Source organism: Vombatus ursinus, unplaced genomic scaffold (assembly GCF_900497805.2).
Source record: "Vombatus ursinus unplaced genomic scaffold, bare-nosed wombat genome assembly UNPS02014786.1, whole genome shotgun sequence".
In the NCBI taxonomy this organism is placed as follows: domain Eukaryota; kingdom Metazoa; phylum Chordata; class Mammalia; order Diprotodontia; family Vombatidae; genus Vombatus; species Vombatus ursinus.
In genome coordinates, this window is record NW_020954564.1 from 44,584,375 (window position 1) to 44,728,553 (window position 144,179).

At 36.8% G+C, this 144,179-nt stretch overlaps 5 protein-coding genes and 1 non-coding gene across 18 annotated transcripts in view; 1 reads left to right on the plus strand and 5 right to left on the minus strand.

Annotated features, from left to right (window-relative positions):
• Window positions 1-3,676: 3,676 nt before the first annotated feature.
• LOC114046843 (phosducin-like protein) lies at window positions 3,677-24,182 on the minus strand. 2 transcript variants are annotated; one of them, XM_027867389.1, is made up of 4 exons: window positions 24,123-24,182; window positions 11,449-11,619; window positions 6,781-6,962; window positions 3,677-5,272 (listed from the first exon to the last, which is right to left on the minus strand). In XM_027867389.1, exons 1-4 carry the CDS (start codon window positions 24,154-24,156, stop codon window positions 4,718-4,720), a joined length of 942 nt encoding a protein of 313 aa, XP_027723190.1. In that variant the 5' UTR covers window positions 24,157-24,182; the 3' UTR covers window positions 3,677-4,717. The 2 variants fall into 2 exon arrangements, with proteins under 2 accessions (XP_027723190.1, XP_027723191.1); XM_027867390.1 differs by lacking the exon at window positions 24,123-24,182 and adding an exon at window positions 23,966-24,116.
• Window positions 24,183-29,116: 4,934 nt separating this feature from the next.
• On the minus strand, window positions 29,117-89,525 carry LOC114046842 (roquin-2). 7 transcript variants are annotated; one of them, XM_027867387.1, is made up of 23 exons: window positions 89,414-89,525; window positions 80,231-80,527; window positions 79,551-79,668; window positions 77,761-77,994; window positions 76,225-76,400; window positions 71,183-71,383; window positions 70,509-70,641; window positions 70,255-70,373; window positions 59,878-59,990; window positions 53,498-53,548; window positions 42,201-42,509; window positions 37,959-38,173; window positions 36,986-37,422; window positions 35,526-35,696; window positions 34,298-34,453; window positions 33,771-33,984; window positions 33,545-33,629; window positions 32,988-33,069; window positions 32,757-32,891; window positions 32,273-32,380; window positions 31,026-31,155; window positions 30,243-30,267; window positions 29,117-29,191 (listed from the first exon to the last, which is right to left on the minus strand). In XM_027867387.1, the coding sequence occupies exons 2-23, from the start codon at window positions 80,459-80,461 to the stop codon at window positions 29,170-29,172; spliced, it is 3,465 nt and encodes a 1,154-aa protein (XP_027723188.1). In that variant the 5' UTR covers window positions 80,462-80,527; window positions 89,414-89,525; the 3' UTR covers window positions 29,117-29,169. The 7 variants fall into 7 exon arrangements, with proteins under 7 accessions (XP_027723188.1, XP_027723187.1, XP_027723182.1 ...); XM_027867386.1 differs by lacking the exon at window positions 29,117-29,191 and having other exon boundaries at window positions 29,545-30,267; window positions 31,007-31,155; window positions 34,442-34,453; window positions 89,414-89,524; XM_027867381.1 differs by lacking the exon at window positions 29,117-29,191 and having other exon boundaries at window positions 29,545-30,267; window positions 31,007-31,155; window positions 89,414-89,523.
• Window positions 70,726-70,837, minus strand: LOC114047419. Its single transcript, XR_003569605.1, has one exon. It is a non-coding gene; the product is annotated as a small nucleolar RNA SNORD90 (small nucleolar RNA).
• A 3,745-nt stretch (window positions 89,526-93,270) lies between the features above and the next one.
• Window positions 93,271-105,252, minus strand: LOC114047180 (zinc finger and BTB domain-containing protein 6-like). 4 transcript variants are annotated; one of them, XM_027867984.1, is made up of 2 exons: window positions 105,227-105,252; window positions 93,271-96,234 (listed from the first exon to the last, which is right to left on the minus strand). In XM_027867984.1, the coding sequence occupies exon 2, from the start codon at window positions 96,225-96,227 to the stop codon at window positions 94,947-94,949; it is 1,281 nt and encodes a 426-aa protein (XP_027723785.1). In that variant the 5' UTR covers window positions 96,228-96,234; window positions 105,227-105,252; the 3' UTR covers window positions 93,271-94,946. The 4 variants fall into 4 exon arrangements, with proteins under 4 accessions (XP_027723785.1, XP_027723782.1, XP_027723784.1 ...); XM_027867981.1 differs by lacking the exon at window positions 105,227-105,252 and adding an exon at window positions 97,446-97,545; XM_027867983.1 differs by lacking the exon at window positions 105,227-105,252 and adding an exon at window positions 97,402-97,486.
• LOC114047179 (zinc finger and BTB domain-containing protein 26) lies at window positions 101,863-115,094 on the minus strand. Its single transcript, XM_027867980.1, has 2 exons — window positions 115,022-115,094; window positions 101,863-106,506 (listed from the first exon to the last, which is right to left on the minus strand). The coding sequence occupies exon 2, from the start codon at window positions 106,494-106,496 to the stop codon at window positions 105,171-105,173; it is 1,326 nt and encodes a 441-aa protein (XP_027723781.1). The 5' UTR covers window positions 106,497-106,506; window positions 115,022-115,094; the 3' UTR covers window positions 101,863-105,170.
• Window positions 115,095-117,051: 1,957 nt separating this feature from the next.
• Window positions 117,052-144,179, plus strand: part of LOC114047178 (rab GTPase-activating protein 1) — a 218,109-nt gene continuing 190,981 nt past the window's right edge. For 2 of the 3 annotated variants that reach the window (XM_027867975.1, XM_027867977.1), the window contains exons 1-2: window positions 117,052-117,122; window positions 139,520-139,719. In XM_027867975.1, the coding sequence (XP_027723776.1) occupies window positions 139,570-139,719 (150 nt within the window). In that variant the 5' untranslated portion in view covers window positions 117,052-117,122; window positions 139,520-139,569. Of the gene's footprint in view, window positions 117,123-137,244; window positions 137,266-139,519; window positions 139,720-144,179 lie in introns of those variants that run through there. The other variant, XM_027867976.1, reaches the window with a different exon arrangement.

Sequence of the window (144,179 nt, forward strand, 5' to 3'; positions counted from 1 at the left end):
ATTATTTATTTGTGTGTGTGTGTGTGTGTGTGTGTGTGTGTGTTTAACTCCAGGTCTATTAGTCAAGAATGCACTAGATGAGGACTATATTTGCATAATGATGACTATCCAAAACACCCCACACAGGGCTATCAAGACATTCCAGAGTTGTTGGACCCATTCTATAATCATATGGCCAGCCCCAAGAATAGGAACTTGCACACAGTAGGGGCTTAAGCTTAAATAAACGTGTTTTGAATTGAATTGAACCCATCTTTTTGTTCATCTTATGCTTTCTCCATTCCCACTGTCTTTCTGCTTCTCAAACTCAGATCACTGGTCCCTGTCATAATGTACATAATGATTACTGTATTGTTTTCCTTGTGTGGCTGTTGTAAGGAAGACATTTTACACACCTTAAAAAGCCATAAAAATGGCAGTTAAGGAAGCAAGACTGTAAGGAGCAAGCGCATCTTTCCCTTTTCATTCTGGCTTTCACAGCACTAGACCCACAGATAGATACAAAAACAGACTCCTGGTAGTGCCCCACCCCTTTCTCTCTTTAAAACACTGTTAACAGCCCTGTCATTCTGTGTTCTAATATTCTATTTTGCAGTACATTCCACCTCTCAGGATCTATTTCAGTGATTCTGTGATGCCACTGAACTTGAAAACAAGAAAAAAAAGTTATTTCGTTACAAATCTGTCTGAAATCTAGATTTTGCTTGGCTGTGGTGCCTGCCTGCAATCTCTAGGTTCTTTTCCATTTGCTGACATACTCCCAGTTGGGCAAAGGCAAGATTTCCTGACATTCTTGATGTCTCATCTTTCTAACTAACTCATTATCCTTCATTTTAGGCTTTCTACTCTTCCTCAGCCTCCTTTTCTCTCAGTCCTTTACTTCTGCCTTCTTTGCACTGCCCCCCCCTTCTTCTCCCTGTTGCCTCTTTCTTCAATAGCCAAGATATTGAATAAAAATAAGTTTTTTAAAAAAATTGTTAACCGTAGAGATGTGGAAAAATTGAGGCACTAATGCACTGTTGGTGGAATTGTGAACTGATCCAACCAATACTACTACTAGGTCTGTATCCCAAAGAGATCAAAGAAAAATTGAAAAGACCCAAATGTACCAAAATATTTATAGTAGATCTTTTTGTGATAGTAAAGAATTGGAAATTGAAAGATGTCTAATTGGAGAATGGCTAAACAAGTTGAGGTACATGATTGTGAGGGAATACTATTGTGTTATAAGAAATGATAAGCAGGACAGTTTCAGAAAAACCCAGGAAGACTTGTATGAACTGATGCAAAGTGAAATGAGCAGAACCAGAACATTGTACACAGACAGTAATATTATATAATGATCAACTGTAACTGACTTAGCTATTCTGATCAATATAATCTGATCAGTATAATAATCCAAAACAAGGACTTAAGATAAAAAATGCTATCTACCTCCAGAGAGAGAACTGATTGGAGTCTGAGTGCAGATTGAAGCATATTTTCATTTTTTTTTTTTGCAACATGGGTAATATGGAAATGTTCTGCATGATTTCACATGTGTAACTGATACCACATTTTTGAGCCTTCTCAATAGGTGAGGAAGAGGTGGAAGGGAGGAAGAGAATTTGCAACTCAAAAAAAATTTTTTTAATGAATGTTAAAAATACATCTATTCAATAGTTTTGTATTCCTTGTGCTTAATGTCAAAAGTGAATGGATTTTTAAAAAATTTATCATCCAAAAACTAACTAAAACCAGTTAAAACATGTTTTAACACATAAGTTTATTAGACCATGGTATGTCAGAACTCTTCTGAATAGTAGTAGTCTCACCTATCAAATAGGGGTAATCCCAGCAGCAGTGACCTCACAAGGTTTGTTGTGAGGATCAACTGAGAGACAAAAGCACTTTGAAAACCTTTAAAGCACTCTATGTTGTTATTGTTGTTGCTCCTGGTGTTGCTATGGTTTGTATATGAGACTTATTTGTCTATTCAGAAGTTCAAGAGCAAGAGCTTTTTATGTCATAAACGGTTCCCCTCTCGTCATTCCTTCTCCTCTGCTGCCCTCCTGTGGTCATGTTAGGTTATAGCCCTCATTTCTGCTTTACCTAGTCCTAGAGCTACTTTTCACAAAATAAGTAAGCTAAAATAGGGTCACCTGGCCCATTCATAACATTACATAGTTGGAAGGGACTTTGAAAATTGTCTAATCAAAATCTTTTCATTTTATAGATAAAGAAACTGAAGCCCAAAGAAGAAAAATTATATGCACAAGGTCACACAAATAATTAGCAGATTCAGAGATCAAACCCAGCTCCTGTCATCCCAAATCCAACCTTCCTTCCACCACGCTACCTACTCCTCATGCTCTCCTCTGTTTAGTGCTTTGGTGTTTAAGTGGCCAAGGGTCTTTATCCCCAATTCTAGACAGAGAGAGCTATCTGAGTAGATTGTCTGGATGTCTTGCTATTTATTTAGGCTTAGACCAGGCCATACTTTAGGATGGAGAAGACATCAGTCCCTATTTTCAATTATTTGAAGAGTTTTTGAGAGGAAGAGTAGACTTGTTCTATTTGATTCTTTAAGAGACAGAATTTGAAATAATGAGTGAAAGGTATTAAGGTATTGGCTCTGTTTAAGAGCTTCCTAATAATCTAATGTGCCCAATGGAATGGGCTGTCTTAGGAGAAAAGTGAGGTCCCTGTCAGTGGAAGTATTAAATAAAGGGTTCTGGTTCAGCATAGAATGGAACAGATGACTTCTGAGATCCCTTCTCTCTCTGTAAGAACCTATGTCCCTTTATCCCATATAAAGTATTATGAGTCACAGTCTTAGATGTCAAGTTCAATTCTTACTACTATAAGCACTAAGTATATATACAAACATCGCCCAAGAGGACATACATGTAACATGTCTAAAATTCCAGAATTTATGTATTCATTACATTAATTTTATGAAAATCAACACTTGGCTACTATGAGTGCTCCATACATATTCATTTTTAATGACTAGGATTGTATCTCTATTAAAGTTCCCTTAAGATGGCTCCTCTTGGCATGGATATTAACCTCTGGGTTCCTGAAGACTATTACAGTAAAGGGCTCTGGCAGGTCCTACCAAGCTACAAAGGAATGAGTACACTGTGGATGACTTCCACCTAAGGCCCAGACTAGCTAAAATTGCAAAGGCTCCTCCCCAGGATGTCAGCCCCAGGAGGTGAACTATATAGGTCACAGTAACTTGTTTTAGTTTACTAAGCTGTACTAAGTTCCTATCTGCATTGCTAGAAGGAGCCTGCACATTGATAAATTTAAGATTCCTGAAGTTTAGATGAGAAATTGCCTGGCAACATAGGGCTGCGTTAAAAGTACCAGACATAACCCAAAGGGCTGAGTTGAAATCCTCTCCCTCTCTGCTAGGTGAATTCTTAGGATTCCTCAAAACCAAATGCCACTGATTCCATGAAACTTTCACCTATTTCCCACCTTAATAATAACCTTCCCCCTCAGACTTCACATAGTATTTTGTTTTGTAACTCTCTAGGACACTTATTGTATAATACTGAGCATTACAGCTATTAGTGTTGGTGTTTTAATGCCTTGGGTATTAAATATGACTATATTAAATATTAAATATGACTGTCATATCTGATCTTTGTGTCTCCTTAAGTAGAGCAAAACATTCCACACACTGTAAGTGTTCAACAAGTGTTTATTGTTTTGAGACTAAGGGCAAAAGACTTCATCTATCAGTGCCTCAGTTTTCTCATCTGTAAAATATGCATGATTATTGTACTACTTTCCTTATGGCGCTGTTGTAAGGAAGACATTTTACAAACTTAAAAAACCATAAAAATGGTAGTTAAGGAAGCAAGACTGTAAGGAGCAAGCACTTCTTAAACTGTGGGTCATGACCCTATATGGGGTTTAAGAAGCACCGAAGGGGATGCAAGTGGAAAAAGTTTAAGAAGCCGTGACATATGGGCCACAACCACAAAAATGGCTTCAACTAGCTCGATCTGTGGTAAATTTTTACTTCAGTCTCAAATCTAATTTCTAAGCAGACTGACCCTGCTATAGGGCAGGGCAATTGCCATCCCCAACTGAACCTAATTCAAGATTTAATGCAACAAAAGAATGTCACTGCCAGGAGCAAAGGCCATTTTCTCATTAATATAATCAGAATTTTACACACATATGTCATCTGGAATATTTTAATAACAGACTGACAGGGGAAGGGGACTTGGAAAGAATGGGATTCCAGGGCTAAGCAGCTGACCAAGAGTATGCACAGTATCTGCTTAAGTAATTGCAACATTTATAAAGTCAAGTTCTAATTATAGAATCCTTGAGTTTGAGAGCTGGAAGGGACCAATGGGATCATCTAAAGACCGTTTCCAGAACAATGCCATGTGGATGCTAAGTAAATACTGATTGGTAATGATAACAAAGATATTACGTAAGAGACTCTGGGGCAAATAAATTGTCTCCTGTTTACACAATTTTGAAGACAATTTCCTATGAGACACACAGTGATTCAACATTTTATTGATTTAATCTAAGAAATGTTAAGAACCTTTAATTTTACATATAATAAAGGAGTTTACAAAGAATAGGCAAAAAGCCAAAGTGCACAGGAAGGAACAAAAATAAACACATAGACATGTGCCTCAGAAGACGAGCCCCCTACGTGTACTTATTCACCCCTACACTAATAGTCCCTTCCTCTACCACTTCAATCTATTTCCAGATCACTATCCTCACTGAAACCAGCAGCTGGGTTATGGATTGATGTCAGCAGCACCATTTCTTTTTCAGGGAGCAAACCACACTCTTGTAAAAATGCTTCCAAGTCCACAGCAAAGAAATCTTCTCCAAGCTGGTCAGTGACTCGGACAAAATTACCAATTAATTCTCCTCCCTTATAAATCAGCAACGCAGGAAGGGCATTACTGGTGAAGCGGGAGCTGGCCCCAATGAGGGAGCTCTTCACTCTGCAGAACTTGACAGAGCTGTACTCAGCAGCAAGGCAGATCATGCAGCCATTCATTGCTTCCGCCCCAGGAATGTCATCTTCATAAATGTGAATCACGATGAGTATGCTTTTCTGTTCTTTATCAACTGTATCCAAAAATGCTTCCCCACTGGTGATCTCAAAGACCTGTCTGAACTGGTGGTGCCCACCATGCAGCTGCTGCCTCATCTCATCCATTCGTTGCTTCCTATATTGTTGTAAAAACTCTTCATCGTCCTGCTCCTCATTCACCATGCCGTACTCCTTCAAAGTCATCTGCAACAAGATCAAGAGGCTGATAAATGCAATGCAAAAACAAGCCTCACACAAATTGCATGCAAGTAACACCTCCACTGGTCAGCAATGAAAAGGGCTCCTCGGTCTCCAGCAGCATAAAGAATCACCGGGGGCCTCAAAGCCAAATGTTTGGTCACAAACTCTTTTTCACTTACAGACTACGAAAATTGGAAATGTGTACTGAGAAAGAGTTGTTGGGACACGGACACACACACACACACACACACACACACACACACACACACACACACACACACACACACACACACACACACACACACACACACACACACACACAATATCACCTGGCTCTCAACCCTCTCGTAATAATTCTCTCTTCACTTATCGAGACTAGGCCTGAGGTAAGATTCAGATTTGATCACTGGCCTGTAAACAAAGCCTTTGCAGGCTGGTAAACATGCCAGACCTTTCGTCCTCCTGGTCTAGCCTTACGATGGTCACCAGTGTACTACAGTGAGCCCCGAGGGGACTTAAGTGAAGGAACACATACTATGCAAACTTCAGTCTTCTTTCTGCACCCTCTTCTCTTTCAGTACTCTCTCCTACTCTCAAAGTACTGAGTAGTTTGTGGCCTTCCACTGAAATCCTTTTAGCAACCCAAGAAATACAAACTATTAATCACTTTAAAAACAGGTGTAACCCAAATAATGTCATTTTGCAGTTACACAATAAGGACAAAATAACCAACTTCACTATAACATCTCCAACCCTGCTATAATAGGGTTAGTCAATCATCTGAGACCAGACCAACTCAACGATACTTTTGACCTCCTTTTCTGTGTCCCGTACTAGGAAGGCTTCCTTTAGAATCAAATGTCCCCCATAATGTTGTTTTGCCTAATACTTTTCTATATTTCTTTTTCTTTTTCATTTTATTTCATATATTTCTTTCTACGCACTGCACCAAGAAAAAACCACTGGAGAATCAGAGTGCCCAGCACTCCTCTCACAATAGGTCTATGAAGGGAGTGGTACAGTTATTGTCCTCTTTTACAAAAGAGAAAATAAAGGTTCAGAAAAGTGACTTGCCCAAGATCATACTGTTACTAAATGTCAAGGCCAGGACATTTTCAGGCATTAAATTTTTTGGCTTTAAATAAAACTGGTAGTAGAAAATGTACAACAATCATCAAAAGAAGCCCCAAACCCTGTCTCACCATTCTCTACAATAAAGAAAATAACATTTTATTGTTATTCCTACGTGATACAGTGGATAGAGTACTGGGCCTGGAGTCAGGAAGACCTGGGTTCAAATCCAGCCCCAGAAACGTATTAGCATCAGTTTCCTGTAAAATAGAGATACTAATAGCAACTACCTCAAAGAGTTGTGAGAATCAAAAGAGATCACATTTGTAAAAAGCACTTAGCATATAGTAGGCACTTAATAAATGGTTATTGTCTCTTATTCTCTAGTTTGGTCTCTAACATCTAGAACACATTCCCTGGAATTGTTTGGTTCAAATTACCTTCCCATTGATTTTATCTTGAAGTTCTTTCTGTTTCTGCTTGTCATCCTCTTCATCCAAATGAGATCTACAAGTCATGGACAACTTCTTGATGAGCCTTTCCATTTCTCTACACTGCTCTTCTCTCTGCTCTGTCTCCAGTTGCTTAAATCTGCGCCAGTCATTGATGACACCTTTTGGACCTGATGGCAAAAGATACCCCAGGAACAGTAAGTCACTGTGACTGTTAGACAACAGAATAAGTGTGGTGGCTCAGAAAGAATACTTGAGACAAAGAGAGGCTGAAGTCAGGAGAAATGGTTTGACACCAGTTTTGCCATTTACTGACTGTGTGATCTTAGCAAGTCATTTCACTTCTGCAGATTTTCAGTTGCTGTTATGTAAAAGAAGAAAACTAGATTATATGTTCTCAAAGGCCCCTTTACAGCTCTAACATTATATTTCATGTCCTCATCTATAAATCAGAGATAATTATTCTTACCTCACCTAGCTTACAAAACTATCATGAGGTAAGCACTATATAAAATCTAATAACAGGTTAGCCCCATTCCCCTAAGCAAAGGACTTGGCATTATAATTCACAAAATTTAAAAAACAAAACCGAGATCATTCTTGCTCTACTGAATTCTACACTTCAATCCTCTCAATGTCATCCTCCATTTTGTCCTTTGCTGCAGCCTCAAATGAGGTAGCCTTTATCCTTGCCAATTCCAACCTCTCTTCTTGTGCCCTTAATCGCATTCCCTTCTGTCTTCTCTGAGAGCTTACCCTTTCAATCAATTTCCCCTTAAATTTCAATCTCTCCTTACCCACTGGCTAATTTTCCTGCTGCCCAGATATTCCCCATCCTTCAAAACACAAAAGAAAAAAAAAATCCCCTCAGTTGACCTAACTTCTCAAAATTTTATCCTATATTTCTCCTCTCATCACAGTCCAACTCCTAGAAAAAGCTATCTACTCTCATTGACTCTACTTTCTCTCTTCTTATTCACTTCTCAAATTCTTGTAAACTGGTTTCTGTTCCCATAGTCCAACTCAAGGCACTGTCTTCAAAGTCATCAATGATCTACTTTTTAATAATCCAATTGCCTTTGCTCTTCCTGACCTCTTTGCAGAATTTGACAATGCTGACTACTACCTTCTTCTAAATATGTATCTTGCCTACTTGTCTTGACAAGGTTTTCAGTGATATGATGCTCTGTTGTGGTTCTCCTCTTACCTGTCTGGTCAACCTTCCCAGCCTGCATTGCAGGATCATCATCATATGCCACCCCCTCTACATGGGTGCACCCAAGACTCTGTCTTGGGTTCTCTTCTCTTCTCCCTCTATACTCTTCTTTCCTGGTGATCTCATCAGTACTCATGGGTTCAACTATCATCTCTATGCAAATGACTACCAAATCAATATATCTAGCTCATATCTTTCTCCTAGGTTCTAACCTACACAGTAGCTGGCACATAGTAAGCACTTATTAAGTGTTTGTTGACCGATATTCAACTGCATGTTCCAAGGACATTTTAAATTAAATATCTCCAAAATTAAACTTTCCATTGCTATATCCTAAACCTAATAACCTTCCTCCTCCCTACCTTCCCTATTTCTTTCAAGGACATCAACACCTTTTCAACAAAGTTCATAAACTCAACTCAGCCTCCACTCCTCCTTTCTCATTCTGACATTTAACTGGTTACCAGACACTGCTGATTCTAGTGCTACAACTCTTGCATACATCATACTCTCCACTCACATTATAACTGCCCTAGTTCAGTCCTTTATCACTCCTGACCTGAATAAATGCAATGGCTTCTTAATTAGATTCCATGCATTATACCTTTTTCCTCTCTAATTCATCCTCTATACAGCTGTCAAACTGATAATTCAAAAAACACAGGTTGGACCACATCACTCTTATATGTAAGAAGCTTCAATGGCTCCTTACTCCCTCTTAATAAGCATCATACTACTTCTATGAGAATATGTATGGTGTAGTAATTGGCAAAGAAAAACAGAACGCCACCAGGATTTTACAGGAACAGTTATCTAGTGACCCTCCCAAGACATTCAGGAACCTTTCTCAAATAAGCTCAGTGCCTGGCTCATTGTCTTCTTTTCTGCCCCCAACTCCTGATCTCATACCAGAGGTCTTCAACATACCAATGTCCTCTCAAACATCCTAACCTCCTCGTTACTCATTTACTCAGCTCTTATGACCTCCACTCACTCAAAGTTATGCCCAGATAACACCCTTGAGCTGGTGGTCTATCACCAGCCAGGCCCCTTCCAACCTCTTAAGTCTTTTTATACTTTATTCTCCTCCATACATCCTACAGTACAATCATACTGGACCACCTGAAGCTCCTTACACACAATGCTCTATCTCCTCTGTGTCCATGCCTTTGCACTGAAGTTCACCATTCCTACAATGCTCACTCCCAGCCCCCAGCTCTATTTCCTGGAGTCTCTAGTTTCCTTCAAGATTTGACTCATGTGCTACCTTCCCAATTGTTGGTGCCTTCCTGTCCAAGGCTATCTTGCATCTACTTTTCAAAAAATATTTTATTTTTCCCCCAATTACATGTAAAAACAATTTTTAACATTTATTGGGTTTTTTTTTTAATTTTGAGTTCCAAATTCTATTCCTCCCTCCCTCCCCTTCCCCCTCCCTGAAATGGTAAGCAATCTGACATAGGGTATACATGTGCAATCATGTAAAACATTTCCATATTAGCCATTTTGTTCAAGGCTCAAGAAAGGAAGGAAGAAAAGAAAGAAAGAAAAAGAGAGAAAGTATTTTTGTACAAATAGGACCTTTTCTCTTTTTTTTTCTCTTTGGGATACAGAGCTATCAGTGATAGTGCTGGATCAAAAGGATCACAGTTTTACAGTCTCATGTCTACTTTCTATGTGTCTTGTAAATAACCATACATATACATGTTATCTTATCTCCGTTAGACTGTAAGCTCCTTGAGGGCAGAGACTATTCACTTTTTTTCTTTGAATCTGTAGCACTTAGCTTAGTGCCTAGCACATGGTAGGCATTTAATGTTTGGTGATTGACTGATAAACGTTCTATGGTCTTTCAGTTTTCATATCATCCTATGATGTCATGGTATAGAAAAAGCAGCACACTATAGTGAAAAGAGCACTGGACTTCGAGACAGGAGAACTGGGTTAGAATCTCAGCCTCAATTTCCTCATCTGCTAATTAGAGGTTACTAACCCCTGCATTACTTCTATCACAGGTATGTTGTGAGGAAAGTGGTTTGTGAACCTTCAAGTGATACATTAATTTGAGTCACGTAAATGACGGTAGTGGTGGCGGTTTAAGTGAACTCTTTGACCCAGAATTCCAGTCTGCCTAGGCCTTGAGAGGCAATTGAGCAAAAAAAAAAAAAAAAAAAAAGAGAGAGAGAGAGACTCTACTTTAACTGGATAGGAGCAGGACGGGGGAATGTGACAAAACACAATTACTATTTGAGGATATTTAGGTTGAAGACCTGAATTATGCTTACTGGTATATCTTTTTATGGTACTGGCTCTGATGCAGAGTATCACAAAAGCTGAGACCATATCCACTAATACTGTTAGATAACCCAGACCTCAGTTAATTACTTGAAAGGACCTTAGAGACCATTTAATCCAATCATTTCAATTTGCAGACTAGGAAACTGAGGCCAGAGAGGGGAAATCACAAAATCTCAGGGATGATAAGAGAAAGGACTTCAGAGGTCATCTAGTATAACCCGTACATGAAGAGGAATCCCCACTATAATATCCCCAACAAGTGGTCATCTAGCTTCTGCTTAAAAACCATCAATGAAGGGTAACCTGGCAGCTCATTCCACTTCTGCAAAGCCCTAATTATTTAAAAGATTTTCCCTAAATCACACCAAAATGAGCTTCTTTGCAACTTCCACCCGTTAAGCTCCTAGTTCTGCCATGTAGGGTCAAGTCTATTCCAGGGATAAAGCGTCTTTCATGAAAGCTTTTCAAATACTTGACAAAGACAAAAGTTGTCCCCTTAAGTCTTCTCTTCTCTAGATTAACCATCATCACTCCCTTTAGCTGATCTTCATATGATATGGTCTCTAGCTCTCTTGCTGCCTGATCTTTTACATGTGCTCCAGTTTGTCAATGTCCTTCCTAAAATATGGTGCCCCCCAAATCGAACAAAATACTCTTGTTCTGAACACTCTATTAAGGCAATGTAAGATTGTGAGTCATGTTGCAGTATTGACCCATATTAAGCTTGAAACCCAGTAAAAAGCCTCTGGTCTATTTTTCCCCCATATAAACTGTTGTCTGGGTTTGATGGCTCCAATCCAACTCTGTTTGTCAGTCAGTGGAAAAGATGGGACACTAAAGCAGGTCTCCTTGGTCTTCTGACTCCAAAGCTACTGCTCCTTCCACTACACCAGATTTCTTGGACCATTGGAGAAAAGGAATGTAGCATAGGAGAAAGAGTACTGGTGAGGAAAAAAATGAAAGTAGACCTTGAAAGGCTAGGTCTTAATTACTCTTTTTATAATCTACTGTTGTCCAAATTTGGGGATATAATCCACTCATTCACAGGCTTAGTACTTATAAAAACAATTCATGTTTTATCCTTTTGTGCAGGTCAGAAAATCACAAAAATGATGACTCCAATTGTCTTTTTTTTCATGTACCTGTGTTAACTGTGATACCATCTCTGGCCAGCTCAGTCTCTCCAGAAACAGAATCGCCCAGTGCAGTGTCCTTATTTTTGTCTTCCCTCTCACTGTCTTCATCCTCACTGCTGCTGTAGTAGTACTGCAGCTTCTCCCCAAGCAGCTTATCATCCATGGTCGTCATGGTGTCTAGACACAGAGAATCACAGAATTTCAGTGTTATAAAGGGACCCTCAGACACCATCTAGTCCAACCTCTACTTAAACAGAAACTCCCTCTATAATAATAATTATATAATAATAGCACTTACATAATGCAGAAGGTTTGCAAAGCACTTTATATATATCAACACATTTGATCCTCACAACAACCCTGGGCGGTAGTTGTTATTGTTATCCCTATTTTACAGATGAGAAAACTGAAGCTGAGAGAGAGGTTAAGTGATTTACCCAAGGTCATACAGCTAGGGAGTATCTGAGCCAGAATCCAACACGGATTTAAGTCCTGTGTGCTATCTACTATGCTACTTCATACCTATGAGAAGCAGACATCCATCTTTGGCTATAGAATGTCTAAGTCATAAGAAATTCACTAACTTCTAAGGTAGGCCCTGCCACTATTGGACAGATCTGAGGCTTTTTAGAAAGATTCTGAACTGAAACCAGCTTCCCTGTACCTTCCGTCAAATGAACCCAGTACAGCCCTCTAAGGACAAGCAGATTAAGTTTAATGCACCTCCCACGTGATAGCTATTTAGATAAATTTGCTGTAGTTGGAAAGAACACTGATCCTGAAATCAGAGGAACTATGCTTGAGTCCTAACTTTGACATTTTCTATCTGTGCAGCACTGGACAAGTCTTAAAAACAGAACAATAATACTTACACTACTTACCCTCATAAAATTAGTGAGAAAAGCATTTTGTAAATCTTAAAATACTATACAAGTATAAATGATCATTTTGTTATATGTGAAGGTATAAACAATATAGAGTAGTGGATTTAGAGTCAGAGATTTGAGTTTTAATCTCAGCTTCACAGCTTGCAACCTGTGTGACTCTGAAAAAGTCCCTTTCTCTCACTGGGTCTCAGTTTCCTCAACTGTAAAATGATGGGGGGGATGAAACTAGAAGATCTTTAAGATATTTTCCAGGGGGCAGAGCCAAGATGGCAGAGAAAAGGCAGGAACTTGCCTGAGCTCTCCCCCAAACTCCTCTGAACAACTTTAAATAATGCCCCAAAACAAATTCTAGAGCAACAGAACCCACAACAGGATGGGGTGAAACAATTTTCTAGTTCAAGACAACTCAGAAGGTTAGCAGAAAAGTTCTGTTGCACCAGGGTAAGAGTAGAGCACAGTCCAGCGCACGCTGCATATCGGCGCAGCCCAGGCCCCAGAAAACCAGGAGCAGACCTTGAATGTGACTGAAATCAGCAGCAGCAGAGGCTGCTTTTTTTCAGCTCACAGACAGTAAGGGGAAGAACAACTGGTCAGAAGGAGATCACAGGGGTCCCTTTACTAGTACTGAGGCAGGATTCTGTTGCTTTGCCCACACTCGGATCCAGGTCACAGGCCTGGGTAGCAGTCCCAGGGTCAGGAGGAGCAGTAGCACACCAGAGCTTGCAGCCATAGTGGAGTAGGATCCCTCATCCCAGTTCCAGGGCAAAAAAAAGTGCTTGGGTGGCTTACAGACCAGAGCACAGGCCAAGAGAGTAGTACACTTGCCTCTCCTTAGATCACACAACCTTGGGAGAACTGAAAACTTACAGTTCCCTAGAAGTATCTCTGAAAACAACTGCATAAAATCCTTGACGTTTGGGACAGTGCATCCTCCACCTGGAAGCAGAGCCCCACTTCAACAAAGAGTTAAAAGTCAAGAAATAGGGTGGAACTGCTGATGGAGTTATGAACTGATCCAACCATTCTGGAAGATAATTTGGAACTAAGCCCAAAGGGCTAAAAAAACTATGTGTACCCTTTGATCCGGAAATACCAGTGCTAGGTCTATACCCCAAAGACTTCCAAATAAAGGAAAAAGGACCTATTTGTACAAAAATATTTATAATAGCTCTTTTTGTGGTGGCTAAGAATTGGAAATGAAAGGGATGCCCATCAACTGGAGAATAACTAAACAAGCTGTGGTATATGATTATAATGGAAAATTATTGTGCTATAAGAAATGACAAGCAGGGTAATTTCAGAAAAACCTGGAAAGACTTATATGACCTGATGTAAATTGAAGTGAACAGAATCAGAATGTTTTATATAGTAACAGCAAAGTTGTATGGTGAAGAACTGTGAATGACTTAGCTATTCTCAGCAATACAAAGATCCAAGACAATCCCAAAGGATTAATGATGAAGCATACTAGCTGCCTCCAGAGAAAGAACTGATATTGTTTGATACAGACTAAAGCATGCTATTTTTCAATTTCTTTCCTTCATTCTTTTTCTCTTATTCAAATCTTCTTGTACAAAATGACTAATATGGAAATGTTTTACATGACTGCACATTTATAACCTATATCTGATTGCTTAACACCTCAGGGAGGAGGGAGGGGAAGAAGGGAGGAAAAAATAGAATTTGGAAATGAAAACTTAAAATAAATACATATTTAAAAAATGGGTTGGAAAAATGAGCAAACAACCAAAAAAAATTCTGCGTATAGAAAGTTACTATGGTGACAAGAAAGATCAAAACACACACTCCCACAGAAGACAATAAAGTCAAAGCTCGCACATCCAAAGCCTCAAAGAAGAATAAGAATTGGTCTCAGGCCATGGAAGAGTTAGAAGAGGATTTTAAAAAATCAAGAGAGGTAGAAGAAAAATTGGGAAGAGAAATAAGAGTGATGCAAGAAAAGCATGAAAAAAGAATCAACAGCTTGGTAAAGGAGACACAAAAAAATACTTCAGAAAATAACACTTAAAAAAACAGACTATTTTGCCAAATAGCAAAAGAGGTACAAAAATAAATGAGGAGAATGCCTTGAAAAGCAAAGGTGGTAAAATGAAAAAAATAAATATATATATAAAAATTCACTGAAGAGAAGAACTCCTCAAAAAATAGAATTGGCCAAATGGAAAAGGAGGCACAAAACATCGCTGAAGAAAATAATGACCTAAAAATTAGAACTGAGCAAGTGGGAGCTAATGACTCTATGAGGCATCAAGAAACAATAAAACAAAACCAAAAGAATGAAAAATGTAAGATAATGTGAAATATCTCATTGGAAAAACAACTGATCTGGAAAACAGATCCAGGAGAGATAATTTAAAAATTTTTTGGACTTCCTGAAAGCCATGATCAAAACAAGAGCATCAACATTATCTTTCAAGACATTATCAAGGAAAACAGCCTTAATATCCTAGAACCACAGAGTAAAATAGAAATTGAAAGAATCAACCGATTACCTCCTGAAAGCAATACCAAAAGGAAAACCTCCAGGAATATTATAGTCAAATTCCAGAGCTCCCAGGTCAAGGAAAATACTGCAAGCAGCCAAAAAGAAACAATTCAAGCACTGTGGAGTCACAGTCAGGATAACACAAGATTTAGCTGCTTTTACATTAAAGGATTAAACGGCTTGGAATATGCTATTCTGGGGGGCAAAAGAGCTAGGATTACAACCAAGAATCACCTACCCAACAAAACTGAGTATAATCCTTCAAGGGGGAAAAAATGGACATTCAATGAAATTGAGGACTTTCAAGCATTCCTGATAAAAAAGTCCAGAGCTGAATAGAAAATCTGACTTTCAAATACAAAACCGAAGAGAAGCATAAAAAGGTAAACAAGAAAGGGAAATCATAAGGGACTTAAATAAGGCTAAACTGTTTATATTCCTACATGGGAAAATGATACTTGTAACTCATAGGAATTTTATCATTATTAAAGCAGTTAAGAACGGGTACATATAAAGGACACAGGTGTGAGTTTAATATTATGGGATGAATCTAAAAGAACAAAATTAAGAGCTGAAAAAGAGGAATGCACTGGCAGAAAGGGAAAGGGAGAAGTTGAATGGGGTAAATTATCTTACATAAAAGAAGCACAAAAGAGCTTTTACTACAGAAAGGAAGATGTGGAAAGTGGCTGGGAATACTTGAATCTTATTCTTGAATCTTATTCTCGTCAGAACTGGCTCAAAGAGGGAATAATATACACACTCAATTGGGTACAGAAATCTATCTTACCTTATGGGAAAGTAAGAGGGGAAGGGGATAAGAGAAGTGGGGAGTGCTCATAGAAGGGAGGGCAGATTGGAGGAGGCAACAGTCAGAAGCAAAACACTTTTGAGGAGGGACAATGTGAAAGGAGAGAAAATAGAATAAAGAGGGGGGAAACAGGATGGAGGGAAATACAGTTAGCAATCATAACTGTGAAAAAAAAATTCTGAAGCAAGTTTCTCTGATGAAGGTCTCATCTCTCAAATATATAGAGAAATAAGTCAAATTTATGGGAATAAGAGCCATTCCCCAACTGACAAATGATCAAAAAATATGAACAGTTTTCAGATGAAGTAATCAAAGCTGTCTATAGCCATATGAGAAAATGCTCTAAATTATTATTGGTTAGAGAAATACAAGTTAAAACAACCTGAAGTACTATCTCATACCTTTCAGACTGACTAATAGGATAGAAAAGGAAAATGACAAATGTTAGAGGAATGTAGGAAAACTGAGACACTAATGTATTGTTGGTAGAGTTGTGATCTGATTCAACCATTCTTTAGAGCAAATCCAGAACTATGCCCAAAGGGCTATAAAACCATGCACACCCTTTGACCTAGCTATACCACGACTAGGTCTGTATCTCAAAAGAGATAAAAAACAAAAAGGCAAAGAACCCATATGTACAAAAATATTTATAGTAGCTCTTTCCTGGTGGCAAAGAAATGGAAATTGAGGGGATGACCATCCATTCGGGAATGGCTGAACAAGTTGTGGTATATGATTGTGAAGGAATACTGTTGTGCCATAAGAAATGATAAGCTAGATGCTCTCAGAAAAAGCTGGACTTACATGAACTGATGCAAACTGAAATGAGTAGAACCTGGAGAAAATTGTATATTTTGTAACAGCAATATTTTAAGATGATCAATTGTGAATGACTTAGCTATTCTCAGCAATACAATGATCCCAGACAATTTTGAAGGATTCATGATGAAATTGCTATCCATCCCCAGAGAAAGAACTAATGGAGTCTAAATACAGATCAAAGCATACTTTTTTTAATTCTCTTTATTTTTCTTGTTTTTTTTTAAATTTTGGTTTATGCTTTCTTTTACAATATGACTAATATGAAAATATGCATTGCATGACTACACATGTAGTCACCCTTATCACATTGCTTGCCTTCTCAATAAGGGGGATGGGAAGGGAAGGAGAGAATTTGGAACTCAAAGTTTTAAAAATCAATGATGAAAATTGTTTTTACATGTAATTGGGGAAAAACAAAATATTAAATTAAAAAAAGATATTTTCCAGCTTTAAATTTATGATCATATGCTAACATGTCTCTTATTCTAGAAGTCTTCTCTTTGTCTGGCTAAACCCTTTGCTTCAATAAAGCAACAATTATCTATATGCCAGGCACTATGCTAGACAATAAGGATAAAAACATAAAAGGGAGATAGTTCCTGCCATCAAGTATCTTACAATCTACTGGGGGGAGAGAAGGAGAGGAAAGGAACATAATACATTTACAGAGAAGTAAATATAGACTACATACAAAAATAAATAACAGATTGATGGGAAAGAAGATGTTAAGAACTAAACTGACAGAATCAGGAAGATCCTCTCAAGGAAGTGGCATTTGACACAAACCTGGAAAAGGAGCTGAGCAATCCAAAGGACAGAGGTGAAGAGGTAAGCCTAGGCATATTTGCATAGGCAACATCATACACAAAGGCACAGTAACAAAAGATGTAATTCTCTGGATGGGAAGAGCAAGGAGGCCTGCAGCATAGAGTGATAGGAATAATGTATAATTGGCCTGGAAAAATGGGCTGGAGTCAGAATGTAAAGAGCTTTAAATAACAAAAAGGAATTTATATTTCATGCTAAAGGCAAAAGGGAACACTGAAGTTCCATAAGCAGAGGAGCAACATGATGGCCTGTCTTCCAGGACCTTTACATCTTTAACATGTGCAAGTGCAAACATATGCATTCACCCATCACAATTACACATACAGAAACTTGTCAATATTAAATTGTTAAGCATTCTTACTCTTCATGGCATAATGGAAATAGCACTTGCCTTGGAATCAGAATAACTGGGTTTCAATCCTAGCTCTGACAATTACTAGCTGTGTGACCCAGGCCAAGTCACGTAACCTTGTTGGGCCTTTGTTTCCTCATCTTTAAAAAAGAGGAGAGCCCAGAATGGGCTCAGAGTTAAAGAGCTGAGTAGCATTGACTGCATGAGGAATATAACGAATAGAAAGACTCAATAATCACAGGGCTCATGAACCAGAGAATGAGTATCCAGTGCAGACAAAGATGATGGATTACAATGAGAGTGAGAAAAATCCTCTCTACAAGGGGCACAAAAGATGAAATTTTAAACACTAATAAACAAAACTACTGGAAAAGGGAATCTAGTTGACTGAGGGGAGAAAAAAGAAGGAAAAATTAGATAACCTGATAAAAGCAGGAGAGAAAAAGGAATAAGCAAAACTTTAAAGGGAAAGAGATAGCAAACAGGAGAGGGATATTGGAAATGAGGAGGAAGAGAGCCAGTGGGAATAGGGCCACCTTAAAAAAGGATTAAATTGAAGTAATATAATATGATGTATGCAGCAGAAGAAGGGGAGAAAACCATAATTTGGAAAAATTCAACAGTAGAGATAAATGCAGGTAACTATAAATCTAATTCTCAGAACTTTTAAATGGGAATCAATTAATTCAATAAAACAAAAAACAAAAGCAACAGAATGGATGAGGAAACCAACCCCTACAAATCTGTTGCTTACAAGAAACACTTCTAACAAATAAAGACATACACAAAATTAAACAGAGGGGAGGAGAAAACATTTACTATGCATCAAGTGAATCCAAAGAAGCAGGAGCTGCAATCATGCTATCTTACAAAACAAAAATAAGCATTCAAAAAATAAAACAGAGATAAACAAGAAAGCTACACTATCCTAAAAGGAACCACAGACAATAGGATCAATAATTTTATATGCTATCAATGCTTTAGCATCTGATTCAAATAAAGGAAACATTAAGAAGACATAGACAGTAGTGCAACAGTGATAGGAAATTTCAATATCCCTCTCTCAGTTTTGGATAAGTCTAACAGAAAGATAAAAGGAAAAATGTGGAACTGAATGAACTGCTTAAGAAAATAGAGTTAAAAAATTTAAAGCATCTGCAAAACTGGATTACAAAGGAATATACATATTTCTCAGCACCACATGGAACTACTACAAAATTGACCTTGTACCAGGGCACAGAGATATTGCAACCAAGGGTAAAAAAGCAGAAATTGTATATCTTTTAAAAACCATAAATAAAAATAGTCATTGGTTCAAGGACCACAAACAAAAAACACAGAATCAAATGGAGACCTAACAATGAAATCCTAAATAATGAGTGGGTCAAAGAGCAAATTAAAAAAAAAAATTAATACTTCTGTGAAAGAAAATGACAATGATGAAACATTAAAATTTCTGGGAAGCAGTTAAAGCAGTCCTCAGAGAGAAAAATCATATCCCTATAAACATGCAATAACAAAATAGAAAAAGAGAAAATTAATGAACTGAGTATGCATTTTAAAAAATTAGAAAGCCAATAAATAAACTTAAAATAATCACAAAAGAGAAGATATTAATTTAGAGGAAAAACTGATAAAGTAGAAGCAGAAAAAACCCATTGTAACAATGAACAAAAGTAAAAGCTAGTTCTTTGAAAAGACCAATAACATTGCTAAACCTTTAGCTAATCCTATTAAAGAGGGCAGAAAATTAAATCAACAAAACAGCAAATGAACAAGGTAAAATCACAAAACAAAAGAAACAAAAAGAATAATCAAAACATATTATACAGTTATATACTAACAAAACTGAGAATGCAAAAAAAAAAAAAAGAGGAATACCTTCAAAAATGTAAAAGATCCAGACTATCAGAAGAGCAGATAGAGATCTTAAAAAACCCAATTTCAGAAAAGGAAGGAAATCTAGATATAAAGGAACTATCAAAGAACAAAGACTCTTGGCCCTATGGATTCACAGGAGAAGTCTTTCAAACTTTTAAAAAAAATTAGTACCTATACTTCAAAAATTGAGAAAATAAAGCACCTTACCAGAATCTTTTTTATGAGACAAATATAGTCATAATACCTAAACCAGGGAAAGATAAAACACAAGAAGAAAACTATAGGCTAATATTTTCAATTAACATTAATTGAAAAACTGTAAACAATATCTTATCAAACAGACTACAGTGATTTATCAAGAAATCATTCATTATGACCAAGTGGAATTTAAAGATGGTTCAATATTAGGAAAATAATCAATTTAATTAATCATATTAAAAATCAAAACATCCAAAACCACATAATTATTTCAATACTTGCAGAAAAAGTCTTTGAAAAAGTATAATTTTTTCAGGCTAAAAACTCTATATAGTATAGGTATATAAAGTATAGGCAGAGAGGGACCTTTCTTAGCATCAAAAAAAGTTTCTATCTAAATCCAAAGACAAACATCATAAGCAATGGAGATACACTAAAACTTTTCCAATAAATATAGGAATAAAGCAAGGACACCTACTCTCCCCACTATTATTTGAGATAATTCTGGAAATGCTAGCAACAGTAAGACAAGAGAGATTAAAGGAATAAAGAAAGATAAAACATCCCAGATGATATGATGATATACTTGGGAAATCATAAGGAATCAGTAGGTATTACAACTGAAACACTTTATAACTTCAGCAAATTTGCAGGCTACAAAAAAATCAACAGTATTCCCACATAATAACATATCAACAGTATTTCTACATAATAACAAAACCCAAGAAACAAAAATAGGGAAATCCCATTCCAAATAACTACAAAATGCATGAGATACCTGCTCACTACCTTGTTATTCACCAAAATTCACTCCTTATTCCTTGAGAACACAATATTCATGACAGTATTCCTCTGAACATTCTGGCCTCCCACTTATCAAACTCTCCAACTCTCATGATTTGTGACATCCATTCTCAGCCAGCCACACATTGGTCATACCTTAGTCTTTACCAGGACCTAAAATTTCATGATCTTGCACTCTAAAACTCTTCTTTGATCACCTCTTAAACTGTCCTTGTATTTCTCCTTCTGCCTCATTCCTAAGCTCAATCTTTATCCTTACTCTGATTTCCAGTTCCTCTATCCCTCCTTGTTATCTCAGCTCATCACTTCACCCATCAGTTCCTAAGACATAGAGAGATAGAACGGAGCTTTCCAAACTACAGTCTTCCATCCTTTATTCCTTTAGCCCCTTATCCTTCCATTCTGCCACTCTTCAACCTTGGGTCAATTTGTCTTTCTCTGTTCCTACCCCCAGGCTTCTAAATACTGCTGGAAGTCACATGATCATGCTGACTAGGTTCTACCACAGATCATGTTATATAATCTTGATCAAGCCCTCACTGTTGACTGGCATTCCTTTTATTCTTCCTCTATCACACTGTGGACTTTTTGAAGTCTTCTCTCCTCAGGCCCTAACCCCACCTCTCTCTCTGTAAATGACTTGTTATCTTACTTTCTTGAGAAAATTTAGGTCATTCCTTGTGAGCCCCCTCATCTCCCCTACTCCATACCTCAAAAACTTTTTCCTACATTTCCTACACTGATGCAATTCTTTACCAAAGTCAAACCTTCTACTAGTGTTTTCAATCCTATCCCCTACTTTCTTCTGGAACATGCTCTGTTTGAGGATCAATGCCTATTTCTCTCATCTTCAATGTCTTCCAATTTACTGGTTCCTTCCATATCATTTAACTCATCTTTAAAAATTCTCCACTTTGGGGCAGCTTGTTCGTACAGTAGATAGTGCATCGGGCCTGAAGTCAGGAGGACCTAAGTTCAAATCTGGCCTCAGACCAGATACTTGATGCTTACTAGCTGTGTGACCCTGGACAAGTCACTTAACCCCAACTGCCTCACCCCCCCCCCCAAAAAAATCCTCCACTTGGCCCTCAAGCCATGTTTCTTTTACCTTTTAAAGGCAAACTTCAAGGGCAAAAAAAAAGTTATGTACATTTATTACTTTTACTTTCTCACCAACCACTGACTTGTCAGCCTTCCTTTCAATCTGGCTGATGTGGCTATTCTAGTAAAACAGTTACTCAACTCAACTCAAAAGTTGCCAATAATCTTAGACTAGATGGCCTTGAACACCTATTTTAGCTCTAAACCTATGATCCCTGAAACGCTATTCTTGACCCTCTGAAGATTTTGGCACTGCTCCTTCTGTATCCTCTCCTTTCCATTGACTTCTGTGACACTGCTGTCTCCTAGTTCTCTTACTTGTTGTTCCTTCTCAATCTCCTTTGCCAGATAACTATCCACTTGCTCCCTACAAAGTGTAGTTGCTCCCCCAGGTTCTGCCTGGGACTTCTCTTTCTATGCTCTCTCCTTTGATGAATTTACCTATGCAGATGATTTCTAAATCTATACCCACTGTTAGCTTCTTTCCTGGCTCTAATCCCACATCTTGAACTAATAACTGTGTGTATCTACTGGTATGAGACAATTGAGTATGTCATCTTTCTTCCAACCTACTGAGTGCTGAAGGCACTATTACCCTGCCAATTACCCAGATTCAAAACCTCAAAACAATCTTTGACCCTTCCTTTAACCCTACACCCAAACAGTGGCCAAATTGTCTAGCCTACTTTAAAGCAACATCTCTCTTATACATCCCTTCTCTTTATTCACACAGTCACCACCTTAGTTTAAACTCGTATCACCACTTGGCTGGACTATAGTTAATAGCTTCCTCTCTTTCTCCTGTCTTTTCCCTTTAAGATCCGTGGATTGAAGAAAGGAAAGGTTGAGGGTGGGCAGACCAAGGCAACTTGTGTGCGAATGGGACAAGAGATATTATGGTGCTAGCTTCAACAAGCCTTGGAAACTGTTTGGATATGGTCAAGGCTGGAAGGAAGATTAAAATGAAAAATGTTAGGGCTGAAAAAGGAACAGAAAGTCAGAATACTGGAGCTAGAAGGAAATGCCTTCACTGTAATCATAAGGAAACTGAGCCAAGGTCACACAGAGAAAAAAAAGCATGGGTAGAACTCTGGCTTTCTTGCATCTTAAAACTAAACACGTCTAAAGCACAACTACTTACTTTCCCCCAAAACCAACCCTCTACCAAACTTAACTATTACTGCTGAAGACACCATCATCCCTTCTAGTCACTCAGTTTCACAACCTTCATCATCTTCAACTCATCCCATCTAACCAGTTTGTTAATCTATCTCCACAACATCTCTCTGCCTACATAAATCCTGCATACATTCCCTTCTCACTTACACATGGCCACCATAGGATTTGGGTTATACTTGTTCAAACCATCATCACCTCTCACCAGAACTATTGCAATAGTCTCCCTGCCTCAAGTCTTTCCCTTCTCCAATCCAAACTCCATACAGCTGCCAAAGTGATGTTCCTAAAGTGCAGATATGACCACATCACTCCTAAACTCAACATACTACAGTGGTTCTCTATAATCTCAAGGAACAAATACAAAATTTTCTTCAGCATTTAAAACTTTTCCCAATCTGGCCCCAGATTCTGAAAAGCTAGGTACTTATTAGACATTACTCCCCTTTATACACTTTATATTTCAACCTAACTTGGGCTGCTCCTCACACATTACACTACACCGGGTCTCTGGGCATTATGCCTACGAACGTTGCCCATGTTCTTCAAATGGCCTCTTAGAATCAAATCAAAAGCCACCTCCTTCATGAAGCCTCTCTTCATTCCTACCCCTTTAGTTGTTCCTCCTCCTCCCCTCAAAAAACTTCCTTGTATTTACTTTAAGGACAAAATATATACATACAACATAAAATACATCTTCTGTATATAATACATATATACAAAATGTGTCCTTGCTGTAGAATGTAATTTCCTTTGGGTCGAGAGGGGGTTCATTTTTGGTCTAGCCTCGTATTCCACACCAGTAGGTGCCTAATAAATGCTTGCTGGTGGATTTCTAGCAACGTCAGGGATGTCTGGAGGGAAAGAGGCGGGGTGGTGGAAGGGTTCGCTAGCTGAAGGGGTGGAGCGTGGATATCCAGAGTGGGCCCCGTTTGATTAGAGGCTGGGAGGAAGGTTACGGCGCGGGAGGCCAACGCTCCCTCCAGGCCCCAGGTCCCGGTATGTCAGGTGGAGCATAGCGCAAACTATGACGTCAGCGCAGGACTGCGCCCGCGCGCCCTCCCCTCCCCCCCACCCCCGTGCTTTCCCGGCCGCCCCCCGCAGGCTCCAAACCCCTCCCCTATTCCATTCCCGAAGCTCCCGCGCAGCTAAACCTGCTTAGCTCACTCCCCGGTCCCGTCCGGTGGGCAACTCCGCCTCCGGGACACGGAAGGGCAGCTGAGAGCTACCAATGAAGCTCGAGCAGGGCGGGGAGGAAGGCAAGCACTGACTCCTCGAGAGCCCAGAGAAACCGGAAGCTAGCGTCCCCACCTAGACTAGAGTAGACCCATCGGGAAGAAGGCATCTGGAGCCCAGTCCGCACGCGCTGGCTAGAACCAATCATAATATGCCCCACCCACACGCCAGCCAGTCTACGAGTCGCGCTTCAGGACAAAAATCTTCCACGTAACCGTGGCCTGCCAATTCACGTAGCGGCTCATTTATTTTTCAAGAAGGCCAAAGGCTGTGCAGAATTCAAAGGGCTGTTTTCAACGCATTGCTGCATTGGAATATTGGAGGGAAGTTTTTTTTCCCCCTCACCCAATTTGTCCCTGGCAAGAAAAAATTTGAAGCCTCTCAAAGAAAGCCCTTTGCCATATAAAAGTCATAGGATTGAGAGGGACGATATAGAATATTATTAGCACTTGTATTAGGCCTTGCACTAGTACTTGTAGGCCTTAGATAGCCAACCCTTTCATCTTACAGAGGGAGAAACAAAACCAGAAAGATTAAAACTTTGCCTGGGTTAGTAGCAAAGCTCAGGACCGAAGTCTCCAAATTCCTGGGTTCTCAAAACCAAAATTTTGCCAGGCCAAATAAATCGCAGGAAAAAAAATTAGTTAAGATAATGTGCGATAGGGGCTGCTAAGTGGCACAATGGATAGCGCTCCGGCCCTGGGGTCAGGAAGACCCGAGTTCAAATGCGATCTCAGACACTTGACACTTAGTAGCTGTGTGACCCTGGCCAAGTCACTTAGCTACACTACCTAGCAAAACAAACAAAAAAAGATAACGTGCAATATAAAATTTGCTTTTGGAGTACCTTTTGAAAATGACCTGAAATACAACAAAACAACTTTTTAAGGTGGACAAATAATTTTATTTCGTGCATGCAAATACATGTCAAGTACTGCAAACTTTTTCCATCAATTTTCTCTCAAACACTGAAAACCATGATGCTCTATTCTGTGAACAGCCAAAGCTAATATCTTTTTACTTCAGTGCTACAGCAAAAACACACAGAATTCACCCTTTGCTATCCAGTATCATCACAACCCTCATTGTTCCATCTCTCCCCTCCCCCCAAATACAGGCCTGCATAGAGTCCAAGCCTTCCCCCATTTAATCCTATTCCTATAGCACAAAGGGAAACATTACAATTTGGAAATTCAAATTGAAATAAATGGAATAGAATTTATTCCCATATATATCCCCCATTTCATTGTACAGAATTATTTTAAATTATAGTTTTAAATAGAAGCTGAGTATATGCCTTAAAAATGAGCATTTAAATCCATCTTAGAGATGGTGCCTGCTTTATACATGATGGGTGTACACCATCTTTAATTTCATTTACATTTCAATCGAACAATAGATTTGCAAAGAAAATGTCTAATACAGACGTAAAAATATTCACACTAGAGCTTCACAATCGGTTGTACAATTGACAAACAGGCCTCTTTTCCCAAACTTTCCAGCTAAGCAAATTTATAAAATGTAATCAATGCAACGAGAAAAAACATTTTCATAAACTCTCAGGGAAAAGAATATGCGATAAACAGTATAAATGCAGACAGCAGATGCTGCAAGCTAACCACGATACTCCCAAGTGGCTGTACAGTGGATATGTGCAGTACCAATAAAAGCCACATGTGTTGTATCACAACTACAGTATAATTGTTTGCCCAGCTAAAGAGAACGCATGCACTTCCATGCCTTGGATTAACTGAGGCCTAATTCTTGATAGACTGATGGGATATGTGCAAATGACCTTGGCTTTTGGCAGTACTATATGCAGCCAATGTTTGTGTTTTGCTGGTTTGAAATTATTTTAGAAAATTGGGGAGGGGGTGGGGAATGCTGATTTGAGGTTTATGGGATTACTGTCAACGTAATTCCATTGTCAATGAACAATGTGGGAAATTTTGATACACTAACCCTTGACACCAAGTGCCTAGGACATTCCCTTGCCAGCAAAGGGACAATTGGTGACTTCTAGTACCAAGGGATTAATTGCACATTTAATCAGAAGTATGGACACATCTGTGTTCTGCTTGCAGAAGGGGTCCATGTGTTAGAGGGATGCTCTAAAGTAAGTGATCCCACCAACATTGTGTGTACTAAAAGACCAGAAAACACACTTTACAGGAATTTCTCCATTGGTAGCCCTTTCCCCTTTAATGATTATCTATCAATACTGGTGACATCCTGCCTGGAGATTGACTCAAATGAAGAGTTAGGTACTACTCAGACACTGTGCAGAAACCACATGCAGCTGATACTTAAACATGTATTTCATGCTAACAAGACAACTTGGGCTCTTTTGACAACTGTCAAAAGTATGCTACATGAGGTTATAAAGACACTTTCCAAATGATTCAACTTTTCAGGTCTTGCAAACGGTTGTACACCACTTATCAACTCATCCTATAATAACTTGGAATAACACATAATTTGGATGTGCTATATCCTTAGCATCAACTTCAAATTCAAGGTAAAGTGATTAGATTCATGACAATGGTAACCGCTCAGTACTAGAAAGTGAGGTAACCCTTTCATTGTGTCCCTTTACACAGTGAAATCATTTGAAAAATTGCTGCCACTTGGTGACTGAAAAGAAAATTTTCTTTGAAATGTATAGTGCACAATTTTTTATCCATGCCACTAAGATACTGATCTCTTATATGCTTTTGAAAGCGAGTGCTTTACAAACTGTCATCACTTTTAAGTTTGCTCAGGAGAATACAACTAATATTTTAGGATGACCTATGTGTGAAATGAGGCCATGCAACAGGATTATCCTACCGTATTGACTACCCATACTGTTCATGGAGCTCAGAAAGATATTAAAACCAAAATAACAATACTATACTTTCTGGACTGTTGTCAACCCTTTTCCTGGTCAAGTCTTAAAGTCCACAGGCCAAATTAATTAAATATTACTGATCAGAGGCAGCATATAGAAATACATTACAGTGCAATTATTGGTGTTCAGTTTCCTGCTGCCTGAAATCTTTTGACTCTCAATACACATAGGTATATACTTGTTTGTTGGAAAAGAGACATGACAGGAAATAGTTATCAAAAAGAACTAAGTTCTGGTTTATAGCTTCTTTACCATGGCACTTTTGTGAAAAAGGGTCACTTTTCTGCTGTCTTCAAGTGGCAAACATCCAACTCCTTTGCCTCACCATACACCCACAGTTACAAAAGCGAGGCTGCTACTACACATAGTAAAGATTCAATACAGAATAACTCCAACACAGAATCAATTCCTATGTAAGTAGTAAGAAAGAAGAGTTTTCAGGTAGGGGAGATGATGTTCTGTGGGACCACCCGCTGCAAGAAAAGTATTTTTTTTGTTGTTTTGTCTTTTTTTTTTTTAAATAATACATCTGTTCTGAGACATACCAGTAAGGTTGGCAGGTATACACTAAATGCAAATGTAATTTCACCAGACAAGTAGGCAAACATCTAAGCAGTTATCCCAAACCCCTCCAGCAGAGCACAACCAAGTTTTAAAATTGCAATTTTAAAATTAAAAAGATACGGTTAAATACACAAGATCAATTTATGTAGTATATATTCACCCCCAGAACATGCTGAAGATGGTCTGTGTAGTTCTGTTGCACAGAGGGTTCTTTCCCTGAGGGCGCATAAGGAGCTCTCAAACTGTTAATAGGTCTCTATTTTTGTAACAAAATAGCAATTTAAAAATCTTAAAAAAAAAATACATCACCTTCAACATGGAAGATCTCACTATTTAAATATCCAAGAAACAGACATACTAGTTTGCATATACTTGAGGAGGATCACATATAGCAAAGAAAGTATGTCGGAAGCATTTCAAATGTAGTAAGCTCATATTTATAGAAAGGTTCTGATATAAATTATACAACAATCATGTTCCTGTAATATTCTAGGCTAATTTATAACATCAGAAATAAGTTAATGTAACATGGTTTACTTCCTATTCATTTCAGGCTACAAGGTGAAATAAATAATATTTCTTTGCAGGGATGGGGAACAATGGCTCCTGCAACAAACAGTATTAGCCAAAGGAAACTACATAAAGGCTACTGTGCTGTTATGCTACAAACATCTTCATACATCTGAGTATTAAATAAAAGTGTAAGATCTTCCATACTGACACTAGAATATCAAAACTACCCCCCTTGTTTCTCAGATATATATACAACACATCAGTCATCTTATGGGCATGTTCATTAAGACAGGTATCAAACACTGGCATTTTCTTATTCTGATCAGGAAACCTCAGGGAAAAGACAGCCCTCCCACCCTGACCCACCCACCCACCCCTGGAAATGTGCACAAAACTTTTGTTATCAAAATCTTATCTGATACATTGCTGTGGTTTTGTAAAACAACTTAACAACTCAGACGACCAATAACATGATCCTGTTTAAGCATTTTGCTAGCAGGAAAAGCCCTTACATACAGTACACCTGGTGAAAGATCGGCTTGGCTTAAAATATTCCAGTACAATTCTCAGAATAAACAACTTCACAGAAGTTAATTAAAAAATAATAATAATAAAAAGTAAAATTCATCTCAAAGAAATAGGGAAAGAAAAGAGACACAAACTACATACAGATAAGGTAACCAGAAAGGAGTGCCCTGCTTTTGTTTTCAAAATGTTGACTGTGCAATTTTAAGCTTCAAAGAATTCTATTTCCAGAACACTTGGGGATAATCAGTTGACTCTATCTACCTTCAGATGCCATGTCAAAACAACCTTTTCCAGTCACATTTCAGCAAGGCAACAAAGCATTCTTGTTTGGTTTGGGGTTTGTTTGTTTTTTCAGTCTAACTGGAAGTCAGGTAATGCTATATTATTACACATTTCACAGCCTTCTGAAACTCAATAGCCAAAGAACATGCAAAATTAAATGTGAACATGAAATTATGATAAACAATATTTAACCAAGACAATTCAATGAACATTTTCCCACCCCACCCCAAATTAATTTAAATTAAAAACCCAGCAACACCATCTCGTTAGTCAGTGCAAACACTACTTACAGGGTTTTCACAAGAAAGCCTAAAAGCACCTGATTCTTTTGCCAAGTCATTGGATTCAATAATGTACAGGTGTAAATCTGCATTAAAAAAACAGCCATTACATTAGTGCATAATTTATCAAAATTGTTAAAAACGATTCTGCATATAACTTAAGAGAAGTCAATACCTAGAACATTAGCTGAAGGACTTAGGCACTTGGTTACATTTTTAAATTACTTACTTAAACAAGTAGCCTGTATATAAATATCAATAGTAATAAAGCAGAAATTATTCCTGGAAAAATGAGAATTTTTGTTAAAAACTGTAATGCTACAGCAAAGCACTCACTGTACCACACTTCTACACATTATGCAGTAAAGCAAAGCTAGTGTGTTAACCCTGTAAAAAATCTAAGGTAAGACTGCCTACCTTCACTCTTCAAAAGGAAAAAAAAAAAAACCCCACAAAAAATCCCATGCAAAGTTCCATAACAAAAGATAAATAAAGCAGCTGCAGCAAGAAGATGGGAAATTCTCTCTCAGTGAAACAAAAAAGAAACAAATAAGTTAGGTATATTGACTTTCACTAGATGTATCATTGTAGGATCCTGCTAGTTTAATAACTGAGTTGTTAGTTTTTTTTATAGAAGCCATTTAAAAGAGGAATGGCTCAGTTACTGCACCGGATTGCTACAAACTCATAAAAAGCTGCTTTAAGCTTAAGTAAAATGTTGTCCAAATTCCAATCATTTCTGGAAAGTGAACTTGTTACCCTAATAAAGTAAATTCTTATTTTTTTTCAGAATGCTAATGTGAGAGGGCTCAAAGTATCAAAGAGTCCACAGGAAATGGATGCCCCCAGTATTATTTTTTTTAAAAAAAATATACATTATATAATATATATATTATATATATATAAAAAGCTAGTGTAAATGCTTCCATTGTGTAGTCACAAATTTCAAAGATGGACCTCCTTTCAGCTGTTAACCATCTTCCCATTTGCAACTGGCTTTAAAAAGTCATTTTTATCCTCAGACATAATATGAGCCGTTTTCAAGATGAGATTGCTGACACTGACAGATGTGGTGACTGGCAGGCAACCTGCATTGCTAATAGATGCTGGGATTGGCTGGCTGAAGCAAGAAGTTACCGGCAGGACTGTTTTTTGTTCCTCCCTGAAAGAGAAAAGTATGCAATTGACAAATAATTATTATTGCATTAATAGGAGCCATATACATTTGACAAGAACCATAACAAGTAATAAGTACTATAAAAGATTTATAGTATATGACAGCAATTTTTTAATAACATCATCCCACAATGCTTCATAGTATACAAAACATTTTTCTTTACAATAAGTATGTGAGGCAGGCAGCACAAGTGTTACCATCCCCATTTGACACAGAGAAGAAAGTTAGCCTCAGAAAAATTAAGATCTCTTGGCTACTAAAAAAAAGAACTAGATCTTGAACCTTCTAATTCCTAGTCCAATGCTCTTTTCATTGCACCATGCTGCCTTTCAATCACTATCAGAATTGTTCAAAAGTCTCACTACTCAAAACTTATATTCAGTGTTTAAAATATTTCATCATCTTGAATACATACCAAAGTTTCCTTTCTACCTGACTTCTACTCAGTTTCCTTGAATGCTTCATTCCACAAAATAATTACTTTATTTTATTTCCAAAATGAAAATAAAACCAAACTGTTTCCCTGATCCCAATGTTATTTATGGTGTTCAGTTGTGGTCTTAAGCACTTTCCTGACCAGCATAAAGGCCCAGAGACAAAATTTACTTTCACATGTCTCTTTTTCGTAACGTTCATGTTCTCCATGTATGTTCCTTTCCACTTCCTCCTCATACTTCCCCTCTATACCTTCCCCAACACAGATTTTAAATTTTCTAACACTCACAGAATCACACGGTCTTCACCTAAACTTTGTCTCTTGGGCTCCACTGGCTCCTTTGGGTGCTGCTGTAGTGGGTGGCCATTTTCCATTGTAGTTCCATTCAGGAGCTGATCATTTTGAGAGGAAATACCAAGTTGTATGTCCAGAATCTCCTAAAAAAAAGATTTCTTAAATTACAAGACAAATTTCTTAGTTGTCAGACTCCAACCTTCCTTATACAAAAGAATTACATATGCCCACAAAATAAATATTAGCAAATTTCATCCTCTTTTATGTGTCAGAGCATTTATATATAATTTCTGGAAAAGATATTTTGCTTTCTGTCAAAATATATACAGAGCTGACTATTTCTTGCTGTTTAAATTTAGAAGAAAAAAGTCCAAATTTCCGTATCATTCAAAGCCCCTGATAAGTCTGAAAATCACTAGACTTTCCAGCCTTATTTTCCACCACTGTTTTCACAAAATCTATATTCTCACCAAAACAGACAATTTGTCATTCCCTGAATATACATCCTGATTCTCTAACTTAATGACTCTGCTCATATGCTTTCCCAGCCCCCAGCAATTCCACACACCTAATTCCTACCCATCTTTCAAGCCCAGTACCAAATTTCTTAGTGAAGCCTTTACATGATCATCCCAACATGGAATTAATAGTTCTCTTCTATGAATTTATAGTACCTTTGTATTTCTTCATGCACATTTACATTCTAACTTCTGTTTCAATTATTTGTATACATGTTAGGTTTTCTTACTATATGCTAAGCTCCATTAGAGTGGGACTTTTACTCTCTTTTTTCTTTGAATTCTTCTTGGCCCTTTCACAGTTCTTGGCACACAGTAGGTACTTAATAAATATTTGCTGATTAAATGATGTAAATGCAAAAGAGATTAATTCCCCCCAAAATTCCTAAGAACAAATAGGTATATTTGATGGGCGTTAGATTATTGTATCTTGCATCATATTTGTCCACAAAAAAACTAAAAAGTTTAAATAAAGAACAAATAACACTTGTTTTCTCCTCTGCTTTTTTAGTACAGTTACTACTACCAGGGAGAAATGTGTCTAAACAGAATAGAACCAAAAACTTGAAGCACACTTCAAAAAGACATACAAAACCTAAAACTGTTAAGAGCCAATATAAATCATATCTTTTAGTGATGTGGTTTGTTGTTGTAAAGATACAATCAATACAGACCAAAGGAAATGCTTCCTACATACAAAGGAGTCATCAGAGCCCCCAGAATATCTAATTGCTATACTTACTTCTATTTGTTCACCTTGTCCATCAGGTTCATCAGTGTCAAGTGCTGAAAGTTCTAATTCAATATCTCTATCAGGCTTAGTATCTGCTGTATCTTCTGTATAATCACTCTGGAAATCAAATAACATTTAGACAAAAAAATTAGGGTTTCTCTTTATAATTAGAAAAACAGAAATCAAAATACAACAGCTTATAAAGTGTTACTAGATGCATTTTAAAGGTGAGGAAACTAAGCTCAAAGGAGTCAAATAATTTGCTCAGTCACACAAGTTAAGTGACAAAACTAGATTTTAAACCTGGGTTTTCTGACCCCCACTCTAGTGTTTTTTCTTCTATGACACACAATCTTCAAAAAGACCAACCAAAATGTAACATAACCACGGTTTAAACTAACACAAAATTGAGCAAAATAAATCAAGAACTAAGATTTTTCCATGCACCAAAATACATAAAATTAATTAAATTTCAGGATTCGGTTCTCTTTACCTCTCCATTTCTCAATTCCATTTCCTTGCTTAGGAGATTTAAGGTAAGATGACTGGCTTCATCTAAGGAATTCCATTTCTGTTGCATGGCTAGTGCATTGGCCTCCCTCTGAAGCAACAATGAGTTGCTCTTTGCCTAAGGAAAATATAAATTAAAAATCCAGACTTTAACCGTCCCATTTCCAACAATGAAAACCACGGAACGACATATATCCAATATAACTAATCCTACCTGCTGAAGTTCAATGCTTAGAAGATCTCCAGTACTGGAATGCTTTCTATGACTGGATAAATCAGTAACAATAAATCTATCCCTTTAAAGAAAAACATCATTTTTATTGACATGCACTTTGTTTTGAAAGTGAAACTAATAAATAAGTCAACCAGAGACATAATAATTATTATCATCAATAATTTTTTAAAATTAGAATTTCAAGTAATTGTACCAGATCTTAAAACATCAAATTTTTTCATTAGCTATGATGAAATCATAGCATCCTCAAATGTTAGATCTGGAAGAGAGAGATATCTACTCCAATGTCAAGACCTAGACGATGTGGCTTACCCAAGGTCATACACATACAGCTAGTCAGTAGCAAAGCCTACTAGACTAAGAACTTCTGACTTCTAGCCTAGTACCCTCTTCATGACACCAGGCCTGCATGAATGGTCACAGATATAGAACATACGTCTCCTAAACAGGGAGGATGGAATTTATCTTTTGAATGCACATACTAAGATCTAAGAATATAAAATCCTAATAAAAAACTAATTAAAGATCAGTCTTACCGTTCTATATAATGTGCTGAAGAAGTAGAATCAGAGCCATATGAACTCCACCTTGAATCAACAGCATTGACATAGGGGACATAATCTGCAGAAATATAATCAACAGTGACAAAGATGGAAAACCAAAACAATTTTAATCACATGTAAATACAATACAGAAAAGTAAAATAGTTTCTTAGAACTGAACTACAGTACACAAAGTGAAGTTAGTAGTAATCTACAATACCTGATACACTGATGGGTTTAGTAGCACTTCCTTGGGAAGCAGTAGCCTGTATAGGATCTGTGGTATGGTAACCTGTCCGGGAAGATCTGGAAATTGCACCCCATTTGGAGATAATGGGTCCATCACTAAAAGGAATTATAGGATCTTCTTCTTTTGCCCTTCTCTGAGTTTCAAATAAATGTACTCTTCTCTTAACATCTCCACTGTCCAGATCCTAAACATTAAAAAAAAAAATCAATAAAACAAATATTTCAATAAAACAAAGAAATGATCTTTCTTTAACAAATGATACAAGTATTTCCTTTCAGAAAATCTGGGTTCGAATTTTTGGGGAATGCTATTTACTGCTAACTTTCGGCTAGCCAGATAAGAGCAAACATCAAATGTAAATACACATGCCGACTGTTTAAACTAAATCAATACATTCTAGGCTTCATGAGATATAGGCCTATTTATTCAACAAGAAAATGAAAGCTTTTGCTCATTCATAAACTTGAGTCAGCATGCACTATTCCCAAAAATCATACCATTAACACAGCATTTGAATTAGCAATTACATCCTTGGGCTCTGAATCAATGGCATTTATACAAGAGCCTATGGTGCCACAGGACCAGGGTGAATAATGGGAAAGATGATCTTCCTCAAATTTTGTACCACGTACGTCACTTACGTTCTCGGAGAACTAGTGAGAAAAAACAAAATACAGTCAACTCTTACAGTTATATTCACTAAGTAGTATGAAGCAATTATTATAGTCATGAGGTTTTTAGTTACTGAAGAACTGAGATTGTTTTCCTATGACTAACATGAAAAATGGCAACAAACATGTCTTCAACAATTTTAAGTTACTTTGATTAGAAAAATACTTTATCTTATCTCCAATTTATCTTTCCTTCAGCAGTCTTCTTGAGTATATAATGCAAACCAAATACTATCCAAGTAAGCCACATAAAAATATTTCCTCATTTACTACATATGCTAGATAATATAAGAGATACAGAAATATATGACAAATTCTCTGTCATCAATGAGCTTACTTACAGTTAGGACAGAAAGGCTTATACACGTGAATTAGTAAGAGAATATGTAACTGACAAACTGTTAGTATTGACAACAGAATGATAGGCATTAAGAAAATGAAAGAGATGAATGTGGGCTGAAGCAGCTAGAGAAGGCTCCCAAAGAGCTGGAATTCAACTTTGAAAGAAGAGTAAAATTTAGAAAGTTGTAGGAGGAAGAAGGATGACATTTCACTCTGGGGGAGGGGGAGGGAGAATCAGGACTAGCACTGAGCAGAGAGAAAAACAGGTAGTGCTAAAAAGAAAAAAAAAGAACATATACTTTTATATAAGTGAAGATGCATAGAACATGTCTGTCGAAAAATTTCTTTTGACACAATTTTTTGTCACTCCATTTTAAAGACACATTAAACAAATAGTTTGCTCTGGAAATAATGGGACTGAGAACACTAAATTAAATTTAAGGCATCCTAAAGTGAAAGATTATTCTAGTACTAAGCAAAATGGCAACACATCTCCAGCCCAAATAACATGAATGATACAGTAGCTATTTCTACACTTCTTCCTCATAAGAGCTATACTGCTACAAAGAAACATTATGTTAACAATGTAACAGCTTAAAACAAAACCATTCAAGAATTTTCCATCTTGCTAATTCTAGTTTAAATAAGCACTTCTCCTTTAAGCAAAAATAAGTGTTGGCCTGACCCTGAAAGACATGAAGTAACTTCCTACCTCAGTACGAAAGTCTACACTGAACAGAGGAGAAGGCGGTGTCGGTGACTGTGTTGCCATAGGAAGAGTTGAAGAAACAAGGGGTGCTTTCTGGGTATGATATTGCGCCCACTGTTCTGGTTTTCGTCTTAACTGATCCTCATAACTGGTCTTCAAATGACCACAAGGTTCCTAGGGGAAAACAACCAAACATTCTTAGTTATCTACAAAGCAGAGTGGAAAATGAAATGCTTGTACCAAGATAATAAAAGTAGTTTACTACGGCAATGGTTTCTTAAAAAAGAGAGGGAGGGTGAGAGATCACAAATTTTATACATACATACATACATACACACACACACACACATACACATGTCCTTGTGTATGTATGTAAATATACACAGTATGCACACACATGTATGTGGATAAATGTGTGTGTATAAACACACACACATTTACATACTTAAACTCAAATGGGAGAAATGAGAGAAGTAATCAGGCAAGTTGGGGAAGAGAGTGGGGTAGGAAAGAGTGATGGGAAAAAGGATAACTAATGAATTTAACATTTATTCATTCATTGAAGGAACATGTATTAAATACCTCTTACATACATTGCTCTACACTACGCACTAGGATATTCAAAGACAAAACATGATTCCTATCCTCAAAGGGCTTTCAATACAGCAGGAGTGGTAAGAAATATACCCAGATACAAATCAGCATACAAGTGTATACACAAGTGTATAAAAAGGGTACAAAAGTAGTCTAAGATCAGATGAAGAAATCATTTTCAAGCTGAGGAGATAATCAGGGAAAGCTTCAGGGAGGGGGGTCATGAAAGACTGACACATTGTTAACAGAGATGGGGGGGCAGATTAGAAGAGAAAAAGACATCTTCATATTGTGAAATGTGTATGTGTAAAAAAGCAGAAGTGAGAGCAGGCTCAGAGTAGTGAGTAATCCAGTTTGGCTGGAACAAAGAATACACAAAAGGAAGTAGTATAAAACTCAGCTCAAGGGAAAGCTAAAGTCCCAGTTCATAGGGGCTTTGGAATGTAGAGTTTGGGCTTTCATACAACAAACAATGAGAAGCCAATGAAGATTACTCAGAAGTGGACTGATGTACCAAGACCAAGGCATTAGTAAAACTAATCTAGCAATATAAGCAAAATGGATTAGAGACCAGAGGGCATTACAATACTCTAGGTCGGCTAGTTTTGAGTTTGGATTAGGGTGGTTTTAAGTGGAAATAGTAAGAGGCACAAATAGGAGACATATAGCATAACATGTCACCATTCAGTTTTCTGTCATGGGAACAGATAATAGTCAAATAAGATAACAAAGAAGAAAAACAAAATGCTGTGCTTGAATTTTGATGTTTTACACACATACATACACACACACACAACACACAAACATACCCACACACATATACACACACAAGTTAAAGGTGTAGTTTTCTTACTTCCATTACCACCTACCCTTGGTAAAGGTACACTTGTCCTTGGCTCACTTGGTGGTTGACAAGCCATTGGATAATAACCATCTAGGGAACTACTATATCTTTCTCGCAAAGACGTCTGATAGACAGACGAATGCATCACATCCATTGGAGGTAAAGAATTGCTCCTAATAATGTCATCTCGCTGGTACATTGGTGGACGCCAGATGCGCCGGCTGTCATACACAGGAGCATACATTCCGGAAGGTACTGGGGGAACTGGTCCATACGGCTGCGGAGGAGGAGGCTGGTAAGGAGAAGAATTCACTCGATCTCGAGGGGGAAATGTACTGTAATGATCAGCATATGGCACGGAAGCAGGTGGGAGGGAAGATTCTGGAACATTATTGGACCTCACAAAACGAGGAACACAGGGAGCCACACCAGCTGGTACCGTTGGAGGTGGTGGGTAGTATCCTTGAAAATTGGAAAGAGGCATATTTAATGTGGTCTCAGTACTATCCAGGATTTTAATGGTTTAAAAAGTTTTAAACAATACTTGCAAGTAAAGAAAGCTTGTTTTTAGTCAAAATATCAATCTCTTAGTTATTTGGTTTTATAAGTAAAACTATATATTTAATTATACTACTGCAAGGAAATCATTGCCAACCTACTTGCAAACTGCTTCTTAAAAATTTGCCATATCTATTAGTCAAATTTTAGCTCTTCTCTTCAGATAAACCATTTTAATTCTAGGAAACTGATCACCATGAATTTTGGTATGTTTTCTAGCTCTGAGCACCTGGTTAATTGGTTGATGGTGTGATTATCCAGATGTTTGGTTCACAGGAATGATCTTCCTTGAACTATTGGTCACTTAGTAACAAAACAATTAAAAGGGTTGTTTTCTTTAAAGCAAGCGAAACAGAAATAAAATTTCCCTTTTAACTTATAAGCTCAATATATTTAAACAAATTTTATATCAACTATATGTAAAACTTCAAGGTACTTACCTGTCTGTGGGTACTGTGGAACTTCAAAGGATATCTGGGTCCTTGGATCTGGAAAATACTGAATGCTTTCAGAAGGCTGAGGATATACAGGTACTCTAGTTACAAATGAGTTGGATTTCGGAGGCACAGAATTCAGCTCTGTTCCAACAGTAGGGGGCCCAGCTGAGGTAGCTGCTACATTACTTACAGGAGTCTTGGGTGGAGAACCAATTTTACTGGTGGGGGGGAAAAAAGTGCAAAGTCAACTCATGTCCACAACTATTTAGCTCTTGTGAAAAAATATTTTTTCTCTAGACCTCAAATTTGGTACTGAAACCACTCTTAGAAAACACAACAGCCACTTCTGAATTGGCAGATTAGCCAATACACATTATAGCTCACTTACATTATCAATGTATGGTCTCACAGTGACATATTCAAAATTTATAGTGCAAAGACAGGAGATCCTACAAACACATTCTCAAGAACTCAAGTCATCTTCCCTACATAGAAGTTTTCTTTTTCTTTCCTTTTTTGTTTTTGGTGAGGCAATTGGGGTTAAGTGACTTGCCCAGAGTCACACAGCTAATAAGTGTTAGGTGTCTGAGGCCACATTTGAACTCAGGTCCTTCTGACTCCAGGGCCAGTGCTCTATCCATTGCACCACTTAGCTGCCCCTAGGTTTTCTCCATTGTGAAGGAAGCATCATGAGATTTCTAGTTCAACAGAATCCTTCCAGAAGCAGCTCCATCCACTACACAGATATGGGCAGAGTAGGGTGCTAATTAAACAAAGGTTACTCTATCTAGATTAAATGACCTCTATATAGATTAAACACATATTACTTGGGAGCAAGATAGGTAACATGAAGCTGCTTTTCTAAGGTAGAAAGATAACAGCAGCAACCAGCTTATTCATATCTTATTCCTCCTTTAGGTCAAACTTTGACATGATCTTGAGAATTATGATATATTAAAAGCTTGATCTTGCAAATTAATGACACAGGAATATAACATCTTTTATACTAAATGGATTATAGGGTTCTATATCCAATATTGCAGTGCAATGGCAAAGAATACTGAACCTGACAACAGGAAGACCTGCATTCAAATCCAACCTCAGAGATTTACTAGCTGAGTAAGGTGACAACCTCTGTCTACCTCTCTCTGCCAATCTCAGTTTCCTCAACTGTAAAATGGAGATAATAACAGTACCTACATCCCAGGGTTGTTGTAAAGATTAAATGAAATATTTGTAAAATGTTGAGCACATTGCCAAGAAGATAACAGGCATTTAAATGCATGTTCCTTTCCCTTCCCTTCAACAGCTGTTGAAGTTAGAACAGGCTTTTCATAGCTTGAGTATATAATAAAGAGTATAGGCTGCATTTAAGTCATAGCAGACTGGTCTACCAGATGTTCACTTCGATCAGCAGCTGTGTGCTACAAAAATTAACTATAAGTATGGGGTGGTACTAGTAGGTACAAACTTATGTTTCTTAGATTGTAGTTTGCAGATATTTCAGAAGTATTTTTATTTCTTGGAAGTAAATAAAAGCTGTGAGAAAACCAAATAAGCATTTATTATGCGGGGCGGCCTGCTGTGTAATTTACCAAAACCTTAGGTACCATAATCAAGTAAAAAAACTCTCTGAGCAGCCTTTCTGCTTGATTTTTTCAAAGCAAGTGTTACCAGGTGTACAATCTAACAAATACAAGGGAAAATAATTTCTAAAAGGATCAGAATAATAAAAATTAAGATATTTATAGGTTAATATTATTCCCCAATTATCATTTCCATTTTGCAGATGAGGAAGTTGTGGCAAAGAAAGGTTAAGTGACTTGTCTAAGGTAGCCCAACCAATCTTTTAAATCCAAGAACAACAATCTCCACTCTGCACTATGCTACTACTTACCAAGGACCCTCTTCTGCTCTGATGCCCTTCTTCCACTTCAATATTCAATGGTGTCCCTTATGCACTGAACTTCTATAGCCTTTACTAGTATGTAACCACACAATTTAGACAATATAATCTATCTTCTATTATTTGCTTTTGTTCATGTGCTCATGTAACTAGGTGGCAGAGTGGACAGAGCGCTGAGCCAAGAGCTAGGAAGAATTGAGTTCAAATATGGCCTCAGATTTTTATTGTGTGACCTTAGGCAAGTCACTTTATTTGCCTCAGTTTCCTCAACTGTAAAAAATGTTAAAAAAAAAATGCACTTACCTCACAGAATTATTGGAAAGTTCAAATAATATTTGTAAAGCACTTAGCACAGTGCCTAAAACATAGTAGGCACTCAATAAAAGTTAGTTTCCTTCCCCTTGCCTGACTAAACTGTAAGTTCCTTAAAAGTTAGACTTGTACCACCTCTGTATGTTAAAAATACCAAGCAGATAGAACATAAGTAGGTATTAAATATTTGATTGTTGATATCTTCTCTACTCTAACATATTAATAAATTAAGGGTTTTCCACATATTTTCAAATGTGAACAAAATTATAGATAACTTTCTACTACCAACAGTACTAAGTAATTCTTCGCATTTGTAGAATATTTTGTATTTTAAGTTTCACTTATTGTGTCTCACACATTGCGTCTCACTTTTTACATCACAACTGCACTTAAGGTAAGCAGGAAAGCTTTTATAGTACTTTAAAGTTTACAGAGTACTTTTTATCCCAGTTTACAAATGTCCATTTTACAAGTAATGAAATTGGGGCACAAAACAGGCTTTGACCAAAGTTTACATAGCAAACTTTGATAAGAATTGAAATTAGTCTTACAATATCACTAATGTGAAAATATGTTTAATAGGAATGTATATGTATAGCCTATATCAGGCTGTGCACCATGTTGGGGAAGATGGTGAGAAGAAAGGGGGAGAAAAATTCTAAACTCAAAAGCATATGGAAGTGATTGTTGATAAATCAAAATAAATAAATTAAAAAAAAAAAATTGAAATTAGTACCCAAGATTCCAAGTCTGATATTCTCTTCACTAAACCACACTATACATCATGTACTATACTCATTTTCCAAGACTTGGTTATTTAAAAGGTAAGCTTCTTATAAAATATTTCTTCTGTTTTGAATAGTATTTATCCTATTACATGAATTCAAAATATGATTTGATGACATTAATGACAATTATACATAGAATTATAAAATATAAGAAGCTTAATCTCAAAAAGAATGGGAACCAATCAGAAAACTTATTTTCCAAATAAGTTCCACCAATGAATGTGTGATATGGTGGAAACAGAAGTGGATTGAGATTTCAAAGACCTGGGATTGTATTCCAATTTTGCATCTTTCTACCTTGTATGACCTTAGCTAAGTAAGAATTTTTTTATGCCTCAGTTTCCTTCAACAAAATGAAGGAGCTAGACTATATGATCTCTAAAGTTCCTTCCACATCTGAATTCTATGGTCCCATGAATGACGGTAGCCTCTGACAAGTCACTTTCTCTACAACTAAATTTTTTTCATTTGAAAAATTAGATGACTTACCCCTACATCAATCTCAAAGTTGTATCTTGATATATGAAACTAGTATACTTTTAAACACCTGGACCAATATGCTGGATACACAAGGACTCAAATGTTAACTGATTAATTTTCCACAAGCTGAAATTTTACTAAGAGAAACAGAGTGGTATAGTGTATAGATTATATAGATAGGCTTTGGAGACAAGAAGAACTGGGAGTAAAGTACTACTTCTGACATATACTAATAGCTGTGTGAACATGAACAAGTCACTTAACTTTTCAGTGCCTCAGGCAACTCTTTGAAAGTATCATTTACAAATAAGCCATCTATATGCATTGGTAAAGGGAGTTTGCCAAACTTAAAGCATCAAAAAAGTATTACCACAATAAAACTCAACTTAAGCTCTAATTCACGTCCACAATTTCAAAGGAAATACTTTTATTAAAAATATGGTTAACTGCTTTCTCCAAAATATCACAATTGTTAACGCTTACATAATGCTGTAAGGGATACAAAGTACTTTCCTCATTAATACCCTATTTGCCAAATAGTGTAAGAATCCATTCCATCATGTTATAGTTGAGGAAACAGGCTCAGGGAGGTTACAGGGCGACTAAATTTTGGAACTGCAATTCAAACTCAGAACTCTAGACTTCAAGTCCAGCTTTCTTCTTACTGCTACCAGGAAAATTCTCATAAATGCCCAGAAGGATTCAAAAAGGACTTTTAAAGAACCAAAATGAAATATTTTAACTTAATATGACACCTACTTTTCAGTGACAGATTCTGCAGAAGCCCCAGAGATATTTTGAGCACTGGAGCCAACCTTCCCTACTTTCTTCACATTCTCCAGAGCTCTTAATGTGGTGTCAGCACCACGGGGGATTAGCTGGGAAACACTATTTTCTGCACTTGAAATCCCATTGGTACTTGGAACAAGTTTCCCAGCTGTTTCAGTACTTCCTATGACAGAAATGACATTTCCAGCTGTGGTTGTGACAGTGTTGTTCGTGCCAACTTTATTCAGGAGAGGAAATGTTCGTACAGTTGCTGTGATCTTTTTGTTCCTTAAACGATACCTGTTTTTAAAAAGAAAAACAAAAAACAATGCAAACTATTAACCACAAATTCAAAAACTGTCAAAATCACTAATATTTAGAAAAATACCAATTAAAGCAACCACGGGGTATTACAATCTTGGTAAACATGGCAAAAGATGGAAAATTTCAATGTTGAAGGAGCTATGAAACAAGCAGTGAAGCTGTGAATTGGTCCAAGTGTTTAAAAAATGTCACAAGTTACTAAACTGGTTACTAAACTGCTCATAATGAATTATAATGCAATGATCTGATTATGGAGTATCTATCTTTAAGGAAGTTAAGCAAAAATAAAAAATACACACATATGAACATATTCACAGTAGTAGTATCTCTAGTTTTAAAAATATGAAAATAAAATACATGCCTAATGATCAGGGAATATCTGAACAAAATATGGTAAGTAAATATAATGAAATATTATGTATTATACCATAAAGAGCAATCAATATGAAGAATTATATAAAACATGGAAAGACTTGCATGATGTAATACAGTAAAGAAAGCAGTGCTAAAAGAACAATATACAAAATGATTACAATATAAATCAAAACAACAAAAGGTAACAAAATGTAAGTCAAATACAAAGAGCAATGTTGGTATCAAATGGTAATTTTGTATTTCTCTCCTTTATACCATATTAGCCTGCTAGTTACTACCCATCATATTCCATCTCCTTCTCTCACACTTTTGTCCCAATAGTACCCCATGCCTGGACTGTATTCTTTCCTCACTTCTGCCTGACAGAATATCTAAATTCCTTCCAAGGACATATCAGATATTACCTCTTACCTGAGGCCTTCACTAATTCACCACCCTCCACCTTGTTAGCACTCTCATCTTCTAGAAAGTAATTTGCTTACGGCTGTACTTTGCATTTACTATCTGTGTACACTTTGTATCACCACTGTTTTCATTATACCTAGTACACAGTAGGCACTTAGTCAACAAACATTTATTAAGTGCTTAATACGTGCCGGGCATTGTGCTAAGTGCTGGGGAACACAAGGAAAGGCAAAAATATAGCTGCATGTAAGGATTCCATATTCTAAAGGGAAAGAGACCATGAAAAAAACGTGTACAAATAAGATATGTACAATTCAAATGAAAGGTAATCTGAGAAGGAAGGCCCAGGGCAAGGGAATGAGGGTTGGTGGATGGGGAGGACTGGAAAAGCAGAAGTTAGAATTTGAGTTGAACTGAGGCTTGAAGGAAACCAGAAAAGTTATATTAAAATAAAAGAGATCAACTGATCCCTGAAATGCTTAGTGTCCCTGCATATTGCACTACTGAAGGTGAGTATCTTAGGAAGATGAGGAGATGGAGAAATTCTATGAAGGACTCACTTGGACACTCCAAATTATACCAACACATAATTAACCCTCTATGGCTTTAATGCACAGTGGAGGATAGCAAAAAGTATGTTGTAAAACATGGTTCAGAAGGAGAAAAAGTTAGTAGAATATAGAGAAGTCTCAAATGCAGACATCTTGAATACTTTCTAAAAGAAAAGAAAAGGAGGGTTTTGGACATGATAATCACCAAATACCTTCACAAAATGTGAAAGTGATACTTTAATATTGGAAATAACTACAAATAATGAGGTAGTTATTTCTGAAACAGTTATTTGTGTATTGTCATGCCACTGACATGTTAGAAGAAATAAGAATATATGTCATGCAACTAGCTACCAAAAATAGTTAATGGATAAAAGAAGATACATTGTCTACACCGTCACTGTTTCATGAAGAAGCTTAACCGCAGTGAAATTCATCACCAAAAAAGGTAAGCAAGAGCCACTTCATTCAGTACTTACATCTCCTTGCCTAGCGAGGAACACAAGCACAGCATCAGAATGTAAACTCATTTATAAGATCTTACATAGAAGGGCAGCTAGGTGGTGCTGTCGATAGAGCATTAGGACTGGAGACAGGAAAACTCAACTTCCCGAGTTCAAATTCGCTCTCAGACACTTACTAGCTATGTGACCCTGCGCAAGTCACTTAACCCTTTTTGCCTCAGTTTCCTCATCTGTAAAATGAACTGGAGAACCACTACAGTATCTTTGTCAAGAAATCCCCAAATGGGGTCACAAAGAGTCAGACACAACTGAGCAACAACAGAATGGAATGGTAGAGGCTAATGAGCAGTATCACCTTGTAAAACAGTAATAAGTAGTAGAATAAAAACAAGTTTACAGTAAATGTACCAAGAGACCAAATAAAAGATGAAACTGGTAGGACACTGAACTGATAAAAGATGGAAAAGATCTGTGAAGATTTCTGTGACAAACTCTTGGATCCACCAATAATAATAGAGCTGATCATATGGGTACTCTAATATAACAGTCTCTGATATGATACATGACAAAGTAGAAATAGCAATATAGAAAACAAAGGATTTGATTAGAAAAATGGGAGTAGTTTTCTGCAAACTTATGGAAACTAACAACAGAAAAAAAGTGTGCTCTATGAGCTATATAATAACCAATTATGACCCCAGTAGACTATTTTTTAATCATGCTTCTTATATTTTGGCAGAGAAGAGATAAACTAGAAGAGTAGAATGGGATATACATTTTCAGATACAGAAAATGTGTGAATTTTGTTTTGTGTGACTACACTTACATGTTACAAGAGAGACTTTTTTTTGGCTGGGAGAGTGTAGTGGGAGGAGAGAAGAGAATTGGCAGGAAATGGAGGGGTAGTGAGAGTGATACTTAAAAAAAGAATGTCAATGAATCATTAAAAAACGAAAAACAGAAAATAGCAGAATGATGTTCAGAAAGGGACATAAACAGGGCAGTGTTAGAATTACGCTAAATTTGAAACATTAAGACAAAAACAAAATTCCCAGTCTATACATATTAGAGATTTAGGGCTTCATATGCAGTACTTTTCTTTGTACAGAGAAACGTTCATGTTGTAAAGTTCACACAATTAAAAAGAAATTTGTTTTAGAAAATTAAGAAAATATGTGCCAAATCTGTAGAAATTAAAGTTGAATTCCACAAGATAAAGACAAAAACAGAACAAAAGGTAAGCGTCTCATGAAATAACAGCAGAAAACTGAAATATTACAGCTCCTACTTGGCATACCCAGCATTATACCACACCACTTGCCAGGTACCAAAGGAAGCAGCTTCAAACACCAGGGTTTTAAGGTCTGGCTGAGTGTGGAAAAGGGATGTCCTTGCCCAATTCCCCCACAACAGTAACTCTAAACACCCCACATGAGGCAGAACACAGTAGTTCTGCGCAGCCACATTAGAGAAAGGTATTGCAACTTGGGAGGGAGATTGGGGGAGATGGCAACAGAGGGAGCAACAGAGAAGCCCTAGGAACTTCTGTGGCTTAAGGAAAGGGAATTACAATTCCAACTGAGAATAGTGCTCTCTTAACAAGATTTATCCCCAAAAGGGCCTACATATCCTAGTTATGAGAATGCTAAGGATGTCTAACCTTAGAGGTCTGGACACCAGACGAAGAGGAAGGAACCAAGGAGTGAGGAGAGAAGTTATAAACAAACTATAAGAAAACAAAAGACTAAAATTCCAAGAAAGCAAAGCAATGCATAAAACCTAGCTTCTGAGGAGGTAAACCAAGAGTGAGACTCAAAGACAGAAACAATAAAATGTTTTTTTTAATCAAAAGAGTTACTATTAAACTGAATAATTTGTAAACACCACAAATAAGAGAAACACACTAAAGTGCAATTATCAAGAAAAGAAATAAAAAAAAAAAAAAACAAAAACAAACTCTTACACTCATAAGATATTGCCAAAGCATGACTATCAAAGGGACAAAATGTCTTCCTCTCTGTTCCTCACACAAAATATTTTTATCTTCCATCTCCATCACTTTCCACATACCTGGAATACATTCCTTCTTAACTTCTGCTTCATAGAATCCCTATTTGCCTTCAGGATATAGCTGAAGCACCACCTTCTACATGAAGTCTTTCTTCATTCAACCCCTAGTGCCCTCACTTCCAGACAACCCTGGATTTAACTACTTCATTTATTTTTGTTCCTTTTTTACACTTACACTTACACTTACACACACACACACACACACACACACACACACACACACACACACACACACAAAGAAATAACCACCCCCCCCCCACATACAATTCTGTTATCTCCCTCATTCGAATGGAAGCTCCTTGGAGAGTAGGAAATTCCATTCTGTGAATTTATATCCCTAGCTCATAAAAGAGCAAGTACTTAGTAAAGACTTGTTAATTAAATGAAAAATCAGGAAAAGAGGAGAAAAAACTGAATATTCCATATTCAGTCCTATGTTCCCTGATAAGTGAATCAAAAACTTTTATGGAAAGATTAATAGTAGACAGTTGCTCAAGAAGAAACAGATAGGAGACAATGAAGAACTAGAGATGTAATCTCACCAAGCCCAGAGAACAATGGAAGATTGGTAAGTTATTTCTTTAGCCTCTTCCAGCAAAGTCAGCACCATGAAAGATTTCCGTCAAGGAAGGTTCCCCAAAGAAGGAATAAGGAAACAAAGTATTAGATGAAGCAAAGATTAAAGAAAACCAAAGAGAAACACCAGAAACCTCTCTCTTATGAGGAGTGCACCAGGAAATGGTGCCAAAGCCTCAGGCATCATATAGATAATGGCAGCAGGAGAAGGGCAGAGACCAGCACGACCTCCTGGGCAGGGTTAAAATGGGAGATGGGACCTTTAGGGGCCAGCTCCAGAGATTGGTCTAACCTCTAATTCTAGCTCAAGAGTGTGAAAAGAGGCAGGCTTAGGAAGGATGAAGGGTCTGGTCTAGGTTGCTTTTCAGACAGAATTACAACACGTAAGATGGAACCAGGATACAGATACCTAATACATAAATATAAAATACATAAATAAGAGAGAAGAGGCATCTGGAATACAAGACAGGGTGGGGATGGGGACACACAGAACTAGTCCAACAGAATCTCAACTCCCGAGATTCAGTCAGAAACAGAACCTGGGCCTAGTCATCCTATCACAGATGGCAGGGGAAGGCAAAGCCCACTTTGGCACAAAATCCCCAAACCAGAACTGTGAATTAAGATACGAATAACGAAGGAAAACTAATACAGTGAAAAAGTACTATGGGATAAAATAATCTGAAGAAGAAAATAGTTCTGAACAATTATACTTAGTACCCTACCAAAAACAGTTTGGCCACAAAGAATTCAAAAGTTGATGGAAGAAATGATGTAAGAACTAAATGAGAGATAAAGAATAAAATAACACACTTGGAGGGGAAATATATGGCTTAGAACAAAAAGTAGAAAACCTTACCCGAGAGTTAGGTCCCCTAAAAAACAGAATGGAGCAATCAGAACTCAGTAGTTCAATGATACCAGAATAAACATAATCATTTTTTAAAATTAAAAGATAAAAAAAAAGTCCATGCTAAGTCTTAATTATTAAAAATATGTGACACAGAAAAGAAGGAGAAGGAGAGATTGCTGAAGAATCATCAGACTTCTGTGTGACCCTGGGCAAGTCACTCAACCCTGATCACCTCACCAAAAGGCAAAAAGGAAAAAAAAAGTATCATCAGATTTGCTAAAACCATGACCAAACAAAAGAAAATCTGGATGTCACATTTTAAAAAATCAAAAAAGAAAACTCTACAAAACTATTAGAACTAGAAGGCAAAGTTTAAACATAAAGAATCCAGCAGTCACTGCCTGAAATAAATTACAAATTAAACACATCCAGAATTACTGGTCAAAATCGAGAGCTCATAGATCAAAGAAACAATACTTCCAGCAAAAGAAAGAGATAAAGTACCAAGGAACCACTCAGAACACACAAGATTATGTGGCAAATGCCATGAAGCAAAGGAAATCTTGGGCTAGGAAATATCAAAAGGCAGAAGAAGAAAAAAAATTATAAATATGAATAATTTATCTTGCCAAACTTATTATAAAGCTACAGAGGGACAAAAAATAGATATTCAAGAACTTCTGATGAGGAAAAAACAAACAAACAATTGGCTTGAATTTCTGAAACAACCCACAGGAGACAAGAGTAACCTTTTAAGATAAATATATGTGAGAAATTTGAAGGGAATAAATAATTATGAAAAATTATCCTAATAAGGAGAAGAGACCATTGTCCTTCCCACTGACTTAAGGGGTCAAAGAAGGAACATACAAAGTTGGTGTGATTTTGTTTAGTTTTAAGTGAGAAAAATGAGGGGAAAATTAAAATATTGGTCAAGAAATGATGGAGAGAACTTACTGCTTATCATAATTGAAATACACTAGAAAATGAGAATACAAACATGGAAATGAAGGTGGGGAGATTAAGGATCTCAGGATCCTTAAACAAAAGAGGAGATACACATTGAATTAACCAGCATAAGAAAAGAGGGTCAGGATCTATGGATAAGCAAAGAGTTCAGAATCAAATAAAAGATAAAGAGGATAACAAAAGACAAAATGGACAATTTTGACTATATAAAAGTTTTCCACAAAATCAATGCAGCTAAAATTAGAAAGAAAGAAGCTTTCTGAGGAAAAAAATCTTTAGAACAAGTTTCACTAATAAAGCTCTCACTTCCAAGCTATACAGAGAAGTGTTTCAAATTTATAATATGAGGCATTCCATAACTGATAAAAAGTAAAAGAACATGAACAGCCAGTTTTGAGGAAAAAAAAGAAATCCAAACTATCAATAGCCAAAGGAAGAAATACTCCAAATCACTAATAAGAGAAATGAAAACTAAAGCAGCTAACGCTTTACCTCATACCCATTATACTGACAAAGTAGATAAAAAACAGAAACTGATAAATTCTGGAGGAAATGTGAGAAAACAGGTAGAATAATGAATTGTTAAAGGAGCTATGAACTAGTCCAGCCATTCTGGAACCATGTCAAAAAAAATTCCTAAACTTTACACATCCTTTGACCCAGCTCTACTACTACTATGTTTATACCTCAAAGAGATCAAAGAAAAGAGACAAAACCCTTTATGTACAAAAATATTTAATAGTATCTTTCTGTGGTAGTAAAGAAGTAGAAAGTAAGGGGTGTCCATCAACTAGGAAATACCTGTACAAAATATGACACACAAATGTAACATAATGGCAAATTATAATAGGCATTGGTTGAAAGGAACCTGTAAAACCTTGTTATGAACCCATATAATGTGAGAATAACCAGGAGAATAACTAATATAATAACAAAACCACTGTAAAGACAAAGTTTTAAGAATTCTGATCAATGCAATGACCAACAATGATTCTGGAGGACTCGTGAAGAAACATGCTACCCACCCTCCTTCTCAGTGAGATATAATGGACTCAGAGTACAGACTGAGACATATTTGTTTGCTTATGTATATCTGTTAAACTGATTTTGTTTTTCTTTTTCAAAAGGTCAAAAGTTGGAGAAAAAGCAGAATTTTGTTCACTGAAAAAATAAAATTTAATTAAAAGAAGAAGAGGAAGGGAATACAAGGAAGCCATTGTTAAGAATAAAATCTCCATATATAACAAAATGTTTATAGCCAGCAGCACTTTTTGTGCTAACAAAAAATTGTAAACAAAGTAGATGCCCATTTATCAGGGAATGGCTAAACAAATTGTGGCACATGAATGTAATGGAATATATTATGCTATAAGAAATGATGTGTGTAATGAATACAAAGAAGCATGGAAACATCTGTATGAACTGATGCAGTGAAGTAAGCAGACCCTAGAAAATATATAAAGTAACTACAAAAATGTAAATGGAAAGACAACATACCAAAACAATCAAAAAATACATCTAAGAAAATTTTAGAGAACAAGCAGGACTCGAATGAAGAGATATGAGAGAACACTCCCAACCTACCCCGTCAGGGAGGTGAGAGGCCCACAAAGCATTGCATACATTTTTAGACTTTTATAATTTATAGTAATCAGTTGTGCTGATTATCTTTTCCTCTTTAAAAAATATTTGTCATGTGGAAAGGCTCACTGGGAGAGGAGGGATGTCTGGGATAACTATAATGATACAGAAACAGAATACATCAACAAAACTTATGTAAAAAAATAAAAGTGGGAAAAGGAAAGGGAAGAAGGGGGTTTAAGATAAGGTACAGTGGGAGAGGAAATATTCACAAAGAAAACCCAAAAAAATGCAAATTAAAACGACTCTGAGATTTGACCTTACACCCACCCATCAGATTTGGCAAAGACGACAAAAGTTGAAAATGGCAATTATTGGAGGGGCTATAGGAAAGTCATAACACTGAACCATTGGTAGAGTTATGAAATAGTTCAACCATGAGGAAAACCCTTTGGAACCATATCCAAAATGTCAAACTGTAAAATACACTTTGACCCAGCAATAGCAATACTAGGCAAATACCCTAAACAGATTAAAGACATAGGATAAGCACCCATGTCTACACAAATACTTACAGCAGCAGTTTTTATCTCAGGAGAGAATTTAAAAACAAAGTGGGTTCTCATCAATTGATGAATGGCTGAACAAACTATAGTATGTAAATGTAATGAATATTATTGAGCCAGAAGAAATGATAAATTCAAAACATCCCAAGAATATTTGAATGAACAGATACAGGATGAAATGAGAACCAGAACTTACATGATGAACATAATAATTTAAAGGAAATTAACTGACTCCCACCTCTTTGAAGAAATATCACACATAAGAAGTGAACAATGAGACATTCATTTCTGGAGAGCCAATTTTGATTTGTATTACTTGACTATATTTATTTGTCATAAAGGAAGATTCTCTCTTGGGGAAGGAGAAGCAGAGATGAGTTAGTGAATAATGACACAAATGCTAATCACCAAAAAGTATTAATAGAATATTAAAATACATAATTAGAAAAAAAGTTCAGAAAAGATATATAGAAATCTTGTTACTACTGTGTTAAGTCTAAAATACATTTTTAGAAAAACTGTAACAAAAGTCAATGGTTTCATAGAGTTCATTTTTCTTCTTTGTATACTGAAATGGTTATGTTTAAGCTAATAATAAAAGAGGAACTTTTTTTAAAAACTAGAGTGGGGCGCTATAGAATAAAAGAAATGTTAAAGAGATTGAGATGGCGATTAGAAGACAGGTCTGACCTCAGAAAGGGAAATGCAATATAGCTGAAAACAGGGCCATGGTGAGAGGTAAGAGTGAGGGATGAGAAGAAACTATCTGTGGTAGAAGACAACATTATAATGGACTTTATCAGGAGAAAAGGGACACAATAACATAGCACCTTCTCTGAGTAAGGGCCTATCACCTCCAATAATAAATACCACCCCAGCAGAGGAAAAAGATGGGACTCTATAGCCAGCACTTAAGATAATATATATGTATGTCTATGTGTGTCTGTGTGTGTGGTGGCAGGGGTGAGGTGGGGTAGAGGTTGTGTACGGATTAAAATACAGGCTAACCTGGCCTTAGGAATATTAAAGAAACATGATAAAGGCAAGAGGTAGAGTCAAAGCTCATGATTTAGAATTCAATGACTGCTACCACATGATAATGTTTCATGAACTGACATTTCTAAAAATGAAGCACAAAAGAGAAGTCAAAACAGAAACAAAAGAAAAAAATAAACATATAAGAAGTAATGAAGTGTTGGGACAGAACAAAAGCTAAAAATTGGAATAATGTCAAAATAGGAAAGAAGAGGAAGAATAAATTTGGAGTGCTAGAAGCTCCACCTGGGAGAAAAGAAACCAGAATAGCCTAGAAGGAATACAAATAAGGAGAAAGACAAAGTAAATTAGAACCTCCTGGAAAAGTTAAAAAAAAAATGCTGCTTATTTTAAGAGGTTAGGGCACAGGGGAGAAGGCAAGATTCTGAATTACAGCTGAGATAGGCAAGGAGGAAGAAAGGAAAGACAGCAAAGAAGGGGAGGGAAGGGGATTAAGAATTTGATTCAAGGAACTTGGGACAGGAAAGGTATATTAGGAACAGCGGGGTGAGCTTATGGGAACAGACTACCATTGCAGCAACAGAAGCAAAACTAATCCCAGGGGAAAAGTGCTAACTTAAGAGGAAGAATATGAAATTAAATACAAAATAAACTGAGGAAGACATAACTCTAATTATCAGAACCTAAAATGTAATTGTATGGCAGAATGGATAAGAAAATAGAATGTAACAATTTTCTGCAAATACAGGAATTGTAAACATGCTATCAGACAAAGCAAAAATGTCAGACTAGTTAAAACAGGGAAACTAGATTAAATATAATTTATCATTAATAAGAGTAAACATATATTCACCAAAAGGCACTGCATGTAAATTCACAAACGAAAAGTTAATTAAACGGTTAAAAAAAAGATAGGTTTTAACATAATAATTGCAGATTAAAATATTCCTCTCTCAATGCTGAATAAAACTGTCATAAAGATGAACAGAAAGAAAAATATAAAACTGAACAGACTGTATAAGTTATATTTAAAAGATTCATGGAGTTTTAAAATTTTCTTTTTAAAATTCAATTATCAAAAATCACAAACATCTCAAAACATGATGAATATGGGAAAAGCTTGTACAAGAAATAGAAACACACCACATTTTGGATTTCTATAATTAAGAAGGGTATTAACAAAATGTTACTTTTTTTGCCCTTTCTGTTCCTTTCCCCTCTCCCTCCATGCAACTTTTAAAATACTTTATCAATTTTATCACTGGGAAAATTAAAGAACATACTTATTTTCCAGCATTACATGACACTTTTACAAAAACAGACTATGTGTTGTTGGGTTACAAAGAATACACATGTATGATAAGGCAAAAATATTAATAACATAGTTTACAGATCATAACCCAATACAATATCCACTAACACAAGGAATATAAGCAAAAGATACAAATCAAAATAGAGACTTAATAATGGCATCCTGAATTATGATTGGATCAAAGAACAAATCATAGAAACAATTAACAACTATGTGAAAGAGAACGATAATGATGAGACAACATACCAAAATTTTGGGGGTGCAGCTAAAGCAGTCCTCAGAGGAAAAATTATATCTCTGAAAACATACATTAACAAAATAGAAAAAGAGAGGATTAATAAACTGAGTATTCAATTTAAAAAACTAGAGAACCAACAAATTAACAAACAAAATAAGCACAAAAGAAGAAATCTTGAAAATTAAAGAGACTGAAAAGACAACAGAAATGATAAACAAAACTAAAAACTGATTCTTTGAAGAGTCAAACTAAACTGATAAACATTTAGCTTAATATTATAAAGTTAAATTATTAAAAATTTTAAATGAGCAAAGTGAATTCAAAACAAAGTAATGAATATAGTTACTTAAAACTACCGTTGACAATTATATGCCAGCAAAAACTAAGAATTTTTTAAATGGATGATTACCTACAAAAATATGAAATACCCAAATTAACAATACATGAAAGAGAAATCGTAAACAACAGAACCTTCACAAAGCAAAACTGAACATATCAACATGGAACCATGAAAAGAAAAAAACATTGGCCAGGTGGATTTACAAGTGAATTGTATCAATTATTTTTAAAGCAATTTATACCGACGCTATATAAGTTATTCTCAATAATTAAGAAGCATTCTATAAAACTCCTTTCTGACAAACAAGGTCCTGTGACTAAATCTGAGCAGAATAAAGCAGAGAAAGAGAACTATAAACTAATTTTCATTGATGAATATTGATGCAAATTTTTTTAAATTCTAAAAAAAATTACTATAAGTAATACATCCAAAAATAGTTATTATGACCAAATTATATTGGTATGCAAGGATAACTTAGTGTGAGGAAAAGAATTAACATAATTCTAATAAAAATAACTTCCTCAAACTACGTTATTATATCAAATATAAGAAAATACTTTGACAAACTACAACACCAATTTATGCTGAAAACTCTAAAAAGCTAAGAAACAAAAAGGCCATTTCCAAATGTATTAAGTCTATTCCTGAAACAAAAAACTAGAATCATTTGCAATACAGAAAAACAAAAAGTTTTTGCAGGTATAAAGCAAGGATATCTATCTTCTCTCCCTTCTCTTATATGACAGTTTCTAGAAATGATAGCAAAAGCAAAAAGACAAAAGAAAGGAGTAAAAGGGATAAACATCAAAAGGAAATTAAATTAAGTGTTAACATACAACACAGTGGTTTACTGGAAAAAAAAAAAAACAACTCAGAATCAGCAAAGAAACTGAGACAAACAAGAGCTCCAGTAAAGTGGCAGTATGTAAAATAAACCCATGAAAGTTATCAGCATTCATACACCGAAATAACAAAAATCAGGAGGAAATATTAATCAATTAACAAGCATTTATAAGTACCTACCATATGACAGGAACTGTGCTAAGTGCTAGGGTTAAAAAGGCAAAAATGAAACAGACTCTGTCCTAAAATAATAGAAACTGCACAAAATATCTGAGAGTCAATTTACAAGTGACACTCAAGATTTACATGGAAAACATTTTATTCTTTAAATAGAACTATGACCTACTAATTGTAACCATATTTATCAATTATAACTGAGCTGTACCAATGTAATAAAAATAAGCAAAACCCTGAAACAAACAAACTTAACAGACCAATGTCTGACAGACCCAAGAGCATTGATTACTTGGTCAAGTACTACCTCCCTATTCAGCAAGAACTGTTAGGAGAACTGAAAAGGTCTTTGGTGAAAAATAGGTTTAGAGCAACACTTTTACACCAAATATCAAAAGTCAAATGGATAGGACATCTAAATATAAAAGGTCACATTATTTTTTAAATTGAGAGGAAAAGGGACAGGGAAGTACCTTTCACATAGGAGGAGTTCTTAACCAAATAAAGATTGAAAAGACCACCAAAAAAAATTTCAGGGAAATGAAATTGGAAACTTCTGTAATAACAAAAATCAATGAAGTAAGGAAAAAGGAAATTTATTATATGAGGAAAATGCTTTGTATCAAATAGCCAATGAACTAAAATTCAAGATAAAAGGATATTAAAACAAACATACTAGAACAAGAGCTATTCCCTAATAGATAAGTCAAAGGAAACAAACAGCTAACAAATTAGAATAGAAGACTATTAACAACCATATAAAAGAGTGTTCCAAATCATTAATAATAAAGAGAAACGAAGATTAAAATAACTAACGTTTTATCTCATATCCAAAGTGGCAGAAATACCAAAAGGCTGAAATAGTCAATGATGGAGAGGCTAGAGAAGGAAAGCCATGTTTATACACTACTAATGGAGCTCTTAAATGGTCAAACCATTTGGGGAAATAATTTAGATTTTTTTTTTTAAATGACTAAAACATTTCTATGCTTTAACCCAGGAATGACATGCTAGGCACACACATAACCTAAGGATATCAAAGACAGAAAAGAAGTTTCCACATAAGCAAAAATATCCAAAAGAGCACTTTTTAAGGTAGCAAAATAATTGGAAACAAAGTGCTCAACGATTGGGTAATGGGTAAACAAATTCTGGTACATAATAGCAAAGAACTAGCATATAAGAAACAACAAATATGAGGAATTCAGAGAAATAAGGGTAGAATAAAACAATGCAAAATGAAGCACAACCAAGAAAATAATATATACAACATAATAAATGCACGTAAAAATAAAAATTTTTAAATGAACTGTCAAAAAAGGGTCAGTATCCTTAATGACTATCAAAGCATAAATGCAAAAAACAACAAAATGAACTGAACATAATGTAATTACGACATGCAAAGACAGATTGAGAAAAGTGATAAAAAAAAAACACTTTATTCCTTTTGCTAAATGGGTGTGAAATGTTTCATATGCTGTTAGGTACAGCTGATTTGTTGGTTGCTTTGCTAAAATGTTGAGTTTTTTAAAATATTTGTTGCAAGGAAAGATTCACTGGATAAAAGAGTCTTAAGGGGATATAGGAAATTAATATGATATAAAAGTGAAAGGCATCAATAAAGCTTTTAAGAAAACCAAAAGAAAACAAAGCTGTGAAGAGTTGGAGCAGATCAAGAAAAGGCAGAATAGACCTTTGCTGGTGGGGAAAAAAATCACGTATTTCATTATTTTTAAAAAAAAATGTGAATGAGAAAATTTTAGTATTGATCCATTTGCCTACTTTCCTACCTCTACAAGTTTGTTGGTTTTTTTTAATTATTTAAGGGGCAGCTAGGTGGCACAGTGGATAAGCTTCAGCCTTGGAGTCAGGAGGACCTGAGTTCAAATCCAGCCTCAGACACTTAACACCTACTAGCTGTGTGTGACCCTGGGCAAGTCCCTTAACTCCAATCGCCTCACCAAAAAGCAAAAAAAAAAAAAAAAATTTACACACAGATATATCAAAGGCATCCCTGGAGATATGAGAAGGAAACAGGTAGCCTTTTAAAAATATATGGCGAACTACTTTCAGTTACATAAGTGACTGAAAGATATAAAAAATATAAGATCTCATTGCCCTTACTGTCTGACTATAAAAAAGTTATTATATTCTATGGAGAAAATATCTTAAAAGCTCTCCAACAAAATTTCTTCTAAAAATATAAAAATTATACAATTTGAAAGACTAGATAGAAGTAACTTTATTTGGTGATTATTAATATCAACAGAGGGATAAAACAAAGAACTATATGCTTGCCAAAATTGTTTGCCACTGTCATGGAAGATGCATGACAAAATACAAATAGAAAAAGGATTCCCTATGGAATTTATGATGAAGTCCTCCAAATGATCCTGTTTACAGATGATATCATATTGATTACATTAATCCTGGAGAAATTGCATAGCTTTCTAAAATGAGATTTATAATCACTCTCAAGAGTTTGGCCTACCTCTCCTTCAAGGAAAAAAAGAAATGAATAAAGAATACCCACTGTCCAAATGAAGATATAAGACTAGAAGGAAAAACCGCAAAGCTTGTCTATATGGCTTAGATATAATGAGAATGGGCAATGAAATGAGTCCAAAATTGAAAGGGAAGAAAGTGGGCTGAAATGCCTTCAGAAAATTGTGTGAATTTGATGTCCTTTTTAATTCTCCTAGAAAAAAGGCAATACTCTTCTGATGAAGTTATATGTCTGCAAGTTAGAGAAAACCAGAGTCCTAAAAATTAAAGTTGTGTGTCACTCAAAGAGCAGTGGAGAGTTGTATCATGGTCTCACGAGTTTCCCATAAGTTCAACTACCACCTCTTTGCCCTCTGATATCTACATATTCAGTCCCAGACTCTCCCTCGACCTCCACATTTCACATCAACATTTTGTGCTTATTATATACATCTCTAACTGGATGTTCCATAAACATCTCAAACTCATCAAGTCAGAAACATAACTTATCTTTTCTCAAAACCCACATTCTTCTTCCTACTGTCCTAATTTCTACTGAGGGCTCTACAATTCTAATCAACAAGACTTAGAGTCATCCTCACTCTGCACTTTCACTCCCTCTTTATATCTAATGTCTTGATTCTACCTCTCTAATAACTCTTACATCCACACCTTTTCTCTACCCTCATGATCACCACCCTAATTCAAGAATTTCATCACTTCTTGCCAAGACTATTATAACAGCTTCCTAACTGCTCTCCAATCCATCTTCCACACAGCTGCCAAATTAATATTTCTAAACTTCAAGTCTAATCATGATCACTCCACTGCTCAAAAAGCTTCAGGGACTACAGGATACAATACAAACTTGGCTTAACACCTAAAACTGTTCAAAATCTGGCTCTAGCTTAAACTTTACAGATTTATTTTATATTATATTATTTCCTCTCACATACTGTGAAGGCAGAAAAGTAATTACAAATGCATCTTTCCCCATCTCACTAACTCGTGCAGCCACCACCTTAGGGTCTTCATCACCTCTCACCAGGTCTACTATTAAGAGCCTTCCAATCGGCCTCCCTGACTCAAGACTGTCCACATTCTAATTCATCCTTTCATAGCTGCCAAAGTGATTTTCCTTAAGGTCAAGCCTGACAATAGCATTGCTCTACTCAATAAAGTCAATGGCTCCATAATGCATCTGAGATCAAATATAAACTCTTCTTTCAGACATTTAAAGCCCTTCACAATAGAACTCCAATCTTTGTTAGCCTCATCATGTTATTCACCCTTAAGAACCTAGCTCAGGGGTGTCAAGCTTAAATAGAAATAGATCCCTCCCCAGCAGACTTACAAAACCACAAATTAACATTATTTATTTTGTATTTTAAACATTTCCCAATCACATTTTAATCTAATTCACATCACACTGCCTGCATGGAGTCTGAGAACTTTGGTCCAGCCAAACTGACCTTCTTGTTGTTTTTTTCATAGGTTACTATCTCTGTTTTGTCCTAGAATGCCCCTCCTTTTCACTGCCGTCTCATAGAATAATTACCTTCAAATACCTAGCTCAAGCACTAATTCCTACATAAAGCCCTTCCTGATACCCCCAAATGCTAATGCCTTCCTTACTTACATAATGTTGTATTTATTTTCTACTTATTCTATGTATTCTTATATGTGTACTTGCTGTCAACCCCAAAAGAAAGTAAACTTCTTGAGCAGGGGCTGTTTCAATTTTTGTCTTTGTATTCCCAACATCTATAAATAGTTCCTGGCACACAGTAAATATTTAACAAATAGTTGTTTATTGAAATAACTGAAGAGGTTAGGAAGAAAGTATATGGGAGCCAGAAAAAATAAAAGGAACCCATATTTTACTAACAGGAGAGCAATGTGGAATATCTGCATTTATTTGCTGGCATACTACTTATGTATTTCAGAGTTTATTCAATAGACTATGGCTTAGGAATATATTGAGCAGCATATTAGGGATAGTAAGGTGGTGATAGGGACAGAACAAATAGGACTGGAAGGGATTTCTTCCAGGCTTCCACTGGAAGATAAAAACTGGACAGGACCCTTGAACAGTTCAAGTATATCTTCTAGGTCAGGCTATTTGTATGACAGTGAAACCTGAGTTGACAACTAAACCCTACAGCTTCACCAATTTTCCATTATAAATCTAGAAGATCATCTGTCAAGTCACATGTTACCTAAGTTGGTGGAAGGAATCTTCAAACCAACAAAAATCACAGATTCTTTATATAATTCCTTGAAGGAGACGCTTGCCCATGTTTAATTTAATGGGAATGCTGGCCCTGGATCAACTATGGTACCAAGGTACAGACAGCAATAGAGAAAAGGTTCCAATGTGCTTCTGACGTTCATTTTATTTATTTGGCAAATAGAAATTTAGCGATTTAAAGCACTTACAAAATGAGACTATCTGCATCCTCTATTGTTACAAAATCAATAAATGGATCATTATATTTCTATAAGTCAGTACATTGAACCACCAAAAGGTAAAGTTCTCATACTTACTTTTCAAGCTCTTCCTGAGAATGAGCAAATGTACAATTTGTTCCTCGTGGACACCCCCCCTGCTGTCGCAGATCTCGGCACATACTAGTTTTATATTTGCTATTTGGCTGCGGCTAAAAAAGAAAAATAAAAGTGATTGCATTTAAGATGCCAATACTGTTTAAATTTATAGAAAAGGAAAGACTAGCTACTATTCATGCCTGGATGTTAAGTTCTTTCAAATCACACCCTTAGCTATGTCTTCTCATTAGATAAGTAAATTGCTCAGTTTGCCTATAACTAGGTGACTACAAGAGAAGTCCCACACTGTGCAGTACAGCAACCATTACAGACAATCTTTTGTGGATTAACTGAAATTGGTTCAAATGTCCTAACTATGCACTGAGAAGAAAATAATATGATGATTCACACAAATCTTAAAGAGGACCACTTCTTTATCAACTTAAAGTTCTCTACTACCATCAAAACAAAATATTTAACATTCAAGAACTAAGCCTAGAATTTATAAAAGATGCTATAAAAGAAAAACATTTCCAAATATTTTTATTTGAACACATCATATGCAGACTGCCAGGCTTATTGTTTAGAAAAACTACTGGATCTCCTCAATGAGACTCATGGTTGCCTGAAAGAGTTTGGACTGCTCGCCAAAACTAGGGAAAAAAAGAGATGAAAAATACTTTGCCAAGTTACAACAGGCAATTGGACAGATGTACGTGAGTTAGTTATCTGGGACAGCTACTATATATAGATGAGGGGCTGGGCTCAAAATCAAAAAGAGGAAAAGAAACATAATCATAAATATGAAACTGCATGGAATTTTCAATTATCCAGAGCTGACAACAATAAAAGCACACATTATAAATATGAGTATTCTTTCAGGTTATGTGATATGGCTGTGAATTTTGAAATTCATTTAAGTTCAACAAATATTTATCAAGCACCTACTAGATGGAGGACACTATTAATCAACTAACATTTACATTTATTAATCGCCTACTATGTGCCAGGCACTGTGCTAAGTGCTAGGGACACAAAGAAGGGCAAAAGAACGGTCACTCCTTTCAAGGAATTCAAACTAAAGGGGGAAACAACATGGAAACAATTATATGTAAACAAGACGTACTGGATAAAATGGGTTCATTCTCAAAGTGAAGATACGAATATTAAGAAGTCCTGGGAAAAGTTTCTTACAGAAGGTGGGACTTTAGCTGAGATCTGAAGGAAGCCAGGGAGGCTAGGAAATAGAAATGAGGAAGCACATTGTAGGCATAATGCACTGCCAGTGAAAGCACCTGGAATTAAGAGATGGAATGTCTCATGTGAAGAACAACAAGGTTAGTGTTACTGGAATGCAGAGTACATGGAGGAAAGTAAGATATAAAAAGACTAGAAAAGTAGGAAGGGGCTAATTTTGAAGGATTTGAAAGGCAGAAGATTTTATATTTGATCCTGGAGGCAACAGGAAGTCACTGAAGTTTATGGAATAGGGGAATGATATGATCATTTTTAGAAAGATCAATTGCTAGCTGAGCAGAACATGGACTAGAGTGAGAAGAGACTTAAGGCAAGAGGACTAAATAGTGTTGTTGTTGTTCAGTTGTTTCAGTCATGTCTGACACTCCATAACCCCATTTTGGGGCTTTCTTGGCTAAGATGCTAGAGTGGTTTGTCATTTCCTTTTCCAGCTCATTTTACAGATGAGGAACTGAGGAAAACAGGGTTAAGTGACTTGCCCAGGGTCACACGGCTAGTAAATGTCTAAACAGTAGGCTATTACAATACTTCAGGTGTAAAAGGTGAAAGTGGGACAACAAAAGTGAAATGAGACAGAGTCCATATCCTCAAGGAGTTTCTAATCTAGTAAGAGCAATAAAACACAAACAAAAATAACGATCATAAAATTAGAATATGATACGTAGGTAAGAAGGGTACAAACTGCTATAAGTAAAAGTAAGTATCACTATAAATTGGGTACTCACTTGTCAATTTAAGTGTCTAATTGCCTTTTGTGGTTTAAAGTTATAGGCCTTATAAAATCCACTGATTTATATATGTTGCTATGTTAAATGTTAATAAACACTTATTAAATGCCTACTATGTGCCAGGAACTGTACTAAGCTCTAGAGATACAAAAAGAGGCAAAAGACAGTCCCTGCCCTCAAGAAGCTTGTAATTTATGGTATAATACAAGAAACAACAAAGGAGAAATTCAGACAAAATACTATAGGAAAATAGAAAAAGGAGAGAACACTTTTACACTTTCACTGGGGGCATCAGCAAAGGCCAGGAAATGTTACCTGGGGTGAATACTGAAGACTATGAGGATTTCAACAAACACAGATGAAGGATGGTATTCTAGGAATATAAGACAATTTGTGTGAATTCAGAGACAGAAGATAGCAGGATAGGATAGAATAAAAGATAGTAGTCCAGTTTGGCTGGAATACAGTGCATAATCTGTTCAATTCTTGGTGCCACAGTTTAACAGCAAGAGTGATAAGCTAGACATTGTCCATAAGAGGGCAACTGGTTTCTCCATGAGTTCAATACCTGGCTACTAGTGACCATGAAATACATATTGACATTCCTTCAAAAATCCTAACTGCTTCGTTCCTCAATATATGTACTTACTATGACCTACTCCTCTACTCAACCTCAACCACACAAAAATATAGTCACACTTTATCTTGCCATCACCCACAAATACACCACTTCTACATTCAAAAACTCTGAAATCCCTTTATTCAACCATAATCTATTTGCATTCCACCTCTCCTTCTTGCCTTCTTGTATCAAAACCTACTCTTTAAACACACTGTGACCTCTAATTCCCTGACCACTTAGTTCCTTCCTATGCCATTATTCCTACACCAGCCACTCTCTTTCCCTCTTCGAGAATCCTTGACGAACCAGTTCAACTAGACACTGTCCTCTTAAGTCCCTGGCTCCCTTATCCAGTCAACTGCACCTGCCAAGCCTCACTCCCGAATGACTTCCATCATCCACTGCCTTTGCTTGTACATATATATGTTACTGAATGAAGGCAGAGAAAATCATCCAACCATTCTGATTGAGTCCACTACAAATCTTATGTTATACAACCTCTACTGGATCCTCACCACTGCTAGGCAATCTTTCTACATCTCCCTAAGCGACTCATTATCCCATTCTCCACAGCAGCTATTCCAAACCTATTAAACCTCCCATGGCTTCCCTCCCCTCACTCTAAAAGGAACAGGATATATTAAGACGGTGGGGGGAACAACATCCTATGCTAAGAATATTTACATGAGGAAATCCAGAAACCTGGGGGATAATTATGATGGAGGGCATTTAGATCAATGAAGAGAGGAACAAAAACAACAATACTGTTATAAGAGCATAATACTGATCACCCAGACAAGAGGAACAATTAGCATTTGGGAAACTTCACACACTAGATGTGGGAATATGACACTACAGCAATGGAGACCTCAATAACCCAATAACCCAAAGCTTTCTCCTTTCAAAAGCAGAGTAGCTAATAAATTTGTTACTTGACTTAGTGATAATTTCATACATTAAAAGGTAGAGGAACCAACAAAAGGAATTTCTATTCTGGATCAGATGTTGATCAGTGAGAAAGAATGGTTGCTAAAGTAGAAATAAAAGGAAAAGTAGACATATACCATGAGGAGATCAATGATAGATAGATCCAGTATATGCCAATATATATACAGTGATATTTTTTGTACTAGCAAAGAAATAGAAACAAACTAGATGCCTACTGATTGAAGAATGGCTAAACAAATTACAGTATTCCACCAGTACCGTCAAGACATCAAGAGGGAAAAAAAGGAAGCATGCTGGCTAAACCCTCTATTGTCAAATTTTTGGGAAATCACGAATGATTCACACAAGAAAAGAAGGATGGAAGAATTGCAATCTGCACTGGTTGCAAGCTTCTGAATCAATGAGACCAAAGATCTATTTAATTAAGTACATGAATGTAATAGAATATCACTTCGCTGTAAGAAACAGTGAATATAAAGAACAAAGGTAGACAGAGTTAGATTTATATGAATAGATGCAAAGTGGAATAAACAGACTCAAGAAAATATATACAATGACTACGATAACATAAATGGAAAGAACAATAATAAAAATACCATGTAATTATAATAACCAAGTTAAACTCTGAAGAAGAGTTATGAGAATCTTTCATTGCAGAGGTAAGGGAACACAGTGCATAGAGGCTGAATACAGCACACATCATTAGACTTGATTCATGTGTTGGTTAGTTTTGGTTAACTATTTTTTTCTTTTTTTAAAAAAATTCTTCATTATAAGGGATAGATCTTTGGGAGTGGGGTATATATTGGGAATATTAAGGTTATAAAAAGATATTAATAAAAATAAAACCAAAGAAATAATGGAAAGTTTTTTTGGGGAAGGAGGGGAACGCATTAGAGTTCATTATAGAAGAGAAACAATGCATAGTTTCACATGTATCTTAGATTTTGGGAAAATAGATTTCAAAGTAAAAAGGTAAGTAGGAGCCAAAGGCCAAATATTTTACAGGGGAAATCAGCTCAAGACAAATGACAAGCTCTCAAGAACACAATTCTACAGTTATAAAAAGAAACTATTCTTGCTGGATACAAAGAGTATGTGTTTTTTGTAGAAGGAAAAAAATGGAAAATAAAGATGTTGATAACCATTGACAGGGTAGTGGCTGAACAAATCGCTAAATAGCATAATGGAATTATACATTAATCTTATTATAACATACAAAATGGCAAACAACAATTCAGAAAGACATGGAAAGACTGGTATAAATTGATGGAGAGTGAAAATAAGCAGAACAAGGACAACATTATATTCAATGAGCACAATAGCACAAATTAAAACAACATTAAAAAGCAGTCAATCTCAATTTAATTGTAATGGACTATCTTGTTTCTAAAGAACAGCTATTTCCCTCTCAGTATAGGACTGGAAGTCTACTGAAGCAGAATACTAAATAAATAGTCAGATATATTTATGCCATCAACTAATTTTGCTTAACTATGACTTTTTACAAGGGAGAGTTAAATGGGGGATTTGGATGGTGGTGGAGGTACTGGGAAATGACTATGACATAAAAAAAGAAAAGATATTAAGAAAACTTAAAGAAGAAAAAAGGGTATCTACCTGAAGAGACCAATGTGGAGAGGGAGTGAACTCATAAATTCAGGTTTTCAAAAGAGATACACACACACACGCATGTATGTATGCATATGTGTATGTATATGTATATAAGATATCTATGTCCATCCTATGTAATGTGTTCTATAACGATATATATGTGACATGTGTATGTGTATACGAATGAGACAAATAACTGAGGAGGAACACTACCAGAGTTTTATAAAAACTTTATCAAATGGACTAAAGGCCAGAAAAAAATGAGGTTGGCAATGAGTCTAAGGGCAACCAAAAGTGTTTTTAAGCTATGAGCAGGTAAGAGCAGGATCAAAGGTATAGGGAATTGCTCAAAGTATACAGGGTAACAAGTGATGGCAGAAGGCTGAACTACTCATTTCCTAGTTTTCTTCCGTTTACTTTTTTTCCCCTTCAAAGTAGAATGATCTGTAGATAGGGAAAGAGAAAAAAAATCATTAAAAACTTAAACTATGCAGAGACAGCCATCTATCTGCACTCACTGAGTTTATTTCACCAAGCCTAGACAAATTTTTACATGATTACGAAGATAAACTGCTAAGATTTCAAAGATCAATGATCCTTGAAAGATCTTGAAAATAAGAATACTCTGAAAAAGGTAAATATTCCAATTTTCAAAAAAAGGGGAAGAGAGTAGAACTTGACAACCACACACCAATGAGTGAGCTTTACCTTTCACCCGAGGGAAAATTCTAGAACATATTATTAAGAAAATAGTTCGAACAACTTGAAGGGGCAATGATCACTAAAACATGGCTTCAACAAAATCAGGTCAAGTCAAACTAACTTCATATCCTTTTTTTTTTATGAAGTAAGTAAACTAGTAGATAAGAGGAATGCTACAGGTATAATATAATTAGATTTGAAGCTATTTTTATAAATAAAATGGTGATCACAGCATTGTTTGGTGAATTTGAAACTAGTGAATAACTGGATCCAAAAAAGAGTAATCATTGATGGGTTGGAGTCAACTAGAAAGATCTATAGTACAGTGTCACAGGAATCAATCCTTGGGTCTATGCTCTTCAACATTTTATCGATGACTTAGATAAACTTATTTATGGTTATAAAATCCGAAAATGACAGGACATTTGAAGAGAAAGCTAACACACTGGATGACAGAATCCACTAACAAAAATACCTCTACAAGGCAGAATGATAAACTGAATGTAATTATTTCATTGTGTGTCTGGACCAGTCTGGGCCTACGGAACAATTCTGATGAGGACGAATTCACATCAGCAACAATTCATATCAGCAACTAAAATCTTAAGAGAGTTGACTGGATCACTGAGAGGTTAAGAGTCTTGCCCAGGATCAGAAAGTCATTATGTTATCAGAGGCAGGACTTGAACTAAAGGTTTCCTGACACCAAGGTCAGTTTTATATCCATTATGCCACACTGTCACTCTAGTGGGGAAAAGAAATAAAATTGGAATAAATATAAAATTCACAATAGGATTCAAAATACAGGATAAGAGTGGTGTGAACAGAAAATTGATTCTGTGAGGGTCTGAATGGATTATAAGCTCAATATAAGAAAACAGTGTGAGATAGCAGCCCTGCTATATATGCTGCCCTGCTTAAGCCTATATATAATGTATTCTAGAAACCAGATTTTAGTTAAGATACAGATGAGTTTGAGCTTATTTGGACAGAAGTGGCTAGAGTACTAGACCTAGAGTCAGGAAGATCCAAGTTAAAATCTGGCACGGGACACCTACTAGCTGTGTAAATGTGAGCAAGTTACTAAATGACTGTTTGCCTGAGTTTCATCTGTAAAATGGGGATAATAATAGCCCCACCCCTAAGGATTGTTGTGAAGATCAAGATCAAGATAATAATTTTAAAGCACTTAGTATAGTGCCTTGGCATGTAGTAAAAACTATATAAATGTTAGCTATTATTATTGCCACAACAAGGATCTGAATGAACTAGGGATGTTTAGTCTGGAGAAGAGATTATTTAAAGGTAAAAAAATAGCTGTCTTTAGACAGTATGTGGAAGGCAATGCTGTAGAAAGGGGAATTAAATTTGTTTGGCTTGGCTCTACTGGGCGGAACTAGGAGCAATGGGAGGAAACTGTAGTTATATGAAGCTCAGTGTAAGGAAAAATGCCTTAACACTTTAAGCTTTGAAAAAAAAAATAGGCTACCTCTGGTAGTAATGGTTTCCCTCTCACTGGAGTTCTTCAAGCAGAGGCTGAATGATGATTTGTTAGAGATGTATAAAGGATTTTTGGTCAGTTATGGGTTGGAATAGATGGGCGCTGGGATAACCTCGAATATGTTACATTCTGTATTTCTGTAATATCACTGTTAGATTTGTGTATTAGGGAGATTATTCTGGTAGCTGTGTGAAGGATGGCTTAGAGAGAAAAGAGAATGGTAACAGGATGCAAACACAAAGACATTACATCAAAAGTGGAAGGGACCAAAAGGAACAAACTACAAACGAAAAATGTAAGGAGGTTGAAGCATGATATGCAGTGATGACTTGTACGTACCACAAAAGACATCAAGGAAGTATACAAGTGGGAGGAAAAGAAAGGACAGATCACAAAGTGTGAATGAGGTATATGAGACAGATAAACTAAATGGAGTAACCAAAAAATAGATTTTTAAAAAATGGACAAGTTCTCCAGAACTGAATAGATACTTCTGTAAAATAAATAAATGAGTTGTGATCAGTACAAGAAGAAATAACCATACTGATAACAACACCAACTCAGTGAAAAAGTTTTTTGTTCTTTCCATTTATATTGTAGTCATTGTATATATTTTTCCTGATTCTTCAATCTGTATCAATTCGTGTCTTCCCATGCTTCTCTGTAGTTGTCATATTCAATGTTTCTAATAGCACAAGGAGTTATTACAGCAATTTTTACATTCATGCACCACAATTTGTATAGCCAGACTCCTATCAAATGGCATCTTTATTTCCAGTTTTTTGCTACTATAAAAAACACTACTTGAATTACTTTTTAAAGCCATTATTCTTACCCACTTAAGATTTCCTTTAAAAATTAGGCACCATTTTCTTTGAAATAGGAAAGCCTATGAAGCAGCAAACATCAAAACCCTTTGATACTGGTTAAAAAATAAAAAAGTAGATCAATGGAACAGACTAGAAAAGGGAGAATAAGAAATAATGGAGCTACTAACCCAGTGTTAAACAAACTTCAGGTTTATTTTGTTCAGCATAAATTACTTAGGAAAGAATTCCGTTTTCGAAAAGAACTGCTGGGAAAACTGAAAAGCAAGCAATCTTGTAGAAACCAGGCTTAGATCAACATCTTATACCATATATCCCATAATGAATTCAAACTATATAAAACTAAAAGCCATGCCCTAACAAAGTAATAGTCAAAGGATAAGAATACACAGTTCTCAAAAGAACTGCAAACTATTACCAATTACATATGAAAGAATGTTCCAAATCATTACTAATATGAGCAATGAAAATCAGAACAACCCTGAGGTTTTACCTCAGACCCAGGAATCATCAATGTTACAGGTCTGTGGAAAGGCAGAACACTGATGCACTGCTTTGGAGCTGTAAATTAGTAAAACCATTCTATAAGGCAATTTGGAATCATGTAAATCAAGTATCCAAAATGTCTATATTCTTTAACCCCAAGACTCCACTGCTAGGCATATACACTAAAGAAGTCAATAATAAAAAGCTCCATATACCCCAAAATATGTATAGCAGCAATTTTTATGGAAGGAAAGACTAGAACAAGTAAATGTCCATCATTTGGGAAATGGCTAAACAAATTTTGGTACATGAATACAACAGACTAGTACTGTGCTATAAGAAACAATAAAGAAGCACTGAAGGAAATAAATTGATGAAAGTAAATTCAGTAGAGCAAGGAAAACAATATGTACAATGACTACAACAATATAAGTGGAAAGAACAATCACAAACAGAAAACGAATGCTGCAAAATTACAAAAAAAAAAAGCTTTTTTTCCTCTTTTTTTCTTTTATGGCTCTCTGTGGGTGGGGGAGAATAAAGGGGGAAATCTAGGTGATATACAGATAAATAAAAATTTATTTTAAAAAAAGAAAATGACTCAAACTAGATATTCATTTCTTCTTAATTACTTTGAAAGAATCAGGAAAGTGAAGTGCATCCATTCCACATGCATCATTTATTTACACCAATGGTTAACAAAGTATAGTCAGGGTTCCCTAGGGGTTCCAAGAATCTGCAAGGTCCAAACTACTTTCATAATACTACACTTTAATTTCTAAAATGGAAAATATCAATAGATATAACCCACATAAATAAAAGCTCTTTTGGTGTGGGAGTGGGGGATACTCAGTAATTTTTGAGAGTATAACGGTAACTTGAGACTACAAAGTTTGATTTACACTAATAACTCATTTGGATGGTAGTAATACTATAAAATATTTCCGATAATCACATTTTATTCTACCTTTGGCAAAAGATAAAACTCCTTGAAGAAGAAAGAAGACAAAAACTTTTTGAAATATAATGAATGCCTATATAAGACTGTCTCCAAACTCTCGCATGAGTGCTAAAGACTTCTGTTGCTCCTACTACTAATACAACTATTAATACTAATTTATGTAGTTTTTCAAGATTTTGCAAAAAACACTGCACATATAATTATCTTATTTGTTGCTCACAACAGCCCTGTGATATAAGAAATTACTATTACCACTTTAGAGCTAAAGAACTTAAGGCTACAAGAGAGGTTAAGTGACTTACCCACAGCTAATAAGTAACTGAGTCAGGACTTTAACTCAGGTCTTCCTAATACCAACTCTAGATCACTTTCAACTGTCATCACCCAAATGTCACTAAAAAATTAGTTTTCCACGAAGAATAAGGAATAGAAGGCCAAGAGGGAGTCACATCACAGACTCTCATTAGGACCACCTCTTACAGTTATTATTAACTTTTGTTGTTAGGTCAGTCTTTTATCAGTGTGTTTGACTCTTCATGAGCTGTGGTTTGCCTTTCCTTCTCCAGTTCATTTTATAGATGAGAAACTGAGGGAAACAGGGTTAAGTGACCTGCACAGGTTCACACTGTAAGTGTCTGTGGAAGATGAGCCTTACTGACTCCAAGCCAGGCACTCTATTCACTTTGTCACTTAGCTGCCTCATTAGTCAGAAATACACATATTACTCTCACCTGTGGTGTCTCATGGCCTTTACGACTGTAGTTCTGAATAAAGTCCACAAGTCCATGTACCACGGTCTTGACAGCAACCATCGCATTTTCTAGCTGCTCCCAAGTTGGTGAGACAGCATCTAAAATGAGGCAACATAAGAAAAAAAACGTGAGCAACATTCTGCTTTAGTGACATTTTTAGAAAAAAATTTCAAAGCGTTTCTGGAAAAGGATAGAATCAAAATTTGCAAGTTATTGGGTTTTGCTTCACATACCCGGATTAGGATCTATGTTTGCAAGAAGCTCCAAATGAGGCCTCAATCGGTTTAGGTTTGCTGGATCACCTGTACGTTGTAAAACAATTGTCAACTCCTGGACACTCTTTGCAAAGGATTCTGGAGACTGAAGCTGAAAAAATGAAGAAAATAAGCCATTCAACTTGACACAAATAACTATTTTATATTCAAATTATTTCTTTTCGTTTCTCTTAAAAGTTTTTCATGTGTCTTCAGATTTCACAGAATGATTATCAGTGATGAATTTAGTTCCCATCTCAGAATCTGCCCTATGAAATTTCATCATGAGACACTCTGAAAACTTAGAACCCACATTTCCATACCACTTTCAATTTAAAAGTATTTCTCTCATGACAACCCAGTGAGGCAGGTAGAACTGGTATTATCCCCATTTTACAGATAAGAAATCTGAGTTTTCATTGGAATAAAATGACTTGCTAGGTAAGTAGGTAAGTGGCAAAATGGGAACTGGAATCCAGATCCAGACTATGAGAAAAATGTGTACTTTCAAAACTATTTTTTATAAGGCTGTAACATAATTATATAAATACCTTTTCAAATAGTTGGTAGTCATGGTCATGCTGCAAGCTGAACTTAAAAATTTTTATTCCCTATATCTAAGGAAAAAAATCAGTAGCTCTCACTTTACAAACCTTATCAATGATGGACTGCATATGTGATTTATGTGCCAAATCACCATAAAGAAGTGAAGACCACTGTTCCGGTGATATACGAAGCCCTGCTTCCATAGCAATATGAACTATCTGCGCATCATGCTCCCTTCGCAAAGCCTCATAACTTCTAAATTCTTCCTTTAGCTGCATCAGAGAAGAATCTTCATCCCTTTTTGTGACCTAAAAAATTGTAAGAAAACAAACACAACAAAAAATTCCATCCTTTTAGAATGGGTCAGAAAATTACCTGGACTAATCCCCTGGAAATTTTGGAAACTACCACCAACTTTTTTGCTCTAATGGGGAGGGGGGGGAAACTTGCCTGAAACAATACATGGATACACATTAACAATGATATAGAACTTTAATGAAACTTCTTATCACCAGAGCTGATGGGGTATTACACAACTTTGTATCAAATAAACCTCTGTACACATGGCCTATTCTGCAAAGCTAAAAATTTATAGTTATATTAATTTCTGTAAGGATTTGTTTGTTAAGAAAGCAACAGAGTTGGTTGACATCTGATTACTTTACAACTCAAATAAGATGACTATGGTCCACATTTTCAATTAAAATCCTTTTTTTTGATGAGGCAATCAGGGTTAAGTGACTTGCCCAGGGTCACAATGCTAGTAAGTGTCAAGTGTCTGAGGTCAAATTTGAACTCAGGTCCTCCTGACTCCAAGGCTGGAGTTCTATTCACTGTACTCCCGAGCTGCCCCTCAATTAAAATCCTTCAGATTTCTAGGTAATGGTATCCACTTTTCTAAAGACTACACAGATATTATTAGCACACTGAACTTTTAGTTCAGTGTAATATGCTTCAGTCTGGTTCATTTATGCTCTTGGTGCAAACCCATGACTTCAATGATACTATCAATTATACTGATTATCAATATATCAATATCAAATATATTGATTACCAAATATCAAATCAACCACTATATTATCGATGCAGATCAGTAACCGTTCTGCAGCATAATGTCTTAGAGTTGCTTGGGGCACTAAAAGTTGAAATGTCCAGGGTTATATAAATAATATGCCTCAGAGGGAAAAGCCTGAACCCAAGCTCTTGATAAGAATGTTGGCTTTCACACTGTGAATAATTATTTAATAAATTATTATGAAATTAAATTCAATTAATAGTGATAGCAAAATTTTGGAACCGATCACCAAGTATTGATTAAGCATCTACTATGTGCTAGGCACTATGCCTGCTTCTACATATATCAGCACAAAGAATAAAACAATCACTATTCATGACGAGCTTATATTCTAATGGGGAGACAAGCACATGTATAAATATACGTGGCATAAATATAATGTGAATAAATACAAATTTGTACATAGTAGTTAAACGTAAGTTATTTGGAGAAAGATGATGCAACGATAGAGTGTCAAGAAAAGCTTTGTGCAGAATATGGTGCTTGCATTACATCTTTAAGGAAGAAAGGGAGACTCTGATGTAGTGAAAAGAAAGGAGTACACTCTAGACAAGTGCGACAGTAAGTACAAAGACAAGGAGCTGGAATATGGAACACTGCATGTAAGGAATCAGATCTGCATTTAAGGAAAATTACTTTGGCAAAACTGCCTAGGACAGATTGGAGTGGAAAGAGACTTAAGCCAGGGAGAGGAGGGTATTATAAAAATCTAGATGAGAGATAATAATGGCCTGAACTAGGGCCATAGCTATGTGAAAAGAAGAGGTCAGATACAAGAGATACTGGGAACACTGAAATAGTATGATTTGACAATTGACTATATATTTGGGTGAGGGAGAATGAACAGACCAGAAAAATTTTGAACCTGGAAGACTACAAGAATGATAACACCTTCAACATTAATAGTGAAGTTTGGATGACAGGTGGGTTTTGGAGAAAAGATGAGTTTAATTTTGGACAAGTTAAATTTAAGAAGTCTCTGGGAAGTCCAATTTGAAATGTCCAGTAGGCAATTGGTGATATATAGGGCAGAAGCCAGGGAAGAGAATAGAAATAGAAAGAGATGTACATATATACATATATATAGAAAATAGAAAGCTATGTATATGTATGCATATCTTCATTATATATGTGTGTATATTATATATTGTTATATAATATATATATTATGGATATAATATATGTAAGTGTGTGTATACACATACATATAAGATATAGATGAAAATATATCTTCCATGGGAGTTGATGTGGTTACCCAGAGAAAGAATACAGAGGATGAAGAAGGCCTAGGAGACGACCTTAAGGAACATCCAAAGTTAGAGGACATGCTATAGATAAGATAGCAAAGGAAACTGAGAAGGAACAGTCAGACTGGTGTGACAGAATAGTGTCATGAAAAACCTGAAGTGGAGGATATCTAAGAAGAGAGGAAAGTCAGTACAGTCAAATCAAGAGAGGTCAAGAAGAATGAGGACTAAGGAAAAAAAAATTAGATTTGGTAATTAAAAGATCACTGTACAATAATATTCTATTATGTTCATATACCATAATTAATTCAATCATTTCCCAATTGATAAGCACCCATTTAGTAGGAAATGAAGTGCCATAAGAAATAAAGAGATGATTCCAGATAAACCTGGGAAGATTTGTATGATGATATACAAAGTGAGAGGAACAAGGAGAACAACTTATACCTTAATATTAATTGTAAAAAAGAACAATTCTGAATGGCTAAAGAACTTTAACCAATGCAATGATCAACAATCACTCTAAAACACTGCATAACAAATGCTGAAGAAGAATGCTACTGACATCACGACAGAGAATTGATATACTAACACAAAGAATTAAGACTCACATTTTTGCATGTGGCCAAAATAGGAATTCATTCTGCTTGACTAAGTTTATCTATTTACAAGAGTTTTGTATTTTTCCCCAGGGTGAGGGGCAAAGGGGACAGGGTATGGGTGGGAGAAAACATAATTAGGGGAAAAAAGACCACTGATAACGTTCAAGAGAGGAATTTCAGTTGAGTGATGAGGTCATTCATATTCACTCATTTAATTCATTCAACCAGAAATTATTGAGAACATACTATATATAAATCATTATGCCAAGTACTGGTTCCTATCCTTGTGCAGCAGAGGGTATGACATGCAAGTTTAAGCACAGAATAGCTATAGCATATAACACACAATAACAAAAGCGCAAGAAACAAGTCATTATTGAAGGTATTATGGGAAGATAGGCACAGTAGTTGATACTGTGAATCAATACAACCATTTTGGAAAGCAATTTGAATTTTCCAAATTAAGTAACTAAAAGGTCCATATTCTCTGACCCAGAAATTCCATTACTAGGCTTCTACTCCAAGGATGCCATTGACAAAACAAAGTCCTCATATATAACAAAATCTTTATAACAGCACTTTTCATGATGGTAAAGAATTGGAAGCAAAGTCTATCAACTGAATGGCTAAAAAAATTGCAGGTATGTTAATATAATGGACTATTACTATACTCTAAAAAATGATTAATGTAATGCATACAGAAAAATATGGAACTTCTATATGAGCCAAGTAAAATAACAACAAAATAAAGTAAGCAGAGCCCAGAAAAACAGCAAACACAATGACTACAACATGTAAATGGAAAGAATCACACAAAAAAAAATTCAAACGAACGTTGCAAAATTATAAAGAGCAAATATGGCTCCAAAGAAGAGACAGCTCCACCTTACTCCTTTGTAAAGGTAGGAAATCCACAAACATGGTACTCTGCACTACGTTTTTCAATGTAGTGATCAGTTATGTTGATTTTTTCTCTTCTTTTTAATTTTTTAAAAGTATTGTTATATGTGATTGCTCTCTGGGAAAGAAAAAGAGATGCGCAGGCAAACTGGAGAAAATTATGGTAATATTTTAAAAAAACCATAAAAACATGCAAAATGACAAAGATGTAAATAGAAAGAACCACAAACAACTGAAACAATATTGCAAAAATACAAAGAACAAATATTTCTCTAAAACAAAGGTAAGAAAAGGCACCTCCTCCAATTCCTTTGCAGAAGTGGGAGGTCCATGCATGTGGAACACTATATACTTGTAGACTTTTTCAATGTATAGATTGATTTTGCTGGTGTTTTTTTTTCTTCCTCATTTTTTTTCTCTAAAAATATTCTTTGTTTAATAAGATTGCTCTCTAGGAGGGTGAAAGAAAAAAACTAGAAGAAACAAACATGTACAAAACAAAGGACATCAATTAAAATTTAAAAGAAAAATGTTTATAATATACTATGACAAAAGCACAAGAGAAGTACAAACTTTATGATTTAAAGAAGGTGACAGACCACAACTTAGGCTGACCCTTAGTGGAAAAAAATCTCACACATATTGAAATAATAACACATAGTGTAATCTTCTGGTTTATCACAATAGTTAGAGCAGGCTCTTTGGTGTTATGATCATTTTATAAGGAACCACACTTTCAATTACACAATAAATACAATGGGCATATTGAATGCCCTATTAGTGAGAAAACATGAAATACTTTTGGCATATATTTATCAACTCCAATATATACTGATTCAAAAGAGAGCATCATCCAGGAAAAAGCAAGCTTAGGAAGCAATATAGTAATACATACAACCAAGAAAATGACATGCACACTGACTGTAAAAATGCAAATGAAAAGATCACTAAAAGGAAGTCACACTATGAGTGATTAAAAATCAAAGTTCCTAGAGGATGGTTAATGAAACAGAGGTCATTGTAAAAAGCAGAGAGGTAGAGGACTAACATAAAACATTGTTTATAATGTCAGAAGCAATCACTGTATTAGATGGTTTTCTGGGGCACTTAGGGAGGATCAAAGGGAGCACGGGCTTGGAGGGCAGGGAAAGTTGAGTTGACAGAGATACAGAATATAGGCATTAATAAAAAGGTTTTTGCTTTTTTTTTAAAAAGCATGCTTATTTTTTCCCATTTACATACCTCATTTTTAATGTTTGGCAATTTTCATTTAAAATTAGCAAAATGATAAACATAAGCTGTCATTCTTAATTTAAGTGTCATACCTTAAAACAAGAAGCACGATACAGTAGCTGCACAACATGACCAATACTTGTTTTTGATGCCTGAGGAAATCTTGGTTCCAGTCTTTGGACCACAAAAAGTACCAAAACTTTCCTTGAGAGAGCAGAACCATCTTCCAGGGCCAGCAATACTAACTTTAAGGCCTCTTCTTGCATAGCTGGAAACAAGTCATAAATATAAAAGTAATTTTCACTGAAGAACTCTTGTATTTGTCGTGACCAGCACAGGGTTTGTGGTAATTCATTACTCAAAATGCTATTTTATTTAATACGACAGGATATCATAATCATACAATTTATTTATTCATTTATTCTTTATTAAGTAGCCAAAGTACCTGGACATCAACGGGAATAAAAACCTCAGAAGGCAAACAATGGTAAAGATTAAAAAAAAAAAAGGCCAGGAAATGTCATTTGAATAAGGAAAACTCTCTGTTCCCATAATTTGTCATTCAGTCGTTTCAGCTGTGTCCAGCTCTTCAAGACTCCATTTGGGGTTTTCTTGGCAGAGATACTGGAGTGGTTTGCCATTTCCTTCTCCAGCTAATTCTGCCGATAAGGAAACTGAGGTAACCAGGGTTAAGTGACTTGCACAATGTCACACAGCTAGTATCTGAGACCAGATATGAACTCAGGTGTTCTTGACTCCAAGCCCACACTTTATCAACTGTGCCACCTAGCAGTTTTATAAGTCATCTTATGGAATAAATCTGAAATTATTATGGAAAAAATACAACTTACAATGTAAAGCAAATGCGTCTTGAAATCCAGACCCATAATTTATCTCTATGGGTAACTCCTAGAGTGGAAAAGCCCTGCAACCAATGCAGACTGACATTTTCTCTGTAATTAGTCTTAGACAGTTGAGTGAGTCCCTAAGAGGTTAAGTAACTTTATCAGGATCACATGGCTAGTATGTGTCATGAGCAGGACTTGAAGTCATGTTTTCTTGACTCCAAGACTGGTTCTTATTATAGAAAGAAATGTATTTAGTCTCAATTTCTATTTAAATGAAAGCGGAGTCAAGTATCAAGACACTGTCTTCTTCCTTAAACTCTGCACTTCATCCTATATGCTGTCAATTAAATGTAAAAATGCATCCACATACTAAAGTTTTCTTCCAATTATCCTTAGGCTTCCCACTATACAAATGAAATATTCACTACCTTCAAATATTACAACAAAACCCATGAATCTGTAAGAATGAAAATTAGAAAGGAGGAAATTCATACAAGTGTATCATTACAGAACATTTGAAGGACACACAAACTTAGAGTAAGTGTCAATCTTAAAACAGGTGGTGAATAAACATGTAAAACAATGGAGTAGATGTATAGGTTTTATCAAATATCATCTGACAATGCATTACAGAAAAATTTTTGAACTATTTTGCACTGAACAAGAACATCAGAAAACTATTTGATTTTTCCTGGCAAAATTGAAAATTATTTAAGAAGGTATTCATCTCTAGACCTGTCAGTAACTGTATTTTTTAAGAAGAAGTTTTTAACCTTTTACCTGGTCCTAAGAACTGGCATCCCCGAGCCCTGACAGCAGCCCATAGATTGGCAGACAACTGCTGAGGGTTCTGGTGTTGTAAAATCAGTTCAGTTACAGTTCTTTCCCCAAGTGATCGTGCTGCTCGCATGGCTCTTACACGACCTTCTTCTTCCACAAGTTGACAATTCACAAGAGTCACCAGTTTCCTTTGCATTGGACGGCTCAGTGCACTCTGATTCAAACTAGCAACACCTTTAAAAAAAAAAAAAGAAATTTTAAGCTTTTAAAAGTAAAGATGAGCTGAAGATTTTTTTTAAAGTATGTTTCATTATTTACTTCACTGATTGAGCTGTAATGCCTGAGTTGGTTTCTTACTCACATCCCACAATAGTACTGATGTTAAACTCTTAGAGTGGTTATAGGATTAAAAGCCCAAAGAAACCTTAAAATCCATCTAGTCCAACCTTTTCATTTTACTAACACAAATACGATGCCCAGGGAAGGAAGTGACTTGACCAAAGTCACACATTATCAGAATCAGAGTCTGGGATTTGAACCCAAATCTTGAGAACCTTAATTTGGCACTATTCAACTCACCTGCTTTCTCATAGTTTGGACACTTGCACACTTTAGGTTCATCAAGACAACTTGGGTTGTGGCATGCATATAATACAAGTGATATTTTGTTGTATTTAGACTAAAGAATGTGTTCTAGCTCCATTAATAACAGATACTTTAATAGATTAGTAAACTCATTAATGTGGATCCTCTTGCCAATGTAAACTTATCCAAGTCTTCACATTCCAAGTGCTTTTCCTTCCATGTATCTTCCACATGGAATCTACCTACCATATTGGAGATGTTCCTCTAGCTTTTTAATATTTCATAGATAACAAGGCAACACTCAGACTATCCATCTGTCATCCTTCACTTTTACTGAATGACCAGCTTAACTCCTTTAGCAATCATACATAAAAAGACAATACAGTATACCTGGTTGTTTGTTGTCAGTTATTGGTTACTAATGGTAGCTTTTCATTTAAAAGCAAGGCATTTGTCTTCTGGGACCTATCACATAATCCTATCTAAAAGCAATGTAACAAACCACAGGATTTTTAAATTCCTTGAGTAAGGGATCACATTTCATACTTCTCTGGTATTTGTCAAATGCCAAGAATATATCTCATTAAGCAGATGACCAAAGACAATGATAATAGTTCATATTTGGAGGTTCGTGAAATGCTTTCCTCAAAACAAATTGTTCACGTGTTATTATCTACATTACATTTTATAGATGAAGAAACAAAGGCTCAGAGATTAAATGACTTGCACAGTTACGTGAACAGCTAGTAAAGGCTGGAGGCTTACTAACTGAAGAAATATAAGTTCAACAGAATACAAGAATAGTCTCCTTGATAAGATTTGCTAAGATTTATATTCTAAGAATTCTAAATAAATAAAATTAGTTTAACTAAAGAATATGAATATTTCTCCTAATGTTTGATTTGTGGTTAGGTTATATTTACTTACTTTGTTGGATCTGAATTCTCATCAACATGAATAATTCCTGCAATGAAGCAAGCCATCCATACCTGTCCAACCTATGAGATTCCTGTTTAAATCCTCCCATAAATTCCATTAAATAAAAATCCAAGTTCTCAATCAAACAAGGCAACTAGATCTTCTGTCAAATCCTTTTCAAGACTTTTATTGCTTCATATCAGGGTATCAAAGCTAAGTTTTCCAAGGTTAATAATTTCCCATCAAATCCTACCCACCAAGAGAGGCATAGTTTTTAAGAAACTTACCCTTTCCTCCACTTAGTGGTTTTAAGTAGAGAGCCAAATCCTCAACACACTTCTTTGCAACCTCATAGTGCTTATTTTCTCCTAGATTACTTAATTTTACTGTTTGATGATCTGGTACCTAAAAATGGAAACTTTTCATAAATACAGCTTCAATAGATTCAGCTCTACATAAAATTATAATCTTGTCCTGCATAAAATATAATTCTAACAATCTAATCACAGTGTCAACAGCTGTAAATGAACCACAGATCACCTAATCCAATTCATTTATTTTATAAATAAGAAAATTAAGGACCAGAGGGCAGTGGCTATTTCAACAAAACAGATTCAATGCTAATAATGTTTTCTATGAATTTCAACTTTACAAATCTGCTTTTCTTCTAAATTAAAAGTTATTGAACACATAACAATTAATATTTTCATAGTGCTTTATTATTTACAAAGTTCCTTCCTCACAACAGCCCTGTGAGGTATGTTGTACAACTATCATTATCCCCATGAAAGTAGGAGATGAGGAAACTGAGGGTCTATGAGAATGAGTGCTCAGTATCACAAAGCCAAGAAATGGAGTGGACATTCAAAAACAAATATATCTTAACTGCAAGTCCAATATTTTTATGCTATTTTTCATGTAAGGTTGAAGCAATAATCAATTCAACTTTTTCAACTTTACATCTTACCTGGGCTCCAACTAATTGTAGAAGTGCAAAGTTTACAGGAAGCACATCAATGTCTGTGTTGATGGCAGTCTGGTCAAAAGGGCATGCTTTTCGATGAAGTTTATTTAAGCAGGTCTTGCAGACGGTGTGTGAACAACCTAAACTGATGGGCTTGTGCACATTCTCATCAAATTCATTATAGCAGATTGGACAGGACAGGAATTCTGTCCACTGAGCAGCCTGCACAGGCATTGTGGAAACTGGATGCTTGTTTAGCAGTCTAGCAGACCATTATTTCACTGTGTAGTGTTAGGTTAGCTAGAAGAGAACAAAAAACAGAAAACAAACAAAAAAAAGATTATTTCCCTATCTTCACAAATAATACTGTAAATATTAAAGCCAATTTTGATTTGCTATATAAGCTAAAACACTGTTTTATTTACTTTTTGACATTTAATAATTTAATTAAGACAACACAGGGTCTCATGCTTAATTGCCACTCAATTACTGAACTAAACTGAAACTGAATGACAGGAAAACTTCAATAATCCTGTCTAAAAACAAAATTACGTAACAATCTTTCTTTATAAACTAATTCAAGACATGAAATGCCACAACAATAAACTTAACTGACAATGACCAAGGTTTAGGTAGATTTGGATTCCTTCATTTTTGTAGGGGAGCATAATCACTTGAAATCCAGGCTTTATGTAAAAAGTATTCTTTTCCCATTGAATATTCATAATGGCAGAGAGAATTTAGTAATAGCCAGATAAAATTTACCAGACAAATAACTTTCTATATTAGTTAAGAAATTTAAAAAGTTTCAGATGTTGCTTCAGTGACTCAATGCAATTGCAAAAAAATCAAAACAAGTGGTAGTAAACTATTAAGTACATTTTTTAAAATCACAAGTAATTTTTTAAACATTTTAGTGTTACTTTGCCCAGCTATGATCTGAGAGCACACTGACAGATTATTCCCCAACCTAAAATTAATGTTTTAGAAATAATAAAAGCTCAAAACTATAAAACCGATTTGAATTCATTTTATATATCTGGCATTGTTGAGTTAAGGGTCCATTTTTCCAGGAATGGTTTAAACTGAGGCAATTTACCCAATTTGGAGATTTTATAGGTAATTTTAATTTTAGCTATTGGTAAGAGAATTCTTTCTTATAGGCATGAAGCAGTTTTTCCAAGAAACCCAAGTTTATGCCTTACACTATTTGTGTACCTGAGGTCACATTAATTCTGAATTTTAAAATGAAGAATTAAGAGTAACCTTTAATCACATTTAAAAATATAATTCAATTCAACAAGCACTGACTGAGTATGTACTATTGGGGGATAAGAATAGGGAGAGGAAAGAAGAGGAAGATATAAAACTTAGAAAAGTTATTTGTCCTATCCTGCCAACATAAAGCTTACATTCTAGTTACTTCTATAAATATCTACCTCAGACAAATTGCATGCAAAAAAGAGAAATGTGAACATACCTATCTACTCACAGATTTTCAGATTTGGAAGGGATCTTAGTCTACATGACACAGATAAGGAAATTGAATCCTAGGGTATTTGAGGGTACTTGCTCAAGATTATGTAGCTAGTTAGTCACAGAGCCAATCTTAGAATTCAGGTCTCTTGATTACCATTATACTACCTTCACATAATACAGGAATAAGAGGACAGCTATTGAATTTACAGATCTGAAAGATGTATTTGAGCAAATCTATAGGCAAGATTGGCACATAGGAAGCACTTAATAAATGCTTATTGATTGATAAAAAGGAAGCGATTATGTAATGCCCCTTCAAGGCTAACAAAACACAGGACTGAAGGATTTAGAGTTTAACTGAATAAAGGCCACATAATCTAACAACAACAACAAATCTGTTCTAACACCCTCATTTTACAAAAACGGAAATTGAGGCCTAGAAGAGGTTAGATTTACCCAAGGTCATAACAATAGTAACTAGTAAAGCTTTCTTTCCTATGCTGATATAAAACAAAATCAACAGGTATGAGCAAGCTGTGTTAATATTGTTGTATGCCTTGAAATGTTAACATGAACAAAGTCAACAGAGAAAAGATAGTCTCTGTAGAAATAAAATACCTAAATGGTACAAAAAAAAAGGTATTCTTAATTATAATTTCCAAATCTAGGAGGAAGTTTGCCATAATGCTTTTTTGTTTCCAAAAAAAAAAAAGTTGCAAATCTTTATCATTTTTTGGGAAAACCACTGAATTTGGAGTCAAAAGAAATCACTTGACTTCTCTGGATCTTAATTTCCTCATCTGTAAAAGGTGTTTAAATTGTATCAGTGGTACCTGACCTATGGGCCTAAGATCCTTTAAGAGCCACAGGGTCAATGAAAAGAATCCCCAAATCCATAAGCACCCCAAGGCTTGTCATTTTGATATTTACTTAGTTCCAATACAACAGGCAAAATGATTTAGCATAAAAAGCTAATCAAACTTCTGTAAACTTAAATGGTTGATCCATAAATCTATTACTATTTTTTTTGAGACTGGGTATCCCCATCTCAGTCAACCTGAAGTACAGAGACTACTCATATATGGATCCCACTACTGATCATCACAGGTTCTTTGATCTGCTTGGATTCCAACCTCTAAGCAACCTGATGAGTCCCCTGCCCCTTCCAAGGGCAGAACATAATGATACTGGACTTAGTGCAGATACTTGATCAACCTAGCCCAATGCAGCTCAGAACTCCCTAGATCAAGAGATCTGCAGGTCTCAGCCTGCCTAGCAGCAGGGATCACAGGTGAGCCTAGTTAACACTACTTTTCAAATGTATGTAGACACCGTTGTGATTAACAAACAGATTAAATAAAAGGATTATGGAAGTGATAGTAGCTTTTATGTATTTTCCCAATCAACAGATGCTAATAGTACCAACAACTACTATCATGTAAGGGTTGGGGGGAGTGTCCATTTATGAAATATGAAATTAGAAAGGCATCCTGGGAATCAAAAGTAGATTATCTCAATTTCCTTATACTCTAGATCTTATGACAATAGTATGAAGACTCAAGAAATAATATAGCAAAATATAGCAAAATTTGTTAACTTCAAATAATCTATATCCAAGAACATGGCATTATTATTACTGTCACCATCTCCAACTTGAAAGCATTCAGATATAAAGTTTGGATACTACATATTTTATTAATACTTCCTAACTCAAATCCAGGACAATTCAAAAGTACTTATGTAAATTTGATAGGTTTTCTGAGTACTAGAATTCTGGGCATTTAGGGCAATTACACAGCTGATAACTATACTTTGTTCATTGAACTGTTTACTGGCTGATACTTCAGTGAGCATCAACTACAGCAATTAAAGGTTTTAAAAATCACAATCTGAAATTGAAGGTAAAATATATATATAAAAAAAAAACCCAAAAAATTCAAAGGGAAAATTCTATTCTTATTTGTTGTGCTTTAAATGTGTACAGACTTTAGAGTATTCCAAATATTTTATGTAAAACTGAATTCCTAGATATAAAACAGTTTGTAAGGTAGTTTTACAAATTTACTGAAAATAAATTATCAGATCTTTCTAAGCAGATTTAGACTTTCCAGATTCACAATGCCACAGTCATGGCTAAGAAGTTTTTTTTTTAATTAATTTTTAAAAGTTTAACTTCCAATATTACAAATAAATCTAATCAGCTTCTATACTTGATTATAACAAAATATGTGACCTCATTGATACCTACAGCCTGAAAAATGTTTCAATGCTATTAGAGGAAAAGAGACCATTCGTTTTACAATCATGTTTTTTCCTTAAATCTGCTACGCAGTACTCTAATTCAGTCAACTTGGACCACTAACATACTTCACGCATTCCTTTGTTTGTTTGTTTGTTTTTTGTTTTTGTTTTGTTTAGTGATGCAATCGGGGTTAAGTGATTTGCACAGGGTCACACACCTAGTAAGTGTCAAGTGTCTGAGGCTGGACTCGAACTCAGGTCCTCCTGAGGCCACAGCTCTATTCACTGCACCACCTAGCTGCCCCATGCATTCCTTTTTTAACAGCTACCTGTTCAGAAGTGCTAATTCAGTAGGCAAATTTTCGATGTCCGTTAACTTAGTGGAAATTCATCTAAAATAATCTTTCAACTCTGTTATTTTACCAAGATAATCATTTGTTTCAATTTTAAATTTCTTGGAAAAGAATTCAAATTTGAAGTCAGCTAAATAATGATATTTAAAAACCTTTGGCGTCACAAACCACTTTAAATATAGCTTCTGAAGAATTGATAACAACTGTATAAAAAAATAAAGCTGATGGCAATTATTTGCACAAGGTCTTCCTAAACACATCAAAAAGTCTTAAAATAGAATATGTAGACAATTTAATTTCCACAAGAATTTAAACGAATACTATTACAAATAAAAGACAGAAATTATTTATGAGGAACTTAGGGTAACTTTACTTCCAGATAGACTGAATCAGCTCTGAATGAAGCTATATACTCATTTATGCCTAATACGCTTATTAAAGGCAGCAGTAGAAAGCCTACTCAGAATCACAACAACTACTTCATTTGTTAAATATCAACACTTCACTCTTCCACATAACTTGAAAGACACATGAAAATAACATGGCAGCTCTTCAACCCAAATTTTGGAAAATACTCATGTCATTGAATATATCCTTAATTGGTGTTACAGCACAAATATATTCTTGGTCTATCTAAGAGAGGAATATTTTTTTAAAATCCTGAATGTAAATAGTGCTTTTTTTTTTTTACATGACACAAAAAGGATAAAAAAAAAACTAATCTTGAAATTTCTTGGAAAAAAGCACTTAAATCAAGCATTAGAGAGATGTAAACATATAAGCTCCTTAAACTGAAACATTGTAAACTAATTTTGGGTTTGTAAAATTCTAACTTGAATACTATGAGAACAATATGGTTTCCAGAGAAATAGATATTTAAAGACAAAATGAAAACTCACCAAGTATAACAAAAATCTAAGAAAAAAAATTGTAAATTTCAATCATTCAAAGCACTAAGCAAAATATTTAAAATTATTTTTTGTTCAGTAAACTTTTAGTTACTAAAAGTATAGGGCAGCTAAATAGGGGATTTTAAGAATCTAAATTTGATATATTGCTCTTCTGGTGCCTAGCACAGAGTTATGCACAGGGTAGGCACTTAAATGCTTTTTTGAATGAATGTGACCTTGAGGAATTTTTCTGTTCTAATAGCTTTTCAAGTTATAAGCCCCTCTCTGTGTTATTTGCTGACGTGTAAAACTGCAGAAAAGTTACTAATTTCCCTCACAAATATGATGGAAAGATGAAAATTTTTTTTTAAAAAAGGGCAAATGTTAAACATTTAAGAAATTTTACTTTCTGTTATTGGCAAAGCATAATCTGTTAACGAGAACAGTTCATGATTATATTTGATTTCATACTACTGTAGAAAAAGGTTTAGGATTCTACCACTGCAAAAATTCCTAACCCACTATTTTATATGAATAGAAATATAGTACTCTACAATACAAAAACTATACTGAAGTTCGGCTATTACATGTAAACTAGTTTGCTAATTAAATAAACCGTTGTATCAAAGGTGTGCATTAAGTGTTTAAATCATGTATAAAATGGTATAAATAAGACATCATCTAACATTTGTATACTCTTTCTTACCAGTATCACCTTGGGCAAGTCACTTTACCTTTCTGAACCTCAATTTCCTTGGGAGGGGGGAACCAACTGGATAATCTTTTAACTCTCATCTACTTCTGAAAGCTATGATCCTACCTTCATGTACCTAGAAAAGGAAGTGGGTAGGACATTTAGCAAGAAATTACAGATGGACAGCTCAAGTAACTTCAATGATACCAAGGAAATATCAAAGAACCAATGGAAGACTATCAGAACATGGGAGGATTTACAGAAACAAGAGACCGCCCCCAAAAAAAAATCCAGATGAAAAAGCGGGGATGGCTTACAATGGAATTTAAATACAGAAAGGTATTATTCCTTAAAAATAGTAGTGGTTTTAATCAAGTACTTTCCTTCTAATATCCATGTGAGATAGTGAAATTGGGGGGGGGGGTTTGGAAGGTTGATTCAGGCATGTGATTTCAATGGTTTAAGGAACTCCTGGCAAGAAAATTCCTTCCACCATTACAGATCCATAAACTTTCTACAATTTAGAGGGTTGTCTGGACTATTGAGAGGTTAAATGTCTTGGTGACTCCTAGGTAAGATTTCTGTTCATTATAGTAGACTGTCTCTCAGTCTAAGTACCATTGATGAGGAAATTTAGGCACAGAGATTAAGTGGCTTAAATAGAGTTGCACAGTAATTATTGGTCCTGAGATTTAAAACTTGATTCTTCTGCCTTGAAAGTTCAACGTTACTGCAAACATAACATAATAGTTCTCACTTAGTTATCTTAAAATGCATGGTTAGGAATTTTTAATGGATTTAATCATCTTGGCTGCAATTTCAACCACTAACTCAGAAACAAAGGAAAAAATCTAAGAGCTCTAAACTGGTACTCTAAATTGCATGAAAGATTTTAAGGGAGAAAAGGTTCAAATATATCATTTTGAAGAATTTCTCCATAGTTCAGCTGTTTAAACTCTACTGCTCGAGTCACTTTGGAGCTTCAATCAATTACTTAATGGATTTCAGACTAAACTTTTCATGGTATTTTCTAAAACACAAATCTTTTTTCTTGTTTATTATGGCTACCACTCCCAATAAAATTCAAGACTCTTCAGCAGTCATAAGGACTAAAAATGAAAACATATCCTTTTTAGACGGCACAGTTATATTTATTTCATCATATCAAGTAATTTTTGCTGTGTACATTTATGCTTCCTAGAGAAAGTCAAGCTCTTCATCCCTCTAGCGATATTAGGCTAATTTTCAACAAGATGCTCTATCAATAAGCTAGCTTTCATTTGTCTGTTTTTAATGATATAATTTATTTCCTGCTTAAGTGGTCATGCTCTGAAGTCTACATTATTATAAGAGAGGGTTCAAAAGCAACTGGAAATGTCTCTTTACTAAAAGTAATATGAGTATGCAAAGGTCACTCTGAAGAAAGCCTTTCAAATAATTATAAAGACATAATAAGGACAATTAAGAAGATGTTAAAAAGATTAAGAAGGAGATAATTAACAGTGAAATGGATATAATACAATTCATTTTTTTCTTCAGTGTGCTTTATTTTACCTACTGTTTGCTTAGTTTTTCAAATCTGGGGAAAAACGTATGCATCTGGCTAATACAATAAAGGAATACTGCTTGGAATATTGCTATAACATAACACTCTAAAATGCTAAACTACAACTCAAATTTCTAAGGTTTTTAACGTTAAAAAACAAACTTAAAAAGATAATACCAAAAAAAATTCATCAAAATGTTGTTTTTAAAGTGGTAAATATAGCAAAGTAAAGTTGACAATCAAGTAAGGAAACTGTTCAATTAATACAAAGTCATTTGATCAACAGTTAAAGGATTCTAGTTCATGTGATCCTGAAAAGGGTGGTCTTCAAAATTGTTGAAAACATTCATTTTTTTTCTAAATATAACAGAAATTGAATTTTGTGACAATTTTTGTTGTAATAATTTCCCCAAATATCGACACAGAATTTGATATATTAATGTTAAAAGGAATAAAAGCTAGGAAAATCATGATATGGGGGTGGGGAGAGAAGACGGGGTTAAATTTAATGGGATACAATAGCTTCCAAATGTGATCCAGGAAAGAACTCTTAACAAGTATTAGTAAAATGCCCATGAGAAGGATTTGAGGATTCTGGTTAGGCATACCCCATATAACAAATACTACATTTAGATCTATTTTTATTCCTGTCTCTTTTCTGTCTGTGTCACATTGCTTTATTATTGAAACTAAAACTGAAGGCAGCCATCATAACCTTTTCTATTTCCTTAATGCTAAGGAAGACAAGTAGATACTATTCCCTCTAATGCATTCTGTATCGTGATGCCCAGTTCCGTTTTAAATGCCTGTAAAACAATGATGCTTTACACCATTCCTCTAAGATGGTGGAAAAGTCGCCCCAAGAGGCTTTTCCACAAGGAGGGGGAAAAAACAGAACACACAAACACACCAATAAATAAATTCCCTGGCTCTCTTTCATTCAATTATCCTGGTCACATCCCCAGGGCCATTCTGTAGCCAATCCTCTCTCCTCTTACTGCTGAGACCCCTTTACATGGCATCAAGGAGCATTGTTTGACTTGGGTCAAAATACAAGAGGTTGTTATTCAAACACAGGTGTGTGTGAGTGTAAAGAAGAAGGGTCTTCTACTCATATATAACTCTGATTCCACTCCCTACCTGGGCCTCGGAAGAAATGACACACTGGCAAAATTGATGATGTCTAACTCCATTCAAACTCTAAAACACCGTGATTCTCTGTTAATTTCAGAATCATACCTACTGTTCTCTTGGTGTTTTTGTTTTTTTGTTTTGTTTTTTTTTTAACAAGAAATAAAGGAAAGAGACAAAAGGGAATGGGGAAGGAGAAAAGGGTGAAGGAAGGGAAAGGGGGCATAAATGTTGAATGACTGAGAGAGGAGGAAGGAGAATACGGATGGAGAGAGCGAGAGAAGGGAGGGAGCACTGGAAAGAGGAAAACTAGCAGACATGGGAGACAGAGGAAAGGGAGGGAAACGAGGGAGGGAGACGGGGGAAGAAGAGAGGGAAGGGAGGAGGGAGAAGGAAAGGAGGAGAAGGGAAAACGGGAGAGGAAGAAGCAAAAAGAGGGAGGAGAAAAGATGAGAAAGGGGTGGAGGAATGGGGGGTAGGGAGGAAAAAGGTAGGGAGAGAAGGCAAGATATTAGGGAAAAAAGAAAGAAAATGTAAAAGGGAGAGAATAGAGGTCCTTTCTAGAGCTCGTGGGACCCTGCCCCGGGAGGGAGCCCCTCTCCGCCGGCCACAGCTCCCGCCTGGGCGGGGCGAGGGGAGGGGAGGGAAGAGTGGCTGGTGCCTGGCCCCTCCGGCTGCAGTCAGCCAGCTGAGGAGACAGAGGTGGCTGCGGGAGCCCGGAGGGAGAGGGAGCGGGGAAGATAGGAGCCTGCCCGGCGGGCCCAGACACTGTCAGGCGCAGACATTCTCTCAGGGCGCCCCCTCACGGCCTCCCCACGGGCCCAAGCCCCGGTTCCCGCCCGTCCGCCCTACCTGAGGGCCCGGGCGGGGTCGCTACGGGCCGCTCCGGGGAGCCCCGGGGCGACGGCGATGACGGGGATCGGCGACGAAAGCGCCTCCTCTCCCCGGGGCACGGCTCGGCTGCGGCTCCGCGGCCTCAAACTCCATCGGGAGCAAGCGGGAAAGCCCCGTTGGCGTTGGTGGTGTTGGCGGCGTTGGCGTTGGCGGCGGCGGCGGCGGCGGCGGCGGCGGCGGCCGCAACGGCGCCTCCTCCTCCTCCTCCTCCTCCTCCTCCACCTCCACCTCCTCGCGAGAGGCGGACGGGGAGGGAGCCGGGCCCCGGGATCCTCTCGCGAGGAGACACGCCCCAACTCGCGCGAGATCGCGCATGCTTAGTTCCTTACTCTTCGCCCTTAGGGCTTTCAGGTTAAGCCACCCTTATCACGTGACTCTAGAGCAACACTGGGGCACTCTGGGAAACGAGGAGGACTGAAGGAGAGATTTCTGGGAAACTCCCGTCCATCCTCTGTGTTTTGTAGCAGCCCGTATAATAATCTCAAGCTAAAGTTGGCCAAGCCATCCATGAAGTGGCTCAAGGACAATGGTTAGATTTAATTTCTCTCCATCTCCCCACAAAGTTGGCAGGATTTGACACATAACTTTAATCCTATTTTGCAAACAGTATTGGCCCTAACCAAGCTGGCCCTTAGGAGCAAGTTCTAAAATTGACCTAACACTGGGCTTCTAAATGGAGCCCTGCTTCTTACTGTTTTAGGTAAGTCACATAATAAATGTAGGGGACTTTAACGTGTTAAATGATTATCCTTTAGGTCTATTCTAAGTCTAAATATCTATGTCCCCTTTGAAATGTCATGTCTGATACTTAGTACACAAATCTATTGCTATAGGTTTAAAAGCAGTTTTATGCTTTACTCAAATTTTTTTTCGTTTAAGTTTTCCTGTTCCATGACCACTACTAGCTGAAAACAAGCAATTAAGTAGTTATTGATAAAATTTTCTTGTTTCTAAGGATTTAAAATGAAGGAACTCCCACTTTACAGAATAAACCAAGGAAAGTATAAGAATTGCTTAATGGCTGTGACTGACCAAAGCACTTCACCTGTCCTGAATCTCTTTCTTCATTTGTAAAACAAGAATAATACTTACTCTGCCCTACCTCACAGGGTTATTGTGAATTTATATTTTTATATCTGTTACATTATAAAGTTTGCAAACAAGGAAACCATTTTTGTAAACCTCAAACCTTATCTTTTCTTGAAAATTTCATAAATCTCCACAAAATCATCAATCTCTTATACAACCTCAATTTTATTATCCTAAATATTAAGTTACACATTTGAGAAAATGGTACAAATCAGGTGAACAGAAGAGACAAGTGGTATTTCATTTAGAGGAAATCAATTGTCAGTTTTCTTCAAGATCTTTAAAACAGAAACTTAATAAAGACAAAGCTTTAATTCAGGAATATGGACCTTTTTAGTTTTCTCTTGGCCATGAAAAAAAAATCACATTAAATTCTCTACAATGAAAAATTCTACTCTGTACAAAATAAGGTATTTCTAAGTGATTAGCACAGTGTCTAGAACATGGTAGGCACTAGATAAATGCTTGTTCCTTTCTCTTTCCCCTTTTCTACCCTAACACACCTGCATTTCTAAAATGATTTCACTTTCCAAACTCCATTGAGATATACTGTGCAAGCAGATACTGCTCTGAGAATTCCTTCACATGGAAACATTGTGTTATTGGACAGTATAACCAACATTTCCAATCTTTCTCTCTATCCCAAAGATCTAAAAGTGCCTTACAAAAGGATTCTCATGACATTCTTATAAGGTATACAGGTATGTGTATATACATGTACATATACATATATGTATGTGTGCATATATGTCAATACCTAAATTAGTTACAATTGGGAAGAAAATATTTTTAAAATATTGAGCTGGGTAAGAGGTACATTCCCCAAAAATGTTATTTCTTATGAACTATTCTGTCCACCCACAAAATGTTTTACGTTTTAAAACATAAAACTACCAATGAGGAAAAATAAAGCTTCAAATTTAATCTCAAGAAAATTTCTTCTGAAAGGTCTAAATATAATTATTTTAAAGGTCCAGTTCAAAAGACAGTTAAATTGCTGAAAAAGTGAGATCCTTGAAAGCAAGGACGTCTTATTTGACCACGTTATCAGTATATCTTGGGCAAAGACATTTTCTTCTATGTACCTGTTTCATCATCTGTCAAATGGGGATAATAATTTTACTCCCTATTTCATCAGATTTTTGTAAGGAAAGTATTTTGCAAAAATATAAATCCTGGCACATAAGCCCACTTCTCCATTCATAGATGGTAACTTAAACATATTTATTGAATGTTTTTTTTTTCTGACAGAGGAAAAAAAATCCATTGTAGTGAAATTCTGTCACTACATTTAAAACATTTTATATAGCTTTATGTATGCCCTCTCAAGTCTTCCATCTTCTAGCTCAAATGACCAGTGAAATTTAAATTCATAAATTAGAGCTGAAACCATATCAATCAAATTCATTCTCTTCATTTTGTAGCTATGGAAAGTAAGGTCCGGAAAGTCTAAATTACATTTTCAACATTTTAAGATTCTATGATTCTATGTTTTCCACAGATACTAGGAAATAAAGTCATTTAGCAACTATATGTTAAATGATCCTCAGCTGAGGGGCAGAATGAGCTACAGAAAGGCCATCCTCAGTGTAAGACAGACTTGGGTTCAAGTCTTACCTCACACACATACTAAGAAGTGTTAAAATGGGAGAATCCTTTAACTTCTCAGTACCCCTAGGCAATTCTCTGAAACTATTAAAGAAGACACAACACTGCTTCTCCACAATCACAGATGGATGTTCCACAATGGAAATTTCCCCACACACTGCTGAACTCACAGGTTTGGCCATTCAAAAAAAAAAATTCCCTGTTAGCTAAAATTCTCACAAATAGCTGAAATGTAAAACATTTGAAAATAATAGTTTCAAAAGAAATATTACACAGGAGAATGTCTATATAATACTTGCATGGGGTGAAGAGAAGTTTGACATTTGCCTTGTAGGTTAATTTGTATTTTGTCAAGTTTTTACATAACACAATTGCTATATTGCAGGAGGCACAATCAATCAATCAACAAGTATTTATTAAATGTCCACTATGTACCAAGCACTGGGACTACAAAGACAAAACATCCCCTGCCCTCAGGGAGCTTACATTCTATCAGGGGAAACATACACACATATAAGTAAATACAAAATATACAAATAGTAAATATAAAGCAAATGGAAGTGGCAAGAGGAGAGGGGAAGGATACTGGGAGAATCAGTAAAGGCCTCATGTAGGAAGTGGCACTTGAATTAAGGAAGTTAAGGATTCAGAGGCAAAGATGGGAAGAGAATGCATTCCAGGAATGAGGATGCAAAGCTATGGAGAAATGAAATGCTTTGTCCAGTATGGGGAGCAGCAAGGTTAGTTTGGCAGGACCAGAGTGTGTAAAGGTGAATAATGTTGTAATAAGGATGGAAAAGTAGACTGGAGATAGATTAATGGGCTTTACGTGCCAAAGAAGAACAAGAGTTTGTATTTTATCCTAGAGGAAATAGGAAGTCGCTGGCGATATACGAGCAGGGGAATGATATGTTCAGACCTGTGCTTTAGGATATCACTTTGGCAGCTGGGTAGAGGATGTCTGGAAGAGGGGAGAGTTCTGATGAGGGGAGATTAATTAGGAGGCTACTGAAATATAATCTGACACTCAATCGCTTCTCTCAGAGATTGACAAGATGCCTTAACCCACCAAGTTCTACCGTACCATAAGTATATAGAAATAACAGGAAACTTCAGTATTTAACAAGAATGAAAATAAATTTTACTTCCACTACACTTACTGTACATACATGTTTTCACTTTTGGCACATCCATGGAGAATCCATATATCTGGATCAGAAAAAAGTACTCAAATTATTTTAACATCAATCTTTGAAAGTCAGCCTTAGTTACATGAAAAAAATTTATCACTAAGAAAAATCACAACTATACATGTACAGTACTAAGGTAAAAAAAAAAAAAGTAGGTTAATATTGCCATGACAAAAAAAGATATTACCAAGACAAAGTAAAAAGAGTAATGATATCTAGAACACATTCAATGTCTTTCATAAATTGTGTATTTCCAGCAAATGCTGTTTCTTATTGGTTACATAATCATACTGATGATAAAAATATTTGATGTTTGTATTAAATATAGATACCACAGCTAATTTAGTATTCATTTCCAAAGTATGTGAACCAGTAATTCAAATAGGTAAAATTTATTCTCAAATGGAAATAAATTAAAATATATTAAAAACATTACATGGGCACAATTACTTTTTATTCCAGTGAAAGAAGTGTTTATATATTTTTATCTATATATGTGTGTGTGTCAACATATAAAACACAAACACACATGTAGGGGTGTGTATATATATTACATATACAAATGTGTGTTTATAAAAATCAACTTTAATATAACCCTGCGTATTCCTTTGGTGGCACAAGTAGGCTGCAGCATATTCACAATGATGATCTGTGCCCAAGAACTAGTATAAAAGATATTAATAAGGATTAGAAAAGGAGGTTGGCAAAATGTAGCAAGAATGAGAAAGGAGAGATGGACAGAATGCACAAGTGCTGCAATGTTATCCATGAATAATAATTTTTAAAAAAGATGATGATACCTGGTATGTTAAGTTGATCCTTTACGAAAGATTGATATAAAGATAAAGCCAATCATAACGGATGAAAAAGTATGAATGAGTTGCCCTTTGGACAAGTGGAGAGAATATTCATATTGAAATAAATGATATGCTGAATAATTTCTCTGGAGGTAACAAATTTTTTATACACAAGGAATATTATTTCATAATTTCAACCAGATAGCTGACTTATTGTTTGGTTTAGAAAAAGTTGTATAATTTGTAAAGGTAACCAATGTATTTATCCTTCTTGGGAAAAGATTCATCACACTTGCTTTCATCTACAGGACAAATAGTTCTTAAAAGTGATTCTAAAATGAACCAAGAATGGCAAGGTCCCACATTTATTTTCTTCTAATGGTCACCAAGATAAGAGTACAAGTAAAATATGATTGCTGTTCCTGTGTGAAGCACTAACAATGCAAATTCAATGAAAAACCTGAAAAAACCATTGAGTTCTTTCTGCCCCTTTAGCCAAGAATCAGTTAACAATATTAACCAAGAACCTATATTCATAACACTTCATAAAGCACCAAATAGGCTGGCTATGAAAATCAGCTAGTTATTTTGGTAAGGGTATTTAAGGCAGAATAGAACTCCATCAACCATTCCATTAACTCCAACAACTTTTAAGAATAGATATTACAAAAACATTAATATGCCAGTACATCAAAAAATCAGATAAACATAGGAAGGAGAGAATACGGAATTACAAAGGAGTATTTCTGCAGAACTCAAGATAATGGATTATAATATCCAAGTCTCCAAAGCAAGTGTGTATTACTATTAATCATAGTCTATTTTGACTTTTGTGATGATGTCAAGGTTTGCCCTTTCACCACTACTTCTCCCATGCACAGAAGTCAAGTGCTTTTTGAGGGCAGATTTGTGCTTGAAGTCCATGTCACAACAGTGGCATTTATAGGGCCGGTCTCCACTGTGAATGTTCAAGTGGTCCTGAAGAGTGCTCTTGGCAGTAAATGTCTTTAAACACACAGAACACTGAAATGGTCGTATGCCCATGTGTCCTCGGATGTGCCGGTTAAGATTTTTCTTCTGGGTAAATGTTTTTCCACATTGCAAACACAAGAACAGCTTGTGCATTTTGAGATGGCGTAGATAGTTTTCAAGATGAAGAAATCCTCGTGGACACTTGGGGCACTGGTGTCGCCAGGAATAACCCTCTTCTAGACTTTGAAGCCCATTTGTTACACCAACACTGCCTTCTGTACTTTCACCAATAAACCCTTGGAAGTGATTCCCAGGAACTTCTGTCATCCTACTTTCCACTGTAGAATTAATCAGTGAATGCTGTGTTTCTGGAAAATATATATTTGTTTTAGAAGAGGTACAAGGCTGTGAAAACTGCTCACTTTCTACAGTGGGCACATTGATGGAATCCATTCGGAAGATGCAAATTTCATCATCTTTATATCCTATTTCAACTGTTGAAATCTCTGATGTTTTCATATCTTTTTTGTCCAATATTAAGCCCTGTATAGTAGGCTGCAAAGCATTGTCTTTTTCTTGCTTAACTTGCATGTCCAAGTTCACAGGGCTGTCTTCAGAAATCTCAATTATTTCACAGTCTCTCTCTAAATTTTCATCTTCATCCTTTAGTTCTGGATAAGAGGAATGACATGTCTCAGCACCCTCACTATTGTTCTTCATAGAAGAATCTATTTCCAAATACTTGGACAAAGCTTCTGTGCACTTCTCCACAATATGTACCATTTGAAGGTAACTTGCAGCAGTCAAATATTTCAAAAGCTCTTTCCTTTTAACCTCCAGTGCACCAGTATAACAAGAGAGCAATAACTTTCTGCCAATCTCTGCGCTCTGCAAGATGGTAATTCTGACCTGCTTTGACTGGTTGAGTAAAAATTGATCTCTCATGAAAGTAGAGCAAGCAGCAAAAATCACCTTGTGTCCCTGGAATTCTGTATCATTGATATAGATGGATACATCGCAAAATAAATTCTGCTGTCTCAAGAGATTCATTTTCTGTAGGACCGCATCACCTTGCTGCTCAAACTGGAAGTGCAGGACATCAGATTCAGCAGCCATGGTCACACTTATTAAGAAAAACAAAACATAAATGTTATAGGGGGAGATGTAGTTCCAACTTAAAGACTGCTTTAAATTACTACAGTTTAAAAAGAATCATTTGGGTTAGAAGTCAGGTCTAGATGTTGGCAGATATTTTGGTACTACCTTGCTATGTGATCTTGGATGAGTTGTAGAATCATAAATTTTTAGAAATGAGGGGGAGGGAGGACCTTTGGGAGGTCATTTAGTCCAATTTCTACCTGAAGCCCAAAACACAACATTCATGAAAGGCAGGCACTCTAAATCACCTGCCTGAAAAGTGATCAGCCAGCTTTCTCTTGAACACTTCCAGCAAATAGCTTACTACCTCACAATACAACCTATTCTATGGTTAGACAATCGTTAAGTTCCTCCTCATATTATGCCAAAATTAAACCAAAACCTACCTCCCTAAAAATTACACTCACAAGCCTTGCTTTCCATTTTGTTCTTTGGAGTCTAGTGGAAATCTAAGCCCTCTTCTATGATATGTGACTAATATTTGAAAAGAGTTATTCATGTCCCCTACCCCAAGTTGGCTCTTCTCCGAGTAAAATATCTCTCCTACCTAAGATGTTTCACCTTTCCTGTCTTCAGTTTATTCACCAGTAAGAAGAAAAGGTTGGACTAAATGAAATGTAAGGTGCTGTTGGTACAACGCAAACCCCAAATTCATTCAAAAAAGGATGTGAAGTTGACACCCAGACAACTTCCCTAAAAAAGTCTAAACTAAATGATTCTTTGGAACTCTAAAGTTCGGTGGCCCAATCTAGTTAGAGAAGCAGACTGACACAGTGGAAGGAGCCCTGGGCTGAAAGTTAAGAGACCTGAAGAGAAATACGATTCTCTCCCTCATTTGCTCAATCACCAACAAATCTTCGTGAACTCTCTGGGTCTGTTTCCTCATCTATCAAATAAAAGAGTTGGAACAGATCGTCTGTAAAGTCCTTATGAATAACCTTAATGGAGACTATAATCCCTGCCAGCCTCATAAGGCTGTGGTGAAAGAAGCTGTTGTCATCCTATGGGCTCTTCCCCCTTGCCAAGGTGTCCATCCCCAGGGTCCCTCCCTCCCTCTCCGGCCCTTCCTCTCCAAACCCCGGCAGTGGGAAACTGGGAAAAGCCTCGAGTCCAGACCCCGACCTCTGCCCACCGTCAGTCCTGAGCTGACCCGAGCTTCCCACCGTCCACACTCACGCGCTGCGGCCGCGCACCAACGGGAAACTGCACCCTCCAAGGTGAGGCCCCCTCGGGCAACAGCAGAGAAGACTGCAGCGGCTGCCCACTCCGGAAGTTTGGCCCAATCTGGGACAAAACCCTTCCGGGGTAAGCCGACTTCACCCTCCGCTGGCCGCTCCACCCAATTCAGCATCGGCTGCAACGGCAGGACAGAGAGGTGAGCGGCGAACCGGAAGCACATCCCTACGGCCATCCTTCCCACCCCAAAGACTGACCTGCACGCAACTGTTTGGCCCCTACCTACTTCCGGCGAGCCCCCGGTAGTGGTTGCTAAAGGTCGTTTTTATCTCGCCTTACTTTCTCGTCTCCTTCACAATTTAGGGAATGCTACTCGAGGTAGCTGGTGAGCTGCAGGAAGAGCGCTCTTTACTGCGCCCAGTCATAAGCAGAGAGAGCTTAGTTGCTCGCATAAATTGCCAGTAGTTCTTAGTCCGGACATCTGAGTTTCAGATGAGCCTCTTCACAGAATTTCAGTTTCCTTATCTGAAAAATTTGGAGGGAACTAGTCCACGACCCTTAGAGATGAAGAAAATAAGGCCCCAAAAGAGTATCTCATATGTGTCCTGCTGTGTCCTAAGGCTCCTTCCAGTTATAACATTCCAGATTCCAACATTCATTGTGAAGCACTAGACCTAATAGCAACATTTTTCTTGGGAGTCAGAAATCTCCCCTAGATAAAAGACAAATGTTGGAGGGGCTGCGGGAAAGCAGATACATTATTGCACTGTTTGGTGACATTGCGAATTAGTCCAACCATTCTGAATTATGCCCCAATAGTTACCATACTGTAAACCCTTTGACCCGGTGATAACCACTACTAACCATATACTCCAAAGAGATCAAATGAGGATGAAAAGGTATACGTACAAAATAATTCATAGCTGCTCTTACTGTAGTTGCAAAAAACTATAAGGGAATGCCCATCAACTGGGGAAAGGCTGAACAAATTTGGGTAATGAAATACTACTGTGGTAAAAGAAAATGACAAAAGAGATGGTTCAAAAAAGATTAGTATAAATTAATATAGTGTGAAATAAGCAGAACCGGAACGATTTACAAAGTAACAAAAACTTATGAAGTCAAACAATTTTGAAAGACTAAAGAACTCTGATCAATGCAATGACCAACCACAATTCCAGGAGACCAATGATAATATGTGCTACCTACATTCTGACAGAAAGGAATGGATTCCAGGTTTTGAAATAGTTATATACATGTATATGCATACGCATGCACACGTGTATACATACACACATATATTTGGATAAGCTATTGGAATTTGTTTTGCTTCATGCATGTTTGTTACAAGCATTTTTTTTTTCAATTAGGGGAAGCACAGTTAGAAAATAGCTGTTAATAAAAGTATATGGAAAGGCAGATACATAGATAGATGGAAGAAATAAATTAGAAATCCTCAGTTGCAGTCCTAGCTGTATCCTCAGTTGCAGTCCTAGCTGTAACATTGACTAGCTGTGTGAACTTGAGTAGATCACTTCATCAGAATGAACTAGATTCCTCATAAAGTCCAAGAATATTATCAGGCCTCTCCCACAAGAGCTAAAGTCAATTTCAAAATTAGCATAACAATACAGACAGAACAAAAACGTAAATGAAAAATGCTTATTGGCAAAATTATGACATGCAGTTAGTTGGATACACAGATGCTACATGCAAATGAATGACCTGGGATCACAGCTAAACAGGAAAAGAATAGGTTGTATTTCATTCTGAAAGTGTGCAGGACTTTCAACAGTTCCAAGCTGATCTCTAACACAAAAACTCATCTCTTAAATACCAATATCAGGGATGGGGAGGAACCTTGAGGCCACAGGTTCCCCACCCCTGACCAATATTTTCCTAGTGATGCTAGGTAGCTATGAATCATGTAACAACCCAACTGCAAAACAACAACAACAACAACAAAATAGCTAAAATTGTAGGAGGCTCCAAAGACAAAAAAAAAAGTGCAAGCAGAATGCAGTACATTACCAACAATGACTGGAAAAAGAAGTGGCATGAAAGGTTTCTTCTAGGGCATTTTTAACTGGAAAAGGTGAGCCAGTCAGTGATATAGCAACAGTAAAAAGATAATAAATGAACACACAGTGCTACTCTGGTAGCTACATCTCCCACCAATATCCAACTGTACTATATAGATCTAGGATAATGAAGTACCCCAAGAGTAGTATGCAGAATAAAAACACAGCTCAGTAGGATCAAAAATCAAGACTAAAGGGAGATCAAGTCAAGAAAAACAAGATTATAAAACAGGAGATGGGGAGAAATTCCAGAGACATGCAGCCCCAAGTCACAAAGATCCTATTTTGATCATTGTGACCCCTCCCCAACCCAGTAGCACACAGCTTTTGAGAGTCAAAAAAATCATTTCAAGGATGACGTAGCTTTTCCTCTGATCTAGCAAGTCTCTCAGCTACTATGGACTACTATTATCAGGACCTACGACAAGCCTCTTATAAGGGATGCTCCAATAGACATGGGTGGTTGAGGGAAGGGGAGCAGTCACAATGTTTTATTTACTAAATGCAAAAGTACCACTGGGTCTAAGATGATTCTTAGTAAAGATATAGTTAGACACTGTTCACTGGGAAGCAAATCTGGAACCTAAAGTCCTTTAACTGTAATCCACTAAAACATTACAAGATCTAAAGCAGAGATTTTCAGTCTTTTTTTTTTTTTTTTTTTTTTTTTGCTGTCATGGACCCCTCTGGAAGTTTGGTAAAGTCTATAAATCCCTTCTCGGAATGTCTTTAAAAACCACAATACATATGTCTACAAATAAAGTCAATTATATTTAAAGTTTTCAAAATACATATTTTTTAAAGTTTGTGGACCCTAGGTTTGGAAAGGAAGACCTCCATGAGTTAGATAAGATTGTACGGAAGGGAATATCCACACCATCTACAATTCACAGCTGTATCAAAGTGAGAGTTTACTATTATGGTATATCAAGATCTTTTTTTTGTCCCAATCTTATCAAGTTTACTAAATATCCCAACTTTTGCATTATTCACAGATTTAATGCCTACCCATTTTACCTTGATCCAAGACAAAAATAAGAATAAATACAAAGAGATCAAGATCTTACCTGTTCCACTAGGGACGTTTATCCAAAACATCATTGGACCTATTAAGCACCAATTGGGGAGGTGGGGCCAGGGGGAAGGGGGGGATTCAAACAGTTCCAAACCCACCTAATTATACAATCATCCAACCCTGTTCCCTAGACAACCACAATCCCAATGATTGATTTCTCCCCCACGTCATTAGCCCTTTGCAGGTACTTAATAATATCACTTCTCCTCTCCAGGCCTGCAGCTTCCCCACCTGAGTAAAGTGGTCTAGATCAGTGATGTCAAACTCAAAATAGAAACAGGGATCACTAATACTTGCATAAGAATCTCTGACAATAGTAAATTGATTTAGTTTTAAAATGTAGTATAACCTATATATTCACCGTATTTTTGTTAAATATTTTCAAATTACATTTTAGTCTGGTTTAGCTGCAGGCCACATGAAAGGGTTGCATGTTAGACACCCCTGATTTAGATGATCTCTAAGGTCCCTCATATTTCTAAACCCAATGATTTATGAATATGTCTTTTGGTTGTAAGTCACTATTAGATTGTAAGTTCCTCAAGAGGGAGTTGTGTTCTTTTTCAGCCTTTGGAGCTCTCATCAAGGACAGACAATTGGACATATCAGGTGCTTAATGTATATTATTTCCTATCACTTCACCAATCTGGTCATTAACACCTTCAGATCAGTAACTTTAATTCATAATTACTTCCCCTCTTTGGCTGTGCCTCCATTAATCCTAACTAATTGGAGGGAACTTTATGTTCTCAAAAATTATGCCAACAAATTACAAACTTTGGCTGGCCCACCAAGCAGAAAGGCTATGAGTGTCTACATCTGAAAAACAAACTGAAGAGGTCGACACCAAAGAATTAGCCATCAGATAAGAGATTCAATTTTCAAAAAGTTACCAAGATTATCTACAAAGGAGTATTGGAGGGAGAATACTACCTATTCCAATGCAATCCTAGACCTTTTAAATTATTTCCTAAGTGTTAGTTGTGAACTTAGACTTTAATTCTTAATTAGCTCCCCTATTTAGCTGTGAATGAGAGCCCTAGCTCTCATAATCTGGAATCAACTTCTAAAATACAGGAGTTCTACAATTTTGAAATCATTTGGACTAGTAACTTGCTAACTTTTCTAGCAAATAAGTATTTTAGACTTTTGTCCCAAAAGTGACACCATCCTATACATAAAGAATGTAAGACTTACCTCCACTGGCATTCGAGGATTTCAGAAGAAAATGGGAGAATGAAGCAAGCGACTGACACCAGGGTTTTAGTTGTCACACTTTTATTAAGGAAACTTCCTCATAATAGGTGAAGAGGTAGTTCATAGTCAGTATGTGTAACATACAACAAGTTTAGGACAGCTGTTCATTAGCTGAAAGTAGACAATGGAAGAAGGTACTTCGCTATGTATTTGACAGTAGTGAAAAGGTGAAACTAGTCTCAGAGGAATGCCCTATTTATACAGCTTCTAATGAAAAATTTTTTAAGGAATGAAACCCATATCTGATTTACCTTTCCAGATATTAGTCACTTCAACTACGTGCTTGAGGTTTAAATTTTTTTAATTTTAAACTGTAGTGCTAAACTTAACAGGATTCCTTCTTCCTTTTTGTGCTTTATAGCGTTACAACATCAAAGATCTGTAAAATTCTAATGCTGAGTGAATAAAAAATGTTAAAGTCTTTCTACCACAAGAATTCCAAATAGTTTTCTATGTCATTCAGTAGTCTGGTCAAATTTCAATACAAACTAGGAAACCTACATACTTGAAAAAATCAAGTTCTAGCTAAAATAGCAAATTTAATATAGCTTCATTAAACTTAAGAAAATCTCACAGAAATGAAAGGGGCTTCCTCTCCAGCTAAAAATTAGAGGAGAGTTCAGTCCCTTTAGTGATTTTTTTTGCAAAGAAGTGTGAACTAAAGGTTTTCCTAGGAGGAAATAACGATGGTAAATAAAGCCAAAGTGTCAGACATTTATATTTAAGTGCTCTTAATAATCCAAGGTAGTTTTCTTCATCATTTCTTGTTGTTAAGACAGAGACCACATGAGGCAACTGTGGTATAATAGAGAAAAAACTGGCCTAGGTAGGAGTCAAGATGTGGATTTTAGTACCTGTCACTGAGTCCACCACTAAGAAACTTGGAGACCCTGGGAAGTCCCAGTTCTGCCATTAATCAGTCAAATGACATTGACAAGTTACCTTCCTAGGCCTCTGTTTACTCCTCTGAAAAATGAAGGGGCTGGACTGGCCCTAATATGTTATGTTTTCTGATAAAAACCCAGAAAGTCTAGTCCTTAGTAAAAGCGCTACATCTAAAGTTGAACTCTTGCCTATTCAGTCAACTCAATAAGAAAAAGACATCACAAGAATGACAGCACAGCTTTCAGTTAATGAACTAAGTCTCCTGGCTATGCCATGTAATTTTCCTATAATTAAATAATGCTCAAAGTAACATAAAACAAAATGGTTTAAATATCCTGTTGTAACTTCTCATTGTTGCATAGCATTGGTACCTTCAGTTAGACTTTGTAAATTATATTGTCAGGGAGCAGCTACATCACAATCTACTTATTAACCAGGTTTAAGTGCTTACTGGCTCTACCCTTCAACACATTTTGCATTTAAATTGTTTACCAAATAGCATGGGAAAGTATTTTTAAATGATATTGATTAATTTAATGTTTCCAATTAGATTCACAAAAGACAGCATCCAACATACCAACCACAGGAATTCCCTCAAACCAGCTAAGTTTCTTTACATGCACTCAAAAAGATAAAATATTTTTAAAAATTTGATGGAAATTGACACAATCTGCTTTGGAAACAGTGCTTGGGTTTATTCCCCATTTGACTCCCTCCCACCCCATAGTCTTACTACTTGCCAAAAGGGAGGAGCAAAACAGCAAACAAGCCCATTGCTTGTTTGAGCAATTCATCTCACTACTTTGTAAGAACAGAATATTGTTCAAACCACATCTTTTCAACCAGAAAAGAACTTCTAAATGAGAATGAATCCCTATGTGATGGTTAGCTAGTAAACACTGGACTGTTTCCTGGCCTAAAACCCAGCAGTGATTTAAAGAGGAAACATAAAACCTCCAGTTAGCATGTCATGCTTTATCTTTAATATCGAATAGTTTAGTTATTAATAAAGCCTTGAGGAACATATGGAGTAAAAGCTCTGTTCTAAATGACAATGGTAAGTTATTTCCCACCCTGTAAATCAGTTTCCTCATCTACAAGGAATTGAACTAGTTTATCTCTAAGGTCTCTTTCAGCTCTAACATTCTATGATTCTATGACTACCTAAATCTAATTCAGATGTTATATAACAGCTAAGACTCCAAAATATTATTCAAGAGGCAAAGGGAAAAAAATCTGTACAGATAGATTGACTTGGTGCTAGTGGATCTGTTGCAGGTATGGAGATAAGATTGGACACCTTGAAGAGAAAAACCTGATTACAATATGTGCCTCTTGTGATTCATTAAGAATTTTTTTCAGTCATTTTAGGTAAGGAAGTACATTATGACTACAGAAAAGTGCACGTACAATTTATGGAGATTTCAGTGTCTGTTCTACAAAGTATTGGACAGTGTACTTTTCTTATCAAATTCACTATGAATTTGGCTCACCTGACATAAAGTAAATCAACTACCAAGTAGCCTTTATATTTTCATTATTTTTCCAAAAGATCATTACTCTCCAATACATTGATTAAGTAGGCCATTTATTGTCCTGGCTTTAAGAAAATCAACAGACAACACCATTGTTAGATGCAACTGGCCTGTAATATTCTAATTGAAAAACCAAAGGCTTCCACTCTGTTACACAGTGATTTCAACTGCTGTATTTTATATGTGATTATAATGGTATTAATGGTGATCTCTACTTGTGCAGGCAGATGTGGCTGAAAAAAACCAATGTGTATTACCTGATCCATGTGAATAAGTTAGAGAACAGAAATCAAGTATTAATACTGTTTAAAAGTATATAAAATGAACTAAATATACTTCATGTAAACAACTTCAAGATGAACTCAAATGGAGTTTGTGGAGGAAAAAAGATGTTTAACAAAAACAAATGAATTTAACCACTGAGCAGCCAGTGGTTCATTCTATCAGAGGTCAAGGGTAAAACATTAAAATCAGTTTTGTTTTGTTTTTAAATCTCAGCCACTTTTGTTTAAAATCTACAGTGTTTTTCATTTCTCCTAACACAGCATCTATTGATGGAAAGTAGTTGAGGTTAATTTGTTATTACCATGCCCCACAAAAAACCCAGAAATGGGACCAGCCAAAACAGGAGTTAATGTGATCAACCTGCAGTGTAGTAATTCTCAAGAAAGAAAAACATATACTTATGGGAAGAAAATTCATCACCAAAAATAGGGCTAAAAGGTAGTAAAAACACCTTGAAGCAGCAACTTACCAGGTGCTTTCATTGAGCCCCAACCATATACACCACTCAAATTAACCAAAATGCTCCCCACTCCCCCCCCCCCAAGATACAGACTTAACTGTTCTTCATGCTCTCTTGGTCAACCATTAGTTATGTGTATAACTCTACTTAATTAACACAGGTACCATCACTCCTTATAGTCAGTACAGCCTGGGCCAGTTTACCTGCATCTAATACCTGGGATGCATCAGGTGGCTGCTGGCACCCTTTAGTTTCTGTGACTGTGGTACAAGCAAAAGAATCAAAATCCACTGTGAGGTCTTGCACATTTCTTTCATTAGCATTATCAAAGCTGTTTTTACCATGCAGCTGCTTCAGGTGTTTCCTCAAAACTGGTTTATGTGCAAAAACCATGTCACAATAGTTACATTTATGGGGCTTATCTCCACTATGAAGGTTAAGGTGATCCTGTAAGGAGCACTTCTGAGAGAAGGTTTTCCCACAGATTTTACACTGGAAAGGTTTGATGCCTGCGTGTACTCGCATATGTCGGTGGAGGTTGCCTTTCTGAGTGAAAGTCTTTCCGCAGAGTAAACACATAAAGAGTTTATGCATTTTTAAGTGGTTGGCATAGTTCTCTAGATGACGGAACACCCTGGTACACTTTGGGCACTGGTGATGCCACTGAAGGCCTTTGTCTACACCACGATTATTAGGACCAAATAAGTCTTTAGAGGCCATAATGATGTTATCACTACCTGCATAAGAAAGGGCATAATTGTGGAGATGGTTTTGTTCAATTTCATTTACTCTGTTTTCCACAGTTGAATTAATTAAGGAGTGCTGGGGTTCTGAGGAATGTAAAGCAGTTGGTTCAGAAGAAATAAATTGATTTTGATCTTTTTTATTCCTAACTTCTGAAACCTCTCCAATTGATTCTACTTTAACAATCTGAATGTCACTGTCCTCCATGTCCATACTATCCTCAGAGGGCTGAATACAGGGGGAGTCCTGCTCCTGTGAGTCTCTGTCATCTACCTGCTGTTCTTTTGACTCTGAAGAATCACTCTGCTGTTCACATTCCTCTTTGCCCTCCAAGGGCTGCTTGGGTTTTATAAACTTCCAAAGGGCCTGTGTGCATCGTTCTACAATGTGGCTCATCTGAAGAAAGCTTGCGGCTGTCAAATAATTTACCAGTTCCATCTCAGGAAATTCCAGAATGCCACTATAACAGGATAGCAGCAATTGTCTCCCCACTTCTGAACTCTGCAATATGGAAATCTTTATTTCTCTGGAATCATTCAGTAAAAACTGGTCTCTTAGGAAGGGTGAGCCTGCAGCAAACACAATTTTATGTCCCTGAACCTCAATATCATCTATGTGAACTGCGACGTCACAAAACTTATTTTCTTCTCTTAACTTGTTCATTTTTTGTAACATTGAATCTCCATAATTTTCAAACTTGAAGCGAAGGAGATCTGATCCTTCAGACATTGTGGCAGACCTAAAGGGCGGAAATGTAGAGATGTTGAGATAGGAAAAAAAAAAAAGTCAAAGATGTAAGAAACCTGGGCTTCATTTGCCAAAAAAAATTTATTTTTACCTCTTTGCTTTTAAGGAAATGTTCCTGGAAAGAAGACAGATATCTAAGGCAATTGAAAAATTATCCTTCATAAACAGTGTAAAATGTACTTTGGAGTGAATAAACCAATAGCTCAACACTTCTCTTTGGTCAACACTTAATACATAAGAATTGCAAATCATTTGTCAATCCAGATACATTTTTTCTATCTTCAAATAAAAATTCAATCAGGTTTTAATAACAAACTGGAATGAACCCAAACAAGCTGGGATGAATTGTCTACTGAGTTAGATTTTACTTAGAACTAAGAACTACAGCTCAAGGTTATAATGTTCTCCTCAAGGTATGCCAAAAACTTCCAAAGATGATTGCTTCTCATAAGAACAAAAAGAAAAATCTCATTGATTTACCTCCTAAAATATTGCAAACAATTTGATTGCCCCATCCCTGGACAGATGACAAGATGTCAAGAATGTAAAAGGACAGAAACATTAAAAAAACAAAAAAGTAAAAAATAAATTAAATGGTTTCTAGGAAAGTGATAATTCCAGTTACAGAGAAATGGGGGGGGGGGGGCAGTGTAGGAAAGGTAAAAGACAGAACCTACATACTAGGTTTTCCAAAAGTTTCAGTGGAGTTTAAAGCTTTTAATATCAATTCTCTGTTGTGCAGAAAGAATAGCAAGGTTTGGCTCATTAAGAGCTAGCTTTTAAAAACTTAAAACTCCACTGAATTTTCTGAAATACCATGTATATAACATATAAATATATATATATATAAATTTAAAGAGACTATATAAAAGTGTATACAATACCTTGCAAACAATCTAAGTAATAAATACTCAGTTCAGATATCAAAGGGTGTTAGATGGTATGGAAAAGAAAATACAGTATTTGTGCAAAGAGAACCCTTTACAAAATCTCAATTCTAACAAGACAGTTGGTGACAGTTTATAGAGGAAAAAAAATCCCCAAAATAAGAAAGATGAGAAATCATTTCTGTCATGTACTTTTAATTTTTAAATATTTCATTTATTTAATGTCTATTCTGGAAACATTTTAGCACCAATTCTAATTTAGCATCAAAAGTTATAAAGCAACAGTAATTTTCAATAGCAAAAACAAAGCTGGCACTCCTTTTGAGAGTTTACTTATTCCAGACTCCATTGGCTCTTACCATTGTCTAGCCCAGAACAATAATTCCCTCTGTGGAATCATTAGGGAAAGCTAATTGCTGCAAATCATTCAAATATTGCAGGTTGAACACTCTTGGGAACTAGACAGATAGATCCAATCTCCCTCTGATGGTTTAAGATGAAAAATAGGCAAGTGCTATCATTTGGTTTATATTAATTGGTTTTATGAAAATTATCTTCTTAAAAGCAATATGAATATTTTAAAGACAATCAACTTTGAAAATCTTGAGAAATCTGATCAACACAATGACCAAATACAATTTCAGAGGACTGATGATAAAACAGGCCATCCACCTCCCAATAGAGAGATGATGGACTAAAAGTGCAGATGAAGATTTTTTTAAAATATGGCCAATGAAGAAATTTTCTTTGTTTGACTATACATGTCTGCAATAAAGGATTTTGTTTTTCTTGCTTTCAATAGAGGGGGAAAGAGAAAATGATGTGTGGGGAGAAGGCAGATTGTCATTTTTTAAAAAACAACTTAATTTTAAATAAGTAAATAAATCAGTGTATGCCTTTCTTTAAAAACAAACAAAATAACCAACGTGAGTTATCTCAAATACTCCCCAAAAAGGGCAAATATGTTGACCATAGTTTTGGTGAGGCTTAAGCTCACATTTGTGTATTACACATTAAGTTTCCCCAAGCCTATTCTAGCAAATAATGACTTTTGTATTAAATCTCATTCATTCATTTTACAGGAATTTATTAAATGCCTTTTGTATGCTGAGCATTGAGCTAGAAATTGGAAATATAAAGATAAAAGTAAAACTGTACCTACCCTCAAAGAGCTTATGTCCGATGTGAGGAGAATGAGCCTTGGGACAACATACATAGACAAATACAAAACAGATACAAAGTAACTTCGAGGGGAAGGGTTCTTACAAATGGACTTCTAGCAGAAGGTGATACTTGAACTGATCTCTGAAGGAAGCTAAGACCTCTAAGGAACCGAGGTGAATTGGTCTTGCAGTCCAGGTATAAGGACAATCTATGCAAAGGCACAGAGACAGGAGATTCAATGTTGTGTCTGGAGAATTGCAAATAGGTCAGACAGGCTGTAATATTGAGTGAATGTGGGAGAGTAACAGGCAACAAGCCTAGAAAAGTGGACTGCTGCCAGATTGTAAAGGGTTTTATAAGCCAAATAAAAAAGTTCTTAGAGGCAAGGTGGTACCAACTGCTGCTTCCTGAGCTGAGAACTGAAACTGCCAGACCTGTGTTTTAGCAATATCACATTGGTTTCTCTTAGAGAACAGATTAGAAAAGGGGGAGACTGGAGTCTGTGAGACCAATTGGGAATGTACTGCAAAATCCAGGCAAGAAGTAATGCAGAAGTATGATGGTGGCTGGGTGAGTAGAGGGAAGGGGACAAATGCAAGAGTTATTGTAGAAGTAGCACTAACTGCAAATTTGTGAATGTGCACTTAATAAGTTCTTAAAAGTTGACTGGAAGGGATACCAACACCTCCAGGCAACTGGAAGGATGGGGGTATCCTCAAAAGAAATAGGAAAATGAGAAAGACGGAAACTTGAAGGGGTAGATATTCGGGAAGGGGAGTGGTGTCAAATAATGATTTCTATTTAAGACAAATTCAGTTTGTTCTGACTAAGCGACACCCAGTTGGAGATATCAAACAGGCAATTGGTGGTATAGGGCTGGACTTAAAGAGAAAAATTAAAGATAAGTACATAGATTTGGGAATTTTCTATGGAGGCACTAGTTGATGAGATCACTAAAAGGAAGTATACAGAAGAAGGCCCAGGCTAAAGCCCTGGGGTATATAATCATGAAAAGGGATGATGTGTAGTCATCATCGGTCAACAAAGGAGGCTCAGAAGAAACAACCAGATGGGTAGGAAGAAATCCAAGAGAGACCTGTGCCATTAAGACCTAGGGAGGAAAGCAGGGTCAATAGTGTCAAATGCTACAATAGTTGAGAGGGATGAGGACTGAGAAAAAGCTCTCAGATTTTATGATTAAGAAATCATTGGGGAATTAGATTCAAACTAACATCTCATACCATATATCATTATGAGTTTCAAATGAAAATATGACAAATACAAAAAGCCACAAACAAATTAGAGATGTAAAGAAGATACCTTTCACAAATATAGATGAAAAAGATTTCCTGACAAAACAAAGGACAGAAGATTACAGCAGATAAATGAAAAACTTTGATTACAATAAATTTGAAAAGCTTCTGCACAAAATTAATGCCATTAAAATTATAAGGGAAATACTGAACTGGAGAAAGTTATCTTTAGAGCAAGTTACTCTGAAATCCAAGATATATAAGGAACTGATTCAAATATATAGGAACAAGAACTATTCCCTAGGAGTTAAAATGTCAAAGGATATGAAGAAACAAAGTTATCAAAGTAAGAAATCCAAGCTAACAGCCATATGAAAAGCTCCAAATCACTAATAATAAGAGAAATGGCAAATTAAAACAATACGGAGGTTCCACCTTACATCTAACAGATTGGCAAAGATGACAAAAAAGGAAAATAATTGTTTCAGGAGCTGTGGGAGGGTAAGCGCATAAATAAACTGCTGGTGGAGCCATGAACTGGTTAAGCAATTCTGGAATGCAATTGGGAATTATGCCCCCAAAGTCACTAACTCTCCATCCCTTCTGACCCAGTAATACCACTACTAGGCTTATACCCCAAAGAGATCAAAGAAAGAAGGAAACAACTACTGTACATAAATACTTATAGCAGCACTTTTTATTGTGGCAAAGAACTAGAGAAAGTGGGGGAAAGAGAGGCATCTGGGGGAGCAGGAGAGAGAATGGGAGGGTAAGTGCCTATCAATTAGGGAACAGGTAAACAAATTATGATATATGAATGTAATGGAATATCATTGTGCTATAGATATGAATTGAAGAGAAAAGACGATTAGAACAGATTCAGTGGGGAATGGGATGAACAATTAAAAGTAAAGTAATAAGGATCCAGGTCAGATTATATAACATAAAACTGGAGTGATTCCAATCAGTACAATTGTGATTTTCTTCAGAAGAATTCAGCAGCAGGGTATAGGAGCTGGAAAGGCAGGTGGTAGAAGTAGTAAAGTTGGGCTTTAGAAAGGTGGTGACTGGATAAGAGAATTTAAGCATAAACAACTGTGAACAAGTTAACTGTAAGTGTCAAAATTTTGAAGGTAAGAAAGTAAATCCAAAGCAGCAATGACTGCCTGGAAAAGCAAGGAGGGTTGTAATGTCTACAGGCTACAGTAAGGATAGAGACTGGGATTAGAAGGAGTAAGGAACAGGGAGAGATTTTAGGACAACTGGTTAGATAAAAGAATTTGAAAGTTCTGGATTGTGAAGATGGTAGCACCTGTGTTAAGATCAAAGGTATGATCAGTCCTATGTGTGGCTAGGGGTAGAGTGAAGGTGCAACTTATGAGAGCTGAGGAAGTTGATGAACTACAAAGTAAGGAACGATATTTGAGGGAATATTCATACTTTGTTGTTCCTATCTTATTATATGTCTGCCATGTCTTTTTAACTAGAGGCCAAGAATGATGTCCCACACTTTCTAGCACTGGACCGAGTGCAGTAAATAATCAAGAAATACTTGTTTATCATTCAGTTCATTTCCATAATTATATACATCTAATATTTTAAAGGCCTCCAATGGCTCATTGTGGTGTGCAACTAACACTAAATTTTCAAAGGCAATACAGCCCAAACTCTGGCAGGTCTCAATGACTGTTTATCTGTTGCCCAAGAATCATTTTAGAAAAGTTCAGAAAAAGCTCATTTCTTGCTAGTCAGCCATACCAACTCATGAAGACTATCTTATGAAAGGTTATAATCCATCAGTACAATAAGTACTTGAGATACTATGATATAGTGGGAATGATATAACATTTGAAGTTAGATGACCTGGCTTTAGAATTGGAAGGAACCTTAAAGATAATCAACTCCAACCTATCCCATGGCCAGTTTTGTGTGTTGGAAGGGGAGTTGGGGGTGGGTGGGAGTAGAAAGGAGATGAGGTCAAGGATGGGTAAGTGTCTTGTTCAAGGTGACACACTCAGTGATCAAGTTGGGATCAGAACCCAAGTCTGACTCCTAGTTCAAGACTCTTTTTCTTCAGACCATTTTACTTCACAGAAGAAAGAAGTTCTTAGAACATAACTGCCTCATTGTTTACTGTGAAAAACAGAATGCTGGCCTGCAGTCATACAAAACATATACTCAAAGAAGGATAAAAGCCCAGGAAAAAAGCTGAAAAGGCTTCTCTACCATATGGTAGACTGACATTCTGCACATAACAACAGGATCTATTTAAAGTCCAGCAATTGTCCAATTCCCAACATGCTGTAATAATAATGTCCAAAGGCCAGAACCTTATAGGATTACCTACCTAACTGGCCAGTTAAAGCAACAGATGGTTTGACAGAAGACGATGAAATTTTAATAAACACTGTACCAAACTAGTTTCCTGGAAAAGGGAAACATTATTTTTATAAGAAAATGTAATCTGTCTATTTCAACTGAAAGGAAAAGAGTGGGGTTGGAAGTATGGGAATCTAAATCAGTTTTTCTACTGAAGGACTCACTGGCTAAAAGACAGTAACAAAGTGGCTTAAACACCAAAACTAAGAATAGGACAGAGGTATAACTCATAAAAGAGAAACCTTGCTATGCCCCCAACTTACAGATTTTGCAGTGATATTAGAGTTAATTTCATCTGTGCCTAAAACTAATTTCCTTAACTGATTTTCCAAAATCTCTCCTGAACCAAATGTCTTCCCCATTACAATTTTTTTTTTTAAATCCAATATCCAACAATATGTGATTTGGAATCTTGGCCTTCTCTTTCTTAAGCAATACAGATGGATAAGCAAAAAGTCCAGACCAGGGGTGGGGAACCTGTGGCCTCAAGGCCACAAGGCCTAGTCTAGAGCATTGATTCCTGAAATTATTAGCAAATACCATGAGAGGAAGGTCCATTTCTTATACTACTACTGTATTCCTCACAAAGCTGAGGTCTTTAAAAAGAGTAGGCAGTTCAATACTTGCTGACTGACAAGTATTTTCCAAACAGGGAAACTGATAGAAAAAGCAACAGATTTGGAATCAATGGTGCTAGAGTTCAAATCTTGCATTGTTACTAGTTATGTCACTTTATGGCTCTATACTTCAATTTCCTCATCTGTAAAATAAAGTGTTTGAACTAAACTGAAGTCGCTTCCAATTCCAAATCCTATGATTTTAAATATTACAGTTCCCATTAGGGAATAACATACAAAACAGCATAAACACACATTTTGCTTAACAGTTTTCAAAGTACTTTCCTTCTGTAGTATTTTATTTGTTTACTAGAACAACTCTGAGATATTAATGTGCATTTTGCAGATGAGAAAAATGACTCTCAAAAAAACTAAATGATTTGTCCAAGGTCACATGAGTGTTTTTAACTCACTGGAACTAGAACCTCAGCAGTCCTTTGACTTAGTCCAACTTCACAGTATAGCTTCTTTAAAGCTTGGAATGTCTTTTCTTAGATATTATTATTACAAAAATACTCTCCACTTCAGGTAATTTTTTATCATACTCTATAATTAGATTATTCTTATATTTATTACCAACAATACTGAAAATTCTCATTTATGAAAAAAAAAGAATTATTCTAAAATAGCCCAATGAGTTTCCTAGAGCAGCATTTACTTTCTTCTATTTGGCCCATATTGTCTTCTTAGCTTAAGCTCCAGTCTTTTCCAGACCTCTTCCTTTCTCCTTCAATCCTTACACCTCTGTAGACAGTTTGAGACATTATACAACCTCTTTGTTTTACATAAAATATGAGGAAACTGAGGGCCAGGGTGATATGAAGTGCATTGCCCAAGGTCACACAATTAGTGACAGAAAGGCAGTCATGCAAACCCCACTCCTCTGCCTCCAAACCTAGCATACTCTCTATTATACCTGACTATTTATGTTCTACCTCTAATATATCTGTTATGGTTATGCTCAATGCCTTTCCACAACTGAGTCCACCTAAACAAACACTCCCTTTTATATCCCCTTCTGCTGGAAGCCTCAACTGTAACAGAACCATTTGTACATTAAGAGTTCCTCTTCTGCCTAACCATAACATGACTCACCCATACAACACACCCACTTAGAAACTTTATGAAAACTTCTAAATGTTCAATCTGAAAGTAAGAAATGGAAACAGGTGGGTCTTTGAAAGACAATTTGACTTCTTGTAACCACTGCTAAGTAATAATGTATAAATAAAGATACCCTTTTCTCACTGTAGTAACAAAGGTCCATTCTCCACCCTCAAAACTTTGGATGCTCACTGTATTTCAGAGTCAGCGTTAGAATGAGTGTAATGGACATTCAAGTATGATGCACCAATTTACAAAAACCTCAGCCAATTACAAACACAGTAAGAGGACATCAAGAATATTAATACTTAAGATTTGGCTTTTATAACTGCAGAAAAAGGGTTGTTATATATCCCAGGATGAAAATGGTGTCACCCTAACCCACCACTTCCACCGCCACCGCTGCCTCCGGCAGCCCGCAGATGCTCTTTAAACCCTGGAGCCCAAGAAGCTGGACAAGTTTCGCACTTCCAGGGGCCTATCCCTCCCTTCGGCTCGTAACCTCTCCCACTGGTTTCTAAGAGGAAATCCCAGTCTAACAGACAATCCGGACTGGCACTGCTACTTGCCACCTTCGTCACCTGCTAAAACTGAGGGCTGTGGCTTGATTTGCTCCCAGAGATGGAATGGGGAGGGCGGAGGAGAGGGGGCGGTACCTCACCGGAACTCGGGACCTGAGTCTGGAGGGGCTGGTAAAGTCTGCCGGCAGCTGCCACACGGAGAGAAAGAGCCGGCGGGCCGGAGCCCCTCCACACCTACCGGGCCAGCGCAGCTTGCCCCCACTGCTCCCTGCCCGCCGGACTCCGGGGAGTGCTATGCTGCCTTTCACCGAGAGTTAAATAGGAGGAAGTGCCTGGACCAGGAGGGGAGCCCGGGAGGTGGGACCGCGCGGGAAAGCGGCAGCCTCAGTGTTCGGCCCTTGCGGCCACCCGGAGCCGCTCCGTCCTGTTCCCTCAGCCCAGTCCCCCGCCCCAGCCTAGAAACCCACCTAGGGACCTGCAAGGGAGGGAGCGGTTGCGGTGGCCAAATAGGGACCCCCTAGGCCCCGCCCCCTCAAGGCCCCGCCCCACACCCACGCCCCCCTCGCCCAGTCCCGCACTTACCAACTTAGAGTAGCCGAGGCTGGGATCCCGCACTGCCTGGAGCTCCGGCCCCTCGGGGGCTCCGGGGGGGAAAGGGAGGGGGAGGGGACTGCGGCCAAAGGGGGGAGGGGATACGGACCGGAAGCGGAAAGGGAGCCTTTGAACTCCCGAGAATGCTTCCAGGTTTTAGTGACGGGTTCGTTCGTATCTCCAGCCAATCAGGACTTCGGGAGAGGAGTGCGGACCCGAAATGACATTTGTGCAAGCTGGGATTGAGTGGGGGGGCGGTATGCGTAGCTATTACTTTGCCCCTGCTGATGGGGGGGGGTAGAAGCTCCTCAACCCCAGGGCCTGGGGAGAAAGCAAGCCACTCTCCTCCCAGAAAGTGCTCCCCCTCTTCCTCCCCAGAAGGGCTTTAAGTCATTTCTCCCTTCTCCACTTCCAGTCTTCCTCTTCGGAGTTCCTCTTCCCTCCTCCATCCCATTCGCATTCTAAGCTTTCTTTTATCCAGTTTTCTTTTGTGCCCTAGACCAGGTGTTGTGAAAGATATACTCTGTGTCCTGTTTGTTCTTTTGCTTCCTAAAAGGCGTGTTGAGTCTGGCTGTGCTTGGCATAGCAAATCAACCCCCGCGAAACCATTGTGCATTGTGCACTTCTACTTTGAACTCCGCCCCCTTTGACCTGCCAGCCCTCCTCTATTTTCTCGTGTGTGTGTGTGTGTGTGTGTGTGTGTGTGTGTTTCTTTCTCGTAGTTTTTCCCTTTGGTTCTAATTCTTCTTTACAACATGACTAACTTGGAAATGTTTAAAAAATAAATAAATAAACTGTAGGGGCACAAAAACAAAATAGAAACAGTCCCCACTATAAGGGAACTTACATTCTACTCATATCCTGTTACAAGGGGTCCATTCCAAGTGCCCTAGTATAACAAATTACTTCTAAGAAGAGGCAATGTGGAATAGTGAAAATACTTCCTATTTCTATAGTGCTTTAGTAGTATTAGCCCCATTTTACATGAGGAAATGAGATCTCCTTGAGTTGAAGTAAACTCTTTTATAACCTGGTTCCAGCCTATCTTTCCCGACTAAAACAACTTTACAAACGTTGGTCCAGCCAAACTGGAATAAATGCTATGACTCACACAAAGCATTGCATCTCTAGCCTCTGTGCGTTAATAAATCCTTGTTGTTGACTGACCTGCTGACAGGCGGTTCCCACTGCTGGTCCCTCCCCATTTCCACCTTTTGAGACATTATACCATCTTTCAAAGCTCAGTTCAAGTGCCACCGCCTAAGCACAAGGCGTCCTCCTATCTTGATCCCAACAGTTGCTGGTGTCCCCCACCCCAGCCATTACCATGTATTTACTTACTTTGTATATATTTGTTTTTTTTTTTTTTTTGTATTTGCTTACATGAATGATGTTGTTTCCCCTATAAAATGTAAACTCCTTGAGGGAAGTAGTGTTTTGTCTTTCTATCTCCAGTACCTGGTACACAAGTGCTTATGGTGATGCAGCTAAGTGTCGAGGACTGGAACCTAGGCCATCTGACACCCAATTCCTTTCATCCCCCCTTACACCATTGTGACTGCAAAGACCTGGGTTCTAATACAAATCTACTACTTACTATCTGTGAGAACGTGGGGAAGTCAAGTAACCGAATTACCGTCTCTGGGCCTTAGTTTCCACCTCTGTAAAACAAGGGGATTGGATTCCATGAACTAGATCTAGGGTGCCTCGAAGCTATAAATCTCCCATCCTTAGTTCCCGGTTTCCCTTTAAAGTCCCGACCCAGAATGGCCCAGCTTAGCTTCCTGGATCTACCAGTTCCAGCCCCAGGTGCTGGTAAGAATGTACGCAGGCGCAGCGGCTTCGACAGTTGGGGAACCTGGACGGAATCCGGAGTGGGGAGACCCAGGACTGCGTGCCGCATCTCCTAACCAATAGGAACCGTCAGCCCGAGTGTGTGGCCAATGGGATAACACGAGAGGCTGCACGAAGGACGGAAGGAGTGCAGTTCACGTGACGCGGGAGGGGCTAGGGGCGGGGCAGGGAGGCCCTGGCTGAGGAGCCTCGGGGACAGGACGGCTGCTGCTGAGGAGGAGACGGCGGGTCGGGTCGGGTAGGGCCACGTTCCCCCCTCCAACCCACCCACCCACCCACCCACCTACCATCCTCCACAGGCGGGGAGGTAGCTCCACTCACTGTGATTCCCTGGAGCCCTGTGAGGGAGGGGAGCCTGGCAATCTACTGTGCTTCCCCCTCTTGCGAGGGCTAGGGCCCATCAGTCGCTGTCTGTTTTTAATCCCACCCCCCTATCCTGGCCGGGGCCTTGGCCCGGGGTCCCTGTAAAATGCTGGGTTAGGTGAAGGGGGGATGGGGGAACCAGGGAGAAGCATTGATGGAAAATGGGCGCATGCGCAGGAAGGAGCCCCTGAGCAAACCGGTTGCCCCTGTCTGGGTGGGGGTGTCTGCTTGTCGTCTTTACCTCTTTTCTTGGAAGGGAGACCACCCTCCTTGTTGTTCTGACCCTCTTGGCCTCGTCTCCAGCCCTTGAACCTAGAGTATTTTGGCAGAAAGATAATTCAATCTCAGAATTACAAATTGTTATGCCTGGGAGGGATGATAATCCAGCCTCAGTTTGTTCATCTGTAGATTTAGAGGGGCTTTGGTAACTAAGAGCCTTTTGCAGCTCTGACAAGTGTGCTAAATTCCCCCATTATTTTGCAGATGAGCTAACAGGCCCATTATTCAGGGTTACAAGGCTTGCTGGTGACAGAATTGGAGCTAGACGTATTCTCCTGAATTTCTTGTGCTTTCCTTGGCACCAAGCTCCTTTTCACTATCCATCTAGTAGTCAGTAGTTCCTTATCATGTTTCTGCAAGTATTCTCAGGCCTCTCTTAAAAATTAAAACAAATCAAACTTACAGTTTCCTATTAAGCTATTTCATTTTGTAGACAGGAAAGAGATCTAAGCAAGAGGGACTTGCTCAGGGTCTCAAGGCTAATGAGTGCTAGAGCATGAGTGCTAGAGTCTCCTCATCCAAGTCCAGTGTTCTATCATACCACATAGTGCTAGTCCCACCTCCTCTCCCATTAAGGGGTGTTTGTCCCCCAGTCTGTCTTTGTCCTTCCTTTTGTAGCATATTACTGCACATCTCTGAGTCAGTCTGGGCTATAAGACTGCCTTTGTGAAAGATTATCTGAGCATTGGCCAACCATTCTTCCTCTGATAGTGAACTCTTCTCTACCTGGTCCTCCTGTCTTTGTGCTGATGGTTTTTTAGCTCATCCCTGTAACTCCTCTCTTTTGGGCACTCAAAACTTAAAACAAACATTTACCAAGTACCAGCTATTTGGAGAGTATTGTCCTTATTGCTGATGAACAAAATTTAGGTAACATTTGGTTTCTGTCCTCACTGAATGTATGTATTAGTATGATGATAAGACTACAACAAGGAGTGAAATTTTCTGGTATCATTTGGCATTACAAGTGCATAAGGGAAATAAAAACAAAGTGCTCTACTAAATATGAAGACAGAAAAGCAATTGTTAAGTGGAGAGGGAAATCAGGGAAGGCTTCATGAAGTGGGAGAAGGGAGCTTTTGAACTGGACTTGAAAGGAAAGATAGGAATTTGGTAGGCAGATAGGCCAGCATTCCAGGGTTAAAGAATGGTATAGAACCAGATGTATATGTGGGATGGGAAATCCAATTTGATCATTTCCTTGATCCCTCATAGTTGTCATCAGTCAATGCTAATTAAATAATCACAAGGTTCATAGAATGATAGGATTTAAAAATTGGGAAGGGCACTGTAAATCACCTAGTCCAACCCTTTTGTTTTACAAGTGATGAAACTGTAACCTAGAGAGGGTAACTGACTTGTCCAAGGTTATATAGGTAATGGCAGAACCAAGATTTGAACCTTAGTCTTTTAACTCCAAATCCTGTACTCATGTTGATAAAATGAACCATGTTTTACTTTGGTGGAAGGGAAGGGTTGGAGAGGGGGAAGGTTGGTCCAGACCTATGATTTCATTGGTGAAGGAACCTCCCTCTACCAATGCTGATCTGCACTTGCTCATCAACTTACAGCCATAGAAAGGTGGCTAGGGCACTGAGAGGTTAAAGTGACTTGCCCAGGGTCATTCACATAAGCAGTGCTTTTCAGAGGCAGAACTTGAACCCTGAGCCTCCTAACTCCTTCATTACTCTCTCAGGGCCTATCAGGCCATGGAAATGGCATGGCCCCAGCTCTTCAGGATTGATCACCATCAGTTTAGAGAGTACCCTTGTGCCTATTCTATCTGTCATACTATTCTCTCTGTTTTTACTTTGCTTATGGCTTCATTCATGGACTACATTGTTTATCTTAGGAAGCTAATGTCCTAGAAGGACTTATTAAGCCAACATATTACTAGTGCCTAGTCACTTTAATGTTATACCCTAACTTGAACTTCTAGACTTACTTAGGGTCTTGTTTGTTTTTTTTTTTTTTAAGGAAATAAATGGTTATCAGAAATAAATTTCTTTGAAATTTTTATTAAAGCCAATACCTGGCTTCTCAGGCATCTGTCGTTGTCCCTTCCAGCTGCTTTATTTTATGCAAGCTTGTGGTTTGGTACTGTTCAATAGAAGTTGAAATGAATTGCATTTGTCACCTTAAATTCTTGTAGTTGAAAAGCCAAAGAAGCTATTTCTAATAATGTCAGATTGTACCAAGGACTAAGTCATTCATGCATGATCTATAATAATCTGATGTCTGAATTCTATATAAATATAGGATGTATGAATAAGTACATTGAAATCCTTTCATGTCAGTGTTTGCCTTTAAATTTTGAATAGGAAAAAAAAATTTTTTTCTATGTTACTGTTTGGGACAACTTTTTTTATGTTTGAAAGTTAAAATCTAGAATCGGCAGTTTTACATATACAATGACTTTGTAAATTCTGTAGGACTCTACTTTTTAAAAAAGTATATATTAAATATATCGTCATTACTTTCTAAAATGTATGTAAGATAGCACCCTAATAATTTATAATTGATTCTCTAGTATATTGTATTCTTTTGAACTTTCCTAACTTAATTTTCTGACTCAGCACATGAGTTTTCTGAAATACCTCAAAAATTAATTTATTCGTTGCATATTTAAGATATTATATGGCCTATGAATATTCTTATGGGTAAAAGTGTTAAAGTAAATCAATTAACTCCACCTATAACATAATGGGATTGGATAGGTGATTTCTGTGGTCAATTTCAACTCTAAGTCTCATGGTCATTGTTATAATGCTGTTGTCATGATACAAGGTTAGCATGTTTTATGTACTTTCCTATCAACAAGCATTTATTAAGGGCTTACCAAAGATTAAATACAATACAGGTCTTGCCTTCAAGGAGCTTAACTATCTAAATGACAGTTATACAAATATTTATAAGTAAAGGAAAAGTGCAAAGAAGAGGTAGGCAGAAGCTATGTGAAATGTGAGGAGGTGAAATCTCAGTTGGGCCTTTTAAGGAAAGGGAGGGGTTAAGTCTAAATAGACAAATGTCTGGATAGAGTTGAGGTATGGGAGATGTCATAAGGTGTTAGAGAGGGGGAAGGAGAGGATGTAACTTCGACAAGAATAGAGGATATGTGAATAGGACTAATTTGAATTAAAGCTGGAAAGAGGCTTCAGTCAGACCATTGAAAGCATTGAGTACTAGTGTTTCTACTTTGTTTGATAGACAATAAAGTCACTGAAGGTTGTTGAGTTGAGATGTATGTAGAGGATGTGATTACACAGTCTAGACAAATCATATGATAATGCTTACTACTTCATCAAAAAATGATATCCACTGCAGAGAAAATTCCCAGTTATAGTGCCACCTACTCTGGTCATTTTATCGGTAAAGAAACAGACTTGGACAAGAATTTCTGGATTTTGGTTTTGCCTCAGACTCACTGTGACATTTACTTAATCTTTTGAGCCTCAGTTTACCACTCTGTAAAATGAGGAAGTTGGATAAGATGATTGATCTGTATCCTTCAGAGCTCCAATGACATACGCTGTGTAAATTTGTTTAGGTGATTATGCGTTCTTAAACTTTTTGTATCCTGGAACCCTTGGTGAAACCTTGGGACACCTCAAAATTGTTTTCAAACGCATAAAATAAAATACATAGGATTACAAAGAAAATGAATTATATTGAAATGCAGGAATCAAAATATTAAAAAGCAAATCTAGTGACTACATGTTAAGAGCCCCAGTCTCAAATCTGTGGTAGCAGGTACCTATTGGTGCTTACCTGTAATCCCTGGGGAAGCTGAAGCTGTTGGATCACTTGAGCTCTGAGCTGTAGTGAGCTAAGCTCACTGGGTGTCTGTACTAAGTCCAGCACCAGTATGTTGAGCCTCTGGGAGTGGGAGGGCCATCAGGCTGCCTAAAGAGGGCAAACCAATTCAAATGAGAAATGAGTAGGCCTGCATTCCTATATTGATCAGTATGTAGGATCAGGCCCATATTGGGACATTACCCTTCCAACCTAGGTGGAATAGGGAAACGCAATCTCAAAATAAAATCTATGCTAGGTAAATTTGACCTTTTTAACCAATGTCTTTATGTTAAATGTGTTTGCTTAGATAGATAGTTTTTTGCTGTTATGAAGCTTCCAAGGTATTTGGAGCATAAGAATAAGCTTTATTTAAATACTTAATAGAAGTGTTGATAAATGCCATATCAACTTAAGATTATGGGGAAATTTATGGAATCAAATTTCGTTTCTTTGTGACTAACTATACAATTGCCTTTTAATATTCTATATTCAGGTCTTGAGAAAATATAAATATGAGGAATTGATACTTGTGAATGTTCCTGAAGGAAACACAAGGTTATAGAGTTAGGGGTTCACGAATTGTTTGAGCTGAAGGGGACTTGAGAGATCTAGGCCATGATGAAGTAACTTGTCCAGGGTCACTTAGCTAGTTAGTAGCAGAACCAAGATTAGAAATCATTTCTCCTAATTCCCGATCCAGTGCACTTTCCTTCACACCCATTTGTGCAAGCAGTGTTTATTGTTTATTTTTTTTTCCTCCAGAAAAAAAACTGATATTATTGGATGGATATTTAAATTGGAAATTTTACCACTGTGTGACCTTAGGAGGCATCTTTCTCTGAATAATATTAGAAGAGTGATGATGTAATCAAATATGGCAGAATCCATGTCATGGAATACACCGATGGGTTTTGGCCTTTAGAATCCAGTAAGATTACATTTGAAATAGTCATCGGTTTGTAGTATTGTTAGTTAAATAAACTTTCCAGAAGTTTGCTGTGGTTTCAAATAAAGAAGTTTTTGAAGACTGACTTTTCCAATAAATGATTTTTCTCTTTAGCTCAATGTGTAAACTTTATACAAGTTGTCCCAAAAATCTTAGTGCAATTTTAAGCATAGCATAAAACTGCACTGAGATTTTTGGGACAGTCCATGTACATCCTGCCTTCATTTAGTTCTGTAATTGACATTGAGAAGATTTAAATTGATCCTGTATCATTTTCTTATTGATCCTATTTATAAGTAATTGATTTTGCACTGTAACTGCTTTTGTTTTTTAACTGCTTAAGTTCTTTCTTTGAACTTAGTTCAGAGTTCAGCTGACTTGAAATGGGTTAAGTTTAAAAATCTAGCTCTCCTACCTCAAGGAATTTAACTGACCTTGGAGAATATGTGAGAAAGCAAGAGAATTTGGACCTGATATCTTTACCACCAAGCTATTCTTCAAGGATGTCTGGTTTGCTGTCCAAAAGTCTGGGCTGCTGCCTTGAGCCTGCACTCAGACAATGAGCACTTCTTAATCTCATAAAAGAAGAAAGGAGGGGGATCGTTGCCACCCCCCTTTCCATACTTCCAACCAGTTATGTTGTTCCCTGTGCCTCAGCTCTGTAACCAGTCGTGTTGCCCTTAATTCCATGTCATTTACCCTGTTCTTGTTCTTTGTTCTATGTTCCGCAAACCTATAGAAGGGGAGCTGTGCTTTTGCTCAGCTTGGCATTAGTGAAGGTAATCAATTGATCCATTTATTGACAGGCAACATGCTCCTGCTAATAAAGGTTATCTTGTGCAGAGATCTGCCTCAGTTTACCTTTTTGTGAAAATTTAATTGCAACAGCGTTGAACTGCATGATGTAGTACCTTGGGTGACAGCCTTGGGAATCACTTCTTCATGCTTAGGACCAAAGGATTTGGAGCTGAAATGAATCTTAGAGATCATCTAGTTCTACCTTCTCATTTTACAAATAAGGAAATTGAGGCCCAGAGAAGTTAAGTAATTTGTTTTATGTCACGAGGTAAATAATAGCCACAGTAGAAGTCAGAAGTAAGACTCAGTCTTCTCCAAATTCAGTGCTTTTTCCACTTCATTACACTTGCACACACACACACACACGTATATGTGTGTATATACACATGTGTATTATGAATATGTGAGTAAATGTATGTGTATATATATAAAATCAGAGAAATGTAAGCTGACTTTGATGTGCATTTTTCCTTTAATAATTCTGTTAGATTTCTGGGTTCTGGTCTCCAAAGGTTAATGATCTGTGACATTCATATGCTATTATAGTAAGGTTACATTTGCATACAACTTCCAGTGATCTTTAACTGTGACACAGAAATTTTTCTGTATACTAAAATCTGGCAGAGCTCATGCCTTAAAGGCTGTTGCCAAATTAGAAGCTTTTATGGAAATATAATCACTAGTAACCTTTAAAGATTAAATTTGCATGACCCCTTTTCAACTTGACAAGCATTTAGTAGCAAATATATATAAGGTACTCTGCTTGGCAGGGAAATACAAAGATAAAAGAAAAAAACATTCCCTACTCTCGAGGAGCTTACATTCCTCTGGGGATACTTTTGCACAGAAAATTAAATATATGACCATTTGAGGATGAAGTTAACAGCTCAGGGGATTGCAGAAGGGTATCTCCAAGAGGTGGCACTTGGATTGAGCTAAGAATTCTGAGAGATGGAGGTGAGAAGTAAATTCCAACCCATGAGTAGGTGGGAAGTGTAATGCAGAACTCTGGTAACAGTAAGTAGGACAATTTAGCTAGAAACCTGGACCATGTGAAGGAGAGTAGTGTGAAATTATCCTTGGAAAGGTAGGCTGGAGCCAGATTGTAAATGTCTTAAGTGCTGAGTTGAGGATTTTGTTTTTTATCCTAAAGACAATAGAGAACCTCTAAAGATTTTTGACAAGGGAGTGACTTAGGCCTATACTATTGAAAGATTATTTTGACATTTGTATGGAGAATTGGAGAGGGGAGACCAATTAGGAGGCTGTTGAAGTAATCTAAGCAGAGATAAGTGCCTGAGTTAGGGTTGTAGTCGTATAAGTAGAGAGAAGGGAAAAGAAAGGAGAGGGATATTATGTTGGTAGAAGTTTGGAGGAGAGGTGAGTTTAGACAGGAAAATAAGTACTGTTTTGGATATGTGTGTTCTGAGATACCTACAAGACATCCAAGTGGAGATGTCCAGTTGGTGATTTTGGAGTAAAACTCATATCAGGGCTAGATGTATAGATTCTGGAGTCATCTGCATATCTCTAATAATTGAACCAGTGGCAACTCAGCAAGAATTAGGATGTAGCAAGAAAAGGGTGGAAGGCCCAGGACAGAGCATTGAGGAATAATGATTCAGCAGAGCAGACAAGGCAGTTCACAAGTTGGAAGTGAACTGTGGTGAAGAAGGTGGTGGTTACTGTCACAATCTGTAGAAGTCGAGAACTGTGGGGACCAAGAAAAGGCCATCAGATTTGACATTTTAAAAATCCTTGGTAACTTTGGAGAAAAGAGGTAGGGTCAAAAGCCAGATTACAAGAAGTGAGTGGGAGTTGAGGAAGTGGATGGAGGCTGAAGGTAGAGGGCTTGTTGAGAAATTAATCTATTGATTGATGAATGATCAAAGGATATGAACAGGCAGTTTTCAGATGAAGAAATCAAAGCTATCTATAGTCATATAAAAATGCTCTAAATCACTATTGATTATGGAAATGCAAATTAAAACAACTGAGGTATCACCTCACACCTGTCAGATTGGCTGTATGACAGAAAAGGAAAATGACAAATGTTGGAGGGGATGTGGGAAAATCGGGAAACTAGTGCACTGTTCCTGGAATTGTGAACTGATCCAACCATTCTAGAGAACAGTTTGAAGCTATGCGCAACCCCCTTTGACCCATCAATACCAGTACCAAGTCTGAATCCCAAAGAATTTTTTTTAAAGGGGTGGGGCAGGGGGAGAAGAACCTATATGTACAAAAATAAAGAATTGGACATTAAGGGGATGTCCATCGATTGGGCAAGGGCTGAACAAGTTATGGTATATGATTGTGATGGAACCCTATTGTGCTATGTGAAATGGGGAGTAGGATGGTTTCAGAAAAACCTAGAAAGACTTATATGAACTGATGGAAAGTAAAGTGAGCAGAACCAGGAGAACATTGTACATACTAACAGTAATATTGTAAAATGATCAACTGTTAATGACCGAGTTATTCTCAGCAATAAAATCCAAGATTGTGTTGTGTGATCCAAGACAATTTTGAAGGACATGATGAAAAATGCTACCCACCTCCAGAGAAAGGACTGATGGAGTCTGAATGCAAATCAAAGCATACTTTTTTACTTTATTTTTCTTTTTTGTTCTTCTTCTGTGTTTTCTTTCACAACATGACTAATATGGAAATATGTTTTGCATGGCTGCATATGTATAATCAATATCAAGTTGCTTGCCTTCTCAAAGAGGGGGGAGGAGTCATAGGGAGGGAGAGAATTTGGAACTCAAAATTAAAAAAAACCAATGTTAAAAATTATTTTCCTATGTAACTGGAAAACACATATGTTTAATTTTTTAAAGGAATTCAGCTACGAGCTGGACTTGGTAGCAGTTTCGAGTAAAGGTATTTTAAGTGGGGGGGACATATTTGTAGATGGAAGGTAAAGGTGGAGTAGCTAAGGAAAGATTGAAGTTGGAGGTGGAGGTGAGAAAGAGATTAGAGAGAGAACAAGCACCCAGAGAATGGAAATAGTGGGATCATGAACAGGTAGAGGAATTAACTTTGACAGTCCTTCACAGAGGATGGTTCACTAGCCGTGGAAGCTAGAGCAAAGAATGGGGATGGTAGAGTAGTGAAGATAACACAGGGTTGGAGATTGATAGAATATGAATGGCCACTTCCATGATTTATATCTTCTTCCAAGTTCTGACAAAACTCTTAAGAACTGGTGACTATGATTTTTCTTTTTACCCTTTTACAATAATAATCCTAGATCTGCACGGATGTGCAGAACTTCTTTTCTTTGAAAGATTTTAAAATGCAGCCAGGATTGTAAGAAGCAGATATAGCTCAGGTTAAATTAAATTATATTGGGCAAATGAAGAAACCATGTTAAGCAGTTAACACTTTTGTCCAGTAGAAGTGAATAAACCTCTTTTGCCTAGATTCAATCCTGTCATACTGATTCTGACTGTGAATGGAGTAGTATAGCAAGTCAACTTTCTGTCAAGTTCTGCTCATGACTCTTTAGCCTCTTTAAGAAAAGGAAAAGAAATTATGGTAATGCATTTTCCTGTTACTTTTATTGCAAGGTATTAAGGCAGTAGGGCATAAAAAATAGACGACTTGGGTTTGCGGCTCATCACTGATATTTATTAGCTATATTCCCCCTGAAACTCAGTTTCCTTATCTAAAATGGAATTACTTATGCTACTTACTTAGGGTAGTTGTGAGGAAATTGCTTTTTAAATCTTAAAGAGAAATGTAAGCTGCTCTTGTTTATTGTATCTAACAAGTAACCTTTTCAAAAGCCAGAAAAAGTTTTTTCTTTTATTTGAAGTACTACTTATTCAATCTTACCCCCCTTAACAATTTTTCATAACAGGTTAGAAACCAAAAGCATTGGACTTGGAATCAGAAGACCTGGATTCCATCCTAGTTCTGCTGCAATGTCTTTGGCCTTGAGCAAATCAATTAACTTCTCATCTGTAAAATAAGGCGATCTTAAAGTATAGGTTTGAGCATGTCACTCCCCATCCCCATTCAGTAAACTCCAGTGGCTCCCTATTCTAGGATCAAATATAGAATCAGTTATTTGGTTTTTAAAGCCCTTCATGACCTGTTTTGTTTCAGTTGTCTTACTCCTCTCCACATGCTCTGCAATCCGGTGACACTGGCCTTCTTGCTATTTTCAAATGTAAAACTCCATTTCTCATCTCTGTTTTCACTGGTTGTTGCCCATGACTGCAATTTCCTCCCTCTACATCTCTGCCTAATGGCTTTCAAGTCTCAGCAAAAATCCCACCTTCTGCAAGAAGCCTTTTGAGGTCCCACTTAATGGTAGTGCCTTTTCTCTGAGATTATCTCCAATTTATCTTGTATACATCTTGTTTGAACATAGTTGTTTACATGTTATATCCTCCCATCAGACCAAGTTCCTTAAGAGCAAGCACTATTATTGTCTTTCTATTGCCTAGCACATAGTAGGTACTTAATAAATGCTTGTTTACTTGATTGGATAAGATGACACATCTTCAAACTCTAAAATCCTACAGTTCTATAAAAAAAAAAATCTGTATGCCCGAAAAAAGAACCCTTCTTACTTCCCAAGGGTCAGAACATTACCTTTAATATTCAGCTCCGTAGTGTCTAATAAAATAATCAGCTTGGTATAGCAGAAGTACTGGATTTTATGTTAGAGGACCTGGGTTTAAAGCTCAGCTTTTATACTTAACACCTGTGTGACCTTGGACGAACCACTTAAGTTCCTTGTGCTTAAATTCCTTATCTGCAAAAAAAGGGAGTTGAACTAGCTGACCTGACTAGCCTTCCAGCTGTAAATATCTGCTCCTTCAAATAATCACTTAATGTAGCTTGACTACCTGCTGGTCCACCCTCACTTTAAAATGTTATTCCATCCCTGTCAAAAGCAATTCCTAGCTCCTCTTGCTCATATCACTACGTGCCTTCTGCCAGCTGTTCTTGGTTTGTCCTCACTCAGCATCCTGAAAATCAGAGGTCATAGTTAAGCTAGTTAATATTTATTATTATTGCATTTCTCTTAAGTATTGGCCACAGGTTAATTTGTTTTAATTTGCATTCAGCCACTTAGGTAAAAGAGAGATTAATTATGCAGTATCTCAGAGCTGAATGTATAACTGGACCTAAGCATGGTCAATGACAGACTGTTTAAGGGGAAGAGAATAGCTATTGTAGGTTGGAAAGAAAAAACATCTTGAGTATTTCTGGTAAAAGGAGAGGAATTCTAAAGGCCATTATAAGGTGAGAAGACAGGGGTCCAAATCCCAGTTCTGCCACTTACTTCCTGTGTTACTATAGGTGAGTCACTTCCGCCTCTCTGAGTTTGTTTCCTCCTCTGCCAATGTAAACAGTTTATATCTCTAAATAAAATCTTTAAGCAGTTCCGTATTGCTCAGATAGATCCACAATTCTTTTCAAACTGGTTAGCTACTTTATTACATTCTGGAATGGTAGTGTATTTAAATAGTTTATTCAAAGCTAATGAAAGATTACCACATATATGCTTATAAGGCAAGGTTGTAGTTATATCCTTTGTAGATAGAAGATGACCCTGTTTAACCAATTTTCCCTCTGTTTTCAAAGGTAGATTTCCATTGCAGGTGTATACTATATACTTTTGTGAAGTAACTGATAGTTGAGGCAGTGGGTGAAAAGCATGTCTAGAAATTAGGAGACCTGGATTTTAGTTCCAGTTTCTACAGTTATTAGTTGTGTAACTCTGGAAAAATCACTTCACCTCTCTGAGCCCCTAGGTGCATCCCCTGTAAAATGGGAATGATGTTCTACTACATACTCCCATAGGATTATTCTGAGAAAAATGCATTGTAAACCCTAATGTATCATAGAAATATGAAGGAGGTGGGGGTGGTTGTAAGAGGAAGAGAATAAGCATTTATGTAGGGCCTACTAAGTGCTTTTTTTTTCCTTAACAAATATTATCCCATTTGATCTTTACAACAACCCTGGGAGGTAGGTGCTATTATTATCTCCATTTTAGAGTTGAGGAAACTAAGGCAAACAGAGGTTTGATGGTTTGCCCAATGTCATACAGCTGATAAGTGTTTGAGGCCAGATTTGGCTGCCTCTGAGCTGTTATTAATCATAATCATTATCCAGTTTAATGACTGGCATTTCTTTAGAATTTAAAATTTTATGACATTTTATAGACATAAATTTACGGTAACCCTTCAAAGTAAACAGTGCAGAAAGGTACCCCCATTTCATAAGGAGAAAACTGAGACTAACAAGAAGTGTAGTAACTTGCCCCCAAGGTCACACAGCTAGTAACAGAAGTAATCTCAATCTCATGCTTTTTCCACTGTACCACACTAATTATTCCATGAAATAGCTAAATTGTATCTATTCTCCTCAAGAATATAAGCAAACTAGTTTTTTAATGCTGTGATGTAGAATCACAGAATTTTCAAGCTGGAAGAGACTTTAAAGGTCGTAATATTAACCATTCAGTCTCCAAACATTTCTTAAAGTACCAGGCACTGTGCTAACTGCTGAGAATAGAAACACAGAAATAAACCATCCCTCTTCCTCATGGAGTTTCCTTTTTTAAAAAAAAAAAATTCTGACTTGAATCAACACCAATAAGATGAGCATTTCTATACATAAAGCAAAACAGAGAAAGACGATCAATATTAGAATCACAAACTCTATTATGAACAACTTGCTTTTTTCTAACAAATTCACTCTGTTATCTCTAAAGATATCTTGCTTTTCTGTGTTTCTTACTCACCTTTGTTTTGTTCTTATTTATGCATCTTTTTACATGTTTCAATGACCCTCTTATTTTTTCCCCTTTTTTTGGTAACCCTGTTGCTAGCGTCCCAGCTCCCCATTTCAAATACCCTTCCAACATCCCTCACCAAATTGAAAGTAAGAAAAATAAAATCATGATATTAGATATGTATTGACCATGTGCAAAAACATATGATTCCTTTCTCCTTTGAATTTGTCACCTTTCTATCTGGAGTTGGATAACATTCCCTTTCTAGTCTTTTGCGATTGTGGTTGGTCATTACATTGATCACAGTTCTTAAATCTTATAGAGTTTTTTTTTCCCCTTTACAGTATATTACCTGTGTCCTTTCTCACTTCACTCTGTCAGTTTATACAGTTTTTCCCAGGTTTCTTTGAATCAAAGCCCTTTCATAATTTCTTTATGCTAAATTTGTAATGCCATATATATGCCAAATATATAATGTAAAAATGTATATTTAATGAAATATTACGTTGTGTTCATATGCCCTAATTTGCTTTCCCAACTGATTCCCAACCCTCCTCCCCCATTTTCCAATTCTTTGTCACTACCAGAAGAACTGCTATAAGTATTGTTCTGTATATAGGCCCCTTTCCTCTTTAATCTCTTTCAATTATAGGTCTAGTAGTGGTATCACTGAGTCAAAGAGTACACAGAGTTTAGTCGTTTTTGGGTGGTTCTAAAATGCTTTCCAGAATGATTGGATCAGTTCGCAAAAGGAGTTAAAACGGCAGTGGAGGAAACATACATGTATATACAGAATTCATACAGAATGAATCCAAGGTTGTTTTGGGTAGGGGAGTAATCAAGAAAGGCATCATGTAGATAATGGCACTTGAACTGAATCTCAAAGGAAACTAGAGATTCCAAAAGTTGAAGATGAAGAAACAATGAATTCTGGGTAGGGAGTTAGTAAATACCAAAGCCTAAAAACAAGCTGTGGAACACTGTATGTGCAGAACATTGGAACAGTTCAGTGTGGCTAGATCACAGCAGAGGTAGAGGAGGGGAATGTATAAGAAGGCTGGGAAAGTAAAAAGGGTGAGATTGTGAAAAGATTTAAATGTCAGACATCATTCCTTATCTCGCTTGCAGGATCTGCTCAGGTGCCACCCCACATTCACACTTACCTGTTTCTCCAACTATTAGTGGCCTTTCCTTTCTCAAATATTCCTAGAACATTTTGTTTTGTTTCTTATTTCCCTCCCACTTGTATTATATTTACATACATTTTTGAGGGCAGAGGCTATTTAGTTTTTGTGTTTGCACCCTTAAAATCTTGTTCATAGTGGGCACTGAATGTTGTTTGTTTTGTTTTTAATTGAATTGAGAAAACTGATGCCCAGAGAGGTGAAATGGTTGTCTAGGATCACAAGGTTGGTAGCAGTGGTGCTCCTGAAATCCAGGTCTTGTTGAATCCCTGTCCACTGCAATTTCTACTACTCAGGATGTTGTAGTTTGGAGTCTTCTGCAGTTCACCAGATGTAGAGTAGCAGATTGGATAGCAGAGAATTAAGTAAATCATAAAATTTTGAGCTAACAGGGACCTTAGACCATCTAGTTCAGTTATCTGTCTTATAATTATTGCAGACCTTTCTACCTTTGAGTAGAATTCTACCCAATTATAAGCATGCATGGAAACTGGGTACCTTTTCATGTGTAATGTTTTTGGGTTTGGCTTAAAGCTTAGAAACTTCACTGTTTTATCTTTTACTCTAAAGAGCCTCACTTAAATCCAGTTCATTTGTAAATCAAGGCATCACTTTGCTACTGTCCTTGGTTCTCTTCAAGAGCAAAGGACAAACAATCACAACACTCTAAAGAGCCTATTATTTGACTGTGAATCTTTTGCTTTGAAAAGTCTTACTTATATTTCCTGTAGTTTGGAATTTTCATTTAAAAAAAAATCTTCCTGGACACTTAAGGCACATTTCTTTTTAGTTTTACTGAAGAAGGGGAGCTGTTCAAGAACAAAACTTTGAATTTAGCATTACAAGAGGGAGGCATTATGGTATAGGAAAAGGATAGCTTTAATTCAATGATAATGGGTTCAGATCCCAACTTTGACAATAGTCACCTATGTGACCTTCAGTAAGTAATTTCTGGGCCTCAGTTTCCTTGTCTATAAAACGAAGGGGTTGGGGCAGATCCCCATGCCCAGACTTTTGCTTGGGGACACATAAATAGAATGTGTATATGCATCATGATGAAGTGGAAAGAATATTTTTGTTGTTCACTTGTTTCTGACTGTTTGTGACCCCATGGATCATGGCATGCCAGGCCCTTCTATCCTCCACTACCTCTTGAAGTCTGTTCCAATTCATGTTCATTTTTTCCATGATACTATCTATCCATCTTGTCTTCTGCGGTCCCATTTCCCTTTTGCCTTCAGTCTTTCCCAACATCAAGGTCTTTTCCAATGAGTCCCATCTTCTCATTATGCCAAAGTATTTAAACTTCAGCTTCAGTATTTTACTTCCCAGTGAAAAACCTGAATTAATTTCTTTAAGTGTTGACTAATATGATTTCCTTGCTGTGCAAAGGACTCTCAAAAGTCTTCTCTAGCACAATAGTTTGAAAGCATTGATTCTACAGTGCTCAGCTTTTCTAATAGTCCAACTCTCACAGTCGTACATTGCTTCTGGAAAAACCATAGCTTTGACTATATGGACCTTGGTCGGCAAGGTGATATATCTCTGCTTTTTAGTATGCTGTCCAGATTTGCCATGGCTTTCCTTCCAAGGAGCAAGTGTCTTTTAATTTCATGGATGTGGTCACTGTCTGTCTTGATCTTTGAGCCCAAGAATATAAAATCTGACACTGCTTCCATTTCTTCTCCCTCTATTTGCCAGGATGTGATGGGACCAGTTGTCAAGTTCTTAGCGGTTTTTTGTTTTTTGTTTTGTTTTTATGTTAAGCTTCAAGCCAGCTTTTACATGCTCCTCTTTCACCCTCATCAAGAGGCTTTTTAATTCTTCACTTTCTGCCAACAAAATGTTATCATCTCCATATCTGAGAGTGTTGATGTTTCTTCTGGCAAACTTGATTCCAGCTTTTGATTCATTCAGCTTAGCATTTTACATGATGTACTCTGTATATAAGTTAAATAAATAAGGTAACGATATATTGTTGTACTCCTTTTCCAGTCTTAAACCAGTCAGTTGTTCCACGTTCAGTTCTGTTGCTTATTGGCCCACATACAGGTTCCTCAGGAGACGAGATGACCTGTCACTTCCATCTCTTTGAAGACTTGCCATATTTTGTTGTGATCCACACAGTCAAAGGCTTTAGTGTAGTCAGGGAAACAGAAATAGATGTTTTTCTGGAACTCCTTTGCTTTCTCTATAATTCTGCAGATGATGGCAATTTGGTCTGTGGTTTCTCTACCTTTTTGAAAAACCAGCGTGCTCTTCTGATAATTCTCAGTTCACATGTTGCTGAAGGCTAGCTTGCAGAATCTTAAGCATAACCTTGCTGGCATGTGAAGTGAGCACAGTAGTTCAATAATTTGAACATTTTTTGGCATTGTCCTGGGAAATGAATTGATATTTCCCAATCCAGTGGCCACTGTTTGTGTTTCCAAATTTGCTGGCATGTTGAGTGCAGCACTTGAATTGCATCATCTTTTAGGGTTTTAAATAACTCAGCTGGAATCCTATCACTTCCTTTGCCTCATTGTTAGCAATGCTTCATAAAGCCCACTTGACTTCATTCTCCAAGATATTTAGGTCTAGGTCAGTATTATTGCTAATAAAAGGGGGCAGGATGAAGAGAGCAGCATGATGTACTGGATTGATTACAAATTTGTGATCCTTTGACTTAGAATCCCAAGAGATCTCATAAAAAACTTGAAGTTGGAAGATCTGAGTTTGAAGCTGTTCTCCTCGCTCCCTCCCCATCCCCACCCTTGTAGCAGTATGATCTTAGGTAGATCTTCTCACCTCCCTTAGCCTCAGTTTCTTCATTTCTAAAATGAAGATAAGAGATTCGCTGGCTACCTTATAGGGTTATTGTGTGGAAAGCATGTCATGAACTGGCAGGTGTAATAGTTTCAATAAGAACTAAATTGTTAGATATTTGTAAAAGAAAACATTAAGAGAGTGACTAAATTTTATGTGAACTTTGTGTTTGTAGTTACCTTCAGTTGAACCAAAGATTTCTTATGCCCACAATGATGTTATCTTTCTGATTTTTCTTGTGTTTAAATGGAAGCATTTGGTTGGATAGTCATCAGAAAACTAAAATGAAACCTTCCTTTCATCTTAGTCAAGAAATTCAAAGGAACTAACCCTCAGATTCAGAGAAAGCTATGTGCATTGTTCATAATTAGAGGTGGTGGAAAGGAATTTATTTCACGAAAGAAGGGGGGATTTTCTATTAAGATCTTTAGATTTTATCCGACCCTTCCAAGGGAAAGACTTTACAAGAGATGTAAGCTTCAGGGACGAAAAAGATGTTGACTACTTTAGTGGAGTTTTGATATATGTTTTTCTTGTTCAGTTTAAAGGATGAGTATCCCCAAGCCATAACCAGTTCTAGGTTTCTTCCTTTTTGTCTCTTCAGATTCCACAAATAACCTTAACTGCACTTATTTTTTTGGTTGAGCAGAAAGGATGTGAAGATGGAGAGAATAAGGTGTAGGGAAGCCTCTGCCAAAGAAAACCATAGGCAGCTTTGTAATCCTTTTAAGGCTATGGCACAGTTCTGAACTTAATGGAAAAAAAAAACTGGGAAAAGCATTCATCATTCCCCTACCTCATTGTACCCTTCTCTTTTTCTCATCACCATACCCCCAAACATTTATATGTGTACACACACATAAACAGAATGTGAGTGTGCATGAGGAGGTGGCGTAATATAGTGAAATGAACACTAGGCAAGGAGTCAGGAGATCTGGGTTCAAGTTTCACCTCTGCCACTAGCTATTGTCACCCTGGGCAAGTCACATTACCTCCTTGCACCCTGATTTCTTCATTTTTAAGATGGAGATTAGACTAGATGCTCTCTAAGGTTCCTTCCAGATATAAGACTCTGATTCTGACATTATCACGTGCTGACAATGTGTAACCTTGCAACAAATCATTGTTATCTCCTTAGGATCACTAATGGCCCTTCCTCGCTTGTAGTTCACATGCCTATATGTACTAGTCACTCTCAGTCCTACTGTACTCTTTGGACTTTGACAAAAAGATATAAGGAAATCAAGGCTGTTTTGACAAGCCAGGACCTGAAGACAACACTGATTTGTCCTGACATACTGGTTAGAAGAGAGTGCCTTATATCCATTTGTCAGCTATATTCAACTCAATTGATGGTTATCAACAAGATCTCTTTCAATTCAGTTAAGATACACACACATACACATATATAATATACATATATGTAAAACATTATTTAATTAGTACCAGTTCCTTAGAATACTAGACATTATATCTACAAATTATTTTCCATTCATTTCTTCCCCATACTTATTTATTTCAGTGCGTCCACTACAAATTTCCAAATGGTAGTTGTGTCAATGGAGAAAAGGGGCTGTATGTGAAAGATGTCGTGAAGGTAGAAATGGCAGTATTTGGCAACTGATTGATATGTAGAGTGGTTAGACCAAGGTAATGCCAAGGTTATAAACTTGGGAGACTAGAAGGATAGTGGTGTCTTCTACTCATGTGGCTACCACTCTATTCCATGCCCATATCACCTCTGTCCTGGACTGTTATAATAATTTCCTTTTTTAAGAAATAGAGTTTCATTTTTATCTTTTGTTTTTACATCATCTGCTTACCCTCAGCCATCCCTTATAATGAATTTTTTACATGGAAGAAAGATTCAGCAAAACTAATCAGCATACCGGGAAAAAAAAATGGCTGGTGTTAAATGCAGTGCTCCACACCCATGGATCCTGACTTCTTTAAAGGATTTAGTAGAGGTTTTTTTCATATATGTCTTCTTTGGGTCCAAGCTTGGTCATTGTAATTTCTCAATGTTCAGCTTTAGTTGTTTTGTTTCTATTATTGTTTTTATTTACATATTTTTTCCTGGTTCTACTTGTTTCACTTTTCAGCAGTTTATGTCTTTTCATGCTTCTTTGTATTCATTTTCATAATTTCTTTTAGCACATTAATATTCCATTAAGTTTATACAACACATTTTGTTTAGCCATTCCTAATTAGTATTCAACTATTTGTTTCTGTTCTTCACTACCACAAAAACCATAATTTTGAATTATTCAAAAAAAGTGACTAAAAATATCCGACTCTTTTACCCAGAGATTCTACTGCTAGGCGTATACCCAAGGAGATCATAGTTTTTGTTTCGTGTTTTTTAAAAAGGCCCTATATGTAGGAAAACATTTTTAGTAGGACTTTTAGTAGTAACAAACCTAAGTGTAATGCTTATTTATTGGGGAATGGCCAAACAAACTGTGATACATGAATGTAATAGAATATTGTTCTGTTGCAAGAGATGACAACTATTATGAATACAAAGAAACATGGAAAACCTTACATAACCTGATGCAAAATGGAGTAAGCAGAGCCAAGAAAACAATATATGCAGTGACTACAACAATATAAATTGAAAGAACAACCATGACCAAAAAAAATCAAAGATGAATGTTGCAAAATTGCAAAGCATACCCATGTCCCCATAGAAGGTATATAAGAAGATACTTCTCTCCACTCGTTTGTAGGGGGCAAATGTGTGGAATATTGCATATATTGTCATATTTTATTCAGTGTATTGATTAGTTTTGCTGGTTTCTTTTTTCTTTTCCCTCTTTTTTTCTTTAAAAATTTATTATTATGTAGAATCGCTCTCTGGGAAAGGGGCAGGGGAGATGGAAAATTTAGGTGATGTAAATAAGATATCAGCATATTTTAAAGTGATATCATAAATATTTGGGTGTTTCTTTTTATGGTTTATATCCTTGGTCAATATGCCTAGCAGTGGAATCTCTAACAAAGAGTTTGGACATTTTAATTGCTTTCTTTGCCTAATTTCAAATTCAGTAGTCTTTTAATTGGTCTACTGACCTCATCTCCCCCTTTCTGTTCGATCTTCCACATAGATGACTAATTGGTATTCTTAAATTATAAGTCATAGTGTCACTCCCTCTTCAAAAAATTCTAGTGACTCCCTATTAAGAATAAGAATAATAACTACAGTAATAGCTAACATTTACATAGCACTTACTGTGTGCCAGATACTCAATTGTTGTCTCATTTGATCCTCCTAACAACCCTGGGAGGTCGATGCTATTATTATCCCCATTTTACAGATGAAGAAACTGAGGTTAAATGACTTTCCCTGGGTCACACAGATAGCAAGTAGTTGAGACAATATTTGAACTCGGGACTTCCTGACTTCCTGCCCAGCACTCCATCCACTGCACCATAATTATCTCTGGTATGAAGTATAATCTCATCTGTTTGGCTTTTAAGACCTTTTTTAAACTGGCCCTGGGCCTCCTTTCCAGCCTTATTATTCAATACCCCTTCCTTCTTGCTAATCTTCACATACAACATACCACCTCTCAAGTCTGATTTTCTACCAGCTTTTTCTCATCCCTGAAATGTGTTCCCTCCCCATCTCCACCTCATAGAATCCCTTGTTTCTTCCAAAACTCAGCTCATGTGCCGAATTCTACATGAAGCCTTTTCTGATCCTCCCTAGTTGTTTGTGTCCTCCCTTCCTATTATCTTGCATTTTATTTGGGTACACTTATATATGCACATAAAGTCTCCCCCCATAGAATCGAAGCTCCTTGATGAAAGGACTTCCATGCTTGCTTTTGTAGAGCCTAGCTTAGGGCTTAACAGAGTAGGCCTTCAATAATTCATTGTTGATTGATTAGTTGCTAGTTTGGCAACCAGATTGAGAAGTTTTCACAAAGTACATTTCAGTATTTCTTAAGATTAGTCATTTCAACAAAGGTAGATACTCCCTTTGTAGATGGGTCTACCTTTTGAGATGGGCTTCATGATCTGAAGTATCCATAAAGATTCATCACTTTCATCTGAAGAACACCTCCAGATTTAGCTAGGCTTGTCCTCAGAAAAGACATATTCTCTTGATGGACTCATGTTCAAATACTTTCTAGATAGACATAGGGTCCACCAAAGCTCATACTTCGTTGTCAAATCCTGAAAAACCTCAGGGGCATCTCCATGATAAAATGAAGCATTGGACTAGAACTTCAGTAATACAAAACATTCCAGGGGGGTAATGAGGAAGGAAGGTGGAGGTGGGAATCAGTTTATAAAGAAGGAAGGTGGAGGTGGGAATCAGTTTATAAATTGATAGGGTAAATAAGTTCCTTTTCATAAGTTACACACATCTTCTTACTTTTTGTTTGGAAATGTGTTCTAGAAATATTTTATCATAGTTTTGGAGCTAGAAATGACCTTGCTAGTTATTTAGTTCAACCCCTTCATTTTGCACATAAGAAAATGAGGCCTCGAGAGGTTAACTTGCCCAAGGTCACACAACTAGCAAATGACAGAGCTGTTATTTGAACCCATGTTCTCTAACTCTATACCAAGCTATCTCTTTCTGAAAAACATCCCATATTGAATTAAATTCCAAGAAACTAATGGGTTGGGAGTTTGTGTTATGAATACACTTGCTATTTATCAAAATAACCCCAGGCTCCAAAACCTATGGATATTCTCCTTTTGTGTTTATCTCTTTTGGTTTTAACATGAAATTGTGGTTCAGTTCCCATTTCCTCTATTTCAAAGAAAAGTGTAAGTTTCTTGTGAATATCAAGCTTCAGTTTGACTATGGAAAACATTGTGGATATGTGGAGTATATATTTTAAATCTAGTGACTTTTGTTAATCAGCATTTTTAGAAATTAGGATATAGATTTTTAAAATTTTATTTTATTTTCAGTTAGCAAGAATCTTATTTTTTTCCATCCCACCTTCCCTTCATTGGGGAAAAAAAAAGAGGAATAACAAAACTTTTGCATCAAATATGCAGTAAAGCAAAACAAATTCCCACATTGGCCATGTCCAAAAAATGTATGTCTTATTCTTCATCTTGAGTCCATCCACCTCTCTTTTCTGGGGATGGTTAGCATACTTCATCATGAGTCCTTTAAAATCAAAGTTGGTCACTGTATCAATTTCAGTTCTTTAGTTTTTCAGAATTGTTTATCTTTATGATGTTGTTATTGAATAAGAAGCAGAATAAGAAGAATTCTGTGTCTTATGCACAGAGCCAGAAAATAGAATTTACAGCCTATGCCCAATGAATTATCCTAGATAGGCAGAGCTCTCCCAAATGGATTATACATTTTTTTAAAGTCCAAAATATTGGGACACTGAATAACAACATTGTTTTCATTATCAAGAATAGTGAATTCATTATTCTAACCAAGCAGTGATAGCCCTGGAAAATTGTTTTTTAAAGAAGGCATATATTGCTTTTAAGAATTTCCTAATGTGCTTTATAGATATCAATGCAGTATTAGTTATAGGAAAGAAGTAGAATGGCAAATATGAAACAAAATTTGAATAAAAATCATTGGACATCATGTTTGTTGGTGTCAGATTAGTTATACAGTTAGAATTTTATTTTTTTAATTGATGGCTTCTTGGGGCATCAAATTTTTGGTAGACTTCTATATGAGGATCTTTATGATTTTTGTTTTTCAGGAGTTTTAAAAATATTTAATCATTCATGAGTTGAGCTTCCTTCTTGAGTCATGGATGACAAGGCCTCTGTTGGGAAAATCAGTGTCTCCTCAGACTCGGTATCAACTCTTAACAGTGAAGATTTTGTCTTGGTTTCCAGGCAAGGGGATGAAACACCATCTACAAATAATGGTAGTGATGATGAGAAAACAGGACTGAAGGTAAGAATTCTTACCCTGAGTTTATTATGCTTTCCTCTAAGTGAAACTTACACTTGGCCATTTGACTTGAAAACATTGAAATTGATTTCTTTTGTCAGTAAGTTTCTTTTCCATGTAAGTGGATTTGACAGAATTTGTATTTGATTAAAGAGTTTCCTTATTGATCTTTTTCTGCTTAATACTATAGTAGTCATAACTGTTTATCAAAATCACTTGTTGCAAGATAAACATTTGTGTTATCTTAGCATTTTTGTGACTTCTATGATGATAGTAGCTCATGTTTATGTGGTGTTTTACAGGTTTGACAGTGGTTTCCTCCCACAAACCATTTATTTACCATTTTTCTTTATAATTAAGTAGAAATTATTCCTCCTGCCCCCTATATTACTTTTACCACCACCACCAATTTACACAAGGAAATTGAGGTTCAAGAAGCTAATGGTTTATGAGGGCCAGTCAGCTGGTCAGTAGAGGAACAGATACTACAATCTAGGTCTTCCATATACCACACCCAGCATTCTATTCAGATCAAGCTGCACTGCTGTACATGAAGAAGATTTTGGAGGAAAGTACTTATTTGGGGGGGGGCCTAATATGTCTTATATAAGGGTAGTGCCAGGCCGGCAGCACTGTTTATTAAATTAAGTTTTAGTATTACCAAAACAACTTTAAATATCAGAACTTTTGACCACTTATATTTGCTTTCTCTTTGCCACACAACAATTCCTTTTCTCACACACCATTGTCATCTTGCTTCTTAGGGTTACAAAGAGTGGCAGTTGTGTTAACCATGATGTGTTCATGGATAGAGTTGGAAGAGACATCAGATGTCATCTAAGTCCACTCCTTGTGTTACAGATAAAGAAACTGAGGCCCAGAAAGGTGAAGTGACTTGCCAGAGTCACACTGCTAATAAGTAACACAGGCAGGATTTGAACACATGTCCTCTGCTCTCAGATGTAGCTGTCTTTTGCCATTCTTATGACCATCAAAAAAGAACTTTCCTCCCAAGTGTCAACACCTTGTCTCTCCGGTTTCTTTTATTTGAAAGTTTCTTTTTAAGAAACACAGTACTTGAGGAAGCATAGTACAATACCTTATTGAGCTGAATTTATTAAATTCAGGCAGATAGAGCACTGGGCCTAGCGTCAGGAAGACCTGAGCTTAAATCTGGTCTCAGATACTTACTAACTATGTCACCTTAGGCAAGATACTTTACTTCTGTTTGCCTTATTCTCCAACTATAAAATGGGGGAAATAATAGCACCTGCCTCCCAGGATTGTTGTGGGTATCAAATGAGATATTTGTAAAGCACTTAGCACAGTCCCAGGCACTATATAAATGTTGTTGTTGTTATTATTATTAAGGTTGGAAATATCACATATGATCATTTTAATTTGTTGCCCTTCCCCAACTAAGAAGTATCTTATAGATAGTCAGTCAGTAAACATTTATTAAGCACCTACCATGTGCCAGGCACTATGCTAAGTGCTGGGGAAACAAAAATAGGCAAAAGACAGTCCCTTCCTTCAAGGAGCTCACAAGCTAATGAGGAAAGACAATAAGCAAATAAATATGTACAAATAAGTTGTATACAAGATAAATAAAAATAATTAAGAGAAAGAGCTAGAATTAAGAGGGGTTAGGAAAAGGCTGCCTATAGAAGATAGGACTTTAGCTGGGACTTAAAGGAAGCCAGTAAGAGATTAGGAGGGAGAGCATCACAGGCATGGGAGACAGCCAGAAAAAAGATTCAGAGCCTAGAAATGGAATATCTTGTTCTAAGAACATCAAGGAGGCCAGTTTCACTGGATCAAAGAGTACATAGTGAGGAGTAAGATGTAAAAAGACTGAAAAGGTAGAAGGGGGCTAGGTTATGAAGGGCTTATAATACCAAACAGAGAATTTTATATTTGATCCTGGGGTCACTAGGGAGCCACTAGAGTTTATTGAGTAGGGGAGTGACATAGTCAGACCTGCCCTTTAGAAAAATCATTTTGGTGGCTGAATGGAGGATGGATTAGAGTGGGGAAAAATTTGAAGTGGGCACATCCACTATCAGGCTTTTGCAGTAGTCTAGGAGTGAGGTGATGAGGGCCTGTACCAGAGTGATGGCAGTGTCAGAGAAGAGGAGGAGGCATATTCAGAAGATGTTGCAGCGGAGAAATCAACAGGCCTTGGCAATAGCTTGGTTATGAGAGGTAAGAAATGGCCAAAGATGTCACCTTAGGTGTGAGACTGAGAGACTGGTTGTATGATGTCACCCTCTACTGTAATAGGGAAAGTAGGAGGTGAGGAGAGTTTAGAGAGAAAGATAATGAGTTCAGTTTGGGACGTGTTGAGTTTGAGATGTCTGCTTGATAGCTAGTTCAGATGTCTGAAAGGTAGTTGGAGTTGTGAGATTGGAGGTCAGCAGAGAAGTTGGAGCAGTATAGGTAGATGTGAGAATCATCATAAAGATGATAATTAAATTCTTGGAAACTGATGAGATAACCAAGTGAAGTAGTAAGAGGGAAGAGAGAAGAGGGCCCAGGACAGAACCTCTGGGGTTTTTAACCCATGGTTAGAGGGTGTGATCTGGATGAGGATCCAGCAGAGGAGACTGAAAAGGAGCAGTCAGGTGATAGGAGGAGAAGTGATGTCTTAAAAACCAAGGGAGAAGAGAGTATCAAAGAGGAGAGAGTGATCAGCAATGCCAGCAGCTTCAGAGAGGTCTCAGATTATGACGATTGAGAAAAGACCATTGGACTTGGTAATTTCGTTGGTAACTTAGGAGAGAGTAGTTTCAGTGGAATGATGAAGTTGAAAGCCCGATTGTAAGGGGTTAAAAAGAGAGTGAGGGGAGAGAAATTGTATTGCACACAGTGTTTTCAAGAAGTTTAGCCATAGGGGCAGTTAGGGGGCACAGTGGATAGAGCTCCAGCCTTGGAGTCAGAAGGACCTGATTTCAAATCTGGCCTCAGACACTTAACATTCACTTGTGTGACCCTGGGCAAGTCACTTAACCCTGATTGCCTCACCAAAAAAAAAAAGAAGAAGAAGAAGTAGTAGTTTAGCCATAAAGAGCAAAAGAGATAGAGGACAATAACAGGGATGGAAGGATCAAGTGAGGGTTATTTTCCCCCCGTAGGAAGGGGGAGACATATTTGTTTGCAGTAATTAAGGAGCTAGTAGACAGGGAGAGATTAAAAATAAGTGATAGAGTAGGGATAACAGAGGAGGAAATCTATTGGGAGAGTCTGGATGGAATGGGATCACTAGAGCAGGTAAAGAGGTTAAGGAGGAAGGCCACTTCTCACATGAGACAAGGGTAAATGAGGAAATAGTGGCAGAAGGCATATAAGTGATAGGAGAAGAAGAGGGGAGAAGAGAAAGCTCGTAACAAATGGCCTCAGCTTTTTTTCTGAAGATATGAGACAGGGTTCTCAGCTGAGAGTGGTTTAAAAACAGAGGAAAAAGTTTGGAAGAGCTGCCGTGGAGAGTTGGAATAGTGAGTTGATGAGGGAAAGGTATCATAGGATTGCCTAGCAGCAGTGAGGTCCCAGTTGAGATTGTGTAACATAAATTTGTAGTGGACCCAGTCAGAATGATTATTTGATTTTCCTCTTCTTCGTTCAGCAGCTCATGTGTAGGAGTAAAGGCTTGTAGTGTATTTTATGTGAATGCCAAATATTTTTGAATGGATCTATATCTTTAGCATGTACAAAGTGGATTCTACAAATTTTAGGGCTCAGATCAAAGCCCCCAACATGAGGTCTTGTCTTTGTATCCCCTTTATCTTTCTGCACATATGCAAGTAGTGTGGTGATTGTGGCAATATTGTTATTATTAGCAGGGCCAGAAACTTTTGTGAGACAAAATTTAAGGAGAGGCATAAGAGAACTTATGTCATTTACTTGCTATGGCCAGAATTGTTGTGAAGAAGGTAAAGGCACTTTAGAGTACTAAATAAATGTAAGCAGTGGTTATTAACAACTTGTCAAAGCCTCACTTTCTTTATCTGTAAAATGAGGCTAATGAAACATACGCTCCATATTTCATAAGGTAATTATGAGAAAAATGCTTTGTATATCTCAGAGTTATTTGTGTGATGTTTTTATTATTTTTAAGAGGCAGAGACATAATGGCGTGGCAGTAGTACTACCAACCTCTTCCCCTTTCTGTTTCATAGGGTTGTGATGAGGATTAGATTACTATCTATACAAGTATTTTGGGCTTAGAGAGCATTCTGAAATCTGCTGGTTCAATTTAGTTGAATTTCAAGTTTAGTTTAATTCATCAGAATTCATTCCTCAGGAAGATAGTCTCTACCCCCTCTTCAGAGTTCTGGCTGTGTAGTCTAGTGAGGGCTTCCTGTTTCGGGGGTTGTTACTACTAAAAATTTAAATAATTTCTTCTTTTACAGGGCATTTTGCCAGCCCATATCAGGAATGGAGATACTCCTTCAAATGAGGGTGAA

Bases quoted from the DNA above. Each gene is read 5' to 3' on its own strand.
- LOC114047180 (XM_027867984.1), bottom strand. From the start codon at position 96,227: ATGGCTGCTGAATCTGATGTCCTGCACTTCCAGTTTGAGCAGCAAGGT.
- LOC114046843 (XM_027867389.1), bottom strand. From the start codon at position 24,156: ATGCCTTCTTCCCGATGGGTCTACTCTAGTCTAG. The intron at 11,620-24,122 runs GTGGGGACGCTA...CTCTGTGTCTAG, and splicing joins ATGGGTCTACTCTAGTCTAG to ACACCATGACGACCATGGAT. The intron at 6,963-11,448 runs GTACATGAAAAA...TTTTGCCATCAG, and splicing joins TGGTATCACAGTTAACACAG to GTCCAAAAGGTGTCATCAAT.
- LOC114047179 (XM_027867980.1), bottom strand. From the start codon at position 106,496: ATGTCTGAAGGATCAGATCTCCTTCGCTTCAAGTTTGAAAATTATGGA.
- LOC114046842 (XM_027867381.1), bottom strand. From the start codon at position 80,461: ATGCCTGTGCAGGCTGCTCAGTGGACAGAATTCCTGTCCTGTCCAATC. The intron at 32,892-32,987 runs GTAGGATTAGTT...TATTTTCCTTAG, and splicing joins TAAGCATTGAACTTCAGCAG to GCAAAGAGCAACTCATTGTT. The intron at 31,156-32,272 runs GTAAGTATAGCA...TCTTTTTTTTAG, and splicing joins GACAAGGTGAACAAATAGAA to GAGATTCTGGACATACAACT.